Consider the following 144,179-nt stretch of genomic DNA (forward strand, 5'->3'; position numbering starts at 1 on the left):
AAATTCATATAGAACCCAAAAAGAGCCCAAATAGCCAAGGCGATCCTAAACAAAAATAACAAAGCTGGAGGCATAATGTTACCCAACTTCAAACTATACATTACGGCTATAGTAATGAAAACAGTATGGTATTGGTACAAGAACTGACACACAGACCAATGAGAGCCCAAAAATATGACCCCACAACTACAAATATCTGATCTTTGACAAACCTGACAAAAACAAGCAATGGGGAAAGATTCCCTATTCAGTAAATGCTGCTAGGATAACTGGCTAGTCATATGCAGAAGATTGAAATTGGACTGCTTCCTTACACCATATACAAAAATAAATGGTGTTGGATTAAAGACGTAAACATAAAATTGTAAACTTTTATAGTTTCCTTCCTAAGCCCTGGAAGACAATTGAGGCAATACTATTCAGGACAGAGGCATGGGTAAATATTTCATGATGAAGACCCCAAAAGCAATTGCAACAAAGCGGAAATTGACAAATGGGATCTAGTTAAACTAAAGAACTTCTACACAGCAAAATAAACTATCAATAGAGTAAACAGACAACCTCTACAGAATGGGAGAAAATTTTTGCAAATTGTGCATCGAACAGAGGTCAAATATCCAGAATTTATGAGGCAGTTAAAAATTTACAAGAAAAATAATTCCATAATAGGTTAGTAAAAGCCGTGAACTTTTCAAAAAGAAGATACACGTGGCCAAGAATTATATGAAAAACAGTTCAACGTCACTGATCATTAGAGAAATTCAAATCAAAATCACAATGAGATACCATCTTACACCAGTCAGAATGGCTATTATTAAAAAGTCAGAAAATAACATGCTGGTGAGGTTGTGAAGAAAAAGTAACACTTATACACTGTTGCTGGACATGTTAATTAGTTCAATCATTGTGTAACACAAGAGTGGCAATTCCTCAAAGACCTAAAGACAGAAATATCAATCAGCAGTTAAAATTTCACTAAAGAGGCTATACAGTTGACAAATAAATACATGAAACCATGTTTATCATCACTGCCTACTAGAGAAACATAATTAAGACCATAATTAGAGGTACTGTTACACCCATATTAAAACAGCTAAAATAAAAAAAAATTGACAATATTAAATGTCAAATGAATGCAGAAAGACAGAAATAGCAATCCCATTACTGAGTATATACCCAAATAATATAAATCAGTCTATTATAAAGACACATGCAAGCGTGTGTTCATTGCAGCACTACTCACAGTAGCAAAGACATGGAATCAACCGAAATGCCCATCAATGATAGAATGGGTAAAGAAACGTGGTACATATACCCCATGGAATACTATGGCGCCTTTAAAAGGAACAGGATCATGTTCTTTCCAGGAACATGGACATAGCTGGAGGCCATTATCCTTGGCAAACTAACATAGGAATAGAAAACCAAATACCACATGTTCTCACTTATAAGTGGGAGCTAATTGATGATAATTCATTGATACATGGAGGGGAACAAACCATCCTGGGGTCTTTCAGAGGGTAGAGGGTGGGAGGGGAGAGAGGATCAAGAAAAATAACTAACAGGTACTAGGCTTAATACCTGGATGATGAAATAATCTGTACAACAAATCCTCATGACACTAGTTTACCTATGTAACAAACTTGCACTTCTAACCCTGAACTTAACAGTTAAAAAAGAAACATTTAAATGTAAATACACAAAATAATAAACCTAAAATAAAGTTAATAAATTTGTGTTCTGAAAACTACAAAATACGAATGAAAAAAATTAGAAGAAAGTCTAAATACAGTTGGCCCTCCCAGTCTGTGAGATCTGCATCCACAGATTTTGAGAACAGCAAGGGTTCCTGGAAAGCTATTCCCTGTGTATTCCAAGGGATGACTGTATTTCAAGAGAACTATTATTATGTTCATGGAGTGAAATAATTAGCATAGTAAAGATTTCAATTATCTTTAAAGTTATATATACCTTTAATGTAAATCTTATTATAATTCTAGAAAATATCTTTATGGATATAGACGAGATTATTCTAAGATTTATATGGAAAACAAAAATATTAAATAAATTAGAAAATTCAAAAAGATAAATAAAATCGAAAGAAAACTCTTTCTAATATTAAGGCTTAAGGAAAGATACAGTAATCAGTATTATGTAATATTGGCAGAGTAATAGACACATAAAAGAGCCTGAATGTAGACTCATAAAAGTATAGCCAGTTGATTTTTTACAAAAGGTACAAAATGAATTCAATGGAGGAAGGATACTTTATCAATAAATATGGCTAGAGAAACTGGATACCAAAGCAGTAAATTAATTAATTAAAAGATCAAAACTTACAAAGGAAAACATAGAGGAGAATCTTTAGGATTTAGGGTTTGATGAAGAGTTTATAGATATGATATCAAATTCATGATTCATACAATTTTTAAATGATTTATTGGATTTCAAATTACAAATTTCAAAATTACAAATGCTTACCTTGCAAGAATTCTGTTAAGATGAAAAGACAAGATACAGACTAGGAAAAAAACACATATCTAAATTAGGTCTCCTATTTAGAATATATAAAGAACTCTTAAAATTCAACAGTTAAAATTTCATTAAAGAGGCTATACAGTTGACAAATAAATGCATGAAACATGTTTATCATTATGGCCTACTAGAGAAACACAATTAAGACCGTAATGAGGTACTGTTAAACACATATTAAAACAGCTAAAACAAAAAATTTTGACAATATTAAATGTCGAATGAATGCAGAGAAACTGAATTGCTAAAAATGGCTGGGGAGAATCCAAACTTGTATATCTACTCTTTTAAAAGGCTTAACATTGTCTTAAGTAACTACACGTACTGTTAACATACAACCAAGCAATCACACTCATGAACATTTACCCTGGAGAAAGGAAAATTTATTTACACACACACACACACACACACACACACACACACCCTGACACACAAATGAATTGCATGAATGTTCATAGCAGGTTTTTTTCTGTAATAGCCAATAATTATAAACAACCATGTATTTGGTACATTAATGATAACAGAAATTGTAGTACAACTACGCTGTGGAATATTACTCAGCAACAACAAGGCATGCACTATTGATACACACAACAGCTTGGGTAAATCTCAGGAACTATTTTAGTCTGCTTAGACTGCCATAACAAAATACCATAGATTGGGTGACATAAACAACAGAATTTGTTTACATATATATATATAGTTTTGGAATCTGGAAGTACAAGATCAGGGTACCAGCATGGTTGGATTCTGCTAAGGGCTCTCTTTCTGACTTGCACATTACCACCCTTTCACTGAGTGTTCCCACAGCCTTATCTTGTGTGTAGAGAGAGAGCAAGCTCTCTGATGTCTCTTCTTATAAAGGGATTAATCCCATCATGGGGACCCCACACACATGGCTTCATCTAACCCTAATTACCTCCCAAAGATCTCATCTCCAAATACCATCACCTTGGGAGTAAGCAGTTCAATATATACATCTGAAGTGGGGGAAAACATTCAGTTATAAAAGAGGCATAAATGTTAAGTGAAAACAGCCAACCCCAAAAGCTCATATCCTGTAAGCTTCTATTTATTAACATTATTAAATTATAACATTTTAAATATAATATTACATTATTTAAAATAATAAAATTATGGATATAGAGAACACATTAATGATGGCATGACTTTAAGGAGGGGTGAGCGGGGCTAGTGGACAAGGTGGTTTTTATGACTATAAAGGGATAGTAAAAGGGAGACCTTTTTGGTGATGAAATAGTTCCTTATCTTCATTGTGATGGTGATTACATGAATCTACACAGGTGATACAATGGCCTAAAACTATACACACTCTTTGCACCAATGTCCATTTACTTGTTCTGATACTATACTACAGTTACCTAAGGTATAACTGTTTAGAGGAACTGGGTAAAGAGTACATAGACCCTGTCTACTGGTTTTGCAACTTTCTGTGAATAAATAATTTTTTCAAAATAAAAGTTACAAAAATAATAAAAACGAATGTTGGGAAGACAGGTGAGGCAGACGTCTGTTCTTCTGAGGCACAGTGCACTGTGAGAGCCCATGAAAAGACGAAGGCAAATGACATTTGGAAATGCAGTACATTGCATTGGCCAATGTTTTGTTTTGAGCTTAGTCAAGCTTATGCTGAATCCTAGTCAGGACAGTTACAGGCATACCTTAGAGATATTGTGGATTAGGTTCCAGACCACTGCGATAAAGAGAGTGTCACAATAAAGCAGGTCACACACTTTTTTGCTTTCTTGGTGCATATAAAAGTAATGTTTATATTATATTATACTCTGTTAAGTATGCAATAGCACTGTGCTTAAAAAACAATGTACATACCCTAATTTCAAGATGTTCTTTCCTAAAAATGTGAATGATTGTCTGAGCATTTGGCAAGTCATACTCATTTTGCTGCTGGAGGATTTTACCTCCATGCTGGTGGCTGTTTACTGATTAGAATGGTGGTTGCTGAAGGTTGGGATGGCTGTGTCAATTTCTTAAGGCAACAATGAAGATTGCTGTAACCACTGACTATTTCTTTTAGAAAGATTTTTCTGTAGAATGTGATGTTTTTGATAGCATTTTATCCATAGCAGAACTTCTTTTAAAATTGGAGTAAATCTTCTTAGACCCTGAAGCTGAATTATCAAAGTGGTATAGGTAATATACTGTATTTGTTGCTGTCATTTCAACAATGTCTACATCATCACCAGGAATAGATTCCATCTCAAAAAACATTTTCTTTGCTCATCCCGAAGAAGCAACTCCTCATGTGTTCAAATTTTATCACAAAATTGGAGCAATTCAGTCACATCTTCAGGTTTCATTTCTATTTTTCTTGTTATTTCCACCACATCTGCAGCTACTTCCTCCAGTGAAGTCTTGAACCCCTCAAAGTTATCCGTGAGGGTTGGAATCGACTTCTTCCACGTGTTGATACTGGTATTTTGAATTTATCTCATGAATTATCAATGTTCATAAAGGCATCTAGAATGGTGAATTCTTCCCAGAATTTTCTCAATTTATTTGTCTAGATCTATCAGACAAATTACTATATGTGGCAGCTATAGCCTTATGAAATATATTTTTAAAATAAGACTTGAAAGTGGAAATTGCTCCCTGATCCATGGGCTGCAATATGGATACTGTGTTAACAGGCATGAAAACAACATTAATCTTGTAAATCTCCATCAGAGATCTTGGGTGACCAGATGTGTTGCCATTGAGCTGCAATATTTTGAAAGGTATATGTTTTTTTTTGTTGTTGCTTTTGAATAGTAGTCTTCAATAGTGGGCTTAAAATATTCAGCTAACCATTCGTAAACAGGTGTGCTATCATCTAAGCTTTGTTATTCCATTTATAGAGCACAGGCAGAGTAGATTCAGCATAATTCTTAAGGGCCGTAGGATTTTTGAAAGGGTAAGTGAGCACTGGCTTCAGCTTAAAGTCACCAGCTGCATTAGTCCCTAACAAGAGAGTCAGCCTGTCCTTTGAGGATAGGCATTGACATCCCATCTCTAGCTAAGAAAGTCCTACATATCATCTTCTTCCAATATAAGGCTGTTTAATCTACTCTGAAAATTAGCCATTTAGTGTAGCCAGTTTCATCTATTATCTTAGCTAGATTTCTGGATAATTTGTTGCAGCTTCTACATCAGCATTTGATACTTATTCTTAGACTTCTATGTTACAGAAATAGCGTATTTTTTTAAAACTCATGAACCAACCTCTGATCATTTCAAGTTTGTTTCCCCACCTTCTTCACTTCTCTCAGCCTTTATCGAACTGAACAGTTGGGGTCTTGCTCAATTAGCCTTTGGTTTAAGAAAATGTTGTGGCTGGTTTGATCTCCTATCTAGAACACTAAAACTTTCTTCATATCAGCACTAAGGCTTCTTATTATTTGTGTATTCACTGGAGTGACACTTTTAATTTTTTTCAAAAGCTTTCTATTTGCATTCACAACTAGGCTGTTTGGTGCAAGAGGCCTAGCTTTGTCTTATTTTGGCTTTTGAGATGCTTTTCTCACCAAGCTTAATAATTCTATGTTTTGATTTAAAGTCAGATACTTGTGACTCTTCCTTTCACTTGAATACTTATAGGCCATTGTAGGGTTATTAATTGGCCTAATTTTAATATTGGTCTGCTGCGGGAAATAGGGAGGTGTGGAGGGAGAGAGGACCAACCGGCCAGTTGGTGGAGCGGTCATAATATGCACAGTTCACTGCCTAATATGGGTGCAGTCCCTGGGTTCCCAAAACAATTACAATAGTAGCAGCAAAGATCATTGATCATGGATCACCATAATACATATAATAATATGAAAAAGTTTGAAATGCTACCAGAGTTATCAAAATGTGACACAGAGACATAATGAGCACAAGCTGTTGGAAAAATTGTGCCATTAGACTTACTTGAGGCAGGATTGCCACAAAACTTCAATTTGTAAAAAACACAGTATCTGTGAAGTGCAACGAAGTGAACTGCAATAAAATGAGGTGTGCCTCTAAAGGGCTTGAGAATTACATGAACACAGGTCAAAGAAAATGGAAATCTTTAGAAACAGATTAGAATAAGTGGGTAGATATTGCTATGGCTTAACTGGTTGTCTCTTCTAAAACTCATGTTAAAATTCAGCTGTCTTTGTAACAGTGTTAAAAAGTGGGACCTTGAAGGGGTGATTAGGCCATGAGGGCTTTGCCCTTATGGGTGAAGTTAATGCAACTGTAAAAAGGCAAGTCTGGCCCCTTCTTTCTCTCTTGCTTTTTTGCCATGTGTTGACACAGCAAGAAGGCTCTCACCAGATGCATGTGCTTTGATTCTGGGCTTCCAGCCTCTAGAATTGTGAGACATTACTGTTTTATTCTTTTCATAAATTATCCAATCTCAGGTATTCTGTTAGGACAGCGGGAAACTAAGACAGATATTGGGGCAAGTTGAGCCTAAGGAACAAAGGCAGAGATGATGCTGTTTAAGTCAGAAATAACTTCAGGAAAATATTGCCATGTTCTAGGTAAGTCCTTGATGAGGAAAGTTGAGAAGATTCATTCACTTTCTCGAGCTCACTCAGGCATTACTACTTTGTTTTTAAGACACTCTGATTATAAATGGACGGACTCTTATTCCTTTTAGATGTGAAGGATTCAATAAATAGCCTCCAGATTTCAGATTCTTCACTAAATGACTCTTTTTTTTTTTTTTTTGAGACGGAGTCTCGCTCTGTTGCAAGGCTGGAGTACATGCAGTGGCGCGATCTCAGCTCACTGCAACCTCCACCCCCTAGATTCAAGCGATTCTCCTGCCTCAGCCTCCTGAGTAGCTAGGACAACAGGTTTGCATCACCACACCCAGCTAATTTTTGTATTTTTAGTAGAGATGGGGTTTCACTGCGTTGGCCAGGATGGTCTTGATCTCTTGACCTCGTGAACCACCCTCCTCGGCCTCCCACAGTGCTGGGATTACAGGAGTGAGCCACCCTGCCCGGCCTAAAAGAATCTTTTTTAAAGACGACATTTTTCTGACTCCCTCGGGCTTTCACAAGATTTATATAACTTCTATGGCCCTGACTGAGATGATTGTGGTGGGATCTTGAACCCTTCTCACACAATTCTGTTTCTGGGGATCCCATCTCCATCAAACGATGACTATGTGAATTAAAGAGGGTTCTAGTAAAAATTGAGTAAAGTGTTAATTGCTAAGTATTTTCTTTTCTTTAACCTTGTATGTTATGCTGTCTGGAGCAGATGGTCAGATGACTGGTACCTTCGCACAATGTCACTAGTCATTATCACTGTGTCATTTGAAGGGTCACTTTCATCCTGTTTATTTCCCTTTCCCTCTCTCTTCACGTACGTTTTTATTTCATGTATGACAAAAATCCCTGATATTCTTTTGTGCTTTTTTTTTACTTGCTATGGAAATCTTTCTTGATAGGAAAAGAAAAAAAAAAGTAATAAAGAGCTTGTGATGTATGAAGTGACTAATGAAGTGTTAAACTCAACAACTGGTTTCTTTAAAATTCTCGAGGCATGAAATGTATATTTTTCTCATCAGTAGTCATCTCGTGCAATTACCAATTTTAAAAATTAAGGTACTCAGGGCAAGCTTCCATCGTATGATACTTAAGGAAACAGCCATTCAGCTGTGTATTCTGTTACTTGTATTGCACGTAAAATATAAAGGCAATTTATTTAATTAAATGGTACCAAATCAATGCTGATTCATAAATAAAATTGGTAATTTATGGATGCTTCTTGAGTCTTCTACTAACCTGTCAAGTTGGCTCTTTGAAGTACTGTATTTGGTGCTGCACCTTTTATTCTTACACATTTTTTTCTTCTTTTAGTTCCTCTGTTAGAAAATCTGTTGAGTAACATATGTGTAAGATCCACTGCTAACAAAATTTACATGTTCCATTGCAGTAGAATATTCTTAAAAAAATGGAAAGTCTGATAGGCAATGGCATTTTAAAGGGAAAATGCAGTTAATTTAGGAAGAAATACTCAATGTGTAGGACTAAAGTGTGCGTGCTGGAAAGCATAAGAGAGAGTGGACAATAGAGAACACACTCCATTTTGTAAGATCAACGAGAACATATTTTGAATATAAGAACTGTACCTTCTCCTGAGCAAATACTAAATTCTCAAATCTTATCATTTAATATTCTCCCTGATTTTTACCATAAGAATGATATGCCTACATAGTTTTACATTTAAATTCATGTGCCTATCAGTAATATTCATTACTATTACTCACAGATGATGCTGCTATATTTAACTTTCCACATGGAATTTCAGAAAAGTCTGTGTATCCTTTTAAATAAAGATACTTTATTGTGAAAACTTTGGTCGGTGAACCTTCATGATAAATTTGCAAACACTCTGAAGCATAAATTCTAAAGTATTTTTATAAAATCCTCAATCAATAAATCACAGTAAATGCTACAAGTTGGCAAAGCATAGCTGTGCCTTCTGTGTGATTGGCATCCATTCCGTTTTACAAGCTAGATATGCTGTGTGGATGATGCAATGAGAGACGCAGTGGATTTTTTTTTTTAATCCACACAAATATTAACATGCTGAGCTTGAATTACAGTTTGAAAACAATTCAATTCACACAGGTGGTATGACTACTTAACAAAGCAAATTTAAATGTGAATAATTTATTTTTTAGAAGTGGTTTAGAGCATAATTGAAGCCGTTTTATTGCATTTATTTTCACCTTTGAAAAATTATCTATCAAATTAAAATGAGTAGTAATTTTAATAAGTACATTAGAAATGAATAACAACTGGTAAAAATGCGTGTAGATTTTTATTGTCTTCAAAATCAAGAACATAAAGACAAATTAGGGATTGTCAACTTATTTAAATGCTGTGAAACATTTAACTTAAAAATCAACTTGTACACAGAAACAGATGCAATATTCTAATATATCTATCAAACTTAACCTGAAATGCTTAGTAAAGTAGATTAGTTTTGAAAATTAATAATAGCTTTTCCAATTATCTAATTTAATAAGTGTATACAAATTTTTATAGGAAGATATATCAGACCTTTTTATCTTTTGGATTGTCTTAAAATATGTGTGTTGTTACTTTTATTTTATTAAAAAAATCTACTGGATATTTAGCCGTCTTCTAATTCATTTTTTGTCACTGAACAAAAGCCACCATCTTAGAATTACTGATAATCTGATTCCAATCTTTTTTCTTTTTTCAATAATGTATGATATAAAATCAACACACATTATTATAAGAATTGAAGCTATATTGATATTTTCAGGGAGATTTGTGAACTGAGTTGGGAGAAAAATAAAGTAAAGGAAAAAGATTAAAAATCAAAATGTGCATCAACATTTGTAAAAAGACTGTGACTTATAAAGAAGGACAGTAAGTTGTTAAGAAGTCATTTAAAAAAAGGCAGCTGTCTAGTGGGCTTGATCGAGGCATCAAGCATTACGACAGAAAAAAGGAGAGCTCCAGGAAGGCAGGCAGTATTTCTTGAACAGCTATCTTGGATTTGAATGAAGTCTCAGGTTTCCACGATTCTTAGTTAAATCAGTACTCATATATACTACCTGATAGAAAAATTATATATATTTTTTTTTCCAATTTGTAGCTGAATTTTGGCGTTTTAATTTTTGTTCTTTGCTGGACAAACTTCAAACAAACATTCCAAAGTAAAATAAGTGAGTTCCTTTAACTTCCAGTGCTTTTAAATCTTTAAATGAATTAAAGATGCATGGAAGTTTGGCAGTAGAAATTCTTCTCTACATAGGGAAACCAAATCTTGGATACATTTACTCAACCATGGCTCTCTTTAAAATCTTGTTAATCTATGAGAAATTGATCTTTAGTCTTTCTGAGACTATATTCTCCCCGATGAAAAGAGAAGGGGAAATAGACTACTCTCCTTAGTATGTCATTCCCAGTGTATGAGATATTTGAAAAAATAATTTCCTATTCACATCTTCCATGTAAATGAATCTCCTTTCCTTTTGTATTTTATTGTTCAGTTTACAAAATGTTATTGAAAATGTGTTTTCTTCATATTAACAACAAAAATGTCAGTGCAATTGTTTCCAAATAATTTCTTTGTTAATTGAGATAAAATTTATTTTTTTACCTTTCACATTATGCTCCAAATTAAGCTTAAATTTTATCAGTACAGTTTTAATTCTATCAAGATCATCTTTTCATAAATCTATAAATCTTTATTGGTTTGATCACTTTCTCTTCATTCATTTGTACTTTATACAAAAGTCAATTTAATATAAATTAGTTATTAATATTAGAATAAATACATTTAGATTTAATTCAATGAAGATAGTTTATTTCTTGCTGTCATTTTGAATTATTTACACAACTCTTTTCCACCAAAATATCATAACACATTCAAATGCTGCATTAACATGCTAAAAACTTATAAAGTTACCTTTCATTCACCAAGAATCCACGTAACTAAGAATATAGCAACCTAACAGTCAAAATCTGAGTAGGCTCACGAGGGTTACTCATGTAAATATGTGTTACTGTGGGGCAAAAAGGTGAAGAACCACGGATCTAACTTAGCCTCAGATAATTCTATAGAAGATTATTGACTAATATGTTTGTATTCTCTTGTAAACACATCCTTGCCAAGAAAGTAGATGCTAGTCTTCTATTGCTGCTCTAACAAATTATCACACATTTAGTGGCCTACAAAAACACAAATTTATATTCATACAGTCCAGTGGGTCAAATGTCTGACACTGGTTATATTAGGCTAAAATCAATATGTTGGCAGAACTTTTTTTGTTTTATTGGGTTTTTTTGAGACGGAGTCTCGCTCTGTCGCCCAGACTGGAGTTCAGTGGCGCAATCTCGGCTCACTGCAAGCTCTGTCTCCCGGGTTCACGCCATTCTCCTGCCTCAGCCTCTCGAGTAGCTGGGACTACAGGCACTTGCCACCAAGCCCGGCTAATTTTTTGTATTTTTAGTAGAGACGGGGTTTCACCGTGTTAGCCAAGATGATCTCGATCTCCCGACCACGTGATCCGCCCGCCTCACCTCCCAAAGTGCTGGGATTACAGGCGAGAGCCACTGTGCCCGGCCAACTGCAGCCAGCCAACTGCACCCCTTTTTGGAGGCTCTGGGGAAGAACTTGTTTCCTTGAATTTTCAGCATCTAGAGGCTACCCATATTCCTTGGCTCCTGGGCTGCTTCCTCCATTTTCAAAGAAAGCAGAATCACTATCTTTTAATTTTAATACAGTTATAACATGTTTCTTTTCTTTTTAAAGATTCATGATTAGGTCTACCTTGATAATCCAGAATAATGTCCTCATTACAAGGTCTTTCACCTTAGTCGCATCTGCAAAACTCCCTTTGTCACCTAAAAAAACATATTCGCAAGTTCTAGGGGATTAATAGACAGATGTCATTCGGTGGCCGTTTTTCTTCCTACTCCAGTGGAATATATCAAATATATGTTTATGTAGAATTATCTGAAGGTGATTTGATACATGATTCATTTCTAAAACCAAAAGCAAATTGTTGAAAATGCTACAACATCCACTTTAGAATAAATTAATGTTCTATTTGCTCTACATTAAATACATTATATTTTAGCTTCATAAATTCTATGGACAGTGTGATTATATAGGGCAATCTTACAGTTATCACATATAAAATGAATTAAATATGTAAAATGTATAGTCAATTAAAATTTTATTTCCATCTTTTATCATTTATTAGAGAAAATTGAATTCAATATTTCTGATTGCCAATAATCTTTTCTATCCTTGTTTCTATTATATTCAACATGAATGTATCATATACTCTGTGAAACTCCTCTTTCACCAGTTTACCCCCAAAGCAGAGCAAACTTCTTTCTGCTCCAACCTGTTAGATTTTACTCTCTCCTCTAGAACTTTATTGTGTGTGTTAACTCTTTTTAAAATTTTAAATCTCTTTCTCTCTCAGGTTCTATGCTTTTCTTGTCCACTAAATATTACCATAAAAATTTAAACACTTTTTGAAGGAGGGTGGAGATAAAAGTAGAAGAGATTAGGTTGGTTAGGTAAATTGATGATTACAGCATCCTCTTCAGTCCACTGATACAGACTGTGAGGAGATATTTGTGGCTCTTTTTATGTTAATGTATTCATGTAATTTTATCTCATATGATTAACTAGGTTTAGTTCTTTTCGGCCAAGGAAATAATGACAGTCCTTCTCAGGTGGCTTACATAATAGTTCCCAATTTGCCAATTCTTTCTTCTCTGGGTCCCATATTGAAAATTGCCTTATCTTGCTGCATCAGAATATGGTTTTTGGAAAGTTTAAATTAAATTCGCTGGAAAACTTTTCAGTCTTTGCTAAATATTTCCCGACAACTCCAATTAGTGAAAAAGCCAAACGAATTATCATTCATTTAATAAAAAGCCTTTGACTAGCTCTTGACCATCTGCATGAACCAGTTATTTTGTTTGAATTTCAAAGGAGAAAAATAAAATGAATTGGATACATGTCCTATTTTAGAAACATTTAATGTATTAAAATGGGATGAGTACACATGATGATTTAGAGCGGGTTAATGTTACACGAGTCTAGAGTAGGAAGAAATTCTACCTAGGGAAATCAATAAAAGCCGCCTATAGATTTCAATCAATAGGACTAAGACATGTTAAAGTAGAGAGAAAGCAAGTTAGATGGCAAGAAAACTGGAGGAAAAAAGTGATAATATTAGAATTAAATATTAGAATTTAGTATTTCAGATATATTTATATGCAGTTCTCTCAGTTTTGTTCTTATCAAGATGTTAGCTTTGTCCTCAAGTGGAGCTTCTTCATGGCAAAAAGATGGCAGCTATCAGCACCTGGGCTGTTATTTATCTTTGGAAGAAATGAAGTGGGAAACACCATAATCAACCATAAAAAACAAACTCTTCTTTCTAGTCAGGTTGGCTCAATTTACATTCCTTGACTTCACAAAGCTAGTGACTGTTTCAGAGGTACTCCCACACTGATTTTCAACCATGCTCTGAAGACAGGAAAAAAGGTAAGCGCTTGATTAAAAGCGAAGTTTTGGCCGGGCGCAGTGGCTCACGCCTGTAATCTCAGCACTTCTGGAGGCCGAGGTGGGTGGATCACCTGACGTCAGGAGTTAGAGAGCAGCCCGGACAACATGGTAAAACCCGTCTCTACTAAAGATACAAAAATTAGCTGGGCATGGTGGTACGCACCTGTAAGCCCAGCTACTCAGGAGGCTGAGGTGGGAGAATCGCACCGAGATCGCGCCACTGCACACCAGGCTAGGCAACAGAGTGAGAATCTGTCTCGATTAAAAAAATAAATAACAATAAATGAATAAAAATAAAAGCGGAGTTTTGTCTAAAAGGAGGTTTCCACAGGTGTGGGGCACAAACGTTGACCTCATTCAGCATAATTTTTAGCCATAATATGCTAATTCAAAAACAACAAGAATAATAGATTGTATGTATTCTTAAATACTGCAGAATGACACAAAGTGGTACTCCAAGATTTTAGCATAGCCATAGGTTATAAGATGAACTGGAATTGGTAAGGTAAGGAGAGCTTGAGGCAGAAAGTGAAACATTGAAGCAGTGATGAAGGAAACAGAATTAGCCAAGTGTCTATGAACATGGCGACAATAAAAAAATATAAGATATTTTTTGGAAAACAATGTGAAGATTTTGAAGCCAGTTAGATTCAAGGGCAAGGGAAAGTATGTTATGTTTGGCCAAACAATGATACAGTTATCAAAGATAGGTACCTTGCAAAGAAGGTGACTTTCAGCAGCAGGGAGGTTGGTGAGTTAAGCTTTAGCTTACTGATTTAAAGGAATGAAAGGATCTTCTGTTAGAGAAATCCCACAAACTCATGGAAAATAAAGAATATAAACAATTTAAGGATGAAAGTGCATCAGACCAGGCTGGTTTTGAAAGAAAATCTGAAACCTTGAGTAGTGGAAAGGAGAAAATAGAGAGTTTTCTGAATGAGAAATAGCTTATAACAGATTTATTAAATTTGTTCCTTAGTACTCTTCTTAGTGGTGACATAAGATGTATATGACATCCACATAAACATATATACATAGTCCTATACAGAATGTTAATATATAGCATATAAACATACAAACATATGTTTTATGCTATGTATGTATGTTTTACACTATGTAAATATATATGTATTATGCTAAGAAAACAAGTTTTATTCTATATAAACATATATATGTTTATATATGCTATATGAACATAGATACATGTGAGAATTTTGAAGCCAGTTAGATTCAAGGGCAAAGGAACATACAAACATATAAGAACACATATGTTTATATATGTTTATATGTTGTAGCATATAAACATATATACATATATGTTTATATGGCACATAAACATACATATGTATATGTTTATATGGCACATAAACATACATACATGTATATGCTTATATAGCACATAAACATATATACATAATATATAGTCATATATTTTATATAAATATTTGTATTTATATAAATAAATACAACACAACCTTGTCTTAGTAATTGGGCTGCTATAACAAAGTGCCATAGAAGAGGTAACTTATAATAAACAGTAATTTATTTGTCATACTTCTGGAGCCTAAGAAGGCCAAGATCAAGGTGTCTTCTGAGGGCCTGCTTCATGATTCACAGAGGGTGCCTTTTCACTGGGTCCTCACATAGTGTAAGGAGCAAGAGCTTTTTTTGGCTTCTTTTTTAAAGTCACTAATACCATTCAACATGACTTAATCACTTCTCAAAGGATCCATTTTCAAATGCCATCATATTGAATATTAGATTTTCAGACAGTAGCAAGCGTGCACTCAATTAAGACAGAAAGTTGTAAATTTGTACTGTGATTTTCAAATGAAAATTAAAATTGGAGTGTTTTTATTAGTGTAAATTTATATTTTCATTTCTTTGCTTTCATGGAATATCTTGGTTCTAATAATATAATTACCTACTTCATTTATATTCAACATGCATATAATTTCAAAATAGTAGCATCAATTTTGTCACCAAAAATAGAGACTAATAAATGAAATTTGAGCAATCTTTTTCTTAAGAGTATTCAAAAACTTATGTGGAACTCTCAAACAGCTATCACATATGGAGCATTTCTTCTCTTTGTGATTATGTCACCAAGTTTATATATAATTAAGGTCATCTATTTCTATTTGAGTTGGTATTTATTTTTATTTTTATTTACTTCTTATTTTTTTTGAGACAGAGTCTTGCTCTGTCACCCAGGGTGAAGTGCAGTGGCATGATCTTGGCTCACCGCAACATCTGCCTCCCGGTTCAAGTAACTCTCTCATGCCTCAGCGTCCCAAGAAGCTGGGATTATAGGGATGCGCCACAACCCTTGGCTAATGTTTTTATTTTTAGTAGAGATGAGATTTTGGCATGTTGGCCAGGCTGATCTTGAACTCCTGGCCTCAAGTGATCTGCTCCCATCAAGCTACCAATGTGTTGGAATTACAAGCATGAGCCACCACACCCTGACTTAAATTTTGTTATCTGAGAAAAATATTTTTATTAATTTTAGTTATTTAAAAGATATAAAATTTTTATAAAATTTAAATGATCCTAAAACTTAAATTATAAATCAATTTCTAAACATCTAACTTTTAAACATATACTTTTATTTCTGTTCCCTTCATCCTCCTATAAGCAAATTTTTGTCATTGTTGTTTAGACAGGGTCTTTCTCTGTCACCAAAGCTGGAATGCAGTGACACAATCATGGCTCAATGCAACCTTGACATCTTAGGCTCAAGCCATTCTCCCACCTCAGACTCCTGAGTAGGTGGGACTACAGATGTGCACCGCCACACCTGGCTCTTTTGCTTTGTTTTGTTTTTGTAAAGACAGAGGGTCTCACTGTGTTGCCCAGGCTTGTCTCAAACTCCTGGTCTGAAGTGATCCTCTTGCCTCAGCCTCCCAAAGTGGTGGGATTAGAGGTGTGACAAACATGCCTGGCCTGACAAACAGTATTTTTTCATTTGGTTTTTGCTTCACCCTTTAATTTCTTGTTTTTAAAATATAATCAAATAAATATATCTACACAAAGAAACACGTGCATAAATACACGTTTTATTCCTCTCTTAGAATACTATTCATATATTTTGCAAATTACTTAATATTCAATAACGTATCTATGTATATCCATAATACTCTATGAGATCTTCCCCATTAAATTTGCAGCAGCATTGCATAGCTATGCCACAGTTTATTTAGCCTATTCATTCTTCAGAGACTTTTGAGTTATTTGCAATATTTTATTGTTAAAAATAGTGCTATTTTACAAAATTTTTGCATGGGTTATTCCATATTTTCATTTGAGATAGATTCCTGAAATGATCATTCTGGGTTGGAAAATAACTCATATGAAATATTAAATTTCAGCAAATATCTCCTTGTTGGATTTTGTACCAATAAGATAGGGTGTCAAACTTTGCAATATTTGACATATTTGAGAAATAATTCATTTTAGCTTTAATAAGATTTTCTTAGAGTGAAGCTGATCATCTTTTTGTATGTTTAAAAACCATTCATCCTTTATTTTCCTGTTTATAATTCATTTATTTCCCATTATTCTCAGGTTGGTGGAGATTTTTATATACAATTATGCACTATATAATTATATTTTGGTCAAAAACTCACGGCATATAAGGCAGTGATCACAAAAATTGTAATACAAATTTTTTTCTATCTTTTTTTAGGTTTACACATAAATACTTACAACTGTGTTGTAATTGCCTGTTGTATTTAGTACAGTAACATGCTACACAAGTTTGTAGCCTAGGAGCAATAGGCCAAACCATATAGCCTAGGTGTATAGTAGGCTATAGCATCTAGGTTTGTGTGAGTACATGCTAAAATATTTGCACAACAACAAAATTGCCTAACAACGTATTTTCCTTCATTAAGTGACACATGATTGTATTATGCATAATACATTTTTCTTTGTGATATATTTGCAATTTTTTTTTTTCTTTTTTTTCCCCCTGTCCTTTTTGCCTGATAAATCTGTTTGGTACCATTAACGACAGTCATCAGTTGCTTTCTCTCTCTCCCTACCTCCCATTCCCTATCATTAACTACTTGTCTTCCAAAGTACTTAGATCAAAAATAAACAAACAACAAACAAACAAACTGATTATCATCTTGTACTGGGATTACTCAAACTTTAAAAACTAACTGAGAGGCATGATAAGTACAATAACAAAGTATATTTTACATTTGATCTAGTTTAATTTTATTTCCTAAGAAAATATTTTGTAGTTATCTCATATTGTTTTTACACAATTCCTATGTTTACTCTGATAGTTCTTGCTGAGTCTTCTTAAATGAGTATTTTTTATCCATTATATTTTAATCGAATTTTTTTAAACATGGAGTCTCTTGGATTCACTAATTTGATATGCCACTACTTGACTATATTTTCTTGTTTGTAGTATTTTTTTCATTAATTTGTTTGGGTTTTCAAAATATTTTTAAATAATATCTGTCAATAGAAATCATTTTACCTTTCCATTTATTTTTGTATCTAATTGCATTTTTCCATGTAATTGCCAGGCCACTGCCTATAAATCAAGGTTCTGTGTTAGGAAAAAGTTAGAAAAGCATTCTTGACATGTTCCTAAGAAGGATCTGATATTTCCTCATTATGGAATCATTATATGAACAGTTCAATTTCTTATGGTCATATTTTGAAAAAAACACCTGTCATTGGCATTGGTCCCATTTCTCTCACTAATCCAACCAGATAATCAAGTTTCAGGGACTGCGAATAATGTAAATGTAGTGACGAGCTTGGCTCTTCACCCTCTTCTGATTACTTGCCCTTTCTTACCTTTTCTCCTACCTTCAACCCTCACCTTCACTACTTCTGCATAAGCATCTGGTACCGGCATCACTGAGACAGTTTATTCATTGTGTTTTCCTTTACTACTCACTTTTCAAATACCAAGAATATTAAAAGCTCTTTTGCCAGTGATAAGAATTGGATTTAGGGGAGAAGAAATGGTTTTTAGAGACCTTAGAGGCCTGTGAAAGTGCTATCAGGACACTAGCCCATCTGCTAAGAATGTTTTATCTCCTGTGTGTGTGTATACTTGTCTCAGAGTCCTTACAGGAAGACTAGATGATTGAACCAAAGAAGACATAGAGTATTATACCAAGATTTCCTGGTGCAAAATATATTTTAGCATTTACAAATCTTCCTGAAACCAGAAAATTTTTACAAAACATACAGATGATCAGGATGGCATGTTGTCACCTGCAATGTCTCTGAATGTTGCTTTGCTTGGTGAGTTATTGTAAATTGGCTCAGACCTTATGGTCTCTGTCCATCCACCTTCTGGGGATAAAACTAGAGAGTCAGTCCTTGTTTTGATTGGCACATCTTTCTAAAGTCCTCTGTGCTTCTTACTTACTAGAATTCTGCTAACACTTTTCCTTCTCCATAGAATGATACTGAGTAACAACACTGCTAAATTAAATGTAGGTATATGCTTGGCATATTTTTTGGCACAATTCTTAAATACTTGCAAAAGTATTTTATTCATCTGTTATCATTTTGCAGATGTGGTTATTTTCCAAGATATTTATTGCTTTCTGTGAGAACAATGTTTGTACAATTAGGGAGAATATATGTAAGTAACCAGACACAGGGAGGAAACAGAGCAGGCAGTTAGCAATAACCAGCATGCAGCCCACTGCTGGAAAGGAAAGATACAGTGGTGTTAACATATGGAAAGTATACCAGTGTATATCAAATACAGTGACAAAGTATAAATAAATATATACATATTTATGTATGTATGTATATATTATATGAAATGCATATACATGACATAAACTATATGATTAAAAACTATACAAATTTTAAAGTACATATATTTGTATGAATGTCTAGATGTTATGTTATATATGTTTACGTACATATTTATGTACATATGCATATTAATATAAATAAAATATGTGTGTATTAATGGACCAGTGCAGTCGCTCTTTAGGCTAACACACACAACAACAATTCTCTTTGTATTTAACAATGTTTCTAACTTCCTTATCCTAAATTGGCTGTTTTTCATAATTAAAATGTCAATGCCTTTCAATTTAAAACTTTCCCTTAGAATTTTCATTAAAATACATCAGGTCCTTTAATGTGTATATTGGAGCCTAAAGGTCTTCTGAGAAAAAGGGTTCGGAGGTTTTTTTTTTTTTAATGATACTTTTTAAAATTTAATACTATAAAGTATTATAATACTAGAGGTAAAGATGAATTAATGTAACAATTTCCTTCTTAATGTTTGTCTAATCCACAAAGGAAACTATGAAAATACCGGAAAATATAAAAATGTGTTCTTAACAGAAGAATGATTGAGTAAAACTAAATGTCAATATAAAAGTGCTTGTAATCGTGTATTGTCTGAACCAAAATTAAATTTTTTGAATTATGTCCCATCAATACCTAATTTATTGAGAGTTTTTAGCATGAAGGTTGTTGAATTTTGTCAAAGGCCTTTTCTGCATCTATTGAGATAATCATGTGGTTTTTGTCTTTGGCTCTGTTTATATGCTGGATTACATTTATTGATTTGCGTATATTGAACCAGCTTTGCATCCCAGGGATAAAACCCACTTGATCGTGGTGGATAAGCTTTCCGATGTGCTGCTGGATTCGTTTTGCCAGTATTTTATTGAGGATTTTTGCATCAATGTTCATCAAGGATATTGGTCTAAAATTCTCTTTTTTGGTTGTGTCTCTGCCCGGCTTTGGTATCAGAATGATGCTGGCCTCGTAAAATGAGTTAGGGAGGATTCCCTCTTTTTCTATTGATTGGAATAGTTTCAGAAGGAATGGTACCAGTTCCTCCTTGTACCTCTGGTACAATTCGGCTGTGAATCCATCTGGTCCTGTACTCTTTTTGGTTGGTAAGCTATTGATTATTGCAACAATTTCAGCTCCTGTTATTGGTCTATTCAGAGATTCAACTTCTTCCTGGTTTAGTCTTGGGAGAGTATATGTTTCGAGGAATTTATCCATTTCTTCTAGATTTTCTAGTTTATTTGCGTAGAGGTGTTTGTAGTATTCTCTGATGGTAGTTTGTATTTCTGTGGGATTGGTGGTGATATCCCCTTTATCATTTTTTATTGTGTCTATTTGATTCTTCTCTCTTTTTTTCTTTATCAGTCTTGCTAGCGGTCTATCTATTTTGTTGATCCTTTCAAAAAACCAGCTCCTGGATTCATTAATTTTTGAAGGGTTTTGTGTCTCTATTTCCTTCAGTTCTGCTCTGATTTTAGTTATTTCTTGCCTTCTGCTAGCTTTTGAATGTGTTTGCTCTTGCTTTTCTAGTTCTTTTAATTGTGATGTTAGGGTGTCAATTTTGGATCTTTCCTGCTTTCTCTTGTGGGCATTTAGTGCTATAAATTTCCCTCTACACACTGCTTTGAATGCATATTTCAAAATAATAAGAGCTATCTATGACAAACCCACAGCCAATATCATACTGAATGGGCAAAAACTGGAAGCATTCCCTTTGAAAACTGGCACAAGACAGGGATGCCCTCTCTCACCACTCCTATTCAACATAGTGTTGGAAGTTCTGGCCAGGGCAATTAGGCAGGAGAAGGAAATAGAGGGTATTCAATTAGGAAAAGAGGAAGTCAAATTGTCCCTGTTTGCAGACGACATGATTGTATATCTAGAAAACCCCATTGTCTCAGCCCAAAATCTCCTTAAGCTGATAAGCAACTTCAGCAAAGTCACAGGATACAAAATCAATGTACAAAAATCACAAGCATTCTTATACACCAACCACAGACAAACAGAGAGCCAAATCATGAGTGAATTCCCATTCACAGTTGCTTCAAAGAGAATAAAATACCTAGGAATCCAACTTACAAGGGATGTGAAGGACCTCTTCAAGGAGAACTACAATCCACTGCTCAAGGAAATAAAAGACGATATAAACAAATGGAAGAACATTCCATGCTCATGGGTAGGAAGAATCAATATTGTGAAAATGGCCATACTGCCCAAGGTAATTTATAGATTCAATGCCATCCCCATCAAGCTACCAATGACTTTCTTCACAGAATTGGAAAAATCTACTTTAAAGTTCATATGGAACCAAAAAAGAGCCCGCATCGCCAAGTCAATCCTAAGCCAAAAGAACAAAGCTGGAGGCATCACTCTTCCTGACTTCAAACTATACTACAAGGCTACAGTAACCAAAACAGCATGGTACTGGTACCAAAACAGAGATATAGATCAATGGAACAGAACAGAGCCCTCAGAAATAATGCCGCATATCTACAACTATCTGATCTTTGACAAACCTGAGAAAAACAAGCAATGGGGAAAGGATTCCCTATTTAATAAATGGTGCTGGGAAAACTGGCTAGCCATATGTACAAAGCTGAAACTGGATCCCTTCCTTACACCTTATACAAAAATCAATTCAAGATGGATTAAAGACTTAAATGTTAGACCTAAAACCATAAAAGCCCTAGAAGAAAACCTAGGCATTACCATTCAGGACATAGGCATGGGCAAGGACTTCATGTCTAAAACACCAAAAGCAATGGCAACAAAAGCCAAAATTGACAAATGGGATCTAATTAAACTAAAGAGCTTCTGCACAGCAAAAGAAACTACCATCGGAGTGAACAGGCAACATACAAAATGGGACAAAATTTTCACAACCTACTCATCTGACAAAGGGCTAATATCCAGAATCTACAATGAACTCAAACAAATTTACAAGAAAAAAACGAACCACCCCATCAAAAAGTGGGCGAAGGACATGAACAAACACTTCTCAAAAGAAGACATTTTTGCAGCCTAAAAACACATGAAAAAATGTTCATCATCACTGGCCATCAGAGAAATGCAAATCAAAACCACAATGAGATACCATCTCACACCAGTTAGAATGGCAATCATTAAAAAGTCAGGAAATAACAGGTGCTGGAGAGGATGTGGAGAAATAGGAACACTTACACTGTTGGTGGGACTGTAAACTAGTTCAACCATTGTGGATGTCAGTGTGGCGATTCGTCAGGGATCTAGAACTAGAAATACCACTTGACCTAGCCATCCCATTACTGGGTATATACCCAAAGGATTATAAATTATGCTGCTATAAAGACACATGCACACGTATGTTTACTGTGGCATTATTCACAATAGCAAAGACTTGGAACCAACCCAAATGTCCAATAATGATAGACTGGATTAAGAAAATGTGGCACATATACACCATGGAATACTATGCAGCCATAAAAAATGATGAGTTCATGTCCTTTGTAGGGACATGGATGAAATTGGAAATCATCATTCTCAGTAAACTATCGCAAGAACAAAAAACCAAACACTGCATATTCTCACTCATAGGTGGGAATTGAACAATGAGATCACATGGACACAGGAAGGGGAATATCACACTCTGGGGACTGTTGTGGGGTGGGGGGAGGGGGGAGGGATAGCATGGGGAGATATACCTAATGCTAGATGACGAGTTAGTGGGTGCAGTGCACCAGCATGGCACATGTATACATATGTAACTAACCTGCACAACGTGCACATGTACCCTAAAACTTAAAGTTTAATAATAAAAAATAATAATAATAATAATAAAAACAAATAAAGCCTTTAATGATGTGTTCTTCATATAAAAAAATTTTTTAGGTGAGAAATTGAGACCGTAATACAATACTCTCATGTGAAACTATTAACTTTCTATTATAATTCATTCTTCATATCGGAAATTAAGCCTACAAAAGGGAGACAGAAACAACTTTCTCTTTGGGGCTGCTATCTTTGTCAATTTAACACGAGGTAGAGTGAGAGAAGGGGTTACTATTAGGATAGCAATATATGTAATGTGAGAATAATATAATTAAACTGTAATATGAAGATTAGTTATCCCATTTTATATGTAGACTTTCTGTTAGCCCTATTTTCCTCTCTGCCTCTCACCTCTACCAACTATGAAACCTGTTGGTTTGGAGACAAGAGTCTTTTCAATGTCCTGTTTGGCAGATTGAATCGTAATACTTCTTTTATTTTCACTTTTAATGATCTTTTATTTAATAATAAAATGAAAAATAAGAATACTGTAATACATACAATCTATATACATATATTTATTGCAAATACTTAAAATTTTTTATGTAAATATTTTTATATTTGTGAAAAAAATATAATTTTATAGTGGTGTTGATACCAGCTTCTCTGTACATATCCTAAATTCCAGTGTTAACAATTGCTTCAAAAATGTAAGACTCAAAATTCTAGTATTTTCCAAAGCAGTCTGTACAAACCTTATAGCCAGAGGGGAGAAAAATAGCTTGTGGTTAATCATTCAATTTTCTTTTAAAATAAAAAATAAATTCCAAAAGTTTTCTTCTCCTTATTGCATTGTTTTTGGAGATATTCTGAGTGTCTTTAGAGTAACTTCCTTTGAAATAATTTGCACCTTAACAGTGAGGTCCTACGTTAAACAACAGTACCTATAAACTTATTGAAAGAGAACAGTAGGTAAGACATTTCCTAAATTTGAAGCAATAGCTTCATAGATTCTTGGTTCCATTTTTTTTAATGCTTTACATTGAATGTAGCTATTAAAGATCAGTTTTAATAATAGTTTTCAAGTTATAAACTTTAAGTAATATATATTTTAACATCTATGTAAAATGGGACAACAGGAGACTGAAATTCTCATATGTGTTATATTTAGTGTTGTATCCCAATATTTCCAAAGCAGTTTGCTCTTTCCTCCATTCCCTATCAGTTAGTCAAAGTAAAGCTAACCGTGTAGAAGGTAAAATCTGGAATTTCACTTATAGAAAGTTCCCAAAACTATTTGATCAGATCGTTTTAAGTTTTATATGTGTGTGTGTGTGTGCATGTATAGATATAGTATATATGTATGTATGTATGTGTGTATATACACATATATACATATTTATATTCGTATACAAATATGTATATATATACACACATTTATATTTGTATACAAATATGTATATATATATACACATGTATATTTGTATACACACACATATATATATATATATACTGGACAAGAATCCAAAGGACATGAATGCTTGAGAAAAGAGTAAGAGAAATCTTGAGACTGAAAGCATAACTCACTCAAAATCTCACATGTTAAATGAATAATATCAATGCAAAATGTATGTGAGTTTTAACAAAAGAATCATGACTTGGTTAGTGAAAAATATGAGATTTGTAAGAGAAGGAATAACAGTGAGAGAAATATGAATAAACAAATTATGGGGGTGATAACAATGTTCAACACTGTTTTTATGTTTCGAATTCTATTTATGTCAACACAAAGATAATCGTTTTTTCTATATAGAATTTCTATAGCAGTCTTTATGATGGTAATTAATTGGTTCTGTGACAAGTAAAACCCCTATAGGTTAAAAATTAACACCACTGGTAATAGAAGAGAAGCTATATTCCGAAATGAAATCTTAATCAGATATACTTTATGTATAGGCTTAACTAGTAAAACAGCAAAGAATAGACAAACTAAATTATTTCTCCCAATGTGAAATTTCCCTTGTAAACCTTAGCCACCATATAATTGATATACAGAAAATGCCAGATGCTTATACATCAACATCAATTTATTTCTGTATATTTCATGCCTTTGAAATTTTAAAATTGTTTGTATTAAATCTGAGGGGTTTTACTTTTTTGGCTAAGAGCATTAAAATCTCTTCTAGAGGAAAATGCCTTGAATCATTAAAAATATTACTATACTGGCAAATTTTCAGCCTCTACTGCACTGTACCAGTGTAATGGAGCAAGTACTTCCAATGCTGACCCAGTTTCACATGGATTCTAGTTGTGCATTAATTCTGCTGCCTTTGGGCAAAGCTTAAACTCTTTGGGACTTGTTCATGTATTTCTTATAAAATTAAGTAAGGTAAACTTTGCAAATTATAGTGTGCATAAATATTATTATTATTACCATTTAAGTTGTGTGTGGGACTAGATCATTTTTACTGTTTTCAAATTTTTCAACATTTTATAATTTTTCTAAAGACAGTGCCATGATTTCTTAGAGTTAAAAGTCTAAGATACAAAAAAAATTGTGTGGAATTTATTATGAGAAGATTTTCAGTCTCAGAATTCAGAAAACAGAAATTACTATGTTATCGAATCATATTAAAATGTTCTCTCAGCACATAATCTTACTCTTCAAGTTAGCATATGGAATGTTGCTTAATGATCAGGGCGTTTGCACTTCCTTTTGACTGTAAAAAATAATGATCTTTCACTGTAATAAAATATTCCACTATTGCATAGTCTGTGTTTTATGAATTGCTCTACACACATTTTGTGTCAATTATGGGCCACAGAACAAAAGGTAACACTTCAGCCTTCAGGCTGAATCATTTATTTAGAGCTCACTGATGTGTTCTTAATTCAATTTGACGTCTTTCTCCACCCACAGTTTGTGAGGAGAGTGATGCAAACATTTTTCCTCATTGGCTGTGGCTGGAGAATGCATCAACATGACAAATATTTTATATGAAAAAAGGGTAAAGCCTTGCGATTTACAATATATTTCTCTCAAAGAGTAACAAAGATAATCACAGTAATATTTATAACGTTTCTCTTATCTTAAAGGAGCCTCCAAGCAGTTTAGAAATGTTAATGATAATCTGGTTATCCACATAACCAGGGCTTCACATCTCCCATCACTAAAACAAAATTATGTTTAACAGTCTGCGAGGATGACAGACCCTGAAGAAAGCTCTGTTGGATTAATGATTGCATGTGTAAGGCTGCAAAGGGAGTTCTGTTTACTCCAAACTGCCTATGCTGAAACGTGTATCCATCATAGAATCTCTGCATATGTAAAATATGATGGCTAGAATATCATTCACCTGCTCTCAGATGAAAGTATTGATGAAGTATCACAAAATACTCTGCCCCACACCATCTGGTAACAGAGATGGCATTTGCCTATTATTAATAATGAGAACACGAATAATCATTTAACAGTATTTACTGTGCTTAGGTAAATTAACATTGTTTTGTTTCTTCTGCATATTTAAAATAATTAAATCTTTAGGACCTTCTATTAATGGCCCTATAGAACATTACAAGCATAGCTGTTATTTCCAAAATAGAAATAAATATTCATACATGGTCTATGAGTGTCCTCACATGTAATATATGGCTAACTCAGACAATGATATGTTGCACATTCTATAATGATTAACAGCATTGCTTGCACAATTACAAACAAATGTTGAGATTTTATAAATACACATGCACACATGTATAATCCATATATACATGTATGTTTAATATATATTGATAGTTTGGTTATGCTTCAATTTGTGTCGTGTGGTATTATTCACCTCACAACCACTAGTAGTTATAAATGAAAAAAGTTTATGCAAAACTATATTTCAGTTTTTTAAAAATGTTATTCATTATCTAGCTATTTTGTGGCCAAATTTTGTTCATTCGTGTCTTCATTCATTCAGTAATTATTAGAACCTGTTCCAGGCATTAGGCATTTAAAGAGAAATATGATGCATTCCATATCTTCTGGGAGATCATAGTCTCCTGGGAAAGATAAATATAAAAACGGTAAATAGAGCTCCATAAGAACACCAAACAGGCAGCCCATAACTCTAAAAGATGAGGCAAGGGCAATTTTACAGAGGAGGCAGTACTCGAATTGGATCTTGAAGATTGAGTAGGTGATGTCAGTCTAAGCAAGCATTCCTGTCAGGTCCTAATTGTAAAGTTAAAACATATTTCCAGCATTCACTAACATAAAGATATAGCTCCAGAAATATCGAGTTAAAAATGGATGAACCTCAGTATGAGTTCCAACAAAATGTAAACAAAGTGACCAACTGAAATACATTGTCCTGCCTTTGACACTCATACATACCAGGATAGAATTAGACTTAAAATTAGCTTTTGAAAACAGGGTGCTATACCCCCAGGTCTACAACACTTTCACACGCCATGTGCCCATTTACCTTTAGGTACAACTCATAATCACATTGATGATTTATTTTAAATTTCATATGCGACCATTTTATTTTTCTGACTCTTGTCCTAATCCACTAACTAATCTGCTAATATAAAGTCCCACTTACCTGCATGCCTATCAAGCTTCCTCCATAACCTCAGGATAAGTGAGCTACCATGTGATGTTTCTATTTCTTTCCTCTTATCTTTCTTTCCTCTTTTTCTCTCGGTACTGATACGTGCCTTGCACACCTCTGCTGTTTCTGCTAGACATGATTATAATTTAACTGGACCCAACAACTCCATCTGCCTTTGATGGAAACAACCATAACTTCTTCCAGGTTCCTACAATAAATGTCTGTTTTATGCTGCTGCTAACACATAAGAACTCTCCTGGTTCTAAAGCTGTTTGGCAATTTATTGGTACATCAGACAGATTAAGCTCATTATGCCTAGTTTGTTTCCCTAGGTGTTTAATTCATTCCCAGAAGGTTTCTTCATCGCCTATGTCAATAAATTAATGTCAGGTCACAAACTGACCGGATAGTACCTGATACACCTGAAATTCCAGAAGCAAACAGGAAAAAAAATGTATAGGTAGATGTTATGGACTGAATTCTATCCTCCAAAAAGACATGATGAAATCCCAGTCCCCAGCACTCCAGAATATGACCTTATTTGGAAACAGAATGTTCAGAGAGCTATGCAAGTTAAAATGAAGTCATTAGCATGGGCCTTGATCCAGTATGACTGCTGGCTTTTTATATGGGAGAAATTTGAAGACAGAGACAGATATGCACAGAGGCAACATGATGTGCAGAGATACAGGGAAAGGTTACCTGAAGATGAAGCAGAGACTGTAGCAATGCATGTAACGAGTCAAAGACTGACAGCAAACCACCAAAAGTTAAGAGAAAGTCATGGAACAAATTCTCTCTCACAACCCTCAAAAAGAACCTAACCTGCCATCACCTTGATTTCAAACGGGAGTACAATAAATTCGTACTGTTTAAGACACCAGTTTGTAGCACTTTGTTACAGCACCCTTAGAAAACTTATACAATAGAACCCAGTTCCACTTCCCCTTCTTCAATGTGGATTAGTATATCATACTGCAGAAATAAATGTCTGTTTTCCTTTCCATGAGATGTAAGATTTAGAGGTGGTAGTTACTATGTTTTATACATTTAAGTTTCTTTGGAGCTCTAGCCCATTATTTTGAACACAGCAGAAGTGAAATTAATTTTGCTAAATATATTTTAAAGCAGAAGAATTCACTGAAGCTATTGAATAAAATAATTCTTTGTTCCATAAGGAAAGAAAATCAGCAATAAATTGATGTAAACAGTCATGGAAAAACAAAATTATTTAATTCCATTTTGTTTAATATATATCTACACATATACTCATAGTTTTCCAAAATCTCTAGCGTTTATGACCATGAATTTTCAATGAAAGCAGATATATTTTATATAAATGCCCTAATGCCTATGCATTTATTAATATAATGTTATGAGAGCTTGTTTACTTCATGAATATTAACTATGGTTTCAATCTCACTTTATATTAATATAACTGAACATACAATGTTGATTTTTACATTGTTTTGTATTACATCATAATACTTTTTAGCCACAATAAATCTAGCTTGATTTAGAATACATTAATACAAGCAGAGCTACAAATTAATTTGAAAGTTAGTAAATACTTCAAAACCACAACGCAACAGACTAATAGGCCCTAGTATACTATGAATTGTCTGTATTGTTATTACTGAAGCTTTTATTAGCTCTCCTCTAAGCAGACTCATTTGACTGAAAGAAAATTGGTTCATAATGTGTCACCTATTATGTTGTACTTTAAGGAAAGGAATGTCAGATTTGTACAGGGCCACTGTGAATAAGAAGAGTGGTTATATACATTTCTTATAGGAAGTCCGAGGTAATTTAGACAACTAACTTTTCTCACACTATAAGTAAACACATTATTGATGATATCTCTGTGAACAGATACTTTGAGCAAATTCCCCTTAAGTTTTTTAAATGTAAAATATATATTACGTTGGTGCAAAAGTAATCACAGGGAAAGAGATTCTAGAGAAGGTCAACTTAAAAAAATAATCCTAAACCTTTTGATTAACCCATAGGATGATTTGACTAAGCTTTTTCATTTTCAGCTATCTCTTTCTGCCATCTTATAGCAATGGAAATCTTACAATGTATAGTTGGTGAGGAACAGTAAAGGATGAATACTATATGGAGCTAATTTTTTGCTCTATGATCCTGGTTTCTTTTCTCATTAGCACAAGGTCAAATATTCAGTTATCTTCTCTGTGTTTGAAGTTCAAAGTGAATGTTAGCTGAAACAATGGCCTGAATTCCTGTCAGAAAATCTGCAGACCACAAATGAAATCAATTTGTATAATTAAGCACAAGCCATGCAGCTCAAATTAACAGTCAATAAATTTAGTCATGTAAAATTATAGCAAGAGTAAAAATTCTCAAAAGCTAATTTTAAGATTATGTAAAAAAATTTTTTTTACATAAAATAAATCTTTTGGGAAAACAATTTGATTTCTGACTGACAATGATGAAGGGCAGAAATAAAACTGATTAACAGTGACTGCTGATAACTTTTTGGAAATTATTATATGATTTTCCTGAAAAACCAACACATACTCTGTAGTAATTGGAAACCTACTCTGTGAGCTGCTATGATAGGTAGGTAGCTGGGACATATAAGAGGAACAACTGAGATCAGCTCAATACAAATGTAATTTCTAGAAAACTGGGATAATAAATGTAAAATGAGGGCTGAACTTAGGTAGTTTCAGACTACACATGTTTGAAGGAGGTATTCATCCACCAAACCCTCGTAGTTATTTTTATCTCATAATTATTTTTCTTAGCCTAATATCTTTTTTGTTTGTTTATTTTTGAGACGGAGTCTCACTCTGTCGCCCAGGCTGAAGTGCAGTGGCATGATTTCAGCTCACTGCAACTTCCACCTCCCGGATTCAAGCGATTCTCCTGCCTCAGCCTCCCCCATAGCTGGGACTACAGACGCCCGCTACGCGACCTGGCTAATTTTTGTTTTTTTTTTTTTTAGGAGAGGTGGGGTTTCACCATGTTGGCCAGGCTGGTCTCAAACTTCTGACCTCAAATGATCCACCCACCTTGGCCTCCCAAAGTACTGGGATTACAGGTATAAGCCACTGTGCCCGCCCACTTTTTATTTTTAGAATCATACGGAGGCCATTAAATATCAGGCACCTTAGTATTATTTTACTCCCTTTGAATTAAATTTATTTAAACATTAGAGCCACTGGAATTAAAATTAAGTCTTTAAAAACATGTCAATAAAATCTGGACAGGTGATGAAATCAGTGAAGTTCACTGTCTCTGAGGTGGGCCTTAATGCAGCTTTCGGAACATATTTTATAAAAGCAAATAAGTTAAACAAAACGAAATAATTATAAGTGAAGCTTGTGTTCACATTTAAATTTTTCACTTTTACATAATAGTGCATAAAATTTGTTGAGTGATCATTTAACACCAAGTTTTCTTCATGCATTATTTCATTTAATATTCCAACAATTTAATGTAGGAGGCCATCTTAATATCTCCAATTTTATAATGACGAGTTAAGTAATTATGTCGTGCAACTGCTAAGTAATGGAGAGGATTTTGAACTAAAAGATTGACACCAGAACCTATATAATTAAGTCACGATGCTTTTCAGAAAACTTGAGCATCCTAATTACCTCTCTTACTGGCATTTACTTTGCCTTTAATTTCAGAGTAGAAACATTTATAATATAAATTACAAATTGAAAACACAATGCAAAAGCAAATTGTTAATATGGCAATCTAACAGTCTAACAACTTCAGTATGTTAGAGCTAGTATATTCTAGCTCTTCAGTATGTTCAGCACTCTACACTAGCATGTTATGAGAATGAACTATGTAATATTCACTTCAATTTTGATTTAATGAAAATACTCACTTGCCTGCTCGTAGCCAATACTTTCCTTTTTTTTTTTTTTTTTTTTTTTTGAGACAGAGTTTCTCTCTGTCCCCCAGGCTGGAGTGCAGTGGCGGAATCTCGGCTGACTGCAAGCTCCGCCTCCTGGGTTCACGCCATTCTCCTGCCTTAGCCTCCCCAGTAGCTGAGACTACAGGCGCCCGCCACCACACCCAGCTAATTTTTGTATTTTTAGTAGAGACGGAGTTTCACCATGTTAGCCAGGATGGTCTTGATATCCTGACCTCGTGATCCGCCCACCTTGGCCTCCCAAAGTGCTGGGATTACAGGCGTGAGCCACCGTGCCCAACCCAGTACTTTCCTTTTAAGTGTAGCTGCAAGCCTCAATGCTTTCCTAAACAAAAGTTTCCATGTTTCCCTCTTCATTACTTTTGTTTCTTGTAAGCATTCTGTGTGCTTTATTTTAGCTTATTATTAATTAATTAATTGCTTTATTATTTCATATTATGTGTTCTGCATAATGATTTACTTCCAGTGTTTAGATACTAATTATATATACTATGTGTTTTTATATTTCCTCCAAGATTGTGCTGTGTAACTTTAAGGTAGTCATGTCAACTCTGGCCTACAAATTTCACAAATTACCAGACTGGTCTGAGTAGTTCCTACAATTCTTCTTAGCTCTGAATGTTATAGTCTAAATCACCTTCTTCCCAAAGGGGCGAGACCTAGATGATTTTGGCCAACTGCATGAAGAGCACACTGTGATAGGTACTTGTCATAATAGACTCTATTTTTTAGACTTGGAGACAAAGAGAGTGGAGAAACCCTGAGTGTGCTGGCTCCTAGAGACAGGTCAATACAGTCAGTTGTCATTCATGCAGCCCAATGAATAATTCTCTCTTTGAGAGATGAGTATATTAAATTTCAGTGAGATTTTGTCTAATTCACAAGTCTGTCTTTGCTCATTTTTTTCCACAAACTTTTATTAAAATAAGTAACTTTTCCAATGGTCAAAAAAACAAATAATTGTAATAAATAAACTTCAACAACATATTATAATTTAAATAGTTACTTTTTTGTGCTATTTATTTTCCATATTTCATCTCATATTAATATTATTAAGTTTATATTTACTATACTTGTAAGTAGTTTAAATTATTCATTTGTACATGTTTCACAGTGAGGTATTTCACATGTCTGTACCCAAAAGTTGTATGCTAAACTGTTAAAATAAAATAAAAAGGAGACAACAGAAAAAAGAAAAGTAAAGTTTTGGTAAAGCTTTATAAAGTATATCTTTTAGAAACTGTTTTTTAGATTATGGTTTGACACTGAAAGAATGATGGCTGTAGTTATAAAGTTTCAGAACTTATTAAGCTGACTTTGAACTATAAATTAGTAAATTACTCGAAGTGACATAAAATAATAAGAACTGAAAAGAAAAATAAGTAAAAGTAGCTCAAGTAATGTCAATTTTTAAAAGTTGGTCTTACAATATACTTCGTATATCTGTAAGAATTTATCCTTAGACTAAGTCACCGTTTTCCAAGAGCAATTAGTGAGATTTTCCCAACATAATAAAAATCATGTTATTTAACACTCTCATCTGACTGTATAAAAGGAAAAGTGGAACAAGGAAATATGTCCCAGACCACCAGCAACAAGCTTTGCTATTCAAATATCCAAAAAATGAAACCCAAAATAATTCATATATCATCAAAGCAATTGCTTTCTCAAGCCAATCTCCCCTAAAATTTTATATTTGAAAACTATACTTGGAATATTTTCTAAATTGAATAAAAGATCTCTTTTCCTCATGATGGGCATGAGAAAATCAAGAAATATTTTCACCAACAATAATAAACATTTTCTCTGGCTCATGCTTTAATTATTTGCATTCCAGTGGTCATTCTTTACTGCAGATGGAGTGTAAAATATCTTAGTCTATAGATGAGTTTCTCACATGCATCTACTTATTAAATTTTCTTTCTTTCACTAGTTATATATCATATTACTTGCAATATTTCCTGTAACAATAAGTTAATATTAATCAAACAGTAAATTAATATTAATATCCTTTGACAATAAATTAATATTCATAAATATTTTCTTTAATAATAAATTAACAAATTACAATAAACATTGTAATTTTTATGAATCAGGCGGGAAAGTCCTAAGATCAATAATTTAAGCCAGATGTGGTCATCTGAGACTATAATCTTAGCTACTCAGGAGGCTGAAGTGGGAGAATTGCTTGAGCCCGGGAGTTCCAGGTTACAGTGACCTGTGATAGCACACATGAGGCCTTACGTGACGTTTCACTCGCCTGGATGAAAGGAAGATGACTTATCCTGGCTCAACCAACTTGGCATTCCTGTATCTTTACGGCTTTCTTAAAATTTATTTGACAAAGAAATGACTGTGGGGATCTGTTATGTAATTATGTTATTTTACTGTTTAACCATTTTTCTGCACTCTGTTAAACGACATCCTCCACTATACTTAACTCTTCACAGGTGGGTCGAAATTTTATTCCCACCCTCTAAACATGATCACAATGACAGATTTGTTTTAGCTGGACTTCAAAAACACTAAAAAAAAAATCCATGCCTTCATCTTCAAAATAGCAACTTTGTGTTATAACTGTATTACAGTATACAATTGGTGTGTCTGTCTTTTCCTGTGCCAGCATCATGTTAAAATTATTGAGAAGAAAAATACTGTCCTCCAAATTCCCCCTATTTTTTTTTATTTCCTTTCTTGGTTATGTTTATAGATTTATTCATCCTTGTTAATTGTAGAATTTTTGCCGTGTTACAAAATATTCATTATGGGATTTAAAGTAAAACTGTATTTCATGTATCGACAATTTGGAGGAAATTGGCAGACACACTTTTGGCAGTGAGTATCTTAATTTAACAATAATCTGCTTCTCTATGTATTTAATACTTTATTTATATATTTTATAACTTTTATAGAGTTTCTATACTTTTTTTATAAGACAATACACAGACATTTTCTTGTTTTTAGAAATGAGCTATTTTCCACATTACATTCTCAAAGATATGATTTTTTACTTTTGGAGTGGAAAAATATTTTTGTTTATTTATGCCTGACCACTAAATTTTCACATTTCATAGTAATAAATTAGCAACTGTATAATCTTCAAGGAATATGATTTTCCTTTGTCTAAGTAATATCTGTGTTTCTATCTAATGTCATATTGACTAGAATTCCCAAATAGTGTGAAATATCAGTCATCTTAATGGAAAATTTATTTGTTTCTAGTTGTAATTGAAATCTTTCTTGATATTTGCTATTAAAAATAATACGGAATGATTGCCTGAGGTAGACTTTATTATTTTTATTGGTATTATTAATGACTACGATCTTTTGTTGTTAATTTTAAATGTAAATGGATTCTAAATTTTATCAAATACTTGTTCAAGAACTATGGAAATGGTTTATTTTTCAAAAGATATTTATTACTGCCTATGGATTCTACTATTACATCTTCTAATCTTGAACAACCTTTAATCTCTGAAAAAATGCATTCCCATAGTTTTTGAATATTTCTGTTAGTCTTTGCTAATGTTGCAGGTAATATTCATATCATTATAAACATATATTTTCTGTAGTTTCTCATTTGATTTGAATTATCTAGGTACCTAACAATAATTTTCTGTAATCTGAAAATGTTTTAATAACTTAAGAATTGGCCACATAAAATATTTGTAATTGCATAGCCCAGGAATTTTTTTAATGATAATTCCATAACAACTAATTTATGCAACAATTATATTAATACCACTAAATTTCAAATCTATAATGACGTATTTATATGTCTATGTATTATTCATTTCATTTAAGCCATAATGCGCTCTTTCTTGTTTTTTAAATAAATCAAGTTGTTCCAGATCCTACTGTCTGCAATTGCAATTACTCCTACCTGTAAATTTTACCAATACCTGTATTGGAATAGCTCACTTTCTCACATCTTTAAGATCTCTGCTTTAATGTTACTACTTAGAGAGGCTTTCCCTGACCACTGTCCTATCTAAAGTAGCTCTCTTATTTATTTTTATTCAAATCCCCTCCTTTGTTTTCTGCACAAAGACATAGTTTTGTTAGACTTTTCATTAATTTTGGAGTCAGCTTTACTGTGTATGGACATTGAAAATAATCTATGCCATTAATATTTAAATTTCTTAGCATTGTTGTTAATCTAATATACTATTGTTTATATTCTTTCTTGAACATGTATGTATGTTGTTATAGCCCTTGTCTTATTAATCTCATACTTTTTATTATTTTATATGTTATAACTAAACTCAGCTTATTTTTCTTAGTTCTGTGCTACAATCAGGTGCTATAGTCTCTCACTTAGTTTCCTTAGTTTTGTGAACTTGTTCAAATTTATGTTTCTATGGGGAAAGAAGAAGAGGGAGTACTTCCAAATTCAATTCATGAAGCCAGATGTGAAAGTGGAAACATTACTACCAATTTTACAGAAATAAAAAAGGATTATGAGACTGCTATGAACAAAACAGATAAATGTAAGTTGATTAATGGCTGCAAAAGTACATTTAGATAGAAGTAAGTCTGTGTTTTGCAGCACAGTAGGGTGACTATAGTTAATAAAAATTCACTATATATTTCAAAATAGCTACAAGATAAGATTTGAAATGTTCCCAATCCAAAGAAATAATAAATGTTTGAGGTGATGTGTGCATACAAGTACACATTGTAGGCATGTATCAAAATATCTCATGTACCCCATAAGGATGTACAATATGTATATGTTCATAGATAACATATATTCATATGTTAATATATTCGCAGAAAATACTATGAACAAATATATGCCAACGACTTATACTACTAAGATGAAATAGACAAATTGCTAAAACACAAACTCTATCAAGCCTGAATTACGTAGAACAAGGGTCCTCAACCCCTGGGCCGCAGACCAGTATTGGTCTGTGGCCTGTTAGGAACCCAGCTGCACAGCAAGAGATGAGCTGTGGGGCAAGCAAGCATTACTGCCTGAGCTCCACCTCCTGTCAGATCAGCAGCAGCATTAGATTCTCATAGGAGTACAAACCCTATTGTGAACTGCACATGCAAGGGACCTAGGTTGTGTGTTCCTTTTGAGAATCTAATACCTGATTATCTGAGGTGGAATAGTTTCATCCCAAAACCTACCCCATCCATTTAAAAAATTGTCTTCCACAAAACCCGTCTCTTGTGCCAAAAAGGTTGGGAACCATTGATTTAGAAATAAAAAACCTGAATAGACCCATAACAATAAGGAGATAGAATCAGAATCAAAAATCTCCTCACAAACTAAAACCCTGAATCTGATGTTTTCTCTGGTAAATTTTACCAATAATTTAAAGAAGAACTAACATCAATCCTCCTCAAAGTTTTCCAAAACATTGAAGAGATATGAACACTTCCTAAGTCATTTTATGAGGCTACGTTACCCCAACACCGAAGACATTGTAAGAAAAGAAACAAGAAAGCAAACAAACAAAAACACAGAACAATACACCTTACGAACATTGAAGACTATCAAACCAAATTTAGCAGAAAAAGGCATCTCACAGAATAGGAGAAAATATTTTCCAAATGTTTATTCAATGAGGAGTTAATATGGATAATATATAGATAAACCCTAAAACTCAACAAAAGCAACAACAAACATCCCAATTAAAAAATAGGCAAAGAACTTGAATAGATAGATTTTTAATAAAGTTATACACATGGACAATAAGCACATGAAAAGAGGTTTAACATCACTAATCATTAGAGAAATAGAAATTAAAACTACATTGAGGTGGCACAAAATACTTATTAAGATGACTACTATAAACAAATAAACAAAAAAACAGAAAATAGCAAGTGTTGACAACTATGTGGAGCAGTTGAAAAGCAAGAAAATTCTGGCACATACTACAACAGTGATGAGTCTTTAGGACATTATAATTTGAGATAAACCAGTCACAAAGAGACGAATACAGTATGATTCCACTTCTGTGAGATACTTAGTATAGTCAAAATTCACAGAAATAAGAAGTAGAATGATGGTTTCCAGGGGCTTGGGAGAGAATAAATGTGAATTTAATGTTTAACAGGTATAAATTTAAGGTGAATTTAATGTTTAATGTTTTAGTTTTACTAAATAAAAAGAGTGTGGAAATGTATGATGTTGATGATTGCACATTATGAATGCACTTATTACCCCTGAACTGTACAGTGAAAAGTGGTGAAGATGATACATTTTATGTTATGCAAAATTTGTTAAAATTTTCAGGATAATATTTAATTATAATACTATAGAGTAATTCATTTCCACACCTTCTTGCCACACCTAGAGGGCTAGAGTATAACAGGATATTATTATTATTATTATTATTATTTTTTTTTTTTTTGAGACGGAGTCTCGCTCAGTCGCCCAGGCTGGAGTGCAGTGGCGCGATCTTGGCTCACTGCAAGCTCCGCCTCCCAGGTTCACACCGTTCTCCTGCCTCAGCCTCCCGAGTAGCTGGGACTACAGGCGCCCGCCACCACGCCCGGCTAATTTTTTTTGTATTTTTAGTAGAGACGGGGTTTCACTGTATTAGCCAGGATGGTCTCGATCTCCTGACCTTGTGATGCGCTGGCCTTGGCCTCCCAAAGTGCTGGGATTACAGGCGTGAGCCACCACGCCCAGCTAACAGGATATTGTTAAATACATTTGAAAAAGCCACAAAACACAAAGTCTAGGTAGGAGCTCTCGAGGATGCCCAAAGATAACAAGGTCCAAACCAAAAACCCCACAGGCAGAATTTCTACCTTCTGACACCTACAGTTACATAAAATAATTAACACATCCCAACTCCTAGTCAGATTAGCAAAGTACCCCCTAAAGGCATATTTACCTCAGTTTCTATACCCAATAAATGACCTCTGACTTTCCTAAAAATTTACAAGGCATGCTAAATGTTAAGAAAAAATAATTTGAATAGACAAACCAAGCATCAGGACAAAACTCATCTGACACAGACGTTGGAATTATCAGACAAGGAATTAAAATGATTACAATTAATATGTTAATGGATTTAATGGTAAGGTAGAAAGTATGCAAAAACGATGGGCAGTGAAAGCAGAGGTATTGGACAAGAAAAATTATAAAGGAAACAGAAATCCAAAGCCCTATAATAAAAATAAAGAATGTCTTTGATGGACACATGTGGAGATCGGAATCAGTTGAGAAAAGAATCAACGAGCTTGAAGATAGGTCAATAGATCCTTCCTAACTGACATACAAAGACATGAAGAAAAAAAAAGTATGATGAAAATCTCAAAACTGGCCAACAGTCCAAGAAGTGTAATACAATTTCAAATGCTGAAACACACACATAATAATTTGAATATCTGTGGTAGAATAATGAGAATGGATCAGAGGAAGTATTTAAAGAAATAATTATGGATAATGTTAAAAATTAATGATATATCTGAAAATATAAATCCTGGAAGCTCAGAGAATATTAAACAGGATAAAAATGAAAAATACACACCTAGGCATTTAGTAGTCAAACTGCATTCAAACCAAAAGCAATGAGAAAATCAAGAAAGAAACAGAGGGAGAAAAATCTTACTTATCGAGGAACAAGTATAAAAATTGTAGTGCCTTTTTGTCAGAAAGCATGCATGCATTAAGAGACTGACTTAAAACATTTAAAATGCTGAAAGAAAAATTCCTCCAACTTAGAATTCTATATCTACAGAAATGTATTTCAAAATAAAAGGGGGAATAAACAAAAAGTGAAAAAAATTAATCACCAAAAGTGTGCCCTGTAAGAAATTAAAAGAAGTTCTTCAGGTAGAAGAAAACTAATATCGATTAACTTGGATCTACATAATAAAAAAAGTAAAAATAATTAATTAAAATAAATTATTGTGTACAAGTTTAAAAAAATCTTAATTCTAAAATAAAGATATTTAAAATAGTAACAATGTATTGGATAATTATAGAAAATGAATAATTGAAATGGATCATAGCAATGTCATATTAATTCTTTCAATCCATGAGCACAGGATATCTTTCCGCTTATTTGTGTCTCTTTCATCAATGTTTTATTGTTTTCAGTATATAAATATTTTATACTCTTGATTGGATTTACTGATTATTTTTGATGCTACTATAAAAGGGATTGTTTTCTTAATTTCTTTTTTGGGTAGCTTGTTATCAGTGAATATAAATGCAATTGAGTTTTGCATAATCTTGTATTATGCAACTTACAGGAGTTATTAATTCTAACAATTTTTAGTGGAGCCTTTGACATTTTCTACATACAAAATGATGTATTAGTCTGTTTTCACACTACTGATAATGACATACCTGAGATGAGGCAATTCATGAAAGAAAAAGGTTTAATTGGACTTAAAGTTCCACATGGCTGGGGAAGCCTCGCTATCACGGCAGAAGGCAAGGAGAATCAAGTCACATCCTACATGGATGGCAGCAGGCAAACAGAGAGCTTGTGCACAGAAAGTCAGATTTTAAAACCATCAGATATCATGAGACTCATTCACTATCACGAGCATAGCAGAGAAAAAACCTGACCCCATATTTTAGTCACCTCCCACCGGGTTCATCCCAGTGGGAACTGTGGGAGTTACAACTCAAGATGAGATTTGGGTGGGGACACAGTCAAACTATATCAAATGTCATCTGCAAACAGAGATAATTGTACTTCTTCCTTTACAGTTTGGATGCATTTTACTTCTTTTTCTTGCTTAATTGCTCTGGCTAAGACTTCCAGGAATATGTTGAATAGAAAGACAAGAGTGGACAACTGTGCATTGTTCCTCATAGAGAAAACATTTTCAGCTTTTTGTTATTTGGTATGATGTTAGCTGTGGGCTTGTCATATATGACTTTTATTAAGTTGACATACATTTCTTTCATACCTATTTTGTTGAGTTTTGTTAATGAAAGGATGTTAAATTTGTGAGATGTATTTTCCACATGTATTAAGATGACCATAGGATTTTCATCCTTTACTCTATTACTGTGATTTATTATGCTTGTTAATTTGAATATGCTGCAACTTCTCTGCATTCCAGGGATAAATCCCACTCGATTATGGTATATGATTATTTTAATATGCTGTTAGAATCAGTGTGGTAATATTTTTTGAGGTGTTATGAAGAACTTTGTTAAAAAATTGATCATAGAGAAAAGTATTCACTAAACTGAGCTGGTTGAACTCATGTGAAATAGCTTGTATTGGCACAGGAATAAATTTTTACTTATGTCCCCTTGCTACATAAGAATTTTTTTTTCCTGAGTCCAACTTGAGAATCATAATGATGATTTTTCTTTCATGGAACATTCAATAATTCTGTTACTCTTCTTAACCAAAAACATACTGTTAGTACATCTCTATTTATTCATTTTTATTTATGTATTTAATTTATGGAAGTCATGATGGTGGATAAGATCTGTTGAAATACTTTTTTCACTATTAAAGAAAACTTCTCTAAAGACTGAATTAGCTGTCCAAATTGTCAATTTACTCATTTCCTGAGATGATGCTTTGAAAGATAAGCAGAATCAGGTATTCAACTGTTAAAAATATTATTAAGTTTTGCAGGGTGTGGTAAATTCTAGTTCACACAATTCAGTAGCAATCCATGATGAACTTCAAATATTAATTTATTTATTTTAGTGCATGTTTTCATCTGCAAAATGGCTCCCAATTGTTACAGAAAATAATTTTCTAAACTACTATATAAATTTTCAACTAAGAATAAAAATGATATATTGGGGGAAGTCTTTTGAACATTTATTTATTCAATATTTTAGAACATTTTGGAATATATCAAAATGTGTGAGAGTAAATTCAAAGACAAAATTGCAGACTCCATTAAAATAAAGTGTAAATCACAGTTTGTAATTGTACCCAGGGATTTGAACTAAATTTTTCTCCTTGTCTTCTCTTCTTAATTCACGTTATTTGCAAGTTCCTTCCATTCCTTAGTAGCTAAACTTTGGGAAGATAAAAAAGAAATGAGTGTTGTCATTGTCCTAATAAAGTATGTGTGAAAGTTTGGGTCACTCATTATAATGGTGGACACTGATCATCATTATGGGACAATATGTTGTGACTGAGCAATACTATGGTGAGAATATTTATCCGCTTTATCTGCATGCATGTTGTGTGTGTGTGTGTGTGTGTGTGTGTGTGTGTGTGTTTATGATGGATGCACTGTAGCAAATCTCCACTAATCAAACTAATCACATCATTTTCTTCCTACCATATCTATGAGTGGTATCCTCACATCATTTCTGACTTCTTTGCAGTGCATCATATATTTCCTTAGATGTTTTGTGCTTCAGGATGTCCTTCAGTTTCTCTATTTTCTCATACTTTTGAAAGCAAAAGATTTGTAATATCCTCAGTATTGTGCCTCTAGACCTGGTAGACAGATTAAGTCCTGTGAAAAGTTTCTCTATTCTTGACATAACTAGGAGTAAAGGCTTTGTACATAAAATAAAAGAATATATAGAGATTTAAAACTGAACATAAAATGTAAATCACCAAATACATGAATATTCACAAATCTTTATTTTGTTCATTTACTCTGCCATTTTATTTTTTGAGCTTGTAGCATGTGCCAATGGTCAGCTGAGAATCTAACACAGTCTCTTTTACAGAGAACTCATAGACTGGATGACAGACTCAAAACCAGCAAGCTATGAGAGTGCAAAGACCTATATGCTGAAAGGGCTGTTCAAGTTCAAGGAAGAGTAACTGGATGAAAACATTAGGTTGTTTCTAAAAATTAAATCAAAATTTTAGTTAAGAATACTGTGATTATTTCTTGTTGCATAATTTTCTTAGAGACTCTGAAAGAAACAAAAAAAATACATTTTTTATAAAGACATTGAATGCTAAATTTAGTCCAGTTGCTGTTGTTTAACTGCTCAGTTCACATCCTATAAAAGTGTCAAATACTTTATAGACAATACTGAAAGTATAATATTTAAGTACATACTTTTTCTTTCAATGCATTTTTCACACTTTAAAACGAAGAATCTAGAAATTGTAATTTGAGTTATCTTGTTACTTTATGCCTAGCATAACTCAAGAACTAATGAGTAAAAATTAATAATGTTTATAATCAAGTCTCAATGTTTTAATATTTAACATTCAAATTAGAATAGATAAAAGTAAAAAAAATCTTGTCTAATATTTATATTTACTCACTCTTCTCATAGCTCAAGTGTGCACAAAGACACATATTTTACTCTAACCAGTTTACCTTACCTCACAGGTAACATTTCAGTTAAGCATGCTGAGATTAACCTTGTTTTTTTTTTTTTTTCAGACTTCCATGATGACACTTTTGCTTCCAGTCTTTTGTATGCTTTCTTAAGGAAAACAAAAACTGTATCTGGTGTCTTATGCCTAGAAATGGAGCGTTACATGCAGTAGCAAGCTGAATTCAGATTTCTGAACAAAAGATTTGTGATTAGACTTGCTTCTCCTTTATGGACTCTACCTTGGTTTGAGTGCTCTGTTCAATTTGGGATTATAAAAGCCTGAAAGTAATCACAAGGTGAATTTCAATCAATTGAATTTATGATATGTGTGAAGGATAATTTGCTGACAGTTTTAAATTGCAAGCACTTCTTTCCATTGTAAATATAGCCAAATTGCCTTGTTTTCCTCATAAGAGATTTAGCATCTTGAAACAAAGATTTGCTATCAAACACACTCTCCAGCAAACATCTGCTTCCTGTCTCTAAAGCCCTGAGACAGGTGAAATAGAACTTTGGTTATATAAGCTTTGTTTTAAAGCTTTGGTAACGGAGAGGAACTTATTCATTACATTTGTATCAGTAAAAGAATTAACATTCTTCTTAAAAAGTAAAAAATAAAAATATAAAAAGTAAAAACATCAGACTTGTTTTTAAATATATATGTCTATTTGGAGTACAGAATCTGGCCCAATATTAATCTGATACTACATAAATCTAAACAACATGGTAATAAAATATAAGTTGTTCTCATTTTCAAGCTGCTTGAATATTTCTGTTTAGCGCTTCGAGAGAGTCACTAGGTATATATACATAAAAATATGACCACATATTATCAAAGTTACAAATGTATAGATAATCTCTTCTCTGCAGGGCTCTGTGAGCTATGAATATTCACTTGTCAATATTTATAGAATTATGGAATATTTATTGAAAATACTATGCCAAGAACAGCATATAAACTAACAAACCTGACAACGTACACAAAGTCACCAGTAACCTGGTAAATGCCTTGATGTATCATTGGATTAAAAAACATTCAAAATGTGAAAATATTAACTTTAGGAAAGGATGTGGAGCAAATTGGAAGTTTTATGAATTGCTGGTGAGAGTATAAATTGTTACAACCACTTTAGAAAACCACTTGACATTTTCTAGTAAAGATGAAGCTACATGTGTAGCTAATCGACCCCTAATCATATACCTTAGAGTAACTCTGTCAAATAGGAATATAATTCAATCCTCATATGTGCATTTACATTTCCTGATAACTACAATTTAAATTTACTATAGCCTCATTTAAAAAATAGATGATGTGGGCTGGGCACAGTGGCTCACGTCTGTAATCCCAGCACTTTGGGAGGCTGAGGCGGGTGAATCACAAGATCAGGAGTTCAAGACCAGCCTGGCCAAGATGGTGAAACTCCATCTGTACTAAAAATACAAAAATTGCCAGGCATGGTGGCCGGTGCCTGTAATCCCAGCTACTGGGGAGGCTGAGGCAGAAAACTGCTTGTACTCGGGAGGCGGAGGTTGCAATGAGCCAAGATAGCGCCACTGCACTCCAGCCTGGGTGACAGAGCAAGATGCTGTCTCCAAAAAAAAAAAAAAAAAAAAAAATACAAAGTTTAATAATATATTTGATTTAACTCATATCTAAAATATCATTTCAACCTGTAATCATTATGACACTGTTTATATTACATTATTCTCTGTACTGTCTTCAAAATCCAGTGTGTATTTTATGCTTAGAACACATGTCAATTAGAACAACAATATCCAAGTGTCTGCTGCACTGGACATGCAGCCTTGGAAACTCTTTCATTTGTGTATCAGGAAGCATGCACAAGAATGTTCACAGTGACATTGCTTTTAATAGTCTATATGGGTCTAAGCTGAATTAGTGTAATAGTGCCCTTACCAGTAGCCCTGTAGAGAGAATTTGAAAGAGAAAGCTACATACAATAGTATTAGAAGTGTTGAAAGCCCTCCAAAACAAATGAGAACAATGATTCAACTGAGAGATAAGCAAGAGCAGTAAACAGATATGTCTCTTGGAGCTCGTGGAATAAAAGAAGAATATGGTACTCTTTATGATGAAATCCAAACTCCTTAGGATTACCTATAGAACTTTTAATGATCTGGCCTCCATATGTCTTTTCATTTTCAAGTCCAAAATATTCCTTACGTCCTCCATATGTCCCAATCATATCAACATACATGCAATTCCCAGAATATGTTCTTTTGGGCTTTTATTTCACACCTGTGTGTCATTGCATATATAGTACAGTTGCTTGAAATGATCTCTACACACCTCCTGATCACATTCTGCTTTCTCGTACTTCAGGCAGATATAAAATTTTTCAATAAGAAAACTTCCTATCTTCTCCTCACCTCCCACTTGTGTTGGATTACCCACACTTCTATACAACCATAGCACCCCTAAGCATACTCTAATTTATACACTTCTTATGTCTCTTTGTTACATTGGTCTTAATTGTCAGCTTTTCCTCCACTGTAACATGTTTGAGAGGAGGTATTTCTGTAATTGCTCTATCACCAGTTACTGGTACATAGTAGCTACTTAGGAATTAACAACTGAGATGTTAAAAAAAATATTGTAACACCAACATACTTTTGAATTAAAATGATTTGGATTACATATGCTTTCCAAAATTATATTAGTTTTAACTATTGGGACTGTTTGTAATGCCAGATTAGCCAAAACAGAGACAAAGTATAGTGATAATTACATCTAAAAATGAACCCTCCCCACTCATTTAGAAAAATATGGTTTTTAATTTTTACATACATGTATTTATTTATTTTTGAGATGGAGTTTCGCTCTTGTTGCCCAGGCTAGTGTGCAATAGTGCAATCTCAGCTCAACGCAACCTCCGCTTCCCAGGTTCAAGCGATTCTCCTGCCTCAGCCTCCCGAGTAGCTGGGGTTACAGGCATGCACCACCACGCCTGGCTAATTTTGTATTTTTAGTAAACACGGGGTTTCTCCATGTTGGTCAGACTGGTCTCGAACTCCCAACCTCAGGTGATTCACCTGCCTCAGCCTCCCAAAATGCTGGGATTACAAGCATAAGCCACCACGCCCGGCCGTCTTTTTAATATTTATAACTGCATAATTTATCATGGTTTGTGAAGTAGAAATAACGTACGAAAAGGGAAAATATAAAGTTTTTTTTTGCATAGCAGATAAATAATAGAGAATATTAAAATTTTCTTGCAGCTTTGACAACTATCCAAAAAAAAGATATGATAAATTTTATTTTCTTAAATAGTAAGAAGTTGCATTTGTTTTTGAAATTTTCTCTTAACTTCGTGTTTCTTGTGTTATGTAAAAATAATTTATATCTTTTATTCAATTCGGGGTGTGGGGGAAACTTTTACATAACTAATTTGGCAAGGTAGTGTGACTAATGTGAAACTTTGAAATTAAACCTGAAAACTGATTGGGTTTCTCTTCCTGAATTCAGTCTAAAAGAGAGGCCAAATATTTATAAAACGAGCAAAGAATATGGGGACAAATAGATTATATCCATTTTAGTGTCATAATGTATTTAGGGATCTTTGAAGTTTTATTTTTTCTTTTTTTGCTTCCATATTTAGAACAAGAGGAAAAAAGGTATTAATTCTTATCAGAAATACGTTATGAACATCAACAAAGCTAGTAAGTATATTTTCTCTGGCTAGGATTACTGATGTCTGATTTTTTTGAATGAAAACCAGGGTTATTTTTCTAATAGATATCACTTTTAAACACTAAGAAAGAGAAGCCATTTGGAAATAAAGTCTTTGTAGTATATGTGGTGTGTATGTGTGAGTGTGTGTGTGTGTGTGTGTCTGTGTGTGTGTATGCCCATGGTGAGAGTTTCATATAGATGGATCAGTTCAATTTTAACATATCTTAAAATTCTGATTTGGGGACCACAGAGGATAATATGCATTAACATAGCAAAGGCATACATAGACGGTCAGCTATTATCTCATCATTTTCACAAAAATAATTTGTTTAACTTGATAACTCCCTTTCAAAGGAGGCAGATTTAAAATATTTGTTTCATCTTTTCATATTTTCTATTGGCTATTCGGATGAAAAATATTGCATGGTTTTTAACACTTTTATTCACTTGGCTCTAAAGGTACTTATTCTGTTTAGTATAGCAATGTTTTAAGTACATATATTGTCTAACAAAAATGAATACTTTTAAAGAGCATACATGATTTTAAGGGGAAATGCATTCTGACTAATACCGAGTATCTAGAAATAGCCCCCACTAAATAAGATGTGTTGAAGTTTTTATTTTTTATTTTTGACATTCTCTATCTTTTCCTTCTTGCCCATTTTACTGCTAATTGTTAAGCACTTTTGTTTTTCCTGAAGTTATTCTGAGGATGTTAGAGCTTGCCCTTTTTCTGGCTGGATAGGATCACTTACCACTTTTCATAGCAAGAATCCCTGCAGGAGACTTACAGCACCACATGCCCCAGGAGGAAGCTGGGGATCTATTCAGGAGGGATACCATGAAAATCTGTTATCTCCATTGGTTTTTTTTGTCTGTAAAATGTAATTATTCTGCACTTCAAATACTGTTAGTTTGATTTGTGTAACTGAAATTCCTATATCCCTAAATCTCTAGTATTTTAAATCATTCAAGTAAATTTTATGTGATTATACATAAGTTTTGCTTAGTTTTCTAGGTGACTAACTTTAAGATATTGTTCTAGAAAGTATTTGCAAAAATATCTAATTCCCAAATTTTATGTGAATTATGTAGAAATGTATGTATATAGATGGCCAAGGTCACGCCTTGCAAATATTTTTCTACTAATGTTAATTTACTTTATCTCAAAATTCTGTAAATTGAATGAAATAGAACTATATGCCATCTGATACGAATTTTTTGTGGGGGATAATTTTTTGAGAAACAAGATGCAAGGAGTTGAATTTATGAAGACATTCTATTTTAGGAAGAAAAATGAAAAATATAATTACACAAATTATTTTTTAATAACTGATTATGCATTTAAAATAATTGGTAAATTAAGCCAGCCCTAGGTTTTTATAAAATGTACTGTTGTGTGCTGTCAGTTTGTCCATTTTCGTCAATTTTAATGCATATCAAAATAATGAGAATCCCTTGTAAAATATATATATATATATTTCTTAAAGCTTATTAATGTTTTATTTGAGACTGCCCCTGTTCCTGAGAAAAAGTCTGTAGTGAATGAACTTGGTTATGAGAAGTCAACTACCACTATTAACTATCATTATGTGAGATAAAATAGGCATTTGATAATGACCTACAACTAAGAGCACTATGCATATAGTACAATTAATGATAGTACCTGCAAGTAAAAAGAGTGAGCAAAATCTTATAAAATTAATTAGAGAAATAATTAAAAATGTAAATTTAAGAAATGTTTCATCTTATTAGCATAAAACATTTCAATAAACTTAACTAAAATATAATTTGTACTTACAGGATTTAGCCGATGACTAAAATGCTCATATATTCCCCCACAATTTTTGCCATATTTTACTTGTAATTAAAGCTGAGAAACAGACAAGATATCTTGGAAGATTTTGTTGTTCTTTCATGCTACATCAGATTTCTTGTTCATTTATATTGGTAAAGATGGACCAGTGGCAAAAATAAATGAAAATAAAAAGCCACAGAAAATTATTTTCTCCTTGGAAAGAGCTTACAGCAGGAGAAAAATCTTCTCTATACATTTCATGGTAATTCAGAAAGGCAGCTCTAAGAATTTTTCTTTATTTCCAATTTAGAAAACTAGTTGTAACACCTTTTAGTGGATTTTTGAATTTAGTTTTGGTTTGAGGTACCAGGGTATTCTTAACTCCCATTAGAAAAAAAAATCTGTGTCATGTTGATTTGACTATCAAAGGATTCCAACAATTCCATAGCCAGAAGCATCATTTATATTTTTATGAAAAAAAAATTATTGCATTTGGCTTCCAAATAAGAAGATAGCTCAATGAAAATGTTGCCAACACCAGAGCCAACTGGATCTAGTATAGTTCATATTTTCTACTTCACTACTAAGCGAGGTTAATATTTATTTATTTATTCAGTCATTCATTTTTTTTTTTTTTTTGAGACAGAGTCTTGCTCTGTTGCCCAGACTAAAGTGCAGTGGCCCTATCTCGGCTCACTGCAACCTCTGCCTCCCAGGTTCAAGCGATTCTCCTGCCTCAGCCTCCCGAATAACTGGAATTACAGGTGTGTGCCACCACACCTGACTTTTTTTTTTTTTTTTGTATTTTCAGTAGAGACGTGGTTTCACTGTGTGGGACAGGCTGAACTTGAACTCCTGACCTCAAGTGATCTACCTGCTTCGGCCTCCCAAAGTGCTGGGATTACAGATGTCAGCTGGCAAAAGTTAATATTTTATATTATTTGTATAATATTTTAATAATATTTTTATATAAAACTTTTTATAATTTTATATATTATATATTACACAATATATAATATATTTTTATAATGTATGGAATTAAAAAGTCTAAGTTCCCTTGTGGTGTTCACACTGAGTCTTGCATAATAAATGAAAATACTTAGTACCATTGGTAGATTATTAATACATATTGTGACTTACCATGTGTTGGGGAATGTGAATTAACTTTGGTTTATTCTCGTAAGAATAAAGCAAGACAATATTTCAAATATAATCCATACTAATACATTTGTAATAATTGTTTTTCTGTTATTCCACAATTCTATCAGATACATACATTGCTTTGAATTTTATCTTCAGATAAAAGATGGAAAAGAAAGATGCTTTTATTACTTTCTAAAAGCTTCTTAGAAAAATTTTAATTATTCCTTCGGTAGATTTTAACATATTTATGTAATAGGAGTCCAATTATAATGTCTAAACATCTATGAGTTTATAAAATATTTAAAAAATTCTGTGACCTAGAAAAAGAGTTTAGAAATTATGCTGAGAATGTTATTAAATATGACAAAAAGAAAGGAAAGGCTTTTGATATTTCTGTAGGTCAAAAAGCAAATCATTTTAGCTTAACATTATTTTTGTTAATGTTTCATTTTACTATTAAAAACTAATTACTTTGGAATATATTTCAAATACTGTTTTGCTACATGAAAACACTGAACAGTTTTAAGGCATAAAATCAGGTGAACGAAATTAAATATAAAATGCAGCTAAATACAAAATCCTGCTGTGTGCTTCTTGAAAACAATCTAACTCATCAGGTACCCAAGGACAAACAGATTTATTGGCAAGATGGAAAGAAGGGGAAAAACAATAGCTGAGTGAATATAAAAAATCAGATAAGCTGTGGGATTATATATTGCATCATATAAACCTTCTGGACTGTGTCTCTAGGCAAAATATATCTTTGTTGTCACTTCTGCTGGTACCAACCTGCAGAATTTGGAAACTTATCCCAAAATTTAAAATCGAAGAAATAATTAAATTATAGAAAGTAAACATGCTGCCCAACAGAAGTAGTCTAATTTTAAAAGCACACTTTACTATCATTATATTTAAATAAGGTTCTTCATCACTTGATCTGACCCAGCATGGTGCATAGCAACTGCAGTTGCACAATGTATTTGAATGAGGATTATTATAATTTACTAAGAGGTGCTGCAGGGGATTAGAAAACTTGGAAGGCCAGCACTGTACTTCCATAACAGACATCTCTGCCAGATAATTAACCTTGCTGTTTGTTTAGCATTCGCCGAATGCTTCATTACTGATTCAGTCAATTATCTAGTGGTAATGACCGCTGCAGAAGGTAGAATTGCTTAATTAAAATTATTTAGACCAAGGAGGAACTTTGATTGGGCCATGCATATTAGAAAGGCTTGATTAATCTCGATGAGATACACAACTCATTTAAAGCCTTACTGTATTATCTGAAAATGCCAAATGCATTCTTTTTTCAATCAAAAATGAAATATAATATTTTTCCTTTGCCAATTACATTAAAAAATTAGACAGCAGCAAGGGAGTAGATGAAAATCAGCCTCCTTAGTTAGAATTTAGTGTAAAAGATTTGAAGAATAAAAGTAGAATCATATTTTATTTCATAAGATTCAATTGATATAAATTAGGAAATCATTATTGCCCGAAGGAATGGTGTGCCTGGGCAGGCAAACTTGGCACTTTATCAACATACCAGTTACAAGATGTAAATACATTTAATCTTCAATTTTCTTCATATCCACAGGTTAATTCTCTAGTCCTTTCTTCATGTGCATTTGGACATGACCATCTAATTTTAGAATTGGTCAGTTGACATTATTTACATATAAATCAGAATGCAATGGTATTCTTTGTACATGAGTCAGAATTCTGGATAGAACAAATCTATTCCATTTTAGCACCAATATCAGCTCTACCATGTCTAGTTGTCTTTACTTGAATAAAGAGCTATTTTTTGAATGAAGATACACTTCATTGTTTTGCCTCATGTCTAGCTGTAACAAGATCAAAGAATAGTATTTCCTCTTCCAGGCTTCTCAGCATAAAATTTCAAAAGGGATAGTCAAGTAAGAATTGATTGTGTTTTTTCTTTTCTTGTTTTTATTTGTTTTTCTTTTCTTTGGTCAAGGAAGGGATTGTTATTTATTGGTTTTATGTAGGTGCTTCATTTTAAAGCTCTCCAAAACTTCGAGATGGTGCTGATAACTGCATATATTTCTGAATAATTACATTTGATGAACAAAGGTGTTCCCAATTATGCCATAGATATATTAGGTATTCTGAACCCAAATATAACTTAGGAAATTACTCCTCAAAGGCAATGAAATAACATCTCAGCAATTATTAAATATTATACAGATTACCCTGTAACACTTTCCTCCCTGTGAAGCCCAAAAGTTCAACTGGCATTTCAACTGGTACTATGGAAATATTTACAACATTAAATAATTATATCACTTCAGATATAAATAAGAACATAAAGTGAGCTAACCCTTCAACAAGAAATTTACATTGTTATTATTATAGACTCCAGGTAAGTATTCTTACCTGGTAAATTATTCTTACTTGGAAATATGCACAACGGAAATTCAAGGAAACATAGTGAGAGAAAAACACCATATAGAAAGTTTCTACTTGTAGAGATAATCATAGGCAGACTGTTTTTCCTCTATAACTAGTAATGAAATAGCACTCTTACATGCTATAATAACAACAAAAAACAATAACAACAACCAACCGACAAACAAAAAACATAAATTTAAATCAAATTTGATGAAGAATGCATTCATCATTTGGTAGAATCACATATTAGCTTTTATTTTAAAATTGTATATGATTATGTTTTCTAACAATGCAATACTATAGATAAAATAACAAGACGACTAAAATATTTTATGGATACTTTTTAAGTGTCCATGAAAACAAATTAGTTCAAAATTACTCTTAGAATATACTACATAATTCCATGGAAGCATTAATGGAATTTAGAAAATACTTAGTATTCAATAATAATACAGTAAAAGTCAAAATTTGAGGGCTCAAGCTGAAGTAGTATTTGTGAAAAAATTTTCTGCCCTTTATGTTTGTAAAGTAACAAAGGACTAATATTAGTGACTGGTTATCCAAACATAGAGATTAGAAAGACAACTGAGAAAATTAACAGAAACTGCATAGTATAGAAAATAGTATAAGTGTGGAAATTCATACAATAGAAAAAATGTTGTAATAAAAGATTAGAAAAGGTATTAAAAACACTAATAATACTAACTTCTAGGAGACATTTGATTAATACAATGAAAGAGAAAAAATAAGAAAAGCAATAGTAAAAGTCAGACAAACCGTAAATGAACATTGATTACATATAAGACAATACAACATATAAAAATATTATGTTGAAGAGGCAATTTCATAGAGAATTATACCTAAATCACATGCACAACAAATTGTAAAAGGAAATATGTACATTTGAGTAATAAAACAACACTCTTTTCACAAATGATCTATTTGTACATACAGAAAATGAACAATATAAAATAGCTTTTATTCAACTACATTTGATTTTCAAAACTTAAAATGGCAAATTAATGATTGAACTTAATTGAGAAAATCTATACATCAAAATATTAAAAAGTAAAAATTAGCTGGGGCTTAAAATAATTTTGTTTCCATAGACTATTTACACAAGATGTACTTAGAAAAAATAATTTTTTCAGTGCTAAGCAGTAAAAACTGTGAGCTGTCAATAAGTAAAAATTAGAGAATGTTGCATAGAACCTTTAACAAGGAAGCTAAGACTTTCTTTAAAGATATGACAAAAAACACAAATAAAAATATATCCTATACTTGTGAAAATTACATACTATAAGTATGCTTATACATCTCAATTTAATTTTTGCCTTTAGTTTAACCCAATAAAGTTTAATGGGTTTCCTCAAATAAATTAATAAGGTGATCATAAAACTTTAGTGGAACGGAAAGCAAAAAAGTTAAGAATTCTTCCTATACTAGTAACAAGTCATATACACCTATTTTATAATAGTGTGGAATATGCACAATAATAGATAAATTGTATAATGGAACAAAATAGAGATTCCAGAAATAAGCCCAACCGTATATAATATCCTGGTTTTGAGCCAAGTTATATCCTAAATTATTGGAGGAAAATACTCATTTAATGATTCTGAGACTATTGTATTCACATGTTAAAACGTAATATTGAGCCCCTACTTAATACCATACGCAAAACTGATTTCAGGTGAGTTAAAGATACATGATAAAAGAAAGACCTTGAAACATTTCAGAGAAAATAAAATAGTTTCAAGTACAGAGAAATCGATAGAGGCAGGAACCAAAGACATTCTAGGCAGAAAGAGGCAGGTCCCTGGCGAAACTCCACCTTCAAGCAGAAAAGCCTGAAACTGCTCTCCAAAGTGAGAACTTCTATCCCTATTTGCCCACTGTCTCCCAATTGGTTCTTTTTGGATAATGTCTTTTAACCAATGGAATGTTGCCTTTTCCAAAACTACCTATGGCCCAGCCCACCCCCGATTCTCTGCCTACGAATACCTTAGACTCAGTCGGTAGAGAGAGAGAGAAGGCTTGACAGGAGAGAGGTGACTTGTCTTCAGAGAGACAGCCGGACTTTGGAAGAGAGACAGCTTAACTTCTGAGAGACAACATGACTTCCAAGAAGAGCCAGCTGGAGATGGCTGGACGACAGGGGAAGATTACCTTCCTGTCCCTTCCCTTCTCCAGCACCTTTCTGCTGAGAGCCATTTCCATTACTTAAAATTCCCTGCCTTCAAGTGTCCAGGTGACCTCATACTTCTTGGACTCTGGACAAGAGCTCGGGACCTACCGAGAGTGGGTACCCAAAAAAGGCTGTCACACTGCCCCTTTGCCCTTGCTGGCAGAGGGCAGCCACCCCACATGAAGAGACGGGGCTCACTAAGCTGATAACACGCTGCCATGGACGGCAGAGCTAAGGGAGCATTGTAACATACCCTCAGGGGCTTCAGAGGTCGCAGGCACCCCAACCTGGGCGCCACTGAGGGGCCCCGCACGGAGCTTGCTCCTGCCAGCGCCCAAAGTGGTGGACTCGATCCCACACTCGCTCACGCATGTGCTCCCTCCTGAAAGGGTTTGAGCGCAGCGGGTGGAGTAAATGGGGCACCACCGTCGCAAGTCTGGCAAAGGGTTCGAGAAAAATGCTGCATCAAAATTAATATATACAATTTAAGACGGAAAGATAGAGTGACAACAAAATAGAAATACTCTTTATAATAAAAAGACATCATAAAATGTGATAAAATAAGGCACAGACTGGAGAAAGTGTTTGGAACTTATAACTGACAAAATTATTACTATCCAAAATGTATGAAAATCACCTGGAAACTAAGTATTAAACGATGAACAGTCAGAAAGAAAAAAAGAAAGAAAGAAAACATGCCTGAAGGTCATGAACCAATGGGCAATAAACACTTGAAAAATGCTTGATTTTCCAGAGCAATGAAAATTAAAACATTCATGCAATACCATTTCCAAGTCACCTATTGACCAAACATTAAAGTTCACCAATACTAAGTTGGCGATTTGGTAGGGGAGGAAAATTTCCATGTATTTCCCTAATAGAGTTACATAACCACTTTGGGAATCCTTCAGTAATATCAGTCAGCTCTGAAGAGAAATAAATTTTAGGTCAGAAGTTTCCACTTATAGACATATGCCCTTGGGACTCCCATTCAGGTCTGCAGATACCTATGATTAAATTTACTGAAACATTGTTTATAAAAGAAAAAGAAATGACAAAAATCTGAAATGTCCCTAAGCAAATGGATTTCTCTAAAGCAGTTAAAAAGATCTATCAACATGGATTTATCTCATGAACATAATGTGATTTTTAAAGGAAGCTATATACATTTGGCATGATTCCATTTAAACAAGGTATTAACTGTGAAAATGCTATATATTGATTATTCATGCAAACTGTAACATCATGCAAAATGTAACAATATGCATGATAGTTATAAACATCTAATGTAAGCAAGTGGTTATATCTCCACAGGATTAAAAAATGGATTAGGAATGAATATACTCACAAATTTCATTCAATTGTTAACATATTACTTTTTGAAAGAATCTAAGGTAACCAGCAGAAGTGAAATTATTTGATTTAGCTGATTGTTGCTTATGTAGATAATCATTTTATTGTTATCTATTCCTTTACTATTCTTTTCATTATTTTGTTAATAAAATGTTTTAAGTGACATTTGATGCTTTCTTATATGTGTTTATCTTGATCTTTAATAAAAAATGCTGTTTCTCATTCCTTCATCCACTGAATCACTGAATAAAGGTGCTAGCCAAAAAAAAAAAAAAAAAAAGATGTACACACACTCACATGAATCTCATCATTTGTAAGCCAATCTACTTGTGCTGGGGTTTAAAGTCTGATCTATTGGAATTATTTGCATGAACAATTAAGACAACGCTGATAATGACAAATAAATTGTATGTCAATGGAATGAATGAAAAGCACTACTCATAAAGGACAAACCTTTCTGTTAGCACCATCCTTCAGCATTAAGAAATTAGTAGTTAAATATCTTTCACAAATGACCAGGTAATTAGAGATAATCTTAATCTAGGTCTGCTTTAGGAGTTCAATATTATAAACTTTATTTTCTCCAAAATATTGTTTCTAAAAATATATATAATTAAAATATTAACAAAGGTTTATTTATATATTTTCAAGCCTAACACCCAAGACTTCTACAATCTGGTTCAATTTGAGTTTGGGCCATAATACTGATAGACACAATCTAAAACGCCATAATCCTGAATGTTGAAATCCTGAAATATCAAAATCCCAGCAGTCTAAATTCCAAGAAACATAATCCTGAAAGATCAAAATCCTGAAAATATAATTTGAAAAAAAATTTAAAATATTATCTCTTTATATTTTTGAAAGTGGATTTACTTGAGAAACATATAAATACATAGCAGAACCTTTCATAGGTCATTTTACACAAAAATTAGATGATAATAACATATACATTTTTGCAAGCATAAACACTTCGGTGCACTAATGACAGTTGCACCAGTTTAACTGTTATGAGCAGATGAATTATATTCATGAAAAGCCAAAAAACGAAATGTATAAATGCATATCATTATGGTTGATGATTGTGTGTACCCAGTTTTATAACAACAGTTACTTGAAAATCATGAAAAACCATATAATTCTTTTGGCAAAACTGATTTAAAAACCACAATGGGTCACATATACATATACAATTGCCCCCAAAAATAGAAAACTCTAAAAGTTTTGCTTTTAACAATCGCAAATGTAAAATAAAATCTTCTCTTCATTTATTGAGGAAGTTTCAACATCTTCATATACAAACACAATGCTTACACACAAAGCTGACATTGTAGTAGTGCACTTTTGTGGAGTTAAATGTGCACAAAACACATAAAACATATAAAGCAAATTAGAACTCTCTAAAAGTCTTTACACAATGTATACCTCCAGTACTGGAAATGATGCAAACATGAAATACATAGCTTAGTGAATTGGCACTATGTGTGAAGGACAGAAGTTGTTTATGACTGAATAATTTGGCAGGGAAAATTTCTTACATTTTTTTCTGCATGTTCACTTCCGTGATGTTTAAAACACTTGCAGCACTTCTAAGTCCTGGAGTCCAAAACTCGGCAAGCTTGGAGTTCTTACATGCAAGGTAGCAAAAGAGAAGTCTGTCCTAGCTCTCAAAATAGACTAATCTGTCTTCTGTATTTGTTCTCTCTGGGCCTTGGCCAATTGAATGGTGCCTGTCAACATTGAGGGCAGATGTTGCCCCCTAGTCTACTCAGACTCACATATTAATCTCCTTTGAAAGCCCCATCACAAACATACCCCAACCAATGCTTTCCCAGGATTCTAGGCATTCTTTAATTCAGTCAAATTGACACCTAAAGTTAAGTCCATAAGTACACCTCTTGCCAACTTGGCATCCATATGTAGCTCCTTAAACCATACTTAATTTCCAATAGAGACATTGGGGTAACATTTGAACACTTTTTCATATGCTTGTTGACTGCATGTATGTCTACTTTGGAAAAGTGTCAGTTCATGTCCTTTGCCCGCTATTTAATGGGGTTGTTTGTTTTTTGCTTGTAAATTTATTCCTTACAGATTCTGGATATTAGACCTTTGTCAGATGCATAGTTTGCAAATATTTTCTCACATTCTGTAGATTGTCTGTTTGCATTGTTGCTAGTTTCTTTTGCTGCGCAGAAGCTTTTTAGTTTAATTAGATCTTATTTGTTAATTTTTGCTTTTGTTGTGATTGCTTTTGGCATCTCCGTCATGAAATCTTTTACAGTTCCTATGTCTAGAGTGGTATCTCCTACATCACGAATCATTAGAGAATACAAATTAAAACCATAATGAGATATGTGTTTAAAATCTCAAACATCTAAAATCCTGGAAAAAATAACAATTCCAAGATATTAAAACGCTGAATATTGAAATCCTGAAAGCCAAATTCTTGGGAAGGGATTAGTGTGTTTTTGGTTAGAAGCAAGAAAGTTGCATCATGTTAGGGGAAATTACTACCTTGTTTGTTTGTTTCTTTCTTTTAATTTTTATTTAAGGTTCAGGGGTACATGTGCAGGTTTGTTATAAATATAAACTTGCATCATAAGGGTTTGCTGTACAGGTTATTTTGTCACCCAGGTAGTAAGCACAGTACATCAGTCAGGATGGCTACTATTAAAAGGTCATAAATAATAGATGCTGGAGAGGTTGCAGGGAAAAGAGAAGACATACATTGCTGGTTGGAATGTGTAAAGCTGTGTGGTGATTCCTCAAAGAACTAAAAACAGAACTACCATTTGGCCCAGCAATCTTATTAGTGGATATATACCCAAAGGAATATAAATAATTCTGCCAAAAGACACATGCATGTGTATTTTTATTGCAGCACTATTCACCGTAGCAAAGACATGAAATCAACCTAAATGCCCATCAATAGTAGACTTTATAAAGAAACCATGGAATACCATGCAGCCATACAAAAGAATGAGATATTCTCCTTTGCAGCAACATGATGGAGGCGAAGGCCATTAGCCTAAGCAAACTAATGCAGAAATGGAAAACCAAACACTGCATGTTCTCACTTATAAGTAGGAAAAACAGTCCCAAAGAGGCAAACAACAGACCCTGGGGCCTACTTGAGGGTAGAGGAACAGAAAAAATACCTGTCAGGTACTGTGCTTAGTACCTGGGTGACAAAATAACCTGTACAACAAATCCTCATGATGCGAGTTTATCTTTATAACAAACCTGCACATGTACCCCTGAACCTTAAATAAAACTTAAAAGAAAGAAACAAACGAACAAGGTAGTAATTCCTCCCAACATGATGCAACTTTCTTGCTTCTAACCAAAAGCACACTAATCCCTTCCCAAGAATTTGGCTTTCAGGATTTCAATATTCAGCGTTTTAATATCTTGGAATTGTTATTTTTTCCTGGATTTTAGATGTTTGAGATTTTAAACACAAGAATTTTGATCTTTTAAGATTTCAACATTCAGGGTTGTGTCTTTGAGGATTATTAACAACATCATCACACTCACCTCTGTAGACCTACTTCACTACTCAGGTATGTGGGCTCTGGAACTATGATCCTGACCCCAAATTATTGGTCTGTTACCTGTTAATTATGTGGTCTAAAGAAGTCAATCTGTCTGGGCTTCCATTTTTCTTATATCTCTTTTGTGATTCTTACAGATGTGTAAGGATGAACTGAAATGACATACTTGAAAATACCACACCGTGCATATTCCTTCAACAGTGTATCAATCTGGACTTAATCAGAAAAACAGAAAGCACCTCAAGTAATTGCGAGAACAAATAAAATGCAGGATCCTACAGTGATGGAGAACTCGAGATGCTATAAGAGACAGAGTAGAAACCCGGAAATTTTCACCAGCATGAAATCAACTTTATCCCTAGACCAGAGGGACAAAGGGAGGAGGTCGTACTAGAGCATAAGGGCTGAGCTCTCCCCCAAAAAGCTAGATTCAATGCAGTGTGATCTACCTAGAAAGAGAGGAGACACAGCCATTGCTGAGATAACTCTTGATACCAAGAGAGCAGTAAATAAATATCCTGGTATTTCCCTTTCTCACACTTTTCAATCTCTAACTAGTGCCACATGTTTTTAAAACCAGCAGGAAGCCAGATAACACAGTAGCCATAAAATTGATATAAGGGATCCATGTCCCCTTCCACCACTTATTCGCCTGGGAAAAAGACAGGGAAGGAATGAATATGAGGACAAATAATACTAAAATTTACACAGTGTTATGGATTTGGGTTTAACACTACAAAGTATTAATGGGCATATACCATAATTACAGAAATGAAAAAAGACCGCTACTTTTCCTATAACCTGAAATATTTGAAAATAAGACACATACCATAATAGAAAAAAAGATGAAGAACTCATATGATAAATTCACAGAAAATGTTTATATGTGTGTATATATGTGTGTGTGTGTATATATATATATATATAAACAAAAGTTAAACATCCTTAAAACACATGACTATTCATAACAGCAATTAGAGATGTTGAATAAATTTATAACTTATTATCTTCCAAAGTGAAGAGATAAATAGAACATAATTTGTACATAATATACCTGCATTGTTTTTCTTTTTTACAGGTGATTTTAATGATTATAGACAACATGAAAATACAGTAAGTACAAAAATAAAAGTAAACATCTCATATAACCTTACGTCGATAGGAAATTGGTATATTTCCTTCCAAATATGGTATATAACTGCAAATGTGGAAGAAAATATAAATAGCCTAATGTCTTCTGATGATGATATGGATCATCTTTTATCGACTTATGTAAGAAATTTTACCATTTAATATGCTTCAAGTGCATAATTTTTAATTACTTTATAATATTCAATTTTTTATATACACCAAAAGTTTCTTATCCATACCTATATTATTAGACCTTTAAGTTTCTTTCAATTTATAGGTAGCATAAATAATATTGTGATAAAATAATTCTACAAAAATGCTTAAAATGACATTACAATTTTTTTCAGATAAGCAAACTTTTAAGAAATAATAGTACTCACTCTTCATAAGCCTGAAAGAAAGTTGCACTCTTGTATATATTGGGTGAATAACTTGTTTTCTTTTGGGTAATAATTTTGTGTCATATTTCAAAAATCTTAGTATAATCCCATTTTGACATAAAAATTATTTTTATTTACCTTAGGAAAATTATAATGTAAGAAATTAAAATTACAATGCAAAAAATTTATTTTAGTAATACTTGTAATATGAAAAGATAAAATTATGATGTTAATTAGAATAGAATTAGAAAAATTATGTTATTTCCAAAAATTTTTAAATTTGTTTAAAATACTGACACAAATTCTTATTTGTTAAATTGAAAAAGTAAACAAGGAAGGTGTAAAACCATATGTAAACTATGAACCAAAAAATAGCTATTTGAAAGTAAATGTGTGTTAATGCATTTTTGTGTTCATGTGTACTGCCGTGAACTTGTGCACAAAATTGCATGGGGTAATATTTTCTTGTCATTTTATTTACTAGGCAGAAGTATATATTTATGACTTGCATATCTTTAGAACTTTTCTCTAGATGATGCCTAATATCATATAATTGCTTAAATCAATCTAATGAAGATTAAGGAATCTTATAATATTCTAAGAGGTAAAGTATAAAGTAATTCCTGAATCATCTAATGCTTATGGGTAAGTATGAAATTTAAAAAAATACATTAGAATTTTACCTACAGATCTGAGGCAGAGTTTTTCGAATTCTCATAACACCAACATAGCCTTTGTCTTCACACCATTTCATAATTTTTGAAGGCAGTTAAAATTGTGAAAATATTATGAAAATAAAAGAAGCCTAAGATCAGATGGTTGTAGATGTGTGGTATTATTTCTGAGGGTTCTGTTCTGTTCCATTGGTCTATATCTCTGGTTTGGTACCAGTATCATGCTGTTTTGGTTACTGTAGCCTTGTAGTATAGTTTTAAGTCAGGTAGCATGATGCCTCCAGCTTTGTTCTTTTTGCTTAGGATTTTCTTGGCAATGCGGGCTCTTTTTGGGTTCCATGTGAACTTTAAAGTAGTTTTTTCCAATTCTGTGAAGAAAGTCATTGGTAGCTTGATGCGAATGGTATTAAGTCTATAAATTACCTTGGGCAGTATGGCCATTTTCACAGTATTGATTCTTCCTATCCATGGGCATGGAATTTTCTTCCATTTGTTTGTGTCATCCTTTATTTCATTGAGCAGTGGTTTGTAGTTCTCCTTGAAGAGGTCTTTCACATCCCTTGTAAGCTGGATTCCTAGGTATTTTATTCTCTTTGAAGCAATTGTAACAAACCTGACAAAAACAAGAAATGGGGAAAGGATTCCCTATTTAATAAATGGTGCTGGGAAAAATGCCTAGCCATATGTAGAAAGCTGAAAATGGATCCCTTCCTTACACCTTACACAAAAATTAATTCAAGATGGATTAAAGACTTACATGTTAGATCTAAAACCATAAAAACCCTAGAAGAAAGCCTAGGCAATACCATTCAGGACATAGGCATGGGCAAGGACTTCATGACTAAAACACCAAAAGCAATGACAACGAAGGCCAAAACTGACAAATGGGATTTAGTTAAAGAGCTTCTGCACCGCAAAAGAAACTACCATCAGAGTGAACAGGCTACCTACAGAATGGGAAAAAAATTTTGCAATCTACCCATCTGACAAAGGGCTAATATCCAGACTCTACAAAGAACTTAAACAAATTTACAAGAAAAAATCAAACAACCCCATCAAAAAGAGGGCAAAGGATATGAACAGACACTTTTCAAAAGAAGACATTTATGCAGCCAAAAGACACATGAAAAAATGCTCATCGTCACTGGCCATCAGAGAAATGCAAATCAAAACCACAATGAGATATCATCTCAGGCCAGTTAGAATGGTGATCATTAAAAAGTCAGGAAACAACAGGTGCTGGAGAGGATGTGGAGAAATAGGAACACTTTTACACTGTTAGTGGGAGTGTAAACTAGTTCAACCATTGTGGAAGACAGTGTGGCAATTCCTCAAGGATCTAGAAGTATAAATACTATTTGACCCAACCATCCCATTACTGGGTATATACCCAAAGGATTATGAATCATGCTGTTATAAAGACACATGCACACATATGTTTATTGAGGCACTATTCATAATAGCAAAGACTTGGAACCAACCCAAATGTCCATCAATGATAGACTGGGTTAAGAAAATGTGGCACATATACACCATGGAATACTGTGCAGCCATAAAAAATGATGAGTTCATGTCCTTTGTAGGGACATGGATGAAGCTGGAAACCCTCATTCTCAGCAAACTATCTCAAGGACAGAAAACCAAACACCACATGTTCTCACTCGTAGGTGGGAATTGAACAATGAGAACACTTGGACACAGGGTGGGGAACATCACACATTGGGGCCTGTCATGGGGTGGGGGGAAGGGGGAAGGAGAGCATTAGGAGATATACCTAATGTAAATGATGAGTTAATGGGTGCAGCACACCAACATGGTACATGTATACATATGTAACAAACCTGCACATTGTGCACATGTACCCTAGAACTTAAAGTATAATAAAAAAGTAGAATAATAAAGACAGAAGTGGATAAGAAGTTAAAGCAAAGAGAGCGATTTACTCCCCAAGGAAAAAAAAATAGAAATTGTGCCTAGAAAAGTAGGGAAGAATGCTGAGTAAATGGTCCAGATGACTGCCCCCAACACCTAAAAATCCATGTATAGAGAACAATGTGAATAAGGCTGGGATAATAAATACCAGTTCAGTCTCTAGAAAAAAAATAAAAGCCTTTCTAAAATTCAAAATTACAAGCCTTCAATACAAGCCTTCAATACAAGCTTTTTATTTTATTTTCCTGATTTATATTTTAGTTTATTTATTTTCTTGCTTGCCTCACTGGTGGCTAGTGGGCTTCAGGAGGATAATACAATATCCTATGTTTTTTCTCTACACATTAGCCTTTTTTCTTTATTAAATAACTATTCCAGTTTTAAAGGGAAGAAAGTATAGGCCAACCAAACTGTAGTCCAAAACGTTGAAAGAGGTTAACCGTAGAAAATAGGAAGAGGAACATCACACACTGGGGCCTGTTGTGGAGTGGGGGGAGGGGGGAGGGATAGCATTAGGAGATATACCTAATGTTAAATGACGAGTTAATAGGTGCAGCACACCAACATGGCACATGTATACATATGTAACTAACCTGCACATTATGCACATGTACCCTAAAACTTAAAGTGTAATTAAAAAAAAGAAAAGAAAATAGGATTACAATATTTTTCCTTTCTGTTGTATTACTTCACATATATGGTGATTTTCAATTTTTATTTTTTATAAAATAGCACTGTATTGATAATCAAATGAAGAATATTACACGTTTATTATGAAAATTGATATATATGGTTTTCCATTTTCTCCATCTTTTAATCTTGTCTATTTTTTTCCTGAATCTGTTTTCGTGATTTTATTTATGCTATTTTTTCTTCCTAGAAAGTCATTTGCTTCCGCAGTTTCCAACAGATTCTAACAGCTTTTCAAATCATTTTCTGAACGCTTTATCATTTTTATTACATTTAATTATTAATTACAGTAACAATTATGTTCTTCAATGCACATAGTTTTCTCTGTGTCTCTATATACACATACACACAGAATTCCTAATAATGCATAGGAAACTGATATGTGTAAGAGTGAGTTGTCTGTGAAGTGCCATGATATCAGAGGGTGTATTAATGAACACCTCTTGATTTGAGTTGATGCTTAACTCAAAAAGATCTTGCTCAAGTGACTGTGAAAGTCCAAACACTGCATATGAAATGCATCTGATACATTTATAGCGTGTAGAAGTGGAAGAGTTATTTTATGCTCTCTCTAATGTTCATAAATTAATTTCCCTAAAATAATGAGGTACTCTCGATTATCAGTATCAAGTGACAAGAAGAAATCGCTATAAAGTAGTTATGAATTGCAGATATGTGTTATATTTTCCCCAAGACTTACATGGCTCATTGGTAATTTTATTAAAAGTAAAGCTTTCATAGATGTACCATTCATGATACTTTAAATAAGCTCTCATGACTCAGGGACAGATTTGAAACTGAGTGTCCTTTCTTTCTTTTTCCTTCCAACCACAATCAATTTAAAATAGAAAATGAAGGGTAGGAAAGTACAATGAATTCAAGTACATGTCAAATCTATAATTTCTGTATAAAAACTAATGAACGCAATGCAAGGCACTTCCAATCTTATTTCCTCCAGAAAGAGAGTATAATCAGAGTGTAATGAGCATTGAAATTAATGAATTAAAAATAAATGTCCATAAGAGAAAAAATGTATTTCAGTCAGGCAGTAATTATGTTTTCAACATTATAAATTAATTCGCCAAATGAATATCTTTCAGTGTACCTGATCTATTATCTATTTTCATCCTTTTATTTAAAGCTCAGTGTTCCTAAGTTGACTAAGCCATAACATTATTAAAAAACAAAACAAGAGGTGTTCATTAACACAGCCTCTGACATTCCATCATTGCATAAAATCTCATGCTGGTTTTAAATGTACACTTTCTTCCCCCTCCCACCCCAATTATGATAAAGAAACAAATGGAGCCACCTGTAGTTTCAGTTAGAAAATTTGTGAGGATATTAATATCAATTCACTGAAAAATAAATAAGGATGACAAATAAGAGGAACACATTAAGTCATTAAATAAATTAAAATACTGATTTCTGTTTAGAAGACAATTTAAGATAATGGTTATTTGATTGGGTCTGATGTCGGGTGTGAGGTTCTGGTTTTTACTTGTAAATTTCTCTCATACCGTGATCATGGGGAAGCTCCTCGTTTTGTTCTGTTTCCTCATCTTAAAAAAAGTAAGAAAAAATTTTGCATCATAGGGTAATTATGAAAAACAAATTACATATGTTTTTCTAAGCTTTTAGCTTATTTGCCACAGAGTAAGCACCATCAATATGAACTATTTCTGGAATTTAATGTAATCCCTCAATTAGTCCTTTATGCAGTATCCTTTTTCGTCTGTTCTGTTACCTGGCAAGTAGATGTCATGTAAACAATCGATCATTTTGGACACCAAAATTCTGCATGTCTGTAAGAAACATTTCAATGCCACTTTAGATAATGTCAGCAACTTAGTGGTTTTAAAACAGTGAGAGAAATGTATGATGAGTCTAGGTTCTGGAAATGATAGTCAAATTAATGCTAGATAGGAAAGTGCACATTTATAGATAGGGAAGTACATTTTATGTATTTGAAAGCAGGAAAAGACGATAAAATTTTAGAACGCAATTTGGGGTCAGTAATTAATCTCACTTGCATAGTTAAAGATTGCCATATAGTTTCGTGATTAAATAGGTGAAGTTCTGGGAGAATGGTCAATCTTATAGTTTGTGAAATTGTACTGTTTATTAACTAAGCGGAGAAGGAACCGCATGTGTTCGTCTGTGGCTATGTTAATACAGAAAGAACACTGGAAAAATACTAGGGTATCTTGCCTCTAATCTTAGCTTTATGTAATGGAATCTTAGTTCCATTACAAACTCTATGTCCTTCAATAAGTCACTTCCATGGACCTCAGTTTCCTCTAATAAAAGTATTTAGGATATGAAGTAATGGCTTAAGTTCCTTCAGATACTGTGATGCTATCATAGTGTAGGACAGTTCTCAAAATATGGGCTGAGAACAAGCTTCATATTTGTGTGAGGAAGAATTTTCTTATACACTTTAACAAAATAGCCTATAAAAACAGATTAAATGCAGAAGCAAATAAGATAATCCAGCAGTTTTCCATTTAGTGCACATTACAGAAGTTTGCAAAAATATAATAGTGCCATAATTCTCACATTTAAAGCATTTTTTATTTTTTTGAGATGGAGTTTCACTCTTGTTGCCTAGGCTGGAGTGCAATGGCATGATCTCAGCTCACTACAACCTCTGCCTCCTAGGTTCAAGTGATTCTCCTGCTTCAGCCTCCCAAGTAACTGGGATTACAGGCATGTGCCACCACACCTGGCTAATTTTGTATTTTTAGTAGAGACACCAAATATAAGATTCACCATGTCAGTCAAGCTGGCTGGTCTTCAACTCCTGACTTTGGGAGATCCACCCTCCTTGGCCTCCCTTAGTGCTGGGATTACAGGATTACAGGCGTGAGCCACTGCATCCAGCTGGCATTTTTATTTAAAAAAAATAGTTATTTTTCACAAAATTCTTACCTATGTGATCATTGATTTATTTTTAAGCAAGTAAAAAATAATTACTTTAAGTTTTTATCATGTTTAAATATTACTATAATAAATACTGACACATATAATGTACATAAAATAATTTGGGATGCTCAATAATTTTTAGGCATATAAAAAGATTTTGTGCTATATTTATCTTTTTATTGAAAGCCATATTATTACCTTTTACTCAGTTTTCTCTATTTAGCCTTTCCCACAACGGTAATTTATATTCTGAATACTCTAATGGCTTGCCATAAACTCAATTTGGTATTTTCAAATGGAGTATTTTTTCCAATAAGGTAAAAATAATTCAGTATTTTCCTAACTACCAACTACTATTGAATTATATTTTAGCACAGAGTTTCCCTAAGGACAGTTTCCAGTTCCTCTTCAAATATTTAAAATATAAGATTATCATGAAAATAATATGGAAAATTTGTTCATAATATAGCTCGCTATATAAAGGGGGAAAGTCTTGCCATGTGAATTTATGAATTAGAAGACTATTTTCTACATTTATTTTTCAGGTCCAAGCACTAATATCTAAATACATCATGGGAAGTCAAAGGGATCACAATTACTAATTATTTTTCAATGGTCATTAAAGTCAAGTTGAAAATTGTTTTGTTTTTGTTTTTGGAAAGCCTTGAGAATAAAGGCAGACATCATGAATTCATGTGGTCTAAAATTAGACTAGGAAGAGGTTTAAGGGTACAATACATCCTCCTTGATTTTCAGAAAGATAGTGAGATTGATAAAGTTGGGTTCTCACCTGATACGATTTTCATTTCCTCTGCTGATACTCTACCAAAATCAACTCATTTGTTTCTTTTGTTGTTGGTTATCGAGTATTTGCAATCGAAGCCAATATTAGGCAGATAATCAAATTTCCTTTCTTCAAACTATAAATTTTAGAATCCAGACAGCAAATTAATGATTTCGTTTTTACACACTTTTATACTAAACTTGAAATGCAGGACAGTGCTCTGGGTGGCCTGGGACTAACCCAGTTCTCCTCACCTCTTTTTTCACTTGTAGTTTGCAAGAATAACTGTAGAATATGCTGGGAATGCAACATCCTGGGCTAAGAGGGGAGCTGGCTAGAACAGCCTGGACTCTGTTCCAGTTCCCTCCACATCAGAATGTCGTTCAGTGCTTTATTCTAGCATGCGACATGGCCTCAGATTACAAAACCCAGAGCAAGCTTCTTTTCAGGGTCCCTCAGCAGCAGTGCAAAGTGGGGCATAAACAGATGAAATTCCATCTGCCCCAGGCAGCTTTCCTGAGCTTTGGGAGACCAGTATGTAATGAATTCTAGGCTTCTGTTGTCCCTGCTGCCTCTTTGTAAGTAATACATCTGCTTCATGTAACTTGTGGTGTGCATGATATTCTGTATCACCAGACTCAGACAAGTTGGTAACTGGTGCACAGTGAACTCGCTTCACACTAAAGACTATCAAGAACTCTGGAGCAGCTGAGATTTTACCCCGCTTACAAGATAGCAAGTTAGCAGACCAGTTTCATACATGCTGGCAAAAGACATGAGACTCCTGGGTCAGAGACAGAGGGCGTCATTACTTACGGCACAGCAGGCATCATGAATTTCATATTCATACTTGATCTTCTTGTCCCCAAGCCTCACGGGCATGTGGAACAGTCTAGGGGCTGCTACACACACAGTGGATTTGCATCACAGTGGAAGAAGATAGAGTTTAAAGAACAGTAAATATTATAAGGGGGTCCTAACAAATCTACCTAACATTTACCCCAAAAAAGACACTATTTTTATTCTCCTGGATGACAAAAATATTTGCTCTTTTATCCCTCTACATTGGAGGTAGACATGGCCTCTATCTTCCAAGCTGGTTTGATAATCAAAGATCTCTGAACAGATACTCTAAAACAATACCTATTAAAGTTTCTGCTCTGAATACATACAGAAACAGGAGAAAACCATGGAGATGGGAGAATACCGTTTTCTCCCAACAATTTGGATGGCCTCAGATTCTGCCCCTCCTCTGGAAAATGTTTCTGGAATTTTCCCCCAACCCTCCCTATGTCAATAAATGCTACCCTACAGGGGGTGTACATAAAGAGAACATCTTGAACTACTGCCCAGGCTGTCCCTCCAAAAACAAGAACTATACTCAATTATTCAAATATAACTCCTAAGGCCTGCCACCAGCCAGTTATGCTGCTTTAGAACAACTGTCAACCTGTCTACTCCACCAGATATGTTCTACCTGGAAGTATGTAATACTTATAAATAAAACTTTGTTTCCAGGGTTATTATGTATGCCATTGAAATTGTACTTCTTATGTAGCAGTTAGGAATTATTTTGCCTTTCTCTCAAAAGCAGGGTGACTTGCATCTAAAGAACGGTCATAGGAAAATGCTAAATGTTGAAGAAACACCACCTCAACCCTGGGAGTCATTTAGTGAGACATTATGTACCAGCCAGAATTTGTATACATGATAGAATGGCTATCGTTTTGCTCCATTCAGGCTAAAGTAGAGTCTGTGCATTTGCTCATGTATCCTGCCATACCTAGAATAATGTTACTGGACAGAAGAAAAGTCCAATACACAAACATAAGGAGAAACTCCTTGGCTTTCTAAGGTAGATTCTGATGGTTTCGGGATTTGCTTACTTGGGATACTAGGTGGTATAGCTGAAGTCAAAAACTGCATCTTAGTTGCACCCTGCTACATGGAGTTCTGTTTACATTAAATTTAGTCAAATGCTGCATGAAAAATACTGCACAGTTTGTGTCCCATGCCATTGGTCAGATGTATCAAAGTGGGTGATGGACTGGTGTACCCATGGGAAAGTTATCAGAAGCCAAGATGGTATAGAAAAGCCAGATGAATATTATGTGAATATTTTCCCTGGGTCTCTTGGCACCACTGAGCAGAGGTATTGACAGCTTGTGTTCTGAACTGTTTCTTCAAAGATGTCTGCATACTAAAAGCCTAGAATTATAAATGTAGTGTTTCCCCCTAGGGCAGAAAGTAGACTTATTTGCTATCCAGAATACTAAGCATAAATTCTCCCTCCTACGCAACGGTGGTCAGGCTTGTTAGCATACTATTTTAAATTGAGGTTTCCTAAATTTGGGGATCCTCAGTGATGACACAAATTTATTATGTCCACAGGAAATACTTTGGCCAATACACAAGTCCCTGTGGTATTTGGGGGCAAGAGTAACCAATGGAATTATGAAGGTCATATTGTTTCCTCTGCCATGAGTAATATAGTCCTATCTCTCATCCAAGGATCTCATGCCATCTTGCAGAGTCCATTATCTTTGGCAGATAAAGTGCTAGCTTACAAGTGCAATAAAATCTCAGACCCTGTAAATTCTTGGCAAATATTTATCTGTATTAAATTTTATTAATGATGTTAGTATTCTTATTAAAAACATGATTGCCTTAACTCTTTAGAAAATTGAATATACTCAGGTAGTAAAAAATATTTATTATTGATCTCATAAAGTTCTTAACATAAAATATAAAATGCTACGTAAGCAAACAATTACTTTTTTTCCTCTGAAGCATCAATAGAAGAGAATGCATTTCTTTTTATCTTTCTTTAGTGCTGTAGATGGGATTGACTTATTTGTTTTCTATTTTAATCCAAAATTTTCAGGACCTTTACATTCTTTGAAACATCAGCCTTTTTAACCAGCAAAGATTTGTTCAACTTGCTCAAATACTCACTATGTTTTCACAGACAATTGATAATATCAGCTCTTCCCTTTATTAAGAAAAGTTCTATTCAATTTGAGGCTTTGTAGAATTTTCTATTTTCTCTAAAACTTGTCAATCTTAATTAGCAAAGATACATTTTAGGTACTTGTTCAAAATCTAAGAAACAATCAACTATAAGTGCCTATTTTTCTTCAAATTTACCTAGTCTGTTTTTCAATTGAGAAGAATCAAGAAATATCTGGATTACTGTCATTTTTTGGCTTTAATTCCTTTTAACAGATTAAATAATCACACCAGTGCTCTGTAAAACAGTGTGGTGGAACATTCCTTACATCTCCCTCCTCTGAAGAAGGTTCGCTTTTTATCCAAGAAACTTTATTGACATACCAACTTTGATTCCTGCTCTGTAGCCCAAGGAGTATCCTCTGATGCAAGGAGTTAGTTTCTTAGGGAAGACATATACAATCTCTTTGGTATTCTTTCAATTGCTGTTATTGTGAAATATTTTAAATAAATAAATAGAGGCATATCAGAAGATGTAGAACAACGCCCTCATTCTATACTGAGCTATGAACTATAATTGGAAAGTTTAACTGACATAAGATTTTCATACAGTCTCTATTTAGTTATGCATAAAATACAAAGTGCATAGTGTATTTCGACTATGATTTCAAAAGCTGTGTTGATTTAGACAGTGACTGCATGATACTTTTTCCCCCAACCTTTAGGCGTCAGACCAATCATTTTGTTCAAATTCTTATTATTGTCATTCAACATGGTTAAATATGACAGAGTGATGTTAAGATAACACTGCTGCATGAATGAAATGATATTGCTTGTCAGTGATTGATGATTAGTAGAATAAAAAGGAAATAAAGCAACTGTGAACTACGGTAATCAGGTGCACCTCAATATAAAATGACATATTTTTATTAGCAGAGAAGCAATTTTGTTGTTCAACAAGTACAGAGAGGAAGATTTTAGGAGTTGCAAAGTTTGACAAGCAAAAGGAAGAAATCAAAATTGATCTGGATTTTGACGACTTTGTATAAACTTTTAAGTACAGAAGAAAAAAATATGCCCCTTTCTATTATCCTAAAGTTTTCTAACTGTTCTAGATATAAAGTTCTGGGATGAGGAAGATGACAGAAAACACAAACTATGAAGTAAGAGATGAAGGTGGTTTGTCAAAAGGATTGAATAAGTGGTATTAAAAAAAAAAAACCTGTGAAGCACTATGAAGGTGTAATATACAATATAAAGGCGAACCTAGGAAGTTGTATTGTGATCACATGATAGATGAAGTCCTTACACTGTTACCTCCATCCAGATCTCTACTAATACAAAAATCTAGACTTCAGATCTTGATGTTCTACATTCTACAAGTATGAGACATTTTATTGTGCTTACCTATTCTTCGCTCTTTCTTCTGTCTATTCCTTTGCTATGTGATTTTGTGGTTTCTCTTACTGTACTAGGTATGCATAACCTAAGTCCTGGGATTTGGACTAAGTCATGTGACTTTGGACAATGTGATGCTATGGCCAATGTGTGTGGCACAAGCTAGGTGAATGTGCACATGTATTGTTCTTGTGTTTTCTGCTTTGTTTCTTGAGCTTCTGCCATAAGAAGAACATGATTCAGCCAGTTTGACGTCCTGGCCCAAAGAGAATAAGAGACACATGAAATAGATCTTAACACAACTTGCAATTTTGAATTGACAACATTAAACTTTACACCGTAAAACCTACGTCCCTGGAAAATAGCAACATTGAAATAAATATCCCAATCCTTTTTTTATTTTTGGAAATGTCCTACCACTCTTCCCAATATAATTTAGATAAGACTCATGGACGTTCCCTGTTGTTTACCTATGGCACATCCCCTCCAAATTCCCTTTCTTTGCCCCATAAATGATGACGAAACTGTTTGTTCCCATTGATAAGTCTGGACGAAAGACTTCTGTTTTCTTCAGGTCCTCAATTTTGATCCACTGTCAGCCTGAGCCAGCATACAACCTGTCCTTAATGGCTCATCCTGAGTATAGACAGACCACAAGGAATGCGATTCCCTGATCAACTGTGCCACCCACTCCATCCTACTTAGGTTTTTCTGTCCTGGTTTATACCTCCTTATGAAAGAAAAAACACTCTCCTTCCTACCTTTGCAACATTTGTAGATCTAACAGTCAAGGTGTCTTTCTCTTTCAATATTCCCTTTACCTGTATTACAATACTCATTTGTTCCCACCACAGTAGTCTTTTCAAATAAAATCTCTCCTTAATTAAGTCCAGATGTGTGGAAAAACACAGTTTAACAGTTTTCTGGTGCTGTGACACAAATGGCATGCAAACCAACCCTTAGATCCTAATGTCTTCACCCAAGTATGAATCCCAGCTTCTTAGAGACTTTGTGCTCATTTCTAGCTGGGAAGATCCAAATCCAAGGTGGGAAGTCCAATCTCCTAAACTTCTGCTCTGGATATTTTTATCTTGTAGTGTGGTAAAGAGTTACTTTGGTTATTTCTGGCAGAGATTTTTCTTTGGCCCTTTCATGAAATCTCTTTTGTTTTCCTTCAGCTCCTTAAATCTAAGGATTTTAGGAGGTAATCTCATTGGTTCCTTGAACCTAGGGACTGGACAAGAGTATTTGCTAATCTCAACCTGGGGATTGTGTGAGAAAACTAATTGAGCAGGGCTTGTTTCTGGTTTTATTAAGGTCTCATTTCTGATTTAATTATCTACCCATTGGTGTCATGGATTAGATAATTAAGTATCATGATCCATTATGTATCATGGATTGGTATCATGGATTAGATAATTATGCACTTGTCTTCCCTGAGTGACAAAATGCTTCACCATTCATCACCATTATGGTGCTTATTCAGTTCAATATGAACTATGACATAAATTTATATTTTTATTCTATGCCCTAAATATATACTAGTCCAAAAGGCAAAAAAAAAAAAAACATTATTTATGTGACTATTTTTTTTTCTCATCCTTTAGTTTTTGCTTCAGTCAGTTTCTTAGTGAGGTCTTCTTACCTTGTATCCTAACTGGCATAGATAACCCCCACAGGATAATCTTTATTTCCGATATTTTTAAATATACTACTTATGCAAAATTACATTTGTAAAAATTAGTTATCTAATTTTCCTCTTTCTCAATCACCAAATGAAAGTTACATGAGAGTAGAGACCATGTCAAATTTGTTTACCCATGGACAATCACATAATACTTTATCACTTATTTCATAAATATGTGAATCTACTTTGCTGTAAAGGATGATATAATTTTTATTACATTAGACATATTTTTATTTTAGAATCATAATTTACTAGAATATTAATTTCTTTGCCAATAAAACATGTAAAGCATAAGAATTTGGAATCAAAAATCACAACCTGAAGGCAGCTTAACATTAACGCAAGCACAATACTTAAGAGAACGAAAAATTGCTGACCAGCAAGGTGACAATAAATAGCATATAAGCAGTTCAGTCAAAACATTCAAGTCAGTTGTTCCTATAAACGTAGGCATCATCTTGTCAGTCTTATCTTTTTGATAATAGCTTTTGAAACCTACAAATGTTTTACCGCTTAGTAAGTAAGCATTCAGAGAATCAATTATTGAAAAAAAAAGTCCAATTTTCTAAAATACATCTTAAAGTAATAGATTGGATTTGGTTGCCTCTGCTGATTAGTAATTTAGAAGTCGAATGATGACTTCTACCATTCTGATGAGCTTCTGACAGAATTTTCTGTTTTGCTCTGAGTATTTTATGCTTTCCTTTACATGATATTAATAGAATAGTCATTGAGCTGTTGAGCTGAGATCGCAAAGAAATACCTTGACATTGATTACAGATTATGTATTTATTGGTAAATGAATACAATCATTTTACTTGTTCTTTTATTGTTGACAAAAATGAAATAAAATACTGTAAAATAGTTGTATTCTACTAATATGCATCATTATGATTTATTTCTTCATAACTGCAGTAGTTTTGCTATGTCTTTTTCATCTCTGACAGGAAGAGTAATAACTGGCTTTATATATCTGAGGATGTTGCAAGCATCAATTAGATAAATAATCAAAGAATTTAAATACCCTAAAAAACAACAAAAAATTTGCTGGTTTATTCATTGTAAGTAATCAATCAGTTAAATCTATTTTATATGTTAGCTCATATAATATGTAAATGGGAAATTATTTTTAATTATGAAACAGCTCTCTACAATTATCAATCATCAATAATCATTTCAATGATGGAATATATTGACTAAAAATACCTTAGGTACTACAAGAATCTTTTTTTCTCTTTCTTGCCCCACAGTATTTTAATGACTTTCTACTTCTATTATTAATTTTCCTTTCTACAAATAAGAAGTAAAAATAATATACAGAGTTTATTTTTTTATAATTTAAAGTTCTAGAAATTCAATACAAATATCTTGGAACCTTGCTCAAGATTGTAAAACACAGATATAATAATTAGTATTTTTTATTTACTGTTCATAGTTCATAAATAATAGTTTCCATGTTTATATTAAGCCAACTGAAATAACGCTTTTTCCTATTAAACAAACTGCCCATTCACTTGCAGAGGGAAAAAGAAAAGCTGAGACCATAGAAATGTGCATATAATTTTAAACCTATACTTTATAAACAATGTATTCTATACTCTGATACAACTTTTATTTGTTCAACTCATTTAACTATTATAAAATATAACTTAAGTATCTTTAAAATACACATAATATTTTATAGATGAGAAAGCTGAAGCACAGAGATATTAAGTAATTTTTGTAAGGTCACACAGCCAGTATGTAGCAATATTGGGATTTGAACCTCAGCAGTCTGGCTCCAGAATCTGTGCTCTTAGCCATTAGTTTATAATGCCTCTCACTAATTCATGAATTTAACAACATTACTGGGAGAAATGATCCTTAAAATTTGAGAAAAATATCTTTTTGAAAAAATGAATAGTAATTTCCTTGAATGGAAATATGATGAAATATAACTGGTTAGGAAACCATAGCCATGTGTCACTGTCTTTGTTTTGTGTTGCTATAATCAAAATACCTGAAGCTGGGTCATTTGTAAAGGGCTGAAATGTATTTCCGAAAGTTCTATAGGCTGAGAAGTCCAAGATCAAGGCGCTGAGATTATTGTCTGAAGCGAGTCTGGTCTCTGCTTCCAAGACAGTGCTTTGAATGCTGCATCCTGTGGAGGCAAGGAATGTTGCTTCCTCATATGGCAGAAGGCAGAAGGGGAAAAAGAACAAACTCCTTCCAGCCCTTTTAGAAAGGCATCTATTTCCACTCATAAGGGCAGAGATCTCACAATTCAATCCACCCCTAAAGTCTGCCCCTTCTAATACTCTTGCATTGGGCATGAAGTTACAACATGAATTTTGGAGGGGATAAAAACATTCAAACCATAGCATTAACCTTCACTCTTGAATTATTTGAAACTTTAAAAATAAAAGAATTGTGAAGCTATCATAATCAGAGAGCAAGAACAGTGAATAATGAAAGCAATGACCTGCCTTTTACTTACGACTTTGTCACAGATTCCTTAGGTGACATTAAGATTGGTACGTAATTATCCATGTCAGTAGATTTCAACTAGGAAATCATTTGCACCATTTAGAAGTCTCATAAAGTGAACTATTATAATATTCTCTTCTCCTCCAATGACATTAGGTTATCTTTATTACCACTATTAGGTCAATACCATACTTTCAGAAATATAATGAAACCAATGAACTTCAGAGAACTAATGCAGGTATTCTTCCTTCACTCAATGTGTCCTGGATCTTATACTCCACATTGGCTCATCTAATTTCTAAGACTTTTCAAACCATCAATTATAGATCTTCTGAAATTGAGTTGTACATATTCTTCTCCCCCGTGTTTTCATTTATAATAACCCTAAAATCCACAGACATCATTTTCATCACTGTCTGTTTGTATCGATTCACAGACAGCACTTTAACCATCAAGACCCTCAAGATTAGGTAATTTAAATCCCACTGTAGCCCATGATTTCATTGAGATTCTAATTAAATGAAATAAAGGGAAATGTTTATACATTAGAATGGCAAACTTTCCTCAACAATATTGCGTGCTTAATGTCATATTTTTAAATTTTCTTCCATATTCTTGACTAAACACAATAGAGAAGAAATTACTGACTAGACAGGGATAATATCTACTAGACATTTGGACCACTGACAAAAAAAATCACACACTTTATGAAGATAGTCATTTAAATGCTATAGACAAATAAGAATTTTAGGACAGAAATGTACTACTTCTATAAAAATCCTTTCTTTCCTCATGTAAACACAATGAAATTGATTGCTAATTATAAGGCTTCTGCTTTTTAAATTTGGTTACACTTTGGAACTAAGGAATTATGCCAGGAAATTGAGTAAAGATTCTACTATTTCACATTTGTGATCTTCATTAGAAAACCTTAGGGTTTATCCTAATCACCATATCACTCTGGCAACATACAGCTTCTAAGTACAGATAAAATGACCTTATCCGAACTCTTGATAGAAAACAAAAAAAGTTACTCTGTAATTCATACTGTTGGGCTCTAGATATATCAGCTTAGAGCTATGTAGTTCCTCTTTAAAAAGAAATATTACGGCTGGGCACAGTGGCTCACGTCTGTAATCCCAGCACTTTGGGAGGCCGAGGTGGATGGATCACCTGAGGTCGGGAGTTCAAGAGCAGCCTGGCCAACACGATGAAATCCCATCTCTCTTAAAAACAAAAAAAAAACAAAAAACAAAAAACAAAAAACCACACACACAAAATTAGCCAGGTGTGGTGGTGGGCACGCGCCTGTAATCCCAGCTACTAAGGAGGCTGAGGCAGGAGAATCGCTTGAACCCAGGAGGTGGAGGTTGCAGTGAGCCGAGATCGCGCCACTGCACTCCAGCCTGGGCTACAAGAGTGAAACTCCGTAAAAAAAAAAAAAAAAAAAAAAAAAAAAATTAATTAAAATACTGCATTGACATACTGTAATGATTTATCCATACCCAAAAAATAAATAACTTTATTTATTAAATATACCTTAAAAATAGATCTAGTTATTATTATAGATATCGAAGCTACAAGATAATCCAAACTATAGTTTACATCCTGATGAGGTGTATATTTTCACCTAACACCAATTTCTTCCAAACCTTTTTCTCCTTCTTATATTAAAAATCACTAAGATCCTTTTTTTCTTCTACTTCCTCAGTAACTGCTGTCAAACCAAAGCCTAAAACTAAACTGGCCAGTAGAACTAATTGCCATCACAACTCCAGAGCGTTTTAGCTGACGAGTAAGAGGTAACCAATCTTGGAAACTTTAATGAGCTTCGTCACTCTAGGATAAGTCATCAAACTCTCTGTGCTATCTAGATACAAACAAAAAAACTTGTGTTAAGAGTAGCTTTAAATTTTGGAGAAAAAAGATATCTTGCAAATTAAAAATGTCTACTATTTTTCCATACGTAATTTTTAATTACCTATGATATCTAAATACTCTCTCTTACTTTCTATGTATTTTCCCCTTCAAAAGCTAAGAGGCACGTTTCATGCAAAAAAAATAAGTAAATAAAATAAAAAGTGTATTGAAAGAGAACTTAGTAATGAACAATGTCGTTTAAAATAATCCATAGTGTTTAGATAAGAAAAAATGTGGTTCAGAAAACAACCATATCTAGATCGTTATAAATTTATAGCAGTGAAGAGAGCTTATCAGTTACACTTGGTAAGCCTTAAATATTGTATTTCTGTAATATTTCTAGATGAAAGGATGTAATATGCTCCCATAGAGCTTGCTTGATTTATTGGGAAAATAATACATATTTTGAAAAATGAGCTCTGTGAGCATTGATGAAAAAGTCCGATAGAACACAGAAGGAGTGGTTACAGTCTGCTGCATAAATAATGCATTAGAAATCTGTTCCCATTCGAAAGCACAAGTAAAATTTTTCTAATGGCACCTGAAATGTTAATTCTGAAACTTCTTCTCAATTAGGAATGCCACCATTATTTTCTCTTTTGAAGATAATCAAATTAATTATTTTGAATGTATTGAAGGTGCTTTAAGATGGATTTTGGCATAAGAAAATTACATCCTCTTAATTGGAGTTAAAGGTAACCATTTCAGTTCGTATATTTTGTTACAGAGTTCAGATGGTTACATATTTGGGCTTAAAAATAAAGTAGCTAAGAAATTAGGTTCACAAAATATCCCATAAATGAAAAAGTGGAACCAATAAAATTTAGGTTAACAAAGAGGTTGATATAAATTAAATAATTTTATAAAGATTATTTGTATAATAAAAATTGTAAGATGTTTTATTTACATAGTAATTTAATCAAAGATAAATTTAACCCTCCTCTATGTTTTTGGAAACTTGTTTTAATTTATAGTAAAGAGTAATTTTTAAACGTGATAAAACAATTTGTAAATAATCAGTTTTGAGTTTCCAGTATATATTTTCTCCTACTATACAGTAATTATCTTATAAATTTCTTAGTATATTAACTTTATTTGTTAGCCTTTCCTCTAAGCTGCAAAGGCCAATATTCTATCTAGTGATATAGCAGCATATAATAATAATAGTTTAATTAGAAAACTCAAGTAACAATGCATGTTTCATACTGTAAGTTTTTAAATCATCACTTTTTATCTATTATTATTTCATTCTACAATGGAAATCAATTAACCTAGCACCTTTTTCTGTTTTTTTAGATCATTTCTTTCCTTTCTTCAAATGGAAATAATTCTGGCTTTTGAGGGTTTTGAAAGTTTGTCAAAATTTGATTTCTTTATACTTCTCTATCTCTCTAAAAATAAAAAGTTCCAATTTAAAAATTTCCAAAAATAATATCTTTTTCAATATTTCAATAATATTTTGAAGTCACATCTTATAAAATTTTAGTATCGCTTTAGTATGCTAAAGACAGGACTGCAATATCTTAATTACAAATGATTTACAATGCTAAATAAAAAATCCCTGCCCTGACAGAAAAGGGGTTGTTGTTTAGTTGCAATGCAGGGAATAGAGATAGAAACAGCAAGAGGGTACAGTAAATGTGTGCAAATAAATTCATGAGAAATCCAGGCCCTAACTTTATTCTCCCCATTACAGATCCAATACATTAATACATATATAATAAATTCACATGTATTTTTATTTTTGTATGGCTAATGGGTCTCTGACTCAGTGCTAAATACATTCATTAATTATCTTACTAAATTCTCCCCAGCAACTGTTTCAGTCAAGGAACTTCATTATCAACATTTCCTACATAAATAACTTGATGAAGTTAAACATTTATTTGCAAAAGCTGGCATGTGAAAGAGCAGAATTTAAACTTGGATATGTTTGACAATACAGTCTGTGTTCTTGAAAATTCCACCATTCTGCCTGAAAATAGACCAGAGAGGAGCCCCTTGGGTGAACTTTATCTTCCATTCTACCCTGAGGAGTGTCAGGCATGCCTCCGATGCTGTTCAATACAATTTTCAACAGATTGGAGGATACAAATAAATATATATAAGTAGACACATTCCAGTAAAAAAGAAATGACGATAAAATGCCATAACTCTATAAAAATTCAAAGAAAGTTTAGCTGAAATTCTAAGAGGAAAAACACTAACAATTAAACTCAATTTCATGACTAAACTCAACTTCATAACTGGACATCATATAACATGACTTCATGTATCTATGCTTCTATCTGCAGCTATGGATTCATGGAACAGATAAGACTTTATGTCCCTTAATCTTTGTCCTATCAATAGTTTTGGTGAAAAATAAAATCAGTCAATAAGTTTACCAAGTGCAATAACAGTGTACAAACAAGTCACCAACTAGCAATCTATCGATTAGATATTTGTGTGGAAGAAAGCACAGAAAATCTGATAGATTTTAGCTAAGGAAGTTGGAGTGGGTAATTAATGGGATTTTTGTCTTTGTTCAAGCATCATGGAGGCTGCCTTTCTCCCTGATCAAAGTAACCCAAAATTTGTGTCTGGATACCTCTCTGTATTAGTCTGTTTTCACAGTGCTGTCAAAGAACTGCCTGAGACTGGGTAATTTATAAAGAAAACAGGTTTAATCCACTCACAGCTCTGCATGGCTGGGGAAGCCTCGGGAAACTTAAAATCATGGCTCAAGGGGAAGCAGGTGTGTCTTACATGGTGGCAGTTGAGAAAGAGTGTGTGAAAGAGCAACGTTCAAACACTTATAAAACCATCAGATCTTGAGAGAACTCACTCACTATCATGAAAACAGCATAGGGAAAACCACACCTATGATCAAATCACCTCCCGCAGGATTCCTCCTTTGATAAGTGGTGATCACGGGGATTACAATTTGAGATGAGATTTGTGGGAAGACACAGAATCAAATCACGTCATTCCACCCTGGACCTTTCCAAATCTTACATCCTTTTAACATTTAAAAATCAATCATGCCTTCCCAAGAGTCCCCCAAAGTCTTAATTCATTCCAGCATTAACCCAAAAGTTCAAGTCCAAAGTCTCATCTGACAATAGGCAAGTCCCTTCCACCTAGGATGCTGTAAAATAAAAAAAAAAAGTTAATTACTTCCAAGACACAATAAAGGTAGAGGCATTGAATAAATGCTCCCATTCCAAATGAGAGAAATTGACCAAGACATAGGGTATACAGGCCCCATGCAAGTCCAAAAGATGGGCAATCGTTTCATCTTAAAGCTCCAAAATAATTTCCTTTGACTCCATATCTCACATCTGGGGCACACTGATGCAAAGGGTGGGCTCCCACCACCTTCAGCAGCTCCACCCCTGTGGCTTTGCAGACTTCAGCCCCCACAGCTGCTCTCAAGGGCTGGCATTGAATGCCTGTGGCTTTTGCAGGTGCACAGCACAAGTCATTGGTGAATCTACCATTCTGGGGTTTGGAGAATGGTGGCAATCTTCTCACAGCTCCACTAGGCAGTGCCCCAGTGGTGACTCTGTGTCGGGGTTCCAACATCGTATTACTCTTCTCCATTGCTCTAGGAGAGGTTCTCCATAAGGGCTCTGCCCCTGCAGAAGACTTCTGCCTGGACATCTAGGCATTTCCATACATCTTCTGAAATCTAGGCAGAGGTTCCCAAACCACAATTCTTGACTTATGTGAACCTGCAGGCCCAACACCATGTGGAAGCTGCCAAGACTTGGGGTTTGCATCCTATGAAACAATGCCCTGAGCTGTAGGTGGCCCCTTTTAGCCACAGCTGGAGGTAGAGCAGCTGGGAGACATGGCATCAAGATTGAGGCTGCACAGAGAAACGGGGTCCAAGGCCCTGCCCATTAAACCATTTTTCCCTCCTATGCCAGGTCTGTCCTGCAGACCCTGGCCAAGTTACTGATGAAAGGAGTACTCAGACACAGGTATGCAGTGTAAGAGCAGCTAGGTATCTGCCTGGCTCTAGTGGCCAAAGTGCAGCAGCCCTGATAAACTGGAGCTGCTTGTTTTTATTTGGTGTAGACATAATGCCAAAAGCCTGGAGCAAACATAATCTGCGGGTAAGATGATCAAAGGTCGGTTCTTGGTCAACATAAGTCAACAGGCCAGTTTAAAATAAATTCCCCTACACTCCCTTGTACCTACTCCTTCCCCTTTGCCTCAGGGTTAGAGAACGGCTGCCTTCAGCTATTCTCATGCAAAGCTTTGCAGAGACTTCTGACGTTTCAGAAGGCCTGCTCCTTTCCCTGTAGCTTCTCCCACGACTCTGACTGATCTCCCACACTCGTAGGCCTCAGAGACTGTGATAAGAGGAGCTGCTGTGAAGATCTCTGACATGCCTCAGTCTGGACTTCATTGTCCACATAACTATCAGCATTTTAATCAAAACCATTCAACAAGTCTCTAGGAAGTTCCAAATTTTCCCATATCTTTCTTTCTTCTTCTTAGCTCCCCAAACTCTTCCAATCTCTGCCCATTACCCAGTTCCAAAGTTGTTTCCATATTTTTACATTATCTTTATAGCAGTACCCCACTCTACCTGTACCAATTTACTATACTAGTCTCTTCTCACACTGCTATAAAAAACTGCCTGAGACTTTGTAATTGATTTAAAAAAGGGAGTTTTATTGACTCACAGTTTTCTATGGCTGGGGAGGCCCCAGGACACTTACAATCATGGTGGAAGGGGAAGCAGGCACATCTTACATGGAGGCAGGCAAGAAAGTGTGTGAAGGAGGAACAGGCAAACACTTATAAAATCATCAGATCTCATGAGAACTCACTCACAATCATGAGACCACCATGGAGGAAACAGCCCCCATGATCCAATCACCTCCCAATAGATTCCTCCATTGACACGGGGGGATTATGGGGATTACAATTTGAGATGAGATTTGGGTGAGGACACAAAGCCAATCCACATACCCAGCATAGAAGAAAAGCATATTTCTGGGGAAGACTATAAGCTCCACAGCCCTCAGGAAATAAATCTGTCATAGTTTACAGGGTTGGATAATAATTGGCTACTTTTACAATTTATACCAAAGAAAGCATTCGGTTACACAGTAATCTTTTAGAAAAATTAAATTTCTTCAGATTCCCTGACACTGTCACTAGTATCAATTTTAACCTAAGCAGAAGTGTGCAGTATGTTTTGGTTGCCCCTTATGTGGTATAAACTCAAAGAAAATTCTAAAGAAAAAATATGTATTTCCAGTATTTATCATGAACAGTGGAAAACACCATTTGTTTCATCTACTCCTATGGACTTGAGAATAGACAATATGTAGTTTCACTTTTGTATTGTCAGGGTGTAGCTCGATGGCTAACACAAAGTAGGCTATCTAAAATTATTTTACAGATTAATAAATAAATGAGCCCAGTGAATATATGGATTGGCACTCACCTGAAAACATATTTTTTGATCCTAAAGCATCATACAAATGTAATTATGAAATGGCATTCTGAATAGTATTTGACAACATTTATATCAGAAATATGATACAAAGGAGTGTGTAAAATCATGCACTCTTAGAACAAGATTCTGGTGAGTTTGAATCTTGGTGTTGATGCATGATTTATATGATCTTAGTCAAGTTTATTTATACTCACTTTACCTCAGTTTTCTCATACGTAAAATGGTAATAAAAAATTACTAATATCATAGATTTGTTATGAGAAAAAATAGCATAAAATTTTTAAACCTCAGGTAAAATATAAACATTCAAACGGTGATACTAAGAGGATTTTGTAAACTATCAGGAAATATTAACTGCGTTCAATGTTTTATTTCAATCAAAATGTCTCTAAACAAGTAAAGATATTTTCTCTTGATTTATTGCCTTTGCAATAACACCTCTTCATCAGCAAATGGCAAGTTCAGTTTTTCCCACTCTTTCTGACAACATGGTTCTTTGATAATTTCTTGATTTAAAGCACAATTTAAATGTAACTACGATGTCATTGTGATTTACAGAGATAATTCAGTAGGGGAAGTTAGTGTTTGAGGCTTGAAGTTAGTACAAGTCTGTGGAGAAATATTCCACAAATAAGTGTCATCAAATGCCACAGGATATTGAGCAAGAAAAAAGTTACCAGGTAGTTTGAGCTTTATATGGCAACTAAATGTAACAGCTAAATATAATGTGCACCTCAGTCTACCATGAAAATAAGCATTCTCCAAAAACTGGGATGTTTTGTCTTAAACAATATTCTGAAGCCTTCTCCAGGATCTGCTGCTGTCTTCTTTGCCCATTTCGGTGACACTTACCTGTCTTACCTGTAAGCATCCACTGTTATTAGCATTATTATTCTCTGCTATTATGGCCTCTTGGCCTTTTCTTTTAAGCTAACCTGTCAGCCTCTATGCCTCTTTTTGACTCTTTCATTATGATGCTGTGAGAAACTTAACAAACTACATATTGAATATAAAGTGGGCAATTTTTTGAAGTTCTGAATTTTCCAGAACAAAGAAAATATTTTTTTCTGCAGTAAAATTAAGACTTAAACCGTATTTACATCTATGGTAAACCCTACTCAAATGACTCCCAACATAACAGAAATTGTTATATCAGGGTCAAATTATTTGTCACCTTGAAACTTGACTAAGTATATATCATATGCTTATATCACATAGGCAGTAAGCCCTTCTAATTTCTATGTTCTTATACCACTTTATTCCACCAGGTGAAGTAGACATTTTTACAGATTTCAAGAAGCCTGTAATCACTAAGGACAGAGACAGTAGTAATTAGCAAATATAGGGAGTAAGATACTGGAGTATCAAAGCCATTACAATGATACCTACAAGTACTATAAACTCAATAAGTCAAATTCTAATTCATGTAGTTCATAGCCACATTATGACTGAAGTTCAAAGAATTGCTTAACTACATCAGAGGGGTGTGCAGTACAGAGAGTGACATGGGAAGCAGAAGCCATTGATAAATTATCCTCTCATCCTTTGAGCAATCTTTGTGGGAGGTAGGATATAGTGGTTAATTGGACTGTTGCATCCAGGTATTTCAAGCTTGGAATATTATTCTTGAAAAAAATAGCCTCCTGTAAAGGATAAGAAGATGAAGAGAAATTTGAGCCTATACGTGAAAATGAGAGACGACAGATACACAGAGCATGCTGACGAAAGGTTTTCTATCAGTGGGAAAGTGACTGAGTGTTTAAACTCAATGATTAATTAATCATTTGGAACTTGAAATAGCTACAGGAAATGGTATTTTGTCTTGAATCTACAGGAAATGTTATTTTGTTTAAGTCTTATTTGGAAGAGTAGGAGGTTAGTCCAAAGATTTATTTAAGCAAACAGATTTATTGAATCTGGCTGTCTAAGGCATTACAGAAGAACAGATTTTCTGAATGTACTTTTTCAACTAACCTATCTACTTTGATCTCTATGAAGCAAATTTTGACCACTTCTTGCCCTGAATATTCATTTTCATGCAACTTAAATAAAATATATGTAATAATTAAGGAGATTATAAGACCTCACTAATAAGAATTGCAGGCTTCTCAATATATAGTCTTTATTGAATTGTTTTACTGATATCTGAAACAATATGAATTCCTTTCTTTAAAAATACAACTTAGAAGAGACTTTTAGAATTATCTTTTGAGTGAGATTTTTCAGATAACATTAAAGAACTGAGAGTTACAGTTTGTATTTTTGTATATGTGGATAAGTGTTTACAATATTAACAAAAGTAATATCCTACATAGAAAAATAATTATAATATTTTTCAATCCTTGCCTGTTTCATATAAAAGATCTATGAGATATATTGAGCATTTCTAATAGACTTAAATGTCACCAAAACAAAAAAAGCCATGTTCATTATTACCATTACCTATGCCTGTATGTCTCTAGAGTGCAAATACAGGGCAGACTGCTTATTTCATCTACATGACCGAGGTTAGCTTAGTGGAAACAATATTCAAGATGCATCACATGTTTAATGGACACTGAAATAACTAAAATCAATAGCGAACTATAAAAGCACTTATCAATCATAAATTCTTCCTGATAAAAGCTGCAACATGTAAGATTCAGAATAAGAAAGGCACAGGACTTCATTTTTCTGAGTATATGCCTCCTTAAAATAGAAGAATTCTCCACTCTTCACTTTGGAACATTCGAAACAGATTTTTTTTATTTTTAATTTTTTGCATTTATGCTTATTTCTCTTTGTTTAATAATAAGAATATACTAGGTGGTCTTTTGTCTCAGGGTATTGGATAAGTTCTGTTTTATTTTTCCAATATTTAACGATTGAATAGTATTTATCATACAGAATTGCATCCCAGAAAAAAAAATTTGAAACATGTTTCTTGTTTCTCCGACAAGAACTTTTTCATTAATACATTCACATTAATTTTCATTTAATTTTTACCGCAAAACCCCCTAAGCACAATGAGCACTTACATACTTACCACTCGACTTCAAAACTATCCACATTGTGCCATGCTTGTTTGATCCACCCTTCCAGCAGCTTCTTGTTGTTAGACTATTTTAAAGTGAATTCAAGACATTATAAGCTTACATCCATAAATATTACATTATGCATCTCAAAAAACATTTCATTATGTAATTAAAATGCTATTACTACATCTAAGAAAACTAAAATAATTGCATAGTATCATCTATTACCCAGTCAGAATGCTAACACATTAGTACATAGATAGCTAATACATAATGTTTTTAATGTTTTTGTATTTTTTGTATTTGCTATTTGCTATTTGTGTCCCTCCCTTTTTTTTTTTTTTTTTGAGACAGAGTCTCGCTTTGTTGCCAGGCTAAGTGCAGTGGTGCAATCTCGGCTCACTGCAACCTCTGCCTCCTGGGTTCAAGTGATTCTCCTGCCTCAGCCTCCCGAGTAGCTGGGACTACAGGCACCCGCCACCACGCCTGGCTAATTTTTTTTATTTTTAGTAGAGATGGGGTTTCACCATATTAGCCAGGATGGTCTTGATCTCTTGACCTCGTGATCCACCGGCCTTGGCCCCCCAGAGTGCTGGGATTACAGGAGTGAACCACCGCACCAGGCACTTTTTAAATTGTTAAATTTAAAGTGCTATACCAAAGAAAGAACATTTCCTTCAATTCTCCTTTTTATTTTATTGATTTGAAGCTAAGTTATATCTAAAGGTATGTTTTCACTTAGGTGGTTACATATAGGTGGTATGTGGATATTTTAATTTCCTGCCCACCGTAATGAACTATATACCTACCAAGTATTTGTTCTTTTTTCCTGGGAAATTAATTGGATTGCATTATGCCCTTAGTGCTAAGGCTTCCAGGTCTTTTATGTGAATATAGATAGCAAATATATATTATATATATATATATATATAGAGAGAGAGAGAGAGAGAGAGAGAGAAAGAAAAATCGTAATATCACACTAATAAATCTAATTTAAATATTAAAGACTACAGATATATTATATAATGCAATTTACTTCCTACCGGTATATATTTACTTTACATTGAAAAGGTTCTAAAGAACATGAGTATATTATTATTTATTGTATTCTATACTACAATATGATAGTTTCAAAATAAAACTACCAGCACTGTGTAGGAAGAGTAACACCATTAAATAAACTCTAAATGTAATTTAATTACTTCGTCTTTACATATCATCCAATCGTAGAGAAAAATTAAGAAATTGGAATCCACATAAAAGATTGCTGGTTGTTTTTTTAAAAGAAATGGTGGAGCTTCTGGAGCTTATCTGATACAATTGAGATGCGCAATTTTTGACTAGGCTGTTTTGCAAAACTAAGAAAAATACAAATAATTATTGTACATATTAACATATTAATACACATTACTTTTGTCCAATAAATTCAAGTGATTATTGCCCAATGAATAACCCAGTTTTTATAAATTGATTTGCGTGTTCCTGAAATCAATGTAAATTGATATAAACACTGAATATAAAAATGTGGTTCTTTGCTTTCTCCTTCAACTAAATTGTAATATCTTCTAGTTGTCTCATTAATTAATATATTTTAAAACAAATCTTTATATTTGTAAGACAACCATGCATTATTTTTCCTTCCTTCCTCCCTCCCTCCCTCCCTCTCTTCCTTCCTTCCTTCTTTCCTTCCTTCCTCCCTTCCTCCTTTTCTTTCCTTCTTTCTTTCTTTCTTTCTTTCTGTTTTTCTTTCTTTTTCTTCTTTCTCTCTTCTCTTTCTTTTTTCTTTCTTCCTTCTTTCTGCTCTTCTTTCTTTCTTTCTCTTTTTTTGTTTCTTTGTTTCTTTCTTTCTTTCTTTCTTTCATTCTTTCTTTCTTTCTTGACATGGGCTTGCACTGTCATTGAGGCTGAAGTGAAGTGGCACAATCTTAGCTCACTATAATCTCAAATTCCCAAGGTCAAATGATCTTCCTGCCTCAGCCTCCTGAGGAGCACACCACCATGCCTGGATAAATAATAATTCAATTATTATTATTATTATTATTTTTGTTTTTGTAGAGGTGGGGTCTTGCCCAGTCTAATCTTGAACTGCCGGCCTTAAACAATCCTCCTCCCTTGGCAACCAAAAGTGCTGAAATTATAGGCATGAGCCATCACTCCCTCCTGATAACTATGTATCTTGGAAAATTATTCTGCAAAACCACTGTGAATATATTAGTAATATGTTATATTTTTAATTTGTAGTTATGTCTCCAAATTGATAAAAAAAAATATGGCATTTGTTTTAATGTCTTTTCAGTTTGAGGGATTTCTTTCTTTGTTAATATTCAAATTATTTAAAATATTTAAATTTTTAAATGTCAATTATAAATATTAAGTCCAGATTCTACAATTACAAATGAATTAAATATTACTAACACTTCTGATATGGTTTGATTGTGTCCCCACCCAAATCTCATCTTGAATTGTATCACCCACAATTTCCACATTGTGGGAGGGACCCAGTGGTAGGTAATTAAATCATGTCGGCAGGTCTTTCCCATGCAGTTCTTATGATAGTGAATATGTCTCATGAGATCCCATGGTTTTAAAAAGGGGAGTTTCTGGACGGGTGCAGTGGCTCACGCCTGTAATCCCAGCACTTTGGGAGGCTAAGGCGGGCAGATCAGGAGGTCAGGCCAACATGGTGAAACCCCATCTCTACTAAAAATACAAAAATTGGCTAGGTGTGGTGGTGCATGCCTGTAATCCCAGCTAGTTGGGAGGCTGAGGGAGGAGAATGGCTTGAACCCGGGAGGCAGAGACTGCAGTGAGCCGAGATCATGCCACTGCACTCCAGCCTGAGGACAGATCAAGACTCGGTCTCAAAAAAAAAAAAAAAAAAGGGGGGGGTGGGGTTTCCCTGCACAAGGGCTCTTGTCTGCTGCCATGTGACACATGCCTTTCACCTGCCACCATGATTGTGATGCCTCCCCAGTCACATGGAGCTGCAAGTCCATTAATTTTGTTAATCGCCTAGTCTCAAGTATGTCTTCATCAGCAGCATGAAAACACAGTAGGCCGGGCGCGGTGGTTCAGGCCTGTAATCCCAGCACTTTGGGAGGCCGAGGCGGGCGGATCACGAGGTCAGGATATAAGAGACCATCCTGGCTAACATGGTGAAACCCCGTCTCTCCTAAAAATACAAAAAAATAGCCAGGCGCGGTGGCTTACGCCTGTAATCCCAGCACTTCGGGAGGCTGAGGAGGGCAGATCACGAGTTCAGGAGATAGATACCATCCTGGCTAACACGGTGAAACCCCGTCTCTCCTAAAAATACAAAAAATATTAGCAGGGTGTGGTGGCGGGCGCCTGTAGTCCCAGCTACTCCAGAGGCTGAGGCAGGAGAATGGCGTGAACTTGAGAGGTGGAGCTTGCAGTGAGCCGAGATCGTGCCACTGCACTCCAGCCTGGGCGACAGAGCAAGACTCCATTAAAAAAAAAAAAAAAAAAAAAAAAACAGAAAAAATAAAACAGAGTAATACAATTTCTGATGTCAACAGTTACCAAAGCTGTATAATATTTTAAATACACACTATTTGAAGATAACAATGAGCTGCAAATGCAGAAATAAATTGTGGAGCCAAGACGAAGGAGAAAAGACAAGGTGAATCTTCATCTTCCTATTTCATGTATTATTTTTCCTTATAGAAGAATGCTAAGTTTGAAAGTGCACCTGAGAACATGAAAAGAGCTTTCAATAGTCTCTGAGGAGATGGAATTCAGGGATTTCCAGAAGAAAAGTTTCATGATAAATATGAGAAAATGTGGTTTAAAACCACAAAAGTTGCAACCTAAGATTGAAGTGGACAGGACATAGACCAGCCCTGAGAGTCACAGAAGCTTAGAATCACGCGATAATCCTTATAATGTATGTGTTTAACATTATCTGGGATTGCTGATAACTTTAACACAGCTACCTGTGTTAAACAGGTAATGCTTTCTGTGGTAAGATAAATATATCCAGAGTCTCAAAAAGGCACCGCAGTTTTTTATATACAACTATCCAAGGGGATGGCTGACTAGACGCAGCCAGAAAATGCCTCTCCCACCAAAGGAAACCAAAATGTTGAGTGAACCGTTACACGTTGAACAGATCTTTTGAGAGAAAACACTGAAAGTTGATAGAAAATGCAGACAGCATAGTTGAAAACAGAGGAAGCTGGGGAGGCTGCTTGGAGTTGCTGGGTACCAGGACTGGCCACCAGTCCCAAAATGAATGTAAGAAAGGGGTTAGGGAAAGAACTCTGGGGCACCACAATCCTGTCATGGATCTTTGGGATCCTGGTTACGGGAGTTACTGTAACTCCCATCTATCTACCTTTGAACTGGCAGAGAGAACTGCTTGGAGAGCAGGCAGAGGCACACCTGAAACCCACGCAGATCTCAGAAGGTTTCACTGCATAGTGCAGCCGCAGCAAAATGTGACCACCATGTCCTTCTGCCATCAAAAAGTGGGCAAAGGATATGAAGAGACACTTCTCAAAAGAAGACATTTATGCACCCAACAGACACATGAAAAAGTGCTCATCATCACTGGTCATCAGAGAAATGCAAATCAAAACCACAGTGAGATACCATCTCACACCAGTTAGAATGGCAATCGTTAAAAAGTCAGGAAACAACAGACGCTGGAGAGGATGTGTAGAAATATGAATGCTTTTACACTGTTGGTGGGAGTGTAAATTAGTTCAACCGTTGTGGAATACCGTGTGGTGATTCCTCAGGGATCTGGAACTAGAAATACCATTTGACCCAGCAATCTCATTACTGAGTATGTACCCAAAGGATTATAAATCATTCTACTATAAAGACACATGCACACGTATGTTTATTGTGGCACTATTCACAATAGCAAAAACTTAGAACCAACCCAAATGTCCATCAATGATTGAGTGGATAAAGAAAATGTGGCATGTTGCCCACAGCAGCAGGTTAGACAAGCTTGGTGTAGAGTTTCTTAGTTGTCTTTTCGTGTTTTTTTTTTGTTTGTTTTTTTTGTTTGGTTTTTGTTTTTCTGCAATCAGTTTTGTCATTAGTTTAAAATAATGGGTTTTAAGATAGTAGTTACAAGCCTCTTGGTAGCCTCAAGGCATACACAAAAAATAAAAAGCAAGAAATAGGCCCGGCGCGGTGGCTCACGCCTGTAATTCCAGCAGTTTGGGAGGCCGAGGTGGGCCGAGCACGAGGTCAGGAGATCAAGACCACACCACGGTGAAACTCCGTCTCTACTAAAAATACAAAAAATTAGCCTGGCGCAGTGGCGGGCACGTGTATTCCCAGCTACTCGGGAGGCGGAGCTTGCAGTTAGGCAAGATCTTGCCACTGCACTCCAGCCTGGGCCACCCAGCGAGACTCCATCAAAAAAAAAAAAAAAAGCAAGAAATAAAATCATACCACCAGAGAAAATCACCATTATGAAAAGAAAGACAGAAAGGAAGGAAAGATGGGGAAGTCTGAAAAAAAAAAGAAAAACAACTCTAGAAAACACATATTAAAAAAGCAAGAGTAAGGAAGTCCCTATTTATAAATAATAACGTAAAACATAAAAAGCTTCTGCACAGCAAACAAAACAATCAACAAAGTGAATCTGACAAACGATTAATATCCAGAATATATAAGGGGTTCAAAGAATCCTATAGGAAAAAAATCTAATAATCTGATTAAGAAATGAGCAATAGAGCACCCTCCAGGATAGAATCATGCATTTCTAATAGTTAAAAATAGATCTAAAGATAATTGGCATTTAAAATCTAACTTTTTAGCTAAGGTAATTGAAACTCAGAGGAAACATCTGACATGGCCATAAACACATACGCAACTCCCAAATTCAGTGTGTTCTCAAAAGTGAATTATTATCTCACAGGGCCAGATCCAGAACATTTGAACTTTTTTGTACTTAGATATTCTGAAGATATACTCTTCCAAGTTCTCAAAATTAAATCTAAATTATATAGAAACTACCAAAAGGAAAAACAAAAAGATTTGGGAAAATTCTTGCAGCTGTTCTCCAAAGAGAAGACAACGATGCTGTCTTCAACGGAGCATGGAGCTAAAGGGTCAGTATGAACAGTATATATTTTATTTCCTAGCATAAATAACAATGTTTATTTTAACTTAATTTCTGGTTTCCTTGGCAATCTTTCTGTAAATTTAGAGAAAGAATGTTTAAATAATATAAAGGCAAGAGAAAACTTGGGGAGTAAAAGTGTTTGGAAGAACCTCTTTGATCTTTCACCTTCCCCAAGCTACATACTTAAGTACATGAATATATATTACATACATGTAAATGGTTGACTGATTGATATCCCATAATATTATTTTTCTAAATTATGTAGTATTTGGAGGTAACAATGTATAGGTAGACACCAATCTGTATTCACTGATAAGCAATGTTTTCTTCAGTTAAAATCTACATAAGTAATTGTATCCTAAACCATGTGGCCACTAGCTATATCTGATATTACTTATATCACAGGCATTCATTTATTCATTTAAAAGACTTTTAATTTTCTCTCTTGTGTTAAGTATCAGATATTGCATCATACTTGTATTTTATTTACGACTTCACTACCTCTTGATCTCATTTTTTAACTCCAGCTGTTATTTTAGGGATAAATTCCACATAGGCTATGACAAACTACATAGGTGAAACCTGTTAGGTCCTTGCTTTGTGTGCTGCATCATGTGCCTCTTGCTTTCTTCAAAGGGCTTCTCAGTTGCTTTAATGTGGATGACTGAAGGACATCATTTGACACTCAAGAATGTGCAATCTATTCATGCGGGAACTGATGCACACAAGGTCGCCTTTGATCAATAGGGAATAAGCACTAAAGAAGAAATACGTTCCTTTTTATCTCTTTTGGAGACAAATTATCAGATTCATAAGAACCCTGAAATGTTCTTTGAAACTGAGCCCCAGTATCCCACAGGAGTAGATAACTATATCTTTGTATTAATTTATCCTCCTTAGCTTTCCAGATTACCAGTCTCATTCACCTACTACTTGAAATCAAATTACCAATAAATTGTCTTCATATAAGCCTTTACCTTTGTCATTGTATCTAGAATAATGCAGCTGGTTAACTTCAGGCAGGATTTTAAAGTTGCATCACATAGCCATCAGCAGAGAATCAAGTTTCTACAGCTTTGGTAATTAACATAGCAATCACCATGTACTTGTGGTAGCAACAAAATTATTCTGACTTTCACTGAAATGATTGGGATTAGGTGCAGGGAGAAAATGATATATTGGGTTATAACATTTAAAACGAAAGGGTAAGGGTTATACAGGAATGCACAGATGTGTGCTTTTTGTAACTGTTTTGGAAGTCTTAAACATAAAATAGCATGCTTAAGTTAAACATCTAAACAACTCAAGCCATTTCTGGAAAGCCAGAGAACTTCCATAGTAGCCTTTAAGAAGACTTGCTTCTCACAATCTCATGGCAGACTTTGCTAAACATTAGGCCCTGGTCTTCCATAAGGGTGGAAGAGCATCATACACATCTGAAAATGTAGCCTTTATATATCTCTCCCATCAAAATCAAGAACCTGATAGGAGAAGAATGGTCCTCTGAAATTTAAGATGAGCCTGAAAAACTTTGGACTCCTAGATTCTTCTAAATATTCTGAGATATATAAAACTCTGTGCTCAGTAACTGAACAGTAATCTGTGAAGCAAAGGGTAGACACAGGATTTTTTCCCCTCACCCTCAGTCCAATGACTTACTTGCATATTTGGTCCCTATCATTATAGTGACCACTACTGCAGACTAGAGATTCTGATTCCTATGGGAAAATACTTTCACTAGGGAGCACAGTAATATTTCTGTGTAATGCTTTATATGCCTTGCAGTCACTTTGTGCTTCCCATGCCAATGGACCACTAGAGAAAAAATGTAGTTTATATACTAGGGGGGTTAGGAGTATGATGGGGTCATAGACACTGTGTATCATGGGGAAGTAAGATAGCAGTTACATAATTGAGGAAAGAATAAATACGTCTGGAACCAGGCATATCCACTGGTTCATGTCTTCAACCTTTCATAACGGTGGATTATGTATTGAAGGAACCTCAGGTTAACAAAGGAAAGTAAATTAAGGACTTAGTCTCCTCATAAATGAAGGTTAGGGTCATCTTATCAGGGAAGCAACATAGATCCACCACTTTTCAGCTAAGGGTAAAAGCAAACCATAAATTGTGATCTAGAAATAAAATGAAAATATTATTAACGGCCTTGGTATCAGCTGAGGTGGTGGGTACTGGTAGCTTATTTCATTAACTCACATATATTACATTATTTGTGAGGATTTGTACTTCCTTTAGGAGCGTGCAAGTGGTGAGCTGTAACTTATGCGTTTTGCACTGTTTCATATCCTATCAGCCACGCCTCATACACTAACATCTGTGTCCACTATTACACTGTAAAGCTTGATCACTTTTGTAGAGATGTAATCTTACTGCATCTTGCCTCTGTCATCAAAACATATACTTCCTATTTTCTGCTGATTTCTCTTATTCTGTATCATAGGATGACACAGGAACACATTTAAAATTCATACATGAACAATTTAATGTTAATGGGTGGGAGGGTTAATGCTGGGAAGACAACATCAAGAAATAAATACACCCTTTATTTTCATCTACACTTGGGGACAGTTTTGACATACTTTTTATCAGGATCCTCAGAATGTAAAGTAGAACTAAATGTCAGTCACCAGTAGTGGTAGCCAATTTGATAAGATATCCTCATGTTGTCTTCCCTTATTTTCTGTATATGTCCTCTGTTTTCATACTTTATCTTGAAGAACTCATTTCTAAATAATTATCTCTACATGAGACTTTTACTCAGGGTTTTTTTGGGGGGCGGGGTGGGGGAGGGAATCCAGCCTAAAGGAATTAAAAAAAAAAAAACTAACCAAACAAATAGATATGGAACTGATAAGGTTTGGCTCTGTGTCCTCACCCAAATCTCATCTTGTAGCTTCCATAATTCCCACGTGTTGTGGGAGGGACCCACTGGGATATGACTGAATCATGGGGGCGGGTCTTTCCTATGCTGTTCTCGTGATAGTGAATGGGTCTCACGAAATCTGATGGTTTTAGAAACAGGAGTTTCTCTGCACAAGGTCTTTTTGCCTGCCGCCATCCACGTAAGATTGCCTTACTCCTCCTTGCCTTTTGTCATGATTGTGAGGCCTCCCCAGCCATGTGGAACTGTAAGTCCAATAAAACTCTTTATTTTGTAAATTGCCCAGTCTTGGGTATGTCTTTATCAGCAGCGTGAAAATGAACTAACACAGGTACCTACCCACCACATTGCATTTTGTCTAGCTGAGGAGACATATATAAAACGTATAATTACTTGAATGAGTAAACCATTAAAATAGTGATAATGGTTATGAGAGAAAGTATAAAATTCTGTAAGGGCATAAATACTGTGGAGTTCCCAGGAAAGCCTCTTCAGAAAAGTGAAACACAAGCTAAACATTGAAGAATTTTTAGGAGTTAGACATGTAAAGGAGTGCAGGATGAACTCTTGAGGAACATAGAAAGGGTAGCTGGCTAAAATAATGTGAATAAGCAGCAGACTGACAAGGGATATAATTGGAGTAGTGGGCAAGGGCCAGATAATGTAGGGTCTTGTAGGCCATGTGATAGGTACCAAAATTAATGTTAAATATGAAAAGCCAAATGTGAAAGATTTTAAACAAGGGAGTTATAAAGAATTATGCTTGTGCTTTATCGTAACTGAAATTGGAAAAGACAAAGGTGGGATCACATAAAATAATGCTGGTGTAGACTGGGCAAGGAACATATTTGGGTGGAAGATCAAGTGTTGAGTTCTGCAAAATAATTATACAAGAGGCAAAAATAAGATAAGTGTACCCCAAACTTTAAAATATATAAATTTGTCATTATTGTACCAATGTGCATGTAACTATGTAAATATTAATGATAATAATACCTATATCAGTCAGAATTCCACTAAAAAAAATAGAACCAGCAGGAGACACATCCACACCCACACACCCCCACCCCCACCACCATCCACACAGAGCAAGGAATTGACTTACACCACTCTGGTGGCTCAATAGACAAGTTCTAAGTCTATAAGGCAGGCTTCCAGAAAGTTCAGGCTGTTATCTCTTGGGCAGGAGATGAAGCTGTGATCCATAGTGACTTTTTTTTTCCCCTCCAGTTCCACACTTAAACTCTTTCAATGAATTCAAGTAAGGTCCACTCAGATTATCATGAAAAATTGTCTTAAGATCCTTGCCATTTTTTGGATGTTTGTCTTCTTCGAATACCATGCTTTAATTTGATCCCCAGTGTTGGAGGTGGTACCTAATGGGAAGTGTTTCAGTCATAGAGAGAGTGTATTCATCATTAATAGATTAATGCTCTCCCTAGGGGAGGTATGAATTAATTCTCACCTAGTTAGTTCCCACAAGATGTAGTTACCAAAAAGTGCCTGGCACCTCCCCTCTCCCTGTTTCTTGCTTCCCCTCTTGCCATGTGATCTCTGCACATGCTGGCTCCTCTTTGCTTTCTACCATGAGTGAAAGCAGCTTGAGGCTTTCTTCAGATGCCCAGTCTTCTAGCCAGAAGAATCATGAGCCAAATAAATATTTCCTTCTTTTTAATAAATTACCAGGTCTCAGGTATGTCTTCATAGCAACACTAAATGGACTAAGACATGCCAGCGTAAAATTCTATCATGGCAACACCAGGAGTAGTGTTTAACTGAATAACTGTGAACCACAGCCATGCAAAGTTGACACATAAAACTGACCATCACGATATTTAATTTTTTTTCAGGATCCTATCTGTTTTTCCGTAGTGAAAGCGTATTTCATTCTCTGACTTAGGGATTTAAACAAAAGCATGGTGCACTCAATTTATGTGACACTTTTGTAAAATAAAGCTTGAAAACCATTTAACCCCAAAGGCAGTTTAAACTAATGTTCTTCAGTACTGATTCTGTAACTGTGACCAGTAGTTCAACGTTTTATTTATAACCTAAATTTGGATTAAGTTTCTTAGTTTATTTATAATGATTCATTATATATTCTCATATAGTTTATTAATAGATGAGTTGAAAGTAAACATTATTTCCAGGTGGCAGTTTAGCAGTATATATGTAGAGGTTTAAAAGCAGTTATAACATTTGACCTAGTAATTCTAGAAAATTATCATTTAAAAATAATTCAAAATATGCTCAGATAAAATTATCAAAAGCAACAAAATTAAAAAGAAACTGAAATAACAAATAATATAAAATTATATTGTAAGTTAAAATCTGCCTATGCTATACATCCATCAAAAATTATGCTTTATGAAATTGTAATGACATGAGAAAATGCTTATTTTAAAATTATAACTTACATAGCACAAAGTTATAGGTTATTTCAATTATGTAAGAAGGCATAGCCCAAGCCTAAAACTTGGGAGCAAATGCCAGAAAACATTGGAGTTGTAAATAACAACTTACAAAACACAAATACATGATGTTATCTTCAGCTTCCAGAATACCAAACAGCAAGTACACTTGCACCGAACATACTTGGGAATTCCCTTAGAACTAAATGTATGTCAGAAATCTTTGCAAAACTAAAGTTGTTCTGTAGGTACAACACGAGCCACTAAAAACACTTTAAGCAGAAATAACTTCATTGTTATTTGACTTAAATATAAAATAGTGAATAAGTTTTATAGATTTTATAATTTTATATAATTTAGACTTTTCTCTCTCAACTGAGTGGTCCTCTCTCTCTGTCTTCATTAAGTTTTTTTCTATGCATGTTTCACTCATTAAATATTTTTGAATATATATGCAATGTTCCTAAAAACAACAACAACAACATTTTTTTTTCTGATAACTTTAGGAGCAAATAAGTGATTTAGTAAAAATCATTTTTATATTTAAGAAAGATTTCTGAGTAGACAGGACAATATTTCTGAACTGAGAATACATTTTTTTAAAATCGTTTAAAAACAAGAGGTGAGTAAAGATATCCTGAAGTAATTATACTTAATAATTTAGTTAGATAACATAATTCATTTTACATCTTTTTTTTCTGCTGGAGATGGACACAATTGTCGATTTATTTTTAGTTATTTTGTGTCAGGTAAATTACAAAGGCATCTAGACCAACTAGATTTTTGTTTGTTTGTTTGTTTCTTTCTTTCTTTTTTGTTTTGAGACTGGGTCTTGCTCTGTCACCAGGCTGGAGTGCAGTGGCATGATCTTGGCTCCCTGCAATCTCCACCTCCCAGGTTCAAGTGAGTCCCCTGCCTCAAGCAATTCCCCTGCCTCAGCCTCCTGAGTAGTTGGGACTACAGGCGTGCGCCACCAAGCCCAGCTAATTTTTGTATTTTTAATAGAGATGGTGTTTCACTTTGTTGGCCAGGATGGTCTCGTTCTCTTGACCTTGTGATCAGCCCACCTCGGCCTCCCAAAGGCTCGTGTTGTACCTACAGAATAACTTTAGTTTTGCAAAGATTTCTGACATACATTTAGTTCTAAGGGAATTCCCAAGTATGTTCGGTGCAAGTGTATTTGCTGTTTGGTATTCTGGAAGCTGAAGATAACATCATGTATTTGTGTTTTGTAAGTTGTTATTTACAACTCCAATGTTTTCTGGCATTTGCTCCCAAGTTTTAGGCTTGGGCTATGCCTTCTTACATAATTGAAATAACCTATAACTTTGTGCTATGTAAGTTATAATTTTAAAATAAGCATTTTCTCATGTCATTACAATTTCATAAAGCATAATTTTTGATGGATGTATAGCATAGGCAGATTTTAACTTACAGGTGTGAGCCACCATACCAGGCCTAGATCAATTAGTTTGTGCAAATTTGGTTGTCTTGATGTCTAGTTCTGTGCTATACAATATGGTAACTAATATGTCACATACAGCTCTTGGATGTAACTAACATTTCACATACAGCTCTTAATTTTAATTAAAGTTAAATGAAATGAAAATTCAGTTTCTCAGTCATAATAGCCAAATTTCAAATTCTCAGTGGTTTGTAATTACAATATTGGACCATACATTTATAGAATGTTTCTATCATTGTAGAAAACACTAATGAAAAGTGTTATCCTTTAACTTTTACAATGAAATTATTCAACAAAAATACTTTCAAAACATTCTCGAATTATTGTAGAATTGCCTTAAATTTATATTTACAAGTAATTTGGACAAATAAGATTTCTAAACTGTGCTGACCAATTGTGTATTTGCTCTGATATCCAAAAACCGAATTTCCCCCTTTTCACATTTTAGTAGAGAATTATAGTTAGCTGGGTTCCTTGCTCTTTATCATTAGGTTGGTTGTCACCTGAACAGGAAGTTTTTTTGCTTTATGGCATCTCTTAAAGAGGCAGTATCTCCTCTTTCTTACACACCTTAAAGGATGTCTCATTCTGTCTGTGGAGTGGAGTCTGCCTGCTGATTGTAGCTTCCTTCTAATGGCCCTAGATTCTCCACCCTAGAAATGGCACCCGTACCTCTGTCTCCCAGATCCATGCAAGTTGGCAGCTTTCTGCCTTTGCAATTCTCTGATGTGTCTGCCTGCCTCTCCTTTGTCTTCTTAGCTCCTTTGAAACCTGTTTAACTAGTCCTCTGTATTAAATCCCAAATCTGGCCCCTCCTTACTTTCTTTCACAAAAAAAAAAAAAAAAAGAAAGAAAGAAACTAGAGTGATTTCTGTTTTATTGATTGGATCCTGATTAAAACATGTGATTTTGAATCCTTATTACATAATATTTTTTCAAGGTAAAAATCACTCAATAGAAGGAAAATAGGTAGCTTAAAATAAAGGCAATCTTAGTGTATTTTTCTTTTATATGCTTGTGGAATATGAAATGACTTTGAATTACTCTATTCAACAATAACAACAAAATAACTCTGGTTTTATTATGAGGTTATAAATAGGAGTTGTAATAAGTAAAATTTCCAAGAAGTAATTTCTGAATACCATAGGAGGTCCTTCAGCTAACATCTATTTTGTTGTTACCCTATACGAAGAAAAAAGAGGTTAAGTATATGAAAAATAAAATTTGCTCATATTTTTCTCCTTAAGAGAGTTTTAAAATTAGTATGTTGCCTTCATAAACTTTCCAATGGCAAAATATTTGCATGTCCTTATTGTGATATTTTTTGTTTGAGAAGTCAGTCAAAGATAGAAATGGGGAATAATTACATCTCCTTAAAAAACTAAAGAAAATTACCTTCAGAGACATTTAGAAAAATGATAAATTTTTATTTCATTACATAAAATGGTTTGTGAGGTGTTTTCTATTAATATCAAGGTTTATTTTGGTTTTCAAAAAACAATCCTAAAGCAAATTTTAGATAAGGCTGAAAAATGTATTTTATTGAAAATCTACTCCCTACTTTTCTAATGTATTGCTTACTTTCTAAGAACTTTTCTCTCACCATTGTAATATTTTCAGCGTCTGAATATCATCAGATACTTGGTCATATAAATATAAAAATTCCAGAACCTTGGGGTGTGCTCTATACGCATATGGTCAGCAAGAATAATGAAAATGGGTGTATTCTTTTGGATGTTTTCATTTTCAGATCTTTCACAATATATTGTTGGCTTCACTTTTGACCTGACTCTCTCTCTGTCTGCCTGTCTCTGTCTTTGGCTCTCTCTCTCTTCATTTCTCTCTCTCAGTCTCTCCCTCCATTTCTTTTTTTTTTCCCTCTCTCTCCCTTTATTTCCCTGTCGCTCTCTCTATATAGTATATATACTCTGACATATAGAGGTTTTTAACATTCCAATTTTCTCTAATTATCTACTGTTGCATGACTTAAATATTTTCCAAGTGTCAGAGAAAAGTATGCCTTTTCAATTGATTCCAGAATCTTCTGAGTATTTTTTAAACCTTTTTCCAAACCACTTTTTCCTGTTCTCTCAATTTTTCTGGTATACTTAACATTCATAATTGCTATAGGAATGGACTTTTGTGATATTAGACCTAGTGTAACAGCTTGTAGGGAAGTAAGAGAATCTCAGATCGTATCTTTGATCTTTCTTGAACAAATCACTAATGTTACCACTTTCTTGGAAGGAGACTATAGCATTAGGTGAACACTAAAGTTATTTTCACCTATGAATGTCTATGATTCTATACAAGATTAGTAGGAAAAAAAGATTAATTACAAACTTTATTTTTTACTTAGATACTTTTTTTTTTGAGAAACTTAAGTCAATGAATAATTATTCAGTAGAGCAAGAGGACTAAGATCATGGTCTCTGGTTCAAGATTGACCGACTCCAAATCTTTTTTTACTATTGATTCACTATAAAAGTTTGAAAAATATTCTCAACCCCACTTATCTTATCTTTTTAATGGAGACTTAAAAAGTACCTTCTCTTTAGGTGTGTGTAGGTATATATGGATGTGTGTGTCAGAAAGAGAGATTTAGATATGTAAAATGCTTAGAAAAGAAACTGACACATAATATATGTTGCTCAGTAGATTAAGTGATTATAATAATTATTCAATAACTATGTGTTTGGGATCTGCTATGTGTAGGATATTCACCAGTGACCTTATCCAAATAGAAATAAGATTTAGTCACTACACTTTGATTTTGATTTTTACTTAAAAGGAAGCATTATACAGATCTATATATGTTTGTATATAATTTGAATATAACACTTAGCAGTTTTACTTTATAAATATAATAGACCAAAGAAGAAATAGGATTTATCAATGGGTCAAAAAAACTGTTATCGAATGAAGAAGAATCTAAGCCTGGCTTTGAGGAATGGATGGGCTTCCATAATTAATAAGGGTTAAGCCCTCTGAATAATGGAAAAAGCATGCAATATGAAGAAGTAAGGAGTGCAGTAGTCCCCAATTATCTGTGGTTTTGCTTTCTGCAGTTTCAGTTACCTGCAATAAACTGGCTCAAAAATATTAAATGGAAAATACCAGAAGTAAACAATTGATAAGTTTTAAATTGTGTGTCTTTTACACACTAATGGTTGTTTTCTTGAAACACTCACTTTTGAAGATAGCTGCCAGAGGAAGATTCCAGCTTTTGATCTGTCTCCAGGGAGATGCCATTTTGAATGTTCCAGTCTTGACTACCTCTGGCTGCAGCCACAGGAGAAACCTTAAAAGAGTGCAGAAGAACCTTTCAGCCGAGCCCCTGTGAAACCACAGACTGGTGGCAAATAACAAAATGGTTGCTGCTTGAGTCACTAAGTTTCTTGGGTTGTTTGTTATGTAGTTGTAGATAACTAGCACAATAACAGCAGATGGCAGGAAAAAAATAACTTCTGAATAGGCAGAAATTAGCCAGAGTGATGCATTACCTGTTAAAATCTCTGAAGATTCTAATCCACAAACACGAGACGGCCTAAAAGTTTGTATAAAACTTTACAATTAAGCCAACAGAAGTAAATAAATCATGGCAATTACAGAATGTCTATTTAGCAAGTGAATGGAAATGTTGCACATATGCATTTATGAATGGCACATTTGGGAAAACAATTATGACAACATTTTAAAATGCCTAGTGGGCTTCTGGTTAAAGAGGTGATTTGAGTGAAATGCTTTATCTTCTTTTTCTCCTAAAACCTCATTAAAATGTTAATAAAGAAATAAAAATATAAATTTATAAAAAAGAGATGCCATCAGTAAAAGTTATTTCATCCATTTTTTGAAGATGGAAATTGAGAAGGAGAGGTGACAAATGAAGGAGAGTGAAGAAAGCAACTTCTTAGAGGGACTCTTTTAGAAAAAATAGAGCTGATGTGTGCAGCAGAACTCTGAAGATCCTCAAGACCTAGAGTCAGAGCTGCCATGCATGGCAGATAGAAGAAATGAAGTTGAAAACTAAAGGAATAAGTGATGTGTGTTTCATTAATTATTTGACTTTACTCTAATTTGAACATTACAGAGCCTGTGTTACAGATTAAAGTTTAGCTACTTTAGATTTCATGTGGAACCAAAAAAGAGCCTGTATAGCCAAGACAATCCTAAGCAAAAAGGACAAAGCTGGAGGCATTACACTACCTGATTTCAAACTATACTACAAGGCTAAAGTAACCAAAACAGCATGGTTCTGGTACCCAAAACAGATACATAGACCAAAGGAACAGAACAGAGGCCTCAGAAATAACACCACACATCTACAACCATCTGATCTTTGACAAACTTGACAAAACCAAGCAATGAGGAAAGGACTCACCATTTAATAAATGGTGTTGGGAAAACTGACTAGCCATATGCAGAAAACTGAAACTGGACTCCTTCCTTACAATTTATAAAAAAATTAACTCAAGATGAATAAAGACTTAAACATAAGACCTAAAACCATAAAAACCCTGGAAGAAAACCTAGGCAATACCATTCCGGACATAGGCGTGGACAAAAACTTCCTGACTAAAACACCAAAAGCAATGGCAACAAAAGCTAAAATTGACAAATGGGATCTAATTAAACTAAAGAGCTTCTGCACAGCAAAAGAAACTATCATCAGAGTGAACAGGCAACCTACAGAATGGGAGAAAATTTTTGCAATCTATCCATCCGACAAAGGGCTAATATACAGAATCTACAAGGAACTTTAACAAATTTACAAGAAAAAAACAAACAACCCCTTCAAAAAGTGGGAGAAGGATATGAACAGACACTTCTCAAAAGAAGACATTTATGCAGCCAAAAAACATGTGAAAAAAAGATCATCATCACTGGTCATTAGAGAAATGCAAATCAAAACTACAATGAGATACCATAACATGCCAGTTAGAATGGCGATCATTAAAAAGTCAAGAAACAGCAGATGCTGGAGAGGCTGTGGAGAAATAGGAACACTTTTACACTGTTGGTGGGAATGTAAATTAGTTCAACCATTGTGGAAGACAGTGTGGGGATTCCTCCAGGATCTGGAACCGGAAATACCATTTGACCCAGCAATCCTATTACTAGGTCTATACCCAAAGGATTATAAATCATTCTACTATAAAGACACATGCACACGTATTTTTATTGCAGCACTATTTACAATAGCGAAGACTTGGACGCCCACCAATAATAGACTGGAAAAAGAAAATGTTACACAAATCAACCCATTGATGGGCATCAACCCAAATGCCCATCAATGATAGAATGGAAAAAGAAAATGTAGGTGAAATCCCGTCTGTACTAAAAATACAAAAAATTAGCCAGGCGCGGTTGTGGGCGCCGGTAGTCCCAGCTACTTGGGAGGCTGAGGCAGGAGAATGGCCTGAACCTGGGAGGCGGAGCTTGCAGTGAGCCGAGATAGCACCACTGCAGTCTGGCCTGGGTTAAAGAGCGAGACTCCGTCTCAAAAAAAAAAAAAAAAAAAAAAAAAGAAAAGAAAAGAAAAGAAAATGTGGCACAAATACACCCTGGAATACTATGCGGCCATAAAAAATATGAGTTCATGTCTTTTGCTGGGACATGGATGAAGTTGGAAACAATCATTCTCAGCAAACAAACACAGGAACAGAAAACCAAACACCACATGTTCTCAATCATAAGAGGGAATTGATCAATGAGAACACATGGACAGAGGGAGGGGAACAACACACGGGGGCCTGTTGGGGAGTGGGAGACTAGGGGAGGGATAGCATTAGGAGAAATATCTAATGTAGATGATGGGTTGATGGGTGCAGCAAAACACCATGGCATATGTATACCTGTGCAACAAACCTGCACGTTTGCACGTGTATCCCAGAACTTAAAGTATAGTTAAAAAAAGAGATTAAAGTTTAGAAATCATCTATTTACAGATGGCCAATGAAGTCATGGGATTGGGTGATATTTGAGAAAATACAAAATGAGATGCCATCTATAGATTTTAAGATAAATTCTACAAAGTTTAAACATAGATTACAGATTTAATTATAAATATTCAAATTTCATGTACAAAAATATCTTCATAATAAAATTTTTATTTAAAAAATTGTTATTTCATTAATACATAATAGCACATATTTATGGAATACTTGTGATATTTTGATACATTCATACAATCTGTAATGATCAAATTAGGATAATTTGGTATCCATCTCAGGTCAAATATTTATTTTTTTGTGTGTTGATGACATTCCAAATCTCCTAGCTATTTTGAAATTAGAGTAAATTACTGATAACTATAAAAGACTACTGTGTTATCAAGACTAGAACTTATTATATCTAACTGTATTTTTGTACCTATTAACCAACCTCTCTTCATTTCTCCCTCTTGTCTCCCTTTTCAGCCTCTGGTAACCAACAATCTACTTTCTACCTCCACGAAATCAACATTTCTAGCTCCCACATATGCGTGACAACAGGTGATATTTGTCTCTCTCTGCCTAATAATAATATTTTTCTTGTGAAACACTGAGTTCTTAAAATAAAAAAAACATAAATACTTAGAATTACACACCAGCTTTCAATTTGTTGGGTAGATGTTTACAAAGACATAGTGTCTTCACAGAAATTATAATTATCTACATAATAAATTTTGGCTTTCATCTGCATACTTAACATCAAAGTGCTCCTTAAAAATAAAATGGTATTGTTCTTGTTGTCAGCTAATACTGTTTTGAATTTTTAGTAACCGCTTTACTGAACAATTTAGAATACTGTTCAAGATGAACTCCAGAACCTCATAGTGAGATGTAGTTAGGTAAACCAGCTGAGCACTAATTGGATTTCAGGATATGAATGACTGCAGAAATTTCAGGACTCCTTGTCAGAGCAGATATACACTGGGACTTTTGTTTGGAGGAGGTAGAGGAAAAAACTGATTAGAGCTTGTACCAAAAAAAAGCATTGTAATAGATTTTTAAAAGATAAACTTAATAAAAGTAGCTGGTCTTGCCCCTTTAATAGCATACTTCATATTTTTCTCCTATATTTAAACTCTTCTCATAAAGAAACAATTATTTGAAATGACTTTTTAAAAGTTTAAAAGAAAGTACTCAAACCAATTATTTACAATTTAAAAGAACTTTATCTTTTCTCATTTGTGATTTGGTTCTGCCACAGATATTATCGAATTATGAAGGAAAAAATATAAAAACAGGTCGGGCATGGTGGCTCATACCTATAATCCCAGCACTTTGGGAGGAGGAGGCAGACTGATCACTTGAGGTGAGGAGTTTGAGACCAGCCTGGGCAACATGGTAAAACCCCGTCTCTACCGAAATACGAACATTAGGCGGGCGTGGTGGCATGCACCTGCAATTCCAGCTACTTGGGCGGCTCAGACATGAGAATCACTTGAGCCCGGGAAGGGGAGGTTGCAGTGAGTTGAAATCATGCCACTGCGTTCCAGCTTGGGTGACAGCGTGAGACTCTATCAAAACAAAACAAAGCTCAACAAAAAACATGAAAACAAAACCCCACAAATGTTTGCATCTGTATTGTGAATAATCTATAAGAGAAATTAGGCTTATTCTATGCTTGGAGAGCAACCTGAGGAATTTCATACTTCTCCTGAAAGAAAATGTCAGTAGAATCTTAAGCAAGAAAGTGTGCTCCAGAAAGTTGCACACTATTTCCCTGTATCCCCAACATACTCAGTCCTGAGTTAGTTAGGTCTTTTTCCATGCTTTCCTGAACACTGTACAAGCTTTATTCTTGCTTGTTACACTACAGTACCTGATTCTGTTATTTATTTATTTTTAGGTTTTTAAAATGTTATGATTATATTACATTACTATCAGCAAAATATAATAAATGAATATTAGCAAAAATGAGTGGAAAAACTACCTATATCTGCCCTATTCTCTGAAGGAAAAGAGTGATTCTGGTACTATTATTTAAATAAGCACATCTGGGGTCAGATAGAGGCACTGGAATGGAGAAGGATAATGAAATACTCAAAGAATATTAGAATTGAAAGATATTTTTTAAGTTGACTTATTCTATTATCTGATTTCACCAATCATCAGACATTTTAAATGACTACTCAATCATAGTTATCTAGCAGCAGACAGAATTAAAACCCTAGTTTACAGACTCCAAAGTTCTTTCTTTACATCAACAACTACCAAACTATTTTTTGAAAAAGTGGCTTTTATTATTATTCCCCAAGGTCTTAAGTTTTAAAAAGCCATTTCTATCAAAGAATTATTTTAACTAATAAAGCCTTTCTTGCCTTTTAGTAAATAATAATAATAAAGTAAAAATAGCAGGAAGAGCTATGCTTTAAAATACATCTGATCAGCAGAGGAAATTAAATACTAAAATCAATTAATTAATTCTTGATTTAAAAGGAAAATACACCTCTAGTTAAATAAAAGCAAATTATTTTAGTTGTATAGAAATGTTGAGAATAGCTTAAACTTTTATAACGAATTTTACAAAGCTCAGTGGTTCAATAATTCCAGGCTAGAATTCTCTTACTATAGTCTAACGCTTTGTAAACGTTTTTTTTTTGACACTGTGCTTCCACCATTGCCAATATGCTGGTAAAAAAAATTCATGTGCAATGACCTTATGGTTCTGAAAAAGTGCTTCTATGCTATTTGATTTTTGAATAATCTGGAGTTTTAAAGTAATGTTATTCAGGGAAGAATGTCAGTAAATGATGTTCAGCGAGAATACCCAGCATATATTCTAAAAAATTGTTATAGTAGAAGTTATAATAATTTCCTCATGACAGAGCATGTGCATCTGATACAAAAAAATAAAAACTTGTCTTTCCTGCCTACTTTTTGTGTTTAATAAATATAAGATGTTGAAAATTTCGGAGGAGAGATCACATTTGCATTAAATAACAGCTTGTTTCTGTGGTTGCAGTCCTGGGCTAGTTAATGAAATGAGTATAGAAAATATTGTAAAACGTATGGGCAATATTTAACTTTCATTCTGGCTCCTAAGCTCTCTCTTCACATATACCCTATAATGAATGCCATTACACTCTAATAAGCAACAGTAAAGATTATATATTATAAAATCTTTCTTACTTAAAATTATATCTTTACATCTCTTAAGTAATTAAAATATTCTTAGGATCAGATGAAATTAATTAGACATTGGAAATAGCAAATATTTGTGAATCAGTAGGCTCTTTCACTATCCTTATATGTCCCACCCCTATTCTGGGATGTAAAATGAAAATATTCACTAGGTAAATTATTTTTTTAATTTGGGTGATTACTGGTTGTCCATCACTAAGCCTCCCTATCCCTTTTACATTTTACTCCGCTAGGTACAGAGTCATGTGAGGCTAATTAATGTCTTCTTAAAATAATTATTTAAATAGTACTTAAATAAGGACAAAGAATGCCACTTTATCTTTATCTAATGTAGTGAATGCTGTGGTATACTGCCTATAACTTCCTGCTTTAGGACCTAGGTGTGAATTTTTCCATCAGGCTAAGTATTCACCTACTAATACCTCATGGCTGAATCCTTCTGCGAGAATTACACTCATTCAAATGTCACTGCCTACATTCAATGACTGGTTGATATGGGGGTAACTCCCACCCCCTTCTTGCTTCAGTTGGAGATATCTTTGCAAATCATCCCATCTTGAGATCTTCAGCACCCTCAAAGATCTGCTGAGGTCTATACTGACATGACATCACAGTTCAACTTCTCCCTTATGCCAACATGCATTCCTCTCATAAGTATTGTTCCTGAGACCAATACATATGAGTACACATCCTGAGTAAACATCCTGTACACAAATCTATACCTCAAAGGCTATTTCCTAGGAACTTGCCCTATGACACCCAGGTGTACCTTAATAGCAACAATGATTTTCATTAAGTAAGATTTTATTTATTTGACTAAGGATTCTTTTATTCCTGTGGGGAGACATCGTTTTAAACATTTAGCTAAAACTTGTAAAATTATCTTCTAAGGGCTTATTCTTGAGTAAATAATTCTTCGTGCATCTAGTGTATTAATAAGGATTATTTTGCTTGTAAATGATAGAGACCTGACTTAAAACAGCTTGAAGAAACATTAGAAATGTGTGTTTCAGATAGCAGGAATGGAGTTGGAAGCCAGGAATAGTGGTTGTGGGGAGTGTGGCATTGCCACATCTTTTTCCCTATTTTTATCATTTCTCTCTGTGAAATTATCTCAATTTCCACTCAATGATTTTTTTTTCCTTAAACTATGTGAAAGACATGACTGCAGATAGCTCCCACAAAGAAATTTTACAGTCAGTTCACCCAGGGAAAGAATGTGACAGCTGGACTTTTCTTTCTAGATTCCCCTTACAAATATCACTGAAAAGCATTGTCATTTCCATGTGTGAGTGAGATTCTCTCCCCTGGAGGGCACTCAAATGTAGTTAGGTTTAACAAATATATTGCATTCACATATACAATATTGTGTTCACATATTGTATACAATGTGTAATAATTACATATACAGTTCTGTAATAATTGCAAGTAAGGTAAGTAGAACAAGAGTGTTTTCAGATGAAGGCGGGGGATGTAAAATGCTATGCTAATTAAATCATAGATAAATTACAATACATATTAAAGCGTGGTAAACTGTATATTATGTAAAAACAAATGAAATAAATGAGAGAGAGAAAGAGGGAAAGAGAGAGAGAGAAGAAATAAAGGAAGACAGGAAAGAAGAAAATGATTGCTGGAGGGAGGCAAGAATTTCTCTTAGCTAGTAGAATTCATTAAAAAGAGTCCATACTAACAGGAAGAAGATTAAGATAGTAAGACTAACTAAGGGTTAACCATTGTTTTTATTTGATACTTTAATAAAATAAGTCACCTGAATGAATTTCCTGATGTAGCCTCATTTGGACAGTTTTTTTTTTTTTTTTTTTTTTTTTGCCAATGATATACACTGCATAGGATGTATTTTTCTTAAATTTATATTTGTGACAGGATATTCTAGGTTTGCAAACTTGCACATTGGAATTCCTTCATATTTTCCCTGTAACACTGATCATTTTGTCCCAATAAACTCAGATAAGGGCAAAAGGCAGTAAGAGGGACTTCTGAATTTCTTAGTGACCTCATCTTTCATCCAAAACAGAAGCTCTTCATACCATCATCATATTTTCAAAGCCATATTTTACTTTACTATTCTGGGAGGAAGATCTTACTAATTGTCCTTTTGCGACGTTGTGAAAGAATGAAATACAGCATGCTTACTGGTTACCCTGAAGTCAGGAGGACATAGGCTTTTATGTCATTCTCAGCTGTGACTAGTAAGTAAAACAGCATTAGAGTGGTTAGAGCAGGAAAACATTATGTTACCGTAATAACTGCTGTTGGACAACGGCACCCATTATGACAGCCCCTGTATTGCAGTCATAGGGAAAGATTGCTCTTTTTCTTGCCCCTTGCCACCCTTAAAAACTGTGGTTCTCCAGTCTGGCTTTCAGTGAAACACTTGTTCTCTTTAACAGTTTGGAACCTGTGCTGATTATCTTGCGTTTCGTACTTCTTTTTGAAAAATATATAAATAATAAATTTGGAATAAGAAATAATAAGTCAGTCTAAAAGCAAATTGATATATATACATTGTAAAAGTTTGTTGTTATTAAATATATTGTATATAAATTCACTAAACTCCTATATGAATATTACTAAACAAAATGGACATTAATTTTAACGTTGGCATAACTTCAAATGTGATCTTAAAATTTATGAATGTATATAGAAATGATACATATATACTCAAATAAATACTCTACTATATTAAAATATATACTTTGCTATATTATATATAACATATAAAAGGGGACCTCAAAAAGTTTGTGAAAAATAAAATTAAAATAGAAAAATATAAATATAAACTTTATTTTTCAACATAACCTTTATTAAGCTCAAGACAGTTTTGTAAGCAATGATATGAGCCATTTAATTTTTCCCTAAAGAAAGAACTGAAGGGCCTGGAAATTTAACAATGTCAATGCAGCCTTTTTACATAATTAGATAAAGAAAATTTTAAATATTTTTTAAGAGTAGGAAGCAAAAAGAAGTCAGAAAAAGCCAGATCAGTACCAGAAGTAAATTCCTAATAATTTACCATCAAAACTCACAAAATTGCCCTTTTTTAATGAGGGGATGAGCAGGAGCATTGTTTTGGTGGAGATAGTCTCTCTGATAAAGCCTTCCTAAGTGATTTTCTGCTCAAGCTTTGGCTAGCTTTCTCAAAACACTCTCATATTCTTTGGCTCTCTAGAAAGTCAAGAAGCAAAATGCCTTGAGCCTCCCAAAAAACTGTTGCCATGACCTTTTCTCTTGACCAGCTCAATTTTATTGACGGGGACACTTCTATTTCTTGGTCACCATTGCTTTTCTTGTACTTTGTCTTCAGGATGGTACTGGTGAAGCCATGTTTCATCTCTGGTTACAATTCTTCAAATAAATGCTTTCAGAATCTTGATCCTACTTGTGTACAATTTTCATTGAAAGCTCTTCCTTCATCTACATCTGTTCTGGGCTTAACACTTTTGACACTTATTGAGTGAAAAGTTTTCTGAACTTTAATTTTTCAGTCACAATGGAGTTAAACCAATAGAGGTATTTATAATGTTGACTATTGTTTCTGTTATTAATTGTCAGTCCTCTTCAATTAGGGTGTGGACAAGATTTCTTTTTCCACGCAAATTGATGTGGATAATCGGCTGATGGGGGCTTCATTTTCAATATTGTCTCTTCTCTTCTTAAATGAATTATCCATTTTTAAAACTGCTGCATTATTTGGGACATAGTACCCATCAACTTTTTGTAAAGCATCAATGATTACAGCATTCTTCCACCTAAGCATCACCATAAATTCGATGCTTGTTCTTGTGTCAATTTAGCATAATTTATTTTGCTCTGACTGAGGCTCTTCTCAAACTTATGTCTTATTCTTAATGCCCCAAACTGGTTCATGTTCAGACATGTTATAACAAGTTACTGTAACTTCATTTTGGTGCAATAATTGATATATATATGTAACTTATATTTTACTAAATATATGTATTTAGTAAAACAGGTTTTAGATTCAAGAATATATTATATTCCATATTCTCATACAACCAAAATAAAATCATGCTGTCTTGTAGTCTCAAAGACAAAACTAGCATGTACTATGAGATAACTAAAGGTACGCAGATATAACTAATGCTGAACGCCAAATGTGATTGAACTGGGGATATAAGTTAATACATTTTTTAGATTTAGACAATGCATTCAATAGAGTGTTTTCTTTTGACTCCCTTTAGTACAACATCACCAAATAAACTTATTCTACACATATAGTTACTGTGATAGGCTGCAATTTATGTTCAATGTCTTGGTAGAAAGAGAGGTACAAAGAAATTAAATAGTTATGCAAGGTAATAAAAGTCAAATGTTACTAAAGAAATTATAAAGAATTTCTGATAAAGCTTTCCTAAGTGATTTTCTGCTCAGGCTTGCCATGGTGGCTCACGCATGTAATCCCAGCGCTTTGGGAGGCTGAGACAGGTGGATCACCTGACCTCAGCAATTAGAGACCAGCCTGGCCAACACGGTGAAACCAGGGCTCTACTAAAAATACAAAAATTAGCTGGGCATGGTGATAGCACCTGTAGTCCCAGCTACTCCAGAGGCCGAGGCAGGAGAATTGCTTGAACCTGGGAGACAGATGTTGCACTGAGCTGAGATTGCACCACTGCCCTCCAGCCTAGGTGATAGAGTGAGACTCTGTCTAAAAAAAAAAAAAAAAGAAAGAAAGAAAAAATAAATTATAAAGAACAGAAATCCATTAATCCATTATTCTATGCCCTCTCATTAACATGCATTGTCTGTTAAAAGGTACACTGGAAGGAATTTCTGTATCTCTAAATAGTATTCAATAACTTTAAAACAAATCTAGTAAACATAATGAATAATGAGGACTTGACAAACATGACTTTCTTCCAGTCTTTTCTATTTCCTTTTCATTAAAAAAAAATTGTTTCTGTAAACAGGAAACATGTTTGTTATAAGTAATTTAAGGAGATTATAAACCAAAAATATTTTTAAAATAGTCCAAACCTGATAATACATTCATGCATACTCATTTCCATATTCTAAAAGAGATGGATAATGAGAAAGAAAAAAAGACATATAGATATGCTCTTAGAAAAATATTATAGTACCATGCCACTTAAAATTTAAAAGTTTAACAAGTGAAAAACTAAAAATAATTGGTGTCAATAAAATAATTGCTGAACTAACTCTAACATCATCATTTTTATAATTTAAATCTTTATAACTTTATTTTGTTCTATAGAAGTAATTCCAAAAGTTTGGTTTTGATTTTATGTTAAAAGGTGTGAGTACTATTCATCTGTCATTTTGTCACAGCCCTTTGCTTGCATATTTTTCATTTAAATTTATCTCTAACTTGCCTTGATTTCAGAGTTCAGTGTTTTTATTGAGGAAGAGCTAATGGTTTATCATATTATTTTATGTTTCAGAATTAGTCTTTAGATACCTGAGTGAAATTTTAGTTGGGTATATATTATTAAACTACACTTTCTTCACTCTCAACTTGGAAGAAACTAATCCTAGTCTTTGGCAGTTGAATACTATTGTGGTGAAGGCTGAGGGCAGTTCAATTTTCTCTTCTCTTTTAGTCATTTGGCCTAGTTCTTTTTTGTTTTTGTTTTTGTTTTTGTTTTTTTGAGACGGAGTCGGAGTCTCACTCTGTCGCCCAGGCTGGAGTGCGGTGGCGCGATCTCGGCTCACTGCAAGCTCCGCCTCCCGGGTTCACGCCATTCTCCTGCCTCAGCCTCCCCAGTAGCTGGGACTACAGGCTAATTTTTTGTATTTTTAGTAGAGACGGGGTTTCACCATGTAAGCCGGGATGGTCTCGATCTCCTGACCTCGTGATCTGCCTGCCTCGGCCTCCCAAAGTGCTGGGATTACAGGCGTGAGCCACCATGCCCGGCCAGCTAGTTCTTTAAACAACTGTTTATGTTTGAGAGAAATGAGTTTGATGTGGCTATTAATTATGACGTATCAGATTATACATGATATATCAGATTATACAGAAACTTATGAGAATAGGGGTTTATTTCTTATTTATATGCTATACTTACATGATGGAGTCTGCTCAATGCTCTTTTAATTCAAAAATTTAGGCTAAATTAGCAACCTCTGTGTAGAACATGATTGGTTAACATGCCAGGAAAAAAAATACATACTGGTTCTTAAATCTTCTCAGAATAATGAATACTTGTTCTGTTCACATTTCATTTAACCATTCAGGATGGATTATGAGTTATTTTATTATAAGGAAGGGAACAAAGTAATAAAAGTTATCCCAATGACATTGAAAGACAGATTATAAGGAGGTCAGAATGTGCCAGGAAGAGAATGGTATGCATTTATTTATACACTGTCATAAGAGCTTTGGATGATATTTTAAAATGTTTTGAGAATCTGGAAGGTTTTGATGAGAGAGTTAGAAAAATCACTAATATGCTGTGCTGAAATACACTCTAGGAAGATGAAGTATGTAAGAAGAAAAACTAGTTAGGAAACAATTGTGATGGTCTAGGGAGAAAAGGGTGAGGGTAAGTCTAGGCTGCTTGTAGGGCAGATGGAGAGAAATAATTGGGAATATATTTTAGAGTGATAGCATGCAGACGTTTTCTGAAATATATCTGTGTGATCTAAAAAAAGGAGAATAAATCTTAGATTAAAAAAAGATATAAGTTATCAGGTGGTGTTTTTTACTTTGAAAGGGAAAACCGCATGTAAGGGGGTTGGGAATAGTTAACTAGGTTGTCTACAGTTTCTTTAGAAACCATATAACAAGTGATTTTAAATAGAGAGTATATTCAGTCAGAGGACAGAATCCCAATTTCTGCAATATTTAGAAATCAGTAAGAGAAGGAATCAGCAAAGGAGACTAAAAACAGCTCTAGCAAAGTAGGAATTATGTGAGAAGAGCTTGTTTTCCTGGATTGGTGATGAAAAATGTATACCTAGGAAGAAGAAATGATTGACCATCTCATATCATTTTGTGTTAGTGAGCATTTCTTTTAAGTTAACAGGAAACAGACTAGTTTAAGCAACACATTTAATGTAAAGCAGGTGTCTACAAAGATATGAAATTAAAAAACAAAGTAACTCTAGCAAAAAAAAAAATTAAATTGGAAGTAACCACGGGAGCCAATGGAGAATAAAATTTGCTGAAAACAAATTAAGAGACAAGTAGCCAATGCTCTCACCTCCATTGACCACCTGTTGGTCATCTTCCATTTGATGGACAGTATCTGTACAGACTGATAGCTTCTGACCTCAAGCACTCATATCTCTCTCTGTCTAAGGCTATACCTGGCCACAGGAATATTCTCTGCCTGAGTTATGGCAAGCCAGAGTGCCAGAGCTTTAGTACCCCAAGATACATGTATATTTTTATCAACCAATGGCAGATAAGAAGAGGTGGAAAAATATCTCATATTTTGCAACCTACACTGGATTGAATTGAGGTATATTCTAATATGTCTCTCAAAGAATACCCCAAAGATTAAGCCCCAGTTGCCTATGGTTGAAGCCCACTCATTAAATATTCTTGTCTTTTTTTCCTTCTATATCTCATTTCCCTACATCTGCACTTCATTTTCTGAGATAATTTCCCAAATGTATCACTTGTCTCTAAACTTCTTATACTTTGCTTTTGTAGAGATACAATTAAGACAATTTGAGGGTGATAAAAATCAATGAATTATAAAGAAAAATTAAAAATATAAAAAAATTATGTGTACACTATATGCTCAGAGAAAATTTAGTATATTCGTAACTGAAGTCTCCAAAGAAAAAGGTGATTACCATAACTTTTCAGGTAATAGAATAATTTAAAACATTTTCAAATTCCAATTTGGATGTGAATAATACATTGATATCAAAAGCCCAGGAATATAGCGCCTTTTCTTGCCCAAATCTATGTGTTTATCTTATTTCTAGATAATGAAGCCATAATTATTAAGAGTATGACTAAAAATAGCATTAAATGAAATGTACAATTAGTTCAATGGAAGAAAATTTATAAATTTAATTAATATAAATAATCACATTAAAATGTGAAAAGCATAATTTTATTCACAAATTTTGAAAAAAATGATAAAATTAAAAATCTATTCTCGACAAGAACGATTAAAGACATAGGAATAGAGAATTTATTCACCAGCAAACTTCAGAACCAAATTGGATGTTCTTGCCCTTTTTCAACTTTATTAATCCAGTTTACATGGCACAGATTATCCCTTGATAAAATTTAATATAAGCTATATTTTAAGATGGTATGTCTATCTTTATTTTAAAATTTCTAACCAGTTTTTGGGACATACAGATTTCAGCTTTTGATTTGAATAGCACATCAGAAAAATTATGTCAATTAGTTAAATGAATTATTGACTTAAAACATTTTATTTTCACCAAAATATTTAGTAATGAATTTTGCCTAAGCTTGGTGACATTTGCTTTTCTCCTTTTTATGATTACTTAAAAAATTCCCATGGATTTTTATGTCACCAACCTTCAATGTCAATTTCCTTACTCAAAAGACTAAAACAAATGAGAAGATTCTGGAAATATGGTGGAGTGGAAAATACTATAAATATGTCTTCCCACGAAGACAAAAATTGAACTGGAAAAAATCTGTCTAATGTAACTATTTTAGAACTCTGATGTCTACTGAAGACTTGCAACTTCTAGGAAAATGGTTTAAATAGTAGATTGTGGATAATTATATTCAATTTCAGTCAGATTACCTACCCATCATCCTTCTTTGTAGCAGGGAGCTGTGCAGTTGTTCCAGGAGCAAGCTGCGTACAGCTTTCAGGATCCATGAAGGATGATAGGACCTCTGTACTCTAAATATTGGGTATTTGTGTTCTGCTTGCTACTTCTGATCATTAACTGCGACAAAGTAGAACAGTCATTGCAACATCCTACCCATTCTTCCCCAAAATTGTTTCCTCTCTAGGTGCTTTGAGGCCACTCCAGATGATTTGAGATTTCAATAAACAACTCCCAGTCATGAATAAAATAAGGAGACAGAAGATAAGTTAAAAAAAATAGCTGTACAAAAATGAAAAAAAAAAAACAATTAGATCTAATGGACATATAAAGAACATTCTACCTAACACAGAATTTTTCTCAAGTGTACATAGAACATTTTTCGACAATAGACCATTTATTTTGCAACCAATTTACTTTCAATAGATCTAAAATAATTGATAGAGTACAAATCATCTAATCTAACTACAACAAGATGAACTTAGAACTCAAGAAGAGAAGAAAAATCAGAAAATTTACAAACTTGGGACATTAAACAATGCATTCTTACACAACCAGTGGGTTAATAATGAAATGACCAGGTAAGTTAGAGAATACTTAGAGATTAATGAAAATAAAAACAAAATAGATTTAAACTTACGGATGCAGCAAATGCAGTGCTAAGGGGGAAATTTATAGCTATAAATGCTTACATTAAAAAAAACAAGAAAGTTCTCAAATCAACAAACTATACAAACTATACATGGAAGTAGAAAAATAAACAAAGCTTTCCTTGTCCAAAGCTAGGACAAGGAAGTAAATAATAAAGATTAGAGAATAGATAAACAAAGTAGAGAATAGAAAAATAATAGAAAAAATCAATAAAACCAAAAGTTACTTTTTTATTAGATCAACAAAAGTGACAAACCTTTTTTTTTTCCTTTTTTTTATTATACTTGAAATTCTAGGGTACATGTGCACAACGTGCAGATTTGTTACATATGTATACATGTGCCATGTTGGTGTGCTGCACCCATTAACTCGTCATTTACATTAGGTATATCTCCTAATGCTATCCCTCACCCTTGCCCCACCCCACGACAGGCCCCGGGGGTGTGTGATGTTCCCCTTCCTGTGTCCAAGTGTTCTCATTGGTCAATTCCCACCTATGAGTGAGAACATGTGGTGTTTGGTTTTCTGTTCTTGCAATAGCTTGCTGAGAATGATGGTTTCCAGCTTCATCCATGTCCCTACAAAGGATATGAACTGATCCTTTTTTATGGCTGCATAGTATTCCATGGTGTATATGTGCCACATTTTCTTAATCCAGTCTATCATTGATGGACATTTGGGTTGGTTCCAAGTCTTTGCTATTGTGAATAGTGCCACAATAAACATGTGTGCATGTGTCTTTATAGCAGCATGATTTATAGTCCTTTGGGTATATACACAGTAATGGGATGGCTGGGTCAAATGGTATTTCTAGTTCTAGATCCTTGAGGAATCGCCACACTGACTTCCACAATGGTTGAAGTAGTTTACAGTCACATCAACAGTGTAAAATTGTTCCTATTTCTCCACATCCTCTCCAGCACCTGTTGTTTCCTGACTTTTTAATGATCGCCATTCTAACTGGTGTGAGATGGTATCTCATCGTGGTTTTGATTTGCATTTCTCTGATGGCCAGTGATGATGAGCATTTTTTCATGTGTCTCTTGGCTGCATAAATGTCTTATTTTGAGAGTTGTCTGTTCATATCCTTTGTCCACTTTTGAAGGGGTTGTTTGTTTTTTCCTTGTAAATTTGTTTGAGTTCATTGTAGATTCTAGATATTAGCCCTTTGTCAGATGGGTAGATTGCAAAAATTTTCTCCCATTCTGTAGGTTGTCTGTTGACTCTGATGGTAGTTTCTTTTGCTGTGCAGAAGCTCTTTACTTTAACTAGGTCCCATTTGTCAATTCTGGCTTTTGTTGCCATAGCTTTTGGTGCTTTAGACATGAAGTGATTGCCCATGCCTGTGTCCTGAATGGTATTGCCTAGGTTTTCTTCTAGGATTTTTACAGTTTTAGGTCTAACCTTTAAGCCTTTAATCCATCTTGACTTAATTTTTGTATAAGGTGTAAGGAAGGGATCCAGTTTCAGCTTTCTACATATGGCTAGCCAGTTTTCCCAGCACCAGTTGTCAAATAGGGAATCCTTTCCCCATTTCTTGTTTTTGTCAGGTTTGTCAAAGATCAGATGGTTGTAGATATGTGGCATTATTTCTGAGGGCTCTGTTCTGTTCCATTGGTCTATATCTCTGTTTTGGTACCAGTGCCATGCTGCTTTGGTTACTGTAGCCTTGTAGTATAGTTTGAAGACCGGTAGTGTGATGCCTCCAGCTTTGTTCTTTTGGCTTAGGATTGTCTTGGGAATGCAGGCTCTTTTTTGGTTCCATATGAACTTTAAAGTAGTTTTTTTCCAATTCTGTGAAGAAAGTCACTGGTAGCTTGATGGGGATGGCATTGAATCTGTAAATTACCTTTGTCAGTATTGCCATTTTCATGATACTGATTCTTCCTATACATGAGCGTGGAATGTTCTTCCACTTGTTTGTGTCCTCTTTTATTTCATTGAGCAGTGGTTTGTAGTTCTCCTTGAAGATTTCCTTCACATCCCTTGCATGTTGGATTCCTAGGTATTTTAATCTCTTTGAAGCAATTGTGAATGGGAGTTCACTCATGATTTGGCTCTCTGTTTTTTTGTTATTGGTGTCTAAGAATGCTTGTGATTTTTGCACATTGATTTTGTATCCTGAGACTTTGCTGAAGTTGCTTTTCAGCTTAAGGAGATTTTGGGCTGAGACAATGGGGTTTTCTAAATATACAATCATGTCATCTGCAAACAGGGACAATTTGACTTCCTCTTTTCCTAATGGAACACCCTTTATTTCTTTCTCCTGCCTGACTGCCCTGGCCAGAACTTCCAACACTATGCTGAATAGGAGTGGTGAGAGAGGGCATCCCCGTCTTGTGCCAGTTTTCAAAGGGAATGCTTCCAGTTTTTGCCCATTCAGTATGATACTGGCTGTGGGTTTGTCATAAATAGCTCTTATTATTTTGAGATACGTCCCATCAATATCTAATTTATTGAGAGTTTTTAGCATGAAGGGCTGTTGAATTTTGTCAAAGGCCTTTTCTACGCCTATTGAGATAATCATGTGGTTTTTGTCTTTGCTTCTGTTTATATGCTGGATTATGTTTATTGATTTGCATATGTTAAACCAGCCTTGCATCCCAGGGATGAAGCCCACTTGATCATGGTGGATAAGCTATTTGATGTGCTGCTGGATTCGGTTTACCAGTATTTTAATGAGGATTTTTGCATCAATGTTCATCAGGGATATTGGTCTATAATTCTCTTTGTTTGTTGTGTCTCTGCCAGCCTTTGGTATCAGGATGATGTTGGCCTCATAAAATGACTTAGGGAGGATTCCCTCTTTTTCTGTTGATTGGAATAGTTTCAGAAGGAATGGTAATAGCTCCTCCTTGTACCTCTGGTAGAATTCAGCTGTGAATCCGTCTGGTCCTGGACTTTTTTTGTTGGTGGGCTATTAATTATTGCCTCAATTTCAGTGCCTGTTATTGGTCTATTCAGGGATTCAACTTCTTCCCGGTTTAGTCTTGGGAGGGTGTATGTGTCCAGGAATTTATCCATTTCTTCTAGATGTTTTGGTTTATTTTCTTAGAGGTGTTTATAGTATTCTCTGATGGTAGTTTGTACTTCTGTGGGATCGGTGGTGATATCTCCTTTATCATTTTCTATTGTGTCTATTTGATTCTTTTCTATTTCCTTCTTTATTAGTCTTGCTAGCGGTCTATCAATTTTGTTGAACTTTTCAAAAAACCAGCTCCTGGATTCATTGATTTTTTGAAGGGTTTTTTGTGTCTCTATCTCCTTCAGTTCTGTGCTGATCTTAGTTGTTTCTTGCCTTCTGCTAGCTTTTAAATGTGTTTGATCTTGCTTCTCTAGTTCTTTTAATTGTGATGTTAGGGTGTCAATTTTAGATCTTTCCTGCTTTGTCTTGTGGGCATTTAGTGCTATAAATTTCCCTCTACATACTGCTTTGAATGTGTCCCAGAGATTCTGGTATGTTGTGTCTTTGTTATTATTGGTTTCAAAGAACATCTTTATTTCTGCCTTCATTTCGTTATGTACCCAGTAGTCATTCAGGAGCAAGTTGTTCAGTTTCCATGTAGTTGAGTGGTTTTGAGAGAGTTTCTTAATCCTGAGTCCTAATTTGATTGCACTGTGGTCTGAGAGACAGTTTGTTATAATTTCTATTCTTCTACATTTGCTGAGGAGTGCTTTATTTCCAACTATGTGGTCAATTTTGGAATAATTGCGATGTGGTGCTGAGAACAACGTATATTCTGTTGATTTGGGGTGGAGAGTTCTGTAGATGTCTATCAGGTCCACTTGGTGCAGAGCTGAGTTCAATTCCTGGATATCCTTGTTAACTTTCTGTCTCGTTGATCTGTCTAATGTTGACAGTGGGGTGTTAAAGTCTCCCATTATTATTGTGTGGGAGTCTAAGTCTCTTCGTAAGTCTCTAAGAATTTGCTTTATGAATCTGGGTGCTCCTGTATTGGGTGCATATATACTAAGGATAGTTAGCTCTTCCTGTTGAATTGATCCCTTTACCATTATGTAATGGCCTTCTTTGTCTCTTTTGATCTTTGTTGACTTAAAGTCTGTTTTATCAGAGACGAGGATTGCAACCCCTGCCTTTTTTTGTTTTCCATTTTCTTGTTAGATCTTCCTCCATCCCTTTATTTTGAGCCTATGTGTGTCTCTGCACGTGAGATGGGTCTCCTGAATACAGCACACCGATGTATTCAGACTGATAAAGGGTCTTGACTCTTTATCCAATTTGCCAGTCTGTGTCTTTTAATTGGAGCATTTAGCCCATTTACATTTAAGGTTAATATTGTTATGTGTGAATTTGATCCCGTCATTATGATGTTAGCTGGTTATTTTGCTCGTTAGTTGATTCAGTTTCTTCCTAGCCTCGATGGTCTTTACATTTTGGCATATTTTTGCAGTAGCTGGTACCAGTTGTTCCTTTCCATGTTTATTGCTTCCTTCAGGAGCTCTTGTAGGTCAGGCCTGGTGGTGACAAAATCTCTCAGCATTTGCTTGTCTGTAAAGGATTTTATTTCTCCTTCACTTATGAAGGTTAATTTGGCTGGATATGAAATTCTGGGTTGAAAATTCCTTTCTTTAAGAATGTTGAATATTGGACCCCACTCTCTTCTGGCTTGTAGAGTTTCTGCTGAGAGATCTGCTGTTAGTGTGATGGGCTTCCCTTTGTGGGTAACCCAACCTTTCTCTCTGGCTACCTTTAACATTTTTTCCTTCATTTCAACGTTGGTGAATCTGACAATTATGTGTCTTGGAGGTGCTCTTCTCGAGGAGTATCTTTGTGGCGTTCTCTGTATTTCCTGAATTTGAATGTTAGCCTGCCTTGCTAGGTTGGGGAAGTTCTCCTGGATAATATCCTGCAGGGTGTTTCCCAACTTGGTTCCATTCTCCCCGTCACTTTCAGGTAGACCAATCAGACGTAGATTTGGTCTTTTCACATAGTCCCATATTTCTTGGAGGCTTTGTTCGTTTCTTTTTACTCTTTTTTCTCTAAACTTCTCTTCTTGCTTCATTTCATTCATTTGATCTTCAATCACTGATACCCTTTCTTCCAGTTGATCAAATCAGTTACTGAAGCTTTTGCATTCGTCACATAGTTCTTGTGCCATAGTTTTCAGCTCCATCAGGTCATTTAAGGACTTCTCTACACTGGTTATTCTAGTTAGCCATTCGTCTAATCTTTTTTCAAGGTTTTTAGCTTCTTTGCGACGGGTTCGAACTTCTTCCTTTAGTTCGGAGAAGTTTGATCGTCTGAAGCCTTCCTCTCTCAACTTGTCAAAGTCATTCTCCGTCCATCTTTGTTTCATTGCTGGTGAGGAGTTGCATTCCTTTGGAGGGTGAGGGGTGATCTGATTTTAGAATTTCAGCTTTTCTGCTCTGTTTTTTTCCCATTTTTGTGGTTTTATCTACATTTGGTCTTTGATGAGGGTGACATACAGATGGGGTTTTGGTGTGGATGTCCTTTCTGTTTGTTAGTTTTCCTTCTAACAGTCAGGACCCTCAGTTGCAGGACTGTTGGAGTTTGCTGGAGGTCCACTCCAGACCCTGTTTGCCTGGGTATCAGCAGCGGAGGCTGCAGAACAGCATATATTGCTGAACAGCAAATGTTGCTGCCTGATCATTCCTCTGAAAGCTTCATCTCAGAGGGGTACCCGGCCATGGGAAGTGTCAGTCTGCCCCTACTGGGGAGTGTGCCTCCCAGTTAGGCTACTCGGGGGTCAGCGACCCACTTGAGGATGCAGTCTGTCTGTTCTCAGATCTCAGACTCTGTGTTGGGAGAACCACTACTCTCTTCAAAGCTGTAAGACAGGGATATTTAAATCTGCAGAAGTTTCTGCTGCCTTTAGTTCAGCTATGCCCTGCCCCCAGAGGTGGAGTCTACAGAGACAGGCAGGCCTCCTTGAGCTGCCATGGGCTCCACCCAGTTCGAGCTTCCCAGCTGCTTTGTTTACCTACTCAAGCCTGGACAATGGCAGGCACCCCTCCCGCAGCCTTGCTGCTGCCTTGCAGTTAGATCTCAGACTGCTGTGCTAGCAATGAGCAAGGCTCCATGGGCATGGGATCCTCCAAGCCATGCACAGGATATAATCTCCTGGTGTGCCTTTTGCTAAGACCCTTGGAAAAGTGCAGTATTAGGGTGGGAGTGACCTGATTTTCCAGGTGCTGTCTGTCATGGCTTCCCTTGGCTAAGAAAGGGAATTCCTTTTCCCCTTGCACTTCCCGGGTGTGGCAATGCCTCACCCTACTTTGATTCACAGTCGGGCTGCACCTACTGTCCTGCACCCACTGTCTGACACGCCCCAGTGAGATGAACCCAGTACCTCGGTTGGAAATGCAGAAATCATCTGTCTTCTGCGTCGCTCACGCTGGGAGCTATAGACTGGAGCTGTTCCTTTTCAAAAGTGACAAACTTTTATCTAAATAGACTAATATAAAAGAGCAAGGATTCAAATTATGACAATCTGAAGTGAAAAAGGGGATATTGCTACTAATCTTACAGCAGTAAAAATCTCTCTCTCTCTCTCTTTCTCTCTATCTATCTGTCTATCTGAGGACGCTAGAGGCAATTTTATGCCAACAATTGAATAACCTGGATGAAATGGAAAGAATCCTAAAAGCACAGACACTCTCAAGACTGACTCATAAAGAAATAGAAAGTATAAATAGACTTATAACTAGTCATGGGATTGAATTAGTAACTGATTACCTCTCAAAAAATATAAGCACTGGACCTGATGACCTCACTGGTAAATTCTGCCATTTAACAATGAACTAACATAAATTCTCAAGCTTACCTCAGAAAATTGAAAAGAAGGGAACATTTTCTGACTTATTTTATGAAGCCAGCACTACCCTGATACAGAAAAGGGGCAAAGTCACTACAAACAAAACAAAATTACTGGCCAATATTCCTTATGATCATTGATGTGAAAATTCTCAACACAGTACTAGTTAACTAAATACATCAACAGTTGAAAGGATTTTACATCATGACAAAATGGGATTTATTCCTGATTTAAAAGAATGACTCAACATATAAAAATCTCTCAATATAATACATGACATTAAAAATAAAGGTAAAAATACAGTTACCTTATTTGATTCAGAGAAAGAAGTTCACACAATTCAATATTTTTATAATAAAAACACTTAAAAAACCACAGAACTTCTTCAGCCTGATAAAGGACATTTATGAAAATCCTATAGTTAGCAATAACAAACAATAAAAGGCATCCAAATCTGGAAGGAAGAAGCAAAATGATCTCTCTTTGCAGATTATATGACGTTATATGTAGAAACCCTAAAGCTTCTACCAACACACAGAATATTTACTTGAACTAATGAATGAATTTAGCAAAGTAACAGGATACACAGTCAATGCATAAAAATCAGTTGTATTTTTATATATTAACAAGTAGTAATGTGAAAAGTAAATTTTGGAAAACAATAACATCAAAAATAAAGAAATACTTAAGACTAAACCTAAGGAAATAAAAAACTTGAAAAATAATCTACAAAGCATTGCTGAGAGAAATTAAAGAAGTTACAAACGAATGGAAAGAGAACTCATGTTCATGGATTGGAAGGCTAATATTAGTGAAATGTCAATATTACCCAAAGTAATCTTTGTTTTTTCTGCAGAAATAGAAAAATACATCCTAAAATTTATGTATCATCTCAAGAGATACTGAATAGCCAAAATAATCCTGAACAAGAAAAACAAAGATGAAAGACTTACGTTTTCTTTTTTCTTTTTTTTTCTTTTTTTTTTTTTTTTTTGAAATGGAGTCTCACTTTTTCACCCTGGCTGGAGTGCAGTGGTGCAATCTCAGCTCACTGCAACCTCTGCCTCCTGGGCTCAAGTGATTCTCATGCCTTAGCCTCCCAAGTATCTGGGATTACAGGTGATCACCACCATGCCCAGCTAGATTTTTTGTATTTTTAGTAGAGTTAGGGTTTCACCAGGTTGGTCAGGCCAGTCTCAGCCTCCTGACCTCAAGTGACCTGCTCGCCTTGGCCTCCAAAATTGCTGGGATTACAGGTGTGAGCCACTGCACCTGGTCAGGACTTACATTTTCATATTTCAAAACTTACTACAAAGCTGCAACAATCAAAACTTTGTATTACTGGCATAAAGACAATATATAGTCCAATCAAATACATTAGAGAACCCAGAAATAAACCTTTACATATATGGTCAAATGATTTTCAACAATGAGGCCAAAACCAATAAAGAGGAAAAGCTATTTTTTTTCAGCAAATTGTGTGTGGAAAACTGGATATTGAAATGCAAAACAGTGGAATTGGACCCTTAACTTATGCCACATATAAAAATTAAAATGTTTAAAGATGCAAATGTAAGAGTTATAATTCTAGAATTCTTATAAAAATTTTAAGGAAAAAACATCATGCCATTGTATTTGATAATGATGTCTTAAATATGATGCCAGAGGCTGAGACAATGAAAGGAAACATAGCCAAATTGGACTTCATGAAAATTAAAAACTTTTGTGCATAAAAAGCCACTATCAAGAGTGAAAAGGCAACCCACAGATAGGAAGAAAATATTTGCAAATTATATCTCTGATAAGGAATTATTACCAGAATAAATTAACTAAAAACTCAACAACATAAAACAAAACCTGATTCAAAAATGGGTACAAGACTTGAATGTAGATATTTCTCCAAATGTAATTCAGAGTCTCTCATCTCTCTGCCTATCAGGAGAGCTTTTATAATATGCCGGGATCCAGATAGAGTGAGTTGTGGAATGATTCACTTACATTGAAAATCATATTTAAAATAGCTCTTTATTCAAATTCACTTACAAATAACTCTAGTAATCTTTTGACTTACAAATCATGAACATAGCTCCAATGCCTCATCGCTGAAGAAAATTAGTTACATTTATTGTCCAATAAGCATATGAAAACTTGTGCAACATCACTAATCATTAGAGTAATGCAAATGAAAACCATGAAGAGATATCACTTTGCACCCATTAGGATGACTACCTCAAAAAGAAAAAGAAAAGTGTTTGTGAGGATATGGAGAAAGTAAAAACTTTTTATATTATTGGTGGTTGGTGGGAACATAAAATGGTACAGTTACTGTGGAAAACAATATGGTGATTTCTTGAAAAACTTAGAAATCATCTTAACCATATGATTCAGCAATTTCACTGCTGGTATATTCCCAAAATAATCAAAAGCATTGTCTCAAAGACATATTTGCACATCTATGTTCACAGCAGCATTAGTCACAGTAGTCAGAAGGTAAAAGCAATGTAAGTAGATAAACAGATAAGCAAAATGTGATCTATATTATATATATATATATCTCCATTGGTATATATATTAGTAGATGAATAACAAAATGTAATATATATATATATATCCATTGGTAGATGAATAGATAAACAAAATGTGATTTTACATGTACACAAAAATTGAATATTATTTATTATTTTTAACTGACATAAAGTTGTATATATTTATGGTGTACAATGTCTTATTTTAATGCATGTATATATTTTCTTAACTTTGGGAACATTCAAAATCTTCTCTACCAGCTATTTGAAAATATGCCATAAATGGTTATTAACTGTAGTCACCCCACAGTGCTGCCTGTAGAGCACTAGAACTTACTTCCCCTATCTAGCTGTAATTTTGTATCTGTTAAACAACCTATCCCTATCCTTACTACCCTCTAACCTTGCCAGTCTCTAGTAACCACTACTCTATTCGCTACTTCTATAAGATCAACTGTTTTAGCTTCCACTCGTGAGTGAGAACGCGCACGATTTGTGTTTCTGTTCCTGGCTTATTCACTAAGCATAATGTCCTCCAGGTTGATCCACATTGCCACAAATAAATTTTTTATTCTTTGTATGGCTAAATAGTATTCCCACAATGGAATATTATTAAGCTTTAAAAAGGATGAACTATTCTGACACATGCTGCAACATGGCTACAACCTTGAGGTCATTATCCTAGATGAATAAAAAACAGTCACAAAAAGGTGAATATTGAATGATTCAACTTACATGAAGTACCGGGAGTAGTGAAAATCATAGAGAAAGAATGAAGAATTACAGTTGGGGCTGAAGGCAGGAGACAGTAGGCATAGAGTTTCAGTTTTTTAGATGAAGAGTTCTGGTGATGGATTCTGGTGATTGTTGCGCAACAATATGTATGTGTTCAATGCCACTGAACTGCATAACTAAAATTGGTTAAGATAGTAAAATGTTATGTTATTTGTACTTTCCATAAAATAAAAATATTAAAAAGATTAACTTGTCTTTTAAATTATTTAAATTATTGAATAAATACATAATATTTTCTTACATTCAGTATTTAATTTTTTAATGACCTAATTTTTCTATTGGCAAATTAAAAAAATCATTGGAGTTAAATAAAATTGTTTTCATGCCCATTTGCTAAAATTAATAACAAGTTAAAACTTTATACTTTTATTTTATCATTTTTCTATGTTTGAGATATGGTACCTTTTTATTTAATACAGTTTGGACATTTCAAATACAAAAATAAAATCCAAAATCCTCCAAAATTCAATTTACTTTTTGAGTGTCGATATTATGCTAAAAATATTCATTGAGGCAGTTCAGATTTTGTATTTTCAGATTTAGGATGTCTGATTGCAGTAAACATAATGTAAATATTCCAAAATCTGAAAAAAAAATTCAAAATCTGAATAACTTCTGATCCCAAGCATTTCAAATAAGGGACACTCAACCTGTAATACCTGTTCAAATTGCATTAGAAGTGTCCATGTGTGCTTTAGAATGTTTTTAAATAAAAGATCTTTATTCTCTATTTGTTAAATCAATCTCATTGGCATTTGCATATTTATTCACCATTGGTATTTAAAAGAATTTAGAGTCTTTCTAAATCTGTCTGCATGATTATTCCTTCAACGTGTAACTATATTGTACAATGACCAAGACTGAGGAGTTTTAGCAAGATAAGTCAAGGGAAACATTTTGTATATGGAAATAGTGTGTATATGTTCTAGAGAGATAAATCAATAGGAGGAAAAATAAAATAACTGAAGAAAAACGGAGTCATACATATTAGGCTAATAGTTAATCCCATATGATGAAAAACCCAGAGTAAACAGTTTACTAAGGTGACATTTTCTAAACAAATTAAACCTTTACACATTTACTAGTAACCAAATTATTAAAATAATTTTATTTTATAGAACATTTAATTGTAAATATTTTATTCAAGAATGACCTAAACATTCAGTGTCAATGTAAGAGAATATTTTCTAAAACAGTTCATTCACTAGTTAATGTTTCACATAGAAGACAGTGAAATTGTATCTGTTTTAGTTATGAAATTCAACTAACACATAAATTAGCCACACACAAAACATGTTCTCCATCCAATCTTTGCACCATCTATCCCTTTATAATTTGTTTGTCATTCCTAACTTTATCACCAGTGCTGAGTGTCACAGCAACTTTCTCTGGTTTATTATTTCCTCTCTCACGTCTATCTTTCATCTACTCATTCTTTCTCCTCATTGTTTAAGCAAACTCCGGTATTTTTTCTCTTAAAAATAAAAAGCAAAACACAACAAAACAAACAAACGAAAAAGTAAAATTATAAAGACCATGTCCCCATCAAGGTAATATCCTTGATGCTTCTTCAAAACCAATATTTTAGAAATACTTTTATACTCTCGCTATTAGTATTCACACACCTTCCACTTTTTTCTCATCTCACAGGAGACTATATTATATTCACAATAATTCATCAAAACTGAGTTTTAAATAACATCCACAAACCAGCCAAATCTTGGATAAATTTGAGACTTCCCTCACTACTTACTTTATTCACTCATTAACACTAAAAATGGTTGACTACTGCTTTTTTCTTAAAATAATGTTGGCTATTTCCTGTACCATGCATCCATCTTACTATCTTTCTCTAACTTGTTTTCTGTTCCTTCTCAGTCTTTCTCTGTTGAGAAAGTTTGCTTTCTCAATCAGTTTGCTCTGTTGACTCAGAGCAAAATAATTCTCCGGCCCTCTCTTTTCTCAATCACATTATCTCTTTAGGTTATGTGACTCTCTCTCGGTGCTTTGCTTCCTAGCTTCAGATGAGCAGAAAATTCACTGTAAGAAAGTTAGATTCAAGATGACATCAATTTCCATATCCAATCTATTCTCTCTTCCAATCTATTTCCAATAACCATCACTTCTGATCTCTAAATCTAAGAGAAATGTCCTTTTTTCAAACGCATTATTATCATTCTAGTCCAATTTAGTTATTTCTCAACTTAGTCTCATATCCAGTCTTCAATTTCTGTTATGTGACAAGAGTGATAATTTGTTTTTAATGTTTTAATTTAGTTTAAAGTAGTGTTTGAATTAAGATGTTTTTCTGTCGTTTCTTTACTTAAAACCTAGAAATGGTATCACATTGCTTTTATATAATAAGGTATTACATAGTTAATTCAACACTAAAGACCTTTATCATAAGGTTCCTCCCTCTCTCCCCTATTCTTGCAGGCTCATGCCACCTAGTTATCCACTGCTTCGCATCTACACCCTGATCTTACAGTTGTTTCCTGAAGCTTGCACTACTCACTTCTTTTTTTTTTTTTTTTTTTTTTTGAGACAGAGTCTTGCTCTGTTGCCCAGTCTGGAGTGCAGTGGTGCGATCTCGGCTCACTGCAAGCTCTGCCTCCTGGATTCACTCCATTCTCCTGCCTCAGCCTCCCAAGTAGCTGGGACTACAGGTGCCCGCCACCACGCCCGGCTAATTTTTTTTTTTTTTTTTTGTATTTTTAGTGGAGACGGGGTTTCACCGTGTTAGCCAGGATGGTCTTGATCTCCTGACCTCGTGATCCTCCCACCTTGGCCTCCCAAAGTGCTGGTATTACAGGCGTGAGCCACCGCGCCTGGCCACACTACTCACTTCTAATCTAAGATCTTTAAATATCCTCTTCTCTAATTGCAACACCCCTTCCTCTCAACCTGTTTTATCTAGTGAACTCCAACTCATATTTGGGTTGCTGTTTAAATGTTACTTCCAACGAGAAGCTTTTCCTGATTCCCACTAAACTTAGAGCTTCCTGCTCTATATTTGTTTACTTATAAACTTTTATTTCAAAATAAGTGTCAGATTTTAAATACATCAACTAAATTCATTTCTATGTTTAATGTTTATACTCTACTTCAGACTATTAGTGAATATATCTATATTACTGACAAATGAAAGCTTAGTCCAAACAATGGTAGACACTCAATACTTGATTAATGAAGGAGAAACAGGAAGAATTAACTGGGGTAGGGAAGTGGTGAAAGAGAGTAGAGGGGGGATGTGGAATAAAGGCCACGAGTGTGAGAATGAAATTGAAAGTGATGTAAAAGGAAAAATGAGATTTATAATGTGAGGATTATAGGACAGTGGGGATCCAGAATGGCTTATTTACTTGCTAAAATAATGATTTATTAAACTGTTAATTATCTGTGTAAATATTATAATTGTGATCATCATTGTTAGCACTGATCTATACCTCAGAAATTAAGTAAAATCTATAACTTGACAAATATGGAGACTCAGCCCAGGGAAAGAAAGTAAATGATTCTCAGCTTCTTAATACATTTGTCAATGTGATGGTTATGCAAGGACAATGCTTTACTTACATAATACTAATATTCAAAGTTAAAAAGCTTACTTAAAGTATATAATGCTGAGCCAAAAATGTTTACATTTTTATAAAATGAAATAGTTGAATTTGTTCTGTAGATATATGTAAATTAATATTTTAAACTAGCCATATTCATAAATTGATCCACTAAAAGTTATTTAAAGTGTGCTTTTACTTCTTGAGATTAATATTTTAAAATTCAGCTTTTGATTAGCAATGAGTTTAATGTAACTAATTTCTGGAAGCCTAGATATACACTTGTATTCGTATAATTATTTTTGATTTGCTAGCCTTCAGTTTGATAAATGAAGTTTGAAAATTAATTTCCTGTGTTTCTAATTCATGAATCTGTATTTAAATACACAGATGACACATATTTAACTGAGTCATGTTTTACGTTAATTCAGATGCGACATGAGGAGACTATACAAATAACATATATAAAGTACCTTTATATCTTTGAAGGAAACAATTTACATAAAAGTAAAGTACTTGTTACTTTGAGGCTTGTATACTAAAGTATATTATTTAAATGTGGGGTCTGAATACTGTAATATGTTTACTGTTATATTTTTCAGAGGCAGTAACTTTATTTTTAATTTTTGTTGCAAGAATAGTAGGACTTTTCTGATGTTTACAGAAGGCTGATTTTTTTTTCTGCAGCAATAAAATCCTATTTTATTGCCTATTCCTATTTCACTTCACAATAATAATTATAATGACTTTGAAACCCTCTTGGCATTTTGTAAGTAACAGAGTGAATAAAACCATGTCAACTGTTCTTTTTATTGTAAAATCTCAGTACTTAAAAGTTGTTGATAAGAGACTGGAAAGCTCAGGAGCTTTATAACAGGAAAAATATAATCTAGATCTTTAGCAGTGTTTCAAATATGACCCAGGTCAGTAATCATCAAAATATCTAAGTACCTCAGTAATAGTTACCCATAGAAAAATACATATTTAATTTTTACTAAAGATAAATAAAGCAATTTGGGGTAAATCCTTCAATAAATGTAACTAATTTTCTTCAGCCATGAGGCATGAGAGCTATGTTCAGGATTTGTAAGTCAAAAGATTACCATAGTTATTTGTAAGTTTACCATAGTTATTTGTAAGTGAATTTATTTATTTTAAATACAATTTTCAATGTAAGTGAATCATTCCCCAACTGAAGCTATCTGGATACCAGCATATTATAAAAGCTCTTCTGATAGGCAGAGAGCTGAGAGTCTCTGAATTAAATGGATATAACTTGCTTACATTTTCTAGCATGTTGGCTTATACATTGTAAGCAGATAGTAACTATTCATTATTAATAATGATGACTATAGTTCCCAGTTATGTCATATCCTGAATCATATTGCCTAGTGCAAGGATGTGCTCAGGTTGATCTTGTTTACCAATATGATTTTAAAATGTGCTTCTGGTCCTCAAATCCTACTAGCCCTTCTTAAATGTGACCATTCCAACAATAAGCAACCTCCAAAAGGTAATAAAATAAAAGGTAACCAAATAAAATAAATAAAATAGGTAATACTCTATTAACACCTGTACATACAAATACCTCACTGTCCCTCAGTACAGGGCTTTTCTCCATAGTTTGGCCAGAGCTCATGACATAAAGGCTTCTCCTTCAATTTGAGATGACAAGGACTATAGAGTAGACCCTGAGCTTTGTACTTAACTAGCTGAATGGATAAGGATGCCTGAATGAACTGTCCCGAGAAACCAAAGCCTGCCTTAGAAGCTAGAACCAGAATACACTGGTGAGAAAAGGTGAAGTGTTTGCTCCTTTCTTTTAACAAATAATATCATATCCTACTATTAAACTCAGCTCAAAGAATGTGATAGGCTTTCAGTAATTAGATTAGCAAAGCTTCTTCGCTGGAAATGTAGTGAGGGAGAGGTGTGAGCCTGGCATAGAGAGGAGGAACCAATGAATATTCAGAGCCAGAGTTATTCACAAAACCTGCTCATAGAAAAATAAGAAATTACTTACATTTGAGTTTCATGTAATCATCGTAGCTTCTGTTCACTTCGGGGAAATTTTATGAGATAAAAACTACACATATCAAGATTCAAATTCTACCTTCTTCCACTTTTTAAAATTCACCTTGAAAAGACTTAAGAGATATCTATTAATTCCACTCTCCATCTGTAAAAGGGTTGCAATATTAGCCATATTTTATAAGAATCAAATAAGATAATAGATTTTAAGAAGTTATCTGTGAATTATTTATATATATTAACAATAAAATAATTCTATAGTCAAATATGTTTGCGATGAAACATCTTTGTATTAGTATTTGTCAGAAACATTAATATGTATTATAAATCTCCAGAGGAGGATATGGCAGGGTTTTTCTTCAAAATTATTTATCTACAGAAACTTTTTTTCAAAACGCAGTTCAGAGAATTAATATTTTGCTAAGAAACCACTGGGAAACTTGGAGGTAAGCATTGTAAATATAGTGACTAAGAGAACACTTAATTTATTGAAATTTCTGGGCTTTGTGGCTTTTGAACAATGCATATTTTGTATTAACCATATCCTTTGAGTTATATTATATGGGTGAAATCGTAATATTTGTGTGGGATATATAAAGAATGTAAAGCAGAAATTTCAGAGTGTGGGCATCAAATTCTACTAGGGTTTCAGATACTGGAATAAAAATAATTGAAGGTGTTTTCATCTTAGCTTTTATAAAACTGGCAGAATAATTTTTAAAAGTTCTGGCTCTTCATCAATCAGAAGCTTAGAAATAGAGCTTTAAGAAAGGGCTTGATCAAAATAAACAAAAAGAAAGATAAAAAAGAAAGAAAATGAAGGAAAGAATGGAGGGAGGAGGGGAAGGAGGAAGAAAGGAAGGAAGGAAGGAAACGAGGAAGGAAGGAAGGAAGGGAGGGAGGGTGTATTGTCTTGGAGGTAATGGCAGTGATACTTGGCTGCGCAGCAGAGGAGACTTAAAATATCTAGAGCCAAGGAGTCTCTCTGCAAAGTCTCAATAAATTCTTTTCTCTTGAATTGAATGAGTCCAGATTCCTTTACTCAATTAATGCATATTATTTGTTACTGGAAAATTGTCATACATACAGCAGAGCAATTGCTGTTTCAAGAGAAAGTAGGAGAATACTATTACTATATGTTCAAAGACTAGAAAGAAGACTTTCCAGGTTTATGGACAGTAGCAGTTGGGGTTTAATATTAATAATACTGATAATGCAGAAAGCTTCCTTCATCAAAATGCTCAAGATGTTACTTTCTGGTCTTCTATATTCCACCTTTATTTGGGTCAAAATCTTTGTTATTTTAATTCTTATATTATCCCATACACTAAGTATCAAAAAGCAGTACCATTTATTGGAAGTTACTAATTTCTTAGTGCTGCTGTTTCTCCATCTTTACACTAGAATAACTACATTTAATCACTAAAAACATAGAATATTAGAACTAAAAAACAATCACATGAATGTAAACTCTTTTTGTAACCAAAATCTGGGCAAAAGAAAAATAGATCATTGAGTGCTGGCTTTTAAGACTGCTCCTCTGTGTTATATTGTCCCATCTGCACTCTATGCTGTATGCTGCTGAGTGATGCCACGATCCATCTCCCACTCCATCCACCCTGTGTTACCTCAGTGAGCATAATTTCAGATCTATTACAACTAGAGTGTTTTGACGAATAAAAAATATCTAGAGAGAGCATAGAGAAAGAGAGAAAAAAAGAAAATCTACGTTCCACTTAAAGAAAAGCCTGCCAAATATTATTTAAAATACCAGCATTTCTCATCCATAAAGCAAACACTTAAACTAAAATATAGATGACTTTAGTAAAGTTTAGTAAAGTTTCTTAATTCCATAAGGCAAGTAATGCTGAATTCACATTTAGTTTTGCGAAAGGATAAACCACTGTATTGTGCAGGAGCATAGAAGTATGGTTGTAGTAAAAGATTTTCTAGTGTTTCTCTAAATAATAGATTAACGTCACTGGTAATTGTGCAGTTAATCCTCAGGTGGCAGGAACTTTAAATACCTGATGTGACAAGTTATGCAAATACCAAGACGAACCATAGGAAATGCTTAATTTACTCAATTCTCTTAGAGAGAGGAATTATAGAAATCCATCGCTTGGGTTTCATAGAATTTTAAAATATTCTACAAAAATTCAATTATATGAATGTTTTCTGTGCTAGCTGAATATAACCAATATCTTTACACTAGCGGGGTTGTCAGAGGAAAAGAAAGCCAACATTGTCTATAAGATTTTCCAGTGAAATTATGTTGATATAGGGACTGGAGCTTTCAATTGTTTTGGATTGTATTCCTTTGTTGTCTTCAGCATAAAATGCTGAAGTCCCACGACCCCACCTGCTGTAAAATGTTAGGCTATGTAAAAAGTAAATTTCAAAATATGTTCTATTCCTGTACTTATTCCTGTGGGACTGCCCAATTTGCTAGACTTGTTGAGAATGATTCCCCACTAATAGGATTCCTCTGTAGCTATAGTAAATTTAAAGCAGTTTCCTTTGGTCGTGTGGTAAGAAGTTCAAGACCATGACAGAATTAAGGAATGAGTACTAGTGCAACTTTTACCATGCATTTTCTAACTCTGTCAGATGATCTACTTTTGAAAGACAATTAGTTCTAGTTTAATGATTTTTGGCTCTTTGTACCTGCCTGCAGCAATATTTTTGAATACAGATCCACTTTTAATGACATCCTCATTTTTGATGTTCTTTGACACCTCTCCCATAGACAGCTTCATTATACATTATATGGATGTGAGGACAGAACTAGAAGGCACATGTTTGCTTATCCAATTTTACTGCAGCCCTTTATCAAATTTGCTCCTCCAGCTTTAGATCTTCTTGTATGAAATAGACTCCACAAGACACCACACACACTTGTGACGGATTTTCATTTATTTCATCTCAGCTCCTAATTCATTTATCATTGCAAAGAGGGCTCGGACTCTTTAAATCCTTTTTTATTTTTTATTTTTTGTCAGCTGGAAAAATTGAAACCTTTTTCAATTTAAAGTTGGAAAGTGACATTATGTCATTGACATTTTAAAACATAACTCAGAGACAATACAGGAGGACGAGGCCTCCATTCCTGGTTCCTATGCGTTCCTGGCAGACTCCTGCACACAGAAGTCTTCTTCGGAGTTTATCCTACAGAGTGTGGAAAGTTTTCTAGTGCTGGCTCTCCAGCACGAGCAGCTTCTCTAGCACCTAATGCAAGCAGGGTTCAAGTTTTCTCCAGCACCTGGCTCTTACATTGTGAGAGCACTTTTTCCAGCATCAGGCTCCTGCAGCACAGGTGGCTCCTTCAGTGTCCAGCTCCTGTAGTCCAGGGCAGTCAGCTACATCCAGCGACTAGTAGCTTCCCTGGCTCCCCTCTCTGGAAGTTCCACAGTGGAGTGCGTCCAATGTGACATGGATTTCTGTGGCAACATAGAGGACAGATTTCTTGTAAGATTCACGAGTGCAGTAACACAGCTACTTCTCTGCCATCCAGTGAGGAATTCATTCTTCAACAAGGTCTGAATCTCAACCCTGGAGTAGGGATTTCTCTTTTTTAGTTGTTTTATCATAGTTCAAGTGGTACTGACTTCTCCTTATAGTTACTATTCTTATATTTCTTAGAGTTATCTTTACTATACTTTCCTCACCATGATAATTTTATGTGCCAACTTGGGTAGACTATGGTGACTAGTTGTTTAGTCAAACACTACTCTAGATGTTGATATGGAAGTATTCTTTAGATGTAACTAACAGTTGCAATTAGTTGACTTTAAGTAAAGCAGACTTCTACGATGTTGGTAGGCCACTTCCAATTAGTAGAAGATATTGAAAGGAAAGGCCTGAGGTTTCCAAAAGAAATTCTGCCTTAGTTTTCTACCTTCACACTGAAGGCTGCAATAGTTACTCCTATCTGAATCTCCAGACTGCTAGTTTGCTTTACTGATTTTGGATTTCCCAGCTTCCAGAATCTGATGAGCCATTCCCTTAAAATAAATCGGTCTTTCTCTATATATGTCCTATTGGTTCTGTTTCTCTCAAGAACCCTAAGTAATATGCTAGCCAGTCCCTCATTAATCAAATATTTTGTTAGAAGTAATAATTTTTATATTAAACTTTTCCTATACAGATTGCTGTGTGGTTTTTGTTTCCTGATTGAATCCAACTGTTTCAATGTTTTTCCAAACCTACAGACAGCCTACAGTCCTGTGACGGAAGTTTCTGGTAGTAGAGTTAGGTTCCTAAAAGACAGCATCCAGCATCCGGAAGTGTTTCACAGTCTTCCTCTATATCCATTCCTGTTTGTCTTTTTCTAGGCTTCTGATCATCTTGGTTTGAGGTGAGGTGTGAACTGCTACAGGAAACAAAATTCATTGCCTAAAACAATTGTTACACCTATATGTTAAAATTTTATATGCCTGTTTTTTCAAGTACATACCATTTTCCTTATTTTTGTCATGAATATATTTCAAATAAAAGAGAAAAGATAAAGAACAGCAATCATTCACTAATTAGAAAGAACACCATATACTAATAATACAGATAATTAAAGTTATTAAAAGTAGTAGAAAAATAGGTCAGCTCACATTTAGAAACAAACATAGAAGAGAATAGTTCACAACTGAAAACAGACATAGAGAAGAGAATAAGTTTTATGGTGTTCATATTTCAAAGAGGTGATTTTGTGGAAAATGTAACTTAAGTTGCCGCCTTCTTTTTCATCTATGTAAACATGCTTCCAGTAACCAGATACCTGGGAATGGTTTTTTTGTATTCACTTCTCCTTATTCCCTCTCGCTAATACTTCACCAAGTTCAGTACTCATTGGCACCAAAATGTATCTAAAATGAATTTACTTTCCTCCACTGGTACCCATTCACTACACTAACCCTTGGATTATTAGCCTTAGCTAATTCGCTATCATTTCTCCTCTCCATTACTGCATTGGTTTCCCAAATAGCCTTTCAGATTTCACTATTCCTTCTTTCAATCCAGTTTTTATGATCAGCCTAAGTTATGTTTTAAAATGTCAATGATATAATGTCACTTTCCAACTTTAAACTTACAGATGACAGCCCATGCTTTTGAAAATGAAAAGTAAATTCCTTAAAGTGAACTGAAGCAAACAACTAACAACAATTAACTAATATGTATTGTGCTTTTATCTTAAGCCAGGAATCATTCTAAATCTCCTGTACATAGTGAACAATTTATATTTCATAATAATCTGCTACTTAATATTGTATAGGAAATAATATTATTGTTTTATAAATGAGGAAAATAGACACAAGAAAAATAAATAAACCATTTGCCCCTGGGTCATATAACTAAAGACAAGTACTGTCAGATTTAAAACACAGAATTTCTGTCTAACTCTAGAATTGAGAAGGCTAATCTGCATGCTTTCCCCAGATTTTTGTTAAGCATTGTTCTCCATAGGCATCAAATGCAGCTCCTCCACTTACTCACTATGCCATAACCACACTGGTATTTTAAACCTTTCTACAATGTACCAACTCCTTTCCTTTTCAGGCTTTCCCACATGCTGTTTTATCTTTCTGGTATGCTTTTCCTCCCACTGTCCACATGGTTATTTTTATTCATCTTTTAGCATTCAACTTAAATGTCACTTCTCTAGAAAAATTACAGGATCACTGCCCATACTGAAAAAAAAAAAGGTCCTACATGTTATGTTACTCTACCATAGGATCTGTATTTTTTATGAATTGCACTTATGATAAAACGTGTATATATTTTTCTCTATTTGTATAATATCCCTTTTCTCAAATAAAGTTTGTAAGGACAAGGATTGAGTCTGTTTTATTCATCAAAAGGTTTCCAGTGCCAAGCAATAAATAGTTTATGGATGACAGATCAAGTGAGGTGTGGAGGCAGATCTCTTGATAGGAAGCTGAAGGGGTTTCCATCTGGCAGCTTCCTTTATTTCTGAATACAGGATCTTTTCTCAGTGAGGGATGAAAAATAGTCTGATGTGTGAGGAATACGGAAAAGTTTAATAACACTGTTGCATAAAGTGAAGAATGAATATATGGTGGTAGCAATCTGTCCTATGGAATGATGGATTTAAATATATATCAGTCACTTTAGAGAGTATGAAAAAAGAAAACAAAATGGTAAGTATTTGAGTTTAGTCATATTTGGGGTTTGGGCATATGATTAAAATGCAAAGACAGAGGTAAGGAATCAACTCTAAAGTGAGGAGCATTAGAACTGACACTGCATGTTATGGGTGTAATGCGGGTGCTAAGACAAAATGACCTGATGTTTCAGTCATTTAATGAAACAGTTGTAACAGGAGTGGCTGCAGAAACAAGCAGGGAAGAGGAATGTTATCGTAAGATATAGAGATATTTGAATTCCTGAAAACAGTGGAGCTCTTTTGGATGTTGGATTGGAAGCAGGTGGCTGAAGTATAATGGAGATAGTCATTGGAGATGAGAACGTCAAGGAACTGAGAGGCCAGTGTGTGTGACTGAGGAGTCTATGGTGAGATTGGAACTTCCCAGGAGGAAGAGAGAAGTTGGGATAGTGATAAAAACTATGAGGTAGAAAAGTTTTCCAATAATTTGATGGAACAGTGATCCCAAAGCGGCATTAAGGAGCAATTAAATCAGCAATCTCAGCTTTGAGACCTAGGATAAGAAAATAACTTCCCTGATTTTCAAAGAGCTGTATCAGGAATAATCTTTGAGGTTCATGAAAATTTATTTTCGGCAAATAGAAGAAAGATATTTCTGAGCGATGTCATGGCTATAAAGGTCTTGGTTAATTAAATAATAAGAGTTTTAGAGAGTAGAGTGGGGGATTTTGGGAGAGAAGGGAGAGAATGAAAGTTTTATCAGTATCAAAAGCCAGAGAATTGTGAAGATAATACAGCAGAGAATGCTTAACTCTCATGGAGTGAACCCCTTTAAACTTTTTTTATTTATCTGGGAAAATAAGTATGCTAGGTAAGGTAAATTCCATCTTGACATATTCTTGTGAATTTATGAATCTTTGAGCATAACCTAACACAGGTCTAGTACATAATTTGAAGAAGTTCTTGTAACTGTGGTACAGGACTAGATATTGCCTTTTTCATAAACACAGATTCAATAGCTGTCGTATTTATGCATGTACCTGCACCTGGTATATGGGAGAGGGGAATCTTAAGACAAAAGGTCCAAAAATGTATCAGACTGGTACTCAGTGTACTTTGGTTGGCACTTTTGCCATACTAGCAATAAGGGACACTCTCTGCACTCTCATTGCACAGCATAAATCTTATTTTCACTAAAATATTCATAATTTTTGAAAGTTTATAATATTGTAAGTCTCCCATTCCAAAATGTATGTTACTTTTCTTTCATAAAATATCACAAATAGGCCGGGTGTGTGGTGGCTCATGCCTGTAATCCCAGCACTTTGGGAGGCCGAGGCGAGCGGATCACGAGGTCAGGAGATCTAGACCATCCTGGCCAACACAGTGAAATCCCATCTCTACCAAAAATACAAAACTTAGCCGGGCATGGTGGTGCATGCCTGTAATCCCCGCTACTTGGGAGGCGGAGGCAGGAGAATCCCTTGAACCAGGGAGTTGGAGGTTGCAGTGAGCCGAGATTGCACCACAGCACTCTAGCCTGGTGACAGAGCGAGACTCCGTCTCAAAAAAAAAAAAAAAAAAGAAAAAGAAAAAAAAATCACAAACATACCTGTTTCATCCTGCATCAAAAATAATTTTTAGCTTTTCAACAACATTATAAAGCTATACCTACAAAGCCATGGTACTTTCTCACTCTCTTGTTATTTATTCTCTATTAACAATTCCTGGCTGAAGGGATCAGCCACATTATAACTTATATAAGGAAAAGTTCTTTAAACTTTTCTTTCAGATTGAATCTAACTTTACTATTATTTACACCCTAGGCCAAGTTCTTCAAATCCTCTGGCATCTCTAAGAAGGAAGATTCAATCGAATATACCATGATGGGATTGGTTAAGACAATTGCCGTGATGTTCACGTTTCACTTCTCTGCAGTTGTTGTGGAATACACATTATCTTTTGATGGAAATAGCAATAGATACTAGACCACAATTCTTTTAGTGCATTATTCAAAGTTCTTTCAAGAAAACCAAAATTGTCAACAACATTCATAAAGTGTAATATGGCAATGGTGAATGTACCTTACATTATGTCAGTAGATATAACTTGGAAATCACAGAGGCAGGTATTTAATAATGTAAACTAATTAATTAAATATTATTTGTTATTTTCTCATACTATCCATGTATCTTTACTACATATATTTAGAAGGTAAAAAATCAACATTATATTAATTTTGCATATTTATGTAGAATATACATTTCAGTATAATTAATTTAATGTAAAACTAACTTTTAAAGAAAATTTTGAAATTCAAAGCAAAATAAATTTTAGCATATTATCAGAAATGTATACAACATAAATGAAGACAACAGAGCTTATCATCTGTTTCCAAAGTAGACAGCTCGTTACCAGTAGAATAAATATGTCTAATATTCTTTTAGAATTTAGAGCTATGAGTATAAATAAGGCCATTTATTTTTCAGGACATAGGTAAATGGTCAATAGGAATAGATGTTGATGTTGAAACATGCACTATGTTTACTTAAATTCTGGACAATGAATATGACTTAAATTCCATTTACACTATTTCAGGTTACCTACTTCAAATATCTATTAGCTAATATTGTTAGTTCACCCAAAATAATTTGAAAAATTTCTTTAATTTCTACTTTTCTTCTCACATCCAGTTTCTTTCATTTTCAGGCTCAATCTGTGAAACAGTGATTCCAAATTCCAGAGCCACAGAAAATGAGTTAGTTTATTATGTGATCTTCTAACTTGCAACATCAAAAAACTATTTTCAAGGTCACCATTTGAAGACTGCATTCCTAAGACCATATGGCTCCACTTCTTTAAAATTTCACAGAAACTTATGATCGCATTCCACATTAGTAATTAACATCAGATCTTATGCCACATAAATGTGAAGTGAAGACATTTGGTTAACACCTTGGTTTTAATATAGTGTAATCTTTTGCCAATGTATTTAATCGTGAAATGCTTTAGTTTCCTCAGCTACAAAAAGTGACTAGAACTTCTACCACATAACTCTGTTGAGTATGTTGAAAAAAGGAAATGTAAGTTAAAGAACAACACAAATAGCTTTATTAGAAAAATGTTTAAACCTTACTACCAATGACACATGTCTTGGGAATACATTTGATTGAGATAAGAGTTATATCTCACATATAAATCTTACTTAAAAGTGAAAAAGGAAATAAACACATTTGTTTTCTTTATACTAATACTTCAGAAGAAAAATTCCAATGGCCCTAAAAATAGCAAAGAAAAGAAAGATTCTACTTAATTCAATGATAATAAAACTAAATTAAGAGCTTTGGGCTTCCATTTTGCATGTGGAAGACTAGAAAGAGGACCATTCCTATCCACATGACAAAAACTCAGCCAGATAATCTGAAAATATACAATTTTTTTTTTTAATGTACCAGGGAGCAGTGATCCTAAGTCCTAGAATAATCAAAACTGTTCCTAAGAACAAAGTCAAAGGAATAACACTACAAAATTCAAAGGCTTATTATAAAGCTACAAAAATCAGTGTGGTATTAGCCAAAAGAACAGATGCATATATCAGTGGAACAGAACAGAGAATTCATAAAGTTCCTCACATGAATATGGTCAATTTACTTCTGACAAAGGTTTAAAGGCAATTCAGTGAGGGAGAGTATGCTTTTCAACAAATGCTGCTGGCATAATGGCATATCCATATATAGCACACAAACAAACAAATCTTAACATATACTCTACAAGAACTAACTCAGAATAAATCAGAGATCATGATGCAAAATGTAAAATTTAAATCTATTAGAAAACATAAAAGAAAGTCCATGTGACCTCAGATATGGAATAAGTTTTCAGAAATAAAACCAAGGATACAATCAATGAAAGAAAAAAGGTTGAAAAATAAATTAACTTTATTAAAATTAAAAGTATTTTATCTGTGAAAAAATATTAAGAGAATAAAAATACAAGCCATAGACACATAGAAAAATTTTATATTACATATCTGATAAAGTACTTTTTTTCTAGAAAACAAATAATACTTACAAATTAACAATAAGAAAATGAGCAATTTAATTTAAAACTGAAAAAAATTTAGAAGAGACTTTTTAGACAAAAAGATATACAGATTGCAAATAAGTATACTCAAATACTCCCAATATCATTAGTTATTAGAGAACTGCAAATAAAATCCACAGTAAGATACCATCCCATATCTATTAAAATGGCTAACACCAAAATAAGCGATAATATCAAGTATGGATGAGGATTCAAAGCAACCAAAACCTTCATACAGTGCAAGGTGGTACAGCTACTTTGAAATATAGTTTGGAAAATTCTTATGAAGTCAAGCAAATACCATGAAAACCAGTAATTCCATTTATGAGGAATTACTCAAAAAAG

This window comes from Gorilla gorilla, chromosome 2, assembly GCF_029281585.2.
Source record: "Gorilla gorilla gorilla isolate KB3781 chromosome 2, NHGRI_mGorGor1-v2.1_pri, whole genome shotgun sequence".
NCBI classification, from domain to species: domain Eukaryota; kingdom Metazoa; phylum Chordata; class Mammalia; order Primates; family Hominidae; genus Gorilla; species Gorilla gorilla.